At 43.0% G+C, this 144,179-nt stretch overlaps 2 protein-coding genes and 2 non-coding genes across 4 annotated transcripts; 1 reads left to right on the top strand and 3 right to left on the bottom strand.

Moving 5' to 3' along the window:
• Positions 1 to 18,409: 18,409 nt before the first annotated feature.
• LOC126426579 (ankyrin repeat domain-containing protein 23-like) lies at positions 18,410 to 44,364 on the bottom strand. The gene is made up of 3 exons (XM_050088476.1): positions 43,784 to 44,364; positions 26,144 to 26,293; positions 18,410 to 18,896 (listed from the first exon to the last, which is right to left on the bottom strand). The coding sequence occupies exons 1-3, from the start codon at positions 44,191 to 44,193 to the stop codon at positions 18,410 to 18,412; spliced, it is 1,047 nt and encodes a 348-aa protein (XP_049944433.1). The 5' UTR covers positions 44,194 to 44,364.
• Positions 44,365 to 85,538: 41,174 nt separating this feature from the next.
• Positions 85,539 to 143,972, bottom strand: LOC126427238 (ankyrin-2-like). Its single transcript, XM_050089478.1, has 6 exons — positions 143,842 to 143,972; positions 131,684 to 131,818; positions 131,514 to 131,561; positions 112,335 to 112,896; positions 107,834 to 107,983; positions 85,539 to 86,201 (listed from the first exon to the last, which is right to left on the bottom strand). The coding sequence occupies exons 2-6, from the start codon at positions 131,769 to 131,771 to the stop codon at positions 85,694 to 85,696; spliced, it is 1,356 nt and encodes a 451-aa protein (XP_049945435.1). The 5' UTR covers positions 131,772 to 131,818; positions 143,842 to 143,972; the 3' UTR covers positions 85,539 to 85,693.
• Positions 122,101 to 122,175, bottom strand: Trnas-uga (transfer RNA serine (anticodon UGA)). Its single transcript has one exon. It is a non-coding gene; the product is annotated as a tRNA-Ser (tRNA).
• Positions 122,510 to 122,584, top strand: Trnas-cga (transfer RNA serine (anticodon CGA)). Its single transcript has one exon. It is a non-coding gene; the product is annotated as a tRNA-Ser (tRNA).
• Positions 143,973 to 144,179: the final 207 nt, after the last annotated feature.

The following is a 144,179-nucleotide window of genomic DNA, read 5'->3' as shown; positions in this document are numbered from 1 at the left end:
TCATTTCGAGCTAGCCACCTGTAATATGGCTGTGTTAACTGAACTTCCATCTCTGTTCAGTAAACTTAAGGAGGAACAACGACAGGACCCCGAATTGCGAACTGTGGTATACAGACGTAGTGCCGGGGAAACTGTTCCGGGTTACTCCTTGGAACGGGGGTTTCTCTGCTTTCGCGCTAACCGCCATAAGGTTCCTAAATTATACGTACCCCGGAGTTTAGTGCCTGGAGTTTTCGAATATTTTCACCAGACCTTGTGCGGGGGACATTTTGTTGTTGTTGTGGTCTTCAGTCCTGAGACTGGTTTGATGCAGCTCTCCATGCTACTCTATCCCGTGCAAGCTTCTTCATCTCCCAGTACCTACTGCAACCTACATCCTTCTGAATCTGCTTAGTGTATTTATCTCTTGGTCTCCCCCTACGATTTTTACCCTCCACGCTGCCCTCCAATACTAAATTGGTGATCCCTTGATGCCTCAGAACATGTCCTACCAACCGATCCCTTCTTCTCGTCAAGTTGTGCCACAAACTTCTCTTCTCCCCAATCCTATTCAATACTTCCTCATTAGTTATGTGATCTACCCATCTAATCTTCGGAATTCTTCTGTAGCACCACATTTCGAAAGCTTCTATTCTCTTCTTGTCCAAACTATTTATCGTCCATGTTTCACTTCCATACACGGCTACACTCCATACAAATACTTTCAGAAAAGACTTCCTGACACTTAAATCTATACTCGATGTTAACAAATTTCTCTTCTTCAGAAACGTTTTCCTTGCCATTGCCAGTCTACATTTTATATCCTCTCTACTTCGACCATCATCAGTTATTTTGCCTCCCAAATAGCAAAACTCCTTTACTACTTTAAGTGTCTCATTTCCTAATCCTATACCCTCAACATCACCCGACTTAATTCGACTACATTCCATTATCCTCGTTTTGCTTTTGTTGATGTTCGTCTTATATCCTCCCTTCAAGACACCATCCATTCCGTTCAACTGCTCTTCCAAGTCCTTTGCTGTCTCTGACAGAATTACAATGTCATCGGCGAACCTCAAAGTTTTTATTTCTTATCCATGGATTTTAATACCTACTCCGAATTTTTCTTTTGTTTCGTTTACTGCTTGCTCTATATAAAGATTGAATAACGTCGGGGAGAGGCTACAACCCTGTGTTACTCCCTTCCCAACCGCTGCTTCCCTTTCATGTCCCTCGACTCTTATAACTGGCATCTGGTTTCTGTACAAATTGTAAATAGCCTTTCGCTCCCTGTATTTTACTCCTGCCACCTTTAGAATTTGAAAGAGAGTATTCCAGTCAACATTGTCAAAAGCTTTCTCTAAGTCTACAAATGCTAGAAACGTAGGTTTGCCTTTCCTTAATCTTTCTTCTAAGATAAGTCGTAAGGTCAGTATTGCCTCACGTGTTCCAGTATTTCTACGGAATCCAAACTGATCTTCCCCGACATTTAGCTTTCCATAAAACCCTGCTCAAGGTGAGCGAAAGGTTAACTTGGAAGGGATTGGTCCGCGATGTAATAAGGCTTGTTAAAGGTTGTGAGGCTTGTAAGATGGCGAAGCCGGATACTGGGCCCAAGAAAGGGTTCTTGCAATCTACTTGAGAATCTCGACCCTTAGATAAAATCTATATTAACTATTTGGGTCTCTTACCGCGTACCCAGAGAGGCAATCGCTTCGTGTTCGCCATGGTAGACACCTTCGCCAGGTTTGTGTGGTTAATTGCTAGCAGCGGTACTACTGCTAGTGTTAGTATTCAACATTTCGAGAGTGTTTTCGCTATCCTTGGCGCGCCAACGTTGCTAGTGAGCGATAACGCCCCCGCTTTTGTTTCTAAACAGTTTAAACAATTCTGTTTTGACCGGGGTATTTCTCATAATACCACTACACCTTATTATCCCCAACCGTCCTTCGCTGAAAGAGTCCATAGGAATTTAACGTCCGCGCTCATCGCGTACCATTCTGGGTCACAACGACAGTGGGATTTCTCTCTCCACTGGTTATCTTTTGCTTTTAATACCGCTCACCACGAAGCGCACAAATTTTCTCCTGCTAAATTAATGTTTGCCTTCCCGTTGAATTCTCCCTTGTCCAATTTGTGTTCGCTTAATGATCTGCTACCAGAGCAGGTCAACCCGGAGGAAAGTAAAGTCAACTGGAGGCAGCACGCAGAAACATCAGGCTGGTACATCGCCGGGAGCAGCTGCGTTACAGTAAGGGTAGGCAACCCGCGCAAGTCCAGATGGGGCAGGAAGTGTACCTTAAGAATTTTTGGGGTCAGAGTCAGGCCAGTCAAGGTGTCACTGGGAAGTTGCTGCCTAGCTTTGTGGGTCAATATAAGGTTATTAAGATACTCTCACCGGTGAACCTTCTACTGCAGGACCTTAAAACAAAAAGAAGGGTGAAGGCAGGGGTCAGCTCAAATTGAGTACGATTGATCGCCGTTGAGAATGTCAGGGGGCAAACGCAGGTTTTCCACCCCAATTTCCGCCTTTAAGGGGGGTGGGGCGGAGATTAAACCGTATCATCTTCATCTTTGCCTAGGTTTGGTGTGCCGTCTTTCAGAGCCTCGGCTTTGCTCTGCCGCGATTGGTCCGTTTGCTTACGGAGGGCGCTGCGTGCGAGGAGAGACCTGCTGACGACGAGGGTATCGAGTGCTGCTGCCAGAGTGAGACGGGGAGTTTTGTTTCCGGTTGTGTGGCAGCGCAATGTTGCGGGAAAGGTGGTATAACTTCCTGTGAACGCACGTGATTGCTACGAGCGTGTGTACTCGGGAAGGCGGCAGTCGTTCTGGACGGGCTGTGTGATAAGGAAGCTCGGCGTGGCAACTGTTGACGCGGCGCTCCACGTTGCTATGGCGGATCTGGGGCGGTTGACATAACCCAAGTTGGTGCTGGTTGCAACCTGTCGCCGAATGCTTGTCTGCCATCTGGACTAACGATGAGAATTTCTTGACTTGAGGTGTCTCACTCAATTTCTGCCCGTGTCGTCGGGTGTGTTTTGCTCTAAGGTCGTGTGCCATGGTGTTTCGCAATTTTAGTAGGCTCAGGCGTGCCTGAAATCCCGATTCAGTGATCTGCTGTTATATTGTCAAGTGTAGCTATCACTAGAAAAGAGTGTTAACTCTCTGTGCCTTAATAACTGAACCTAAAATATTATCTGTGGTTGAAATTTTATTCTGACCCAAGTGCAATAACGATCTTGTATTTTACAATTTGTTGTGTGGTATTATTATTTAGGTCTGGCTGTCACATTTACAAAGTCGAAGATTTACGAAGGCCAGTGGGCGTCATCAACAGCTCCTGCCTAGATAGGAGTTATATTTTGAACCATGTCTTTCAATGTTTAGTAATTTTTATTTTATGTGTTATAGAGAATTGCTGTGGTGCCCTATGTGAACGATTCGCCACGTAGGTGAAGTTTCTAGTTGTTCTGCTGGTCTGCGCCATATTGCTAAAGCAGGCAGTCCTAGCACAGCTGGCCAGCCGGAGTGGCTGAGCGGTTCTAGGTGCTTCAGTCTGGAACCGCGCGACCGCGACGGTCGCAGGTTCGAATCCTGCCTCGGTCATGGATGTGTGCGACGTCCTTAGGTTAGTTAGGTTAAAGTAGTTCTAAGTTCTAGGGGACTCATGACAAATGTTAAGTCCCATGGTGCTCAGAGCCATTTGAATCATTTGAACCTAGCACAGCTGATTGTAAGTTTTTCCTAGTTGTGAGGAGCACGGGCTGGTTTCAAGTGCTAACTCACTAACTTCAACCATTCTCAAATATTTATTACTACTGATATTCAGGCCCTTCAGGCCGAGTAGCGACGTCACTACCCTTTTTTGGTTATTGATTTTATCTTGTTAGCTTGTTTCATTAAAAAAAACACACACCTTTGGAATATGAATTTGTCATTTTGTCTTTACTGTTCCTTTGGAGGAAGTAAATTAACTGTTGGTTTTGCATTCTTGTAGCATTATCAAAACAGTATTTGTGGTTATATTTGATTGGTGTTTCTGGCCTAATGATTAAAGTCATTCCTTCGAGTAACTTATTGTATTGGTGAATAATTAATCAAAAGTTTTGGGTCCTTCAGACCGTGATTACCTCCTTATGTTGAATCTTAAGGTTGTCATTCTGACATTACAGCTGTGAATGTTCAGCCGCCCTTCAGGCCTGGAATTTAAAAAATATTATTGTGTTTTGTGATATATATATATATATATATATATATATATATATATATATATATATATATATATTTGTACCAGTGCACAAGTGTTTTTCAATGTTTAATAAAATTATATACATTACTGGTCATTAAAATTGCTACACCAAGAAGAAATGCAGATGATAAACGGGTATTCATTGGATAAATATATTATACCATAACTGGCATTTTCACGCAATTTGGGTGCATAGATTCTGAGAAACCAGTAACTATGACAACTACCTCTGGCCGTAATAATGGCCTTGATATGCCTGGGCATTGAGTCAAACAGAGCTTGGATGGCGCGTACAGGCACAGTTGCCCATGCAGCTTCAACACGATACCACAGTTCATCAAGAGTAGTGACTGGCATACTGTGACGAGCCAGTTGCTCGGCCACCATTGACCAGACGTTTTCAATTCGTGAGAGATCTGGAGAATCTGCTGGCTAGGGCAGCAGTAGAACATTTTCTGTATCCAGAAAGGCCCGTACAAGACCTGCAACAAGCGGTCGTGCATTATCCTGCTGAAATATAGGGTTTCGCAGGGATCAAATGAAGGGTAGAGGTACGGGTCGTAACACATCTGAAATGTAACGTCCATTGTTCAAAGTGCCGTCAATGGGAACAAGAGGAGACCGAGACGTGTAACCAATGGCACGCCATACCATCACGCCAGGTGATACGCCAGTACGGCGATGACGAATACACGCTTCCAATGGGCGTTCACCGCGATGTCCCCAAACACAGATGCGACCATCATGATGCTCTAAACAGTACCTGGATTCATCCGAAAAAATGACGTTTTGCCATTCGTGCACCCAGGTTCGTCGTTGAGTACACCATCGCAGGCGCTCTTGTCTGTGATGCAGCGTCAAGGGTAACCGCAGCCGTGGTCTCCGAACTGATAGTCCATGCTTCTGGAAACGTCGTCGAACTGCTCGTGTAGATGGTTGTTGTCTTGTAAACGTCCCCATCTGTTGACTCAGGGATCGAGACGCGGCTGCACGATCCGTTACAGCCATGCGCATAAGATCCCTGTCATGTTGACTGCTAGTGATACGAGGCCGTTGGGATCCAACACGGTGTTCCGTATTACCCTCCTGAACCCTCCGATTCCATATTCTGCTAACAGTCATTGGATCTCGACCAACGCGAGCAGCAATGTCGGGATACGATAAACCGCAATCGCGATAGGCTACAATCCGACCTTTATCAAAGTCGGAAACATGATGGTACGCATTTCTCCTCCTTAGGCGAGGCATCACAACATGGTTTCACTAGGCAACGCCAGTCAACTGCTGTCTATGTATGAGAAATCGGCTGGAAACTTTCCTGATGTCAGCACGTTGTAGGTGTCGCCACCGGCGCCAACCTTGTGTGAATGCCCTGAAAAGCTAATCATTTGCATATGACAGCATCTTCTTCCTGCCGGTTAAATTTGGCCTCTGTAGCACGTCATCTTCGTGGTGTAGCAATTTTAATGGCCAGTAGTGTAGAAGTTGCCGGCAGCAGTGCTGTATTCTGTCTGTTTACATATCTCTGTGTTTCTATAGGTGTGACTATACCAGTTGCTTTTTTCGCTTCAGTGTATATGTGGTGTCCGTTCTTTCAGACATGTCCTAAAGAACGGGCACCATATGTGTATTTAATAAATGCTTTTGTCAAACTGACATACATATTTCAAATGACGACGTGATACAAGCAAATTCAGTAAGATGAGTTGTGGTCACTAGCAGGTTTGAAGTGACTGATGAGGCTGCTTCTATTACATGCGTTTGTGCTTTCCTTGCGGACTTGTAGTTTTCGTCAAAGCCTGGGCAGACGTTCCGGTCTTGAGCTTCCATGCGATCAGCGCCTGCCTTTCCATATCTACATCTGCCCTCCGTAAGTCGCTTACGGTGTGTGGCGGAGGGTATTTCTGCTACCACTGTTAATTTCCTCCCCCCCCCCCCCCCCTTGCTTGTTCCATTCTCGAACGGTGTGTGAACCGAATGGCTTTCTATAAACATTCGCATTGGTCCTGCTTTCTCTGATTTTCTGGTTGTCCTGATTTCACATGTCATGCGTCTCTTATTTGATCGCACAATCTCGAAATCTCAGCAGCAACCCACTGCATGGTACAAGGCGCCTGTCTTGTATCGACTGCTACTACCACTTCCTAAGAATGTTTGTAAGATTCCTGCGTCGAGTGGACGATCCCGTGGCGAAACGCGCGACTCGTCATCGAATGTTCTCCGTCTCTGCCACTCATCCTTCCGTATGACTCTCGTACGCTCGGGTCGGTGCTCTGCTGTCGGGCAGAGGCTGCACAGCGACTCCTTATAGCCGGGGATTGCGCTCTATGCGTTTGAGTGAGCCAACACCAACTCTAGTTAGTTGGCCATAAGTTTTCTTCGAGATTTCCGCTGCCAGCTGCTTATCCAAGACCATTTTCCAATTCTTGATTAAAAATCGTTTATCTATACAATTTATTATTAAAGGGGAGATAAAAAGTACCACAGAGGAAATTCGGGCTTTTACTTTAGTAGTGGAAAGTAATTAAAGCTAAACAGCACATTTTCAGTGGACTTGCAGACCTGGAAAAAGCGTCTGAGATCGTATAGTCGATACCTAAGGAAATATAGGTAGAGGGTGACACTTGCTGGACGACATGAAACAAAATCGTCAAAACTTCTGAACGGTTTGCGTTAAGACGTTCGAACTGCACGGTTGGCTTCCGGGCAAGATGGGAATTAATATGCGCATGCCGGTTTGGTTTAGCGACGAAGCCCACCTCATTTACATGGGTTCGTCCATAAGAAAAACTGACGCATTTGGGGGGCTGAGAATCCACATTGTCCGACACATCGCTTATGTAAGTCGAGATAACTGGGGGTCCTTCTGTAGTGTCTTCCGACATACACACAGTGGGACATGGGTTTCTGTTGAGCTGTCGCTCTCTGTTATTTTATAGTGTACGAGGTCTGTTAAAAAATTTCTTGAACATTCGTAATTTCGGACCAATGGTGTGTTGGGACGAATTGGGTTGGCATCCCTGAAAACGCCTGTGTTTAACGTGTAACTGTCCGCCCCCATTAGCTGAGTGTTAAGCGCCACAGAATGTCAGTCCTAAGGGACCGGGTTACATGCCTGGCTGGGTCAGAGATTTTCTCCGCTCAGGGAGTGGGTGTTGTGTTGTCCTAATCATCATTATTTCATCCCCATCGACGCGCAAGTCGCCGAAATGGCGTCAAATCGAAAGACTAGCATCCGGCGAACGGTCTACCCAAGGGGAGGCCCTAGTCACACTACATTTACATTTTAACTTGTAACTACCGGAAGTTCCATTGCTGTATGTCCGTTAGTTACGGTTCAGTGCTGTAGTGAGTAGAAAGTTGTATCATACAGTGTGCAAATTTCACGATGGCAGAGTTAGAGGAGCACGGCGTCTGCATTAAATTTTACGTGAAAGTCAAGGAAACCTTTACAGAGGCCCACCAAGTGATGCGGGAAGCCTACGCTGAGTAGTTAAGCCGTTACGAATGTTCCACACGGTTTAAAAACTGCCGGACGGAAGTTGAAGATGACCCTCGTTCAGGACGCCCTTCGACGTCTGCCGAAGACGCTGTCAGGAACGTGAACGAAATTGTACCTGTCAATAGAAGACTGATTGTCCGAGAGATTGCAGTAGAATGTAGCATTTCAGTTGGATCATGTCACGAAATCCTGACACAGCATCTTGGAATGCTCCTAGTTGCTGTTCGATTTCACAAATGAGAACGAGATGTTCTTTAAGAGAATCATAATTGTGATGTGACGTGGCTCTATTGTTATGATGTTGATACCAAGGAATGATGTGGAAGGAAACATCAGAACCCTAGGAATCAGAGGACGGAGAAGGAAAGTAAATGGGAGGAAATTGTTGAGAAGGCTATGACCCATGCATCGTTGTAAAGGCACAAAACTAATTAAAATGGTTTTGCAGCCTCATCAAATGTATATCTCATTTTTGTGTAGTTAAGAGTTGAAGTAATGAGAACTGGTCTGATTTTTCAGCAGACTCTGTTAATAAGGTGTGTTGGTAGGTAAGTAATTATTGATTCTTCTCTCAGAAATATAACTCGTACTCATACAGGGTGTTTGGAAATATCTGTTACAAATCTAGGACTTACAGAGGTGAGTTCATAATATCTTGAATAGGAAACCACATCTGTAAACATACTGTTTTCGTTCTATTACAGTTTCAGTTCAGATACTGAACTCATCCACTTATACTTGATGAATTGAATGATCCGTGACACAGTATAGTTATCAGGTAACAATTCGAAATGAAACATAACGAAACATGGATTTATCACTTAGGCACATTTATATGTATTAGCACTTTAGCGTCATGGCCTGTGTGTTTGTACAAAGAGCTTATGTGGCTCACCATGTGATTTTATGCAAGACAGATGAGGAAACAGCATATTTACTAGACATTTTTGCAACACAGTATGTTTACATTCGTATCAAGTTTTCACCCAACACAAGAACATTTGCAGTATCCCACAGCATACTACAGTATGTAATGTATTGGTAAAGTATGTTATTTTCATCTGGAGTACGCAGAGAGCGCCAATGGCCTTGCCGCAGTGGTTACACAGTTTCCTGTCAGATCACTGCAATGCCTGACAGCTGGGCCTGCCACAGCCTGAAATTCGTTTCGATTGAAGTTCGCTGACAGTGCTGCCAACAGCCGAGTGCACGGCATTACCAATATTACTTTTGCTGTTGTTGAGGAGAGTGAGGAAATAGGCCTTGTATTCAAGTGGCAAGTTTGAGCTTATTGTCTCTGAGAGAATCAGTTTGTTGTGCAGAACAGACCATTGTGTAACATGCACGCTACCCACTGCAGATTAAGGGAACGACTTAGAACAGTGTATCAGGACAGCAGGAAAGATGAACAGCTGTTCTTGTTCCAGAAACATAAAAAAATTCTGAGTGATGTTACATTAGTTGCTGACATTTTAACATATCCCCTACAGTACATGGTAGTAGCAGCTTCGTGTTCCTAACTATCTGCACTGCAATTTCTAAGTGTCAGTACGTGAGATATAAGAGTCTGTTTTCATTGAAGAACCGCAGACTTTAGTAACGTGCAGCTTTGAGAAGTATTATAGAAAAAAAACCTGGGAGATTCATACCATGATCCAACATGTTCAAATTTGTTTTAAAATCAACGTCTTCTGGCTGTTTGCCGCTTTACCACAGAGAAAGCTAAAAATGCGGTTATGGATTATCTCCAAGCTAATAGCAACAATACCAACCATATAACTGTTAAACTATGACACATGGCTTACGGTTTCTTTCTTTTTCGTGTGCGGTGAGATTTACAAAGAAGGTTTGAGAACCCTCCACGTGTGTGATACCACTGTTAGAGATATTTACAAAATTTTTTTTGAATAAATTGTTTCATATTTGTCTACACTATGGCCTCAATAGTTTACAAGCAGATGAAGTTAAAATACAGCGACAAAGAGCATCAGCAGACGAGAGATCGGCGGAGCAGCGAGTCCCAGCAGCGGTTTTATAAATGTGTGCCTATTGTTCAGTAAGAATCCGGTGACAGTAGTTGTTACTGTATTTATAGGATAGACACAGCAATTTTTCAAGGTGTTTACTTAAATTATCTAGCAAACATAGGCTGTACATGTATAATCACCTTACACCAGTCTGCCATTTACTGTGCATTGCACTGTTGGGTTCCTCAACACCAATACTCACACTGTACAAACCCTACAGGTAGGTGGCAGTGGACCATTACAACTGTACCATATGGTACTCTTAACTTCTGTTTTCTTTCCATTCTCATGTGGAACACAGAAAGAATGCTAAATTTAAATACTACAGCGAAATACTGTTTGTGATGTCCTTTTTGTAAGCTTTTAAAATCCCCTGTTAGTTCTATTCTCTACAAGTCCAACATACTATATCAACGTTCAAGAATGGATACAAAGGAGTTTTGTTGGCTGTTTTCTTGTAGACTCACTGTATTTTCACAATATCAAGCGAAAGAATCGTAGTCTGTTATCTACTTTACCTATGACTGTGCTTTTGTGGTCGTTATGGCCATATCCCTACAAACAGTTATCCCTAGGTATCTCTATGGGTTGACTGATTCTAGATTTTATTCACTGATATTCAAATCATAGAACACAACATTTTTGCATTTTGTATAATGCACAGTTTTATATTTCTGATCAATTAAAGCTAGCTGCCACTTTTTGTACCGCTATTAAACGTTATCAAGTTGTTACGATTTGTGCACTTCCTCCACCTAACTGCCTTTATCCATGGTCTTAGGGGTATCTTGCGAGGAAACCGTGAGCTGGAATTTTTATGACCAGTGTCTTCAAAGTCGATGCAAATTGACATGGATTAGGTTAATTTTTTCTACATACTTATCAATGAATACTGCAGATAAACATCTCCAAAACATGTTTGCAATGAAATCTCCTTATTCACTGTTGAACATGGAATGGTTGACTGATTATTGTGGAGGGTATAACTTACTCAACATTTACATAGAGTAGTATGAGACATTCATAGCCTGCAGCTGATTTTGCTTGGAGCCATATTGGATACCTTAACTTTTACAAAAACTGAGAAGAAATATTTTGCTTTAGCATCCTGCAACAGTCAGAGCCACTCTATAATTGCGATCAATAAACGTATCGACCTTTCATTTGATTACTGAAGCACTAACTTAATTTGAATTATGTACTTGATTTATAGGCCAAAGTAGAGAATTTTATTGCCAGTACTCTAACTACAACCGTAATTGCACCCTTGTGGCTGATGTGTGTGTCCAGCATTGTGAACTATGTGTTGCTGTTTTGTGCCCATAGTTGACTGTCTGCCTTCTGTCTGAAGTGCAACTTCAGTTCTTTTGACGGTTGTATTTTGGTGGCACAAAATAGGCAGGACAATATTAAGATTATACTAATTTTATTTTTCGTATGCGCCGTCTTCCATTCACGGCTGTATTAGTGCATCTCGTCACCCCTTCAGCTTTCTTTACTCTAAACGAAATTGATCTGTTGTTCATATTTCATTGAATATAACTTGCTTTTGGATACTCAGTCTCAAAGAGTATTGTATTACATTGTCATTATACCAAAGATTGTTAGCTGTTAACTGGCAGTCCCTGGCAATCCTCTGTTTGAGAACTGACTCTGCTGACTGTAATCTTCTACTGTCTGTTTTGGCGAAACCGAAAGATCTCTCTAGCTTTGTAGCCATTTTTTTTTTAAATAGCTTGAGTGGTTTCAGGTTTTACCCCTTGAGAGTGGAGTGGCATTTGCACACTATCTGACATGTTAAATTTTCTGACACAATCGACCACACTAATTCCTCATTCACATGTACATTTCCTGCAAGCAGTAGTTGGTCAGACTGATGCCTGAGGCAATGGAGATGCTATCGGCAGGGGCGGCTGTCTGGCCAGGGCTGCTGTGCAGCTGGTAGCAGGGCGGCCCCTGCAGGTGCGTTGTAGACGTGATGCCTGACAGAGGAAAATGCACTGAGGACGGCCAAATGGAATATGTGGAAAAAGAGAATAATTTCTCTGGCTTCCTGTAATGTGATAGAGGAGATCAATGTTACATGATACCTGGTAATACATCTCCTAAGTGGAGTATTACATCTGTGAGTTTTATTTCTGATCATATGTGAATTCTTTTTAATTTAAGATAACCTATTGCGCTTTTCAAATGATCAGCACATAACTGATTATTGCTGCAGTTGCCACACTGTAATTATGCAGATTAATCACTGAACCATCTGTTTTCACATACATGAGTAAATTTGTTCTGGTGTAAAGTCAAACCCCATCACGCCAGTCAGGAACGTTAGAGCAAGAGGGCTGTGGAGAAGATATCAGCCAATAGCACGCCTCTCGAGGACGACAACGTGGAAGCAGCGGCCTCTAGGCGAAGAGAACATAAGCGCCACGCCCGTCTAGTCACTGTCACTTCTACAGCAGCATCGAGATTAGGAACATCAAGACCAGCGACCTAGGAATTGTATGTACTGAAGAGATTTCTTATTTGCATGTCGCCCTTTCCTTGCCACACTTCTGTGTTATTGTCAAAGTTAGGTATTGTCATTGACTCATTTAGTAATAAGTCTCTTTAATACTATTTGCTTCAATTGCTGTCTAGAAACCCCCGAAGCAGGTTTCCTAGGCTCCCCATTTGCGACATCGAGGGAGGATGCAACATGAGCGGTGAGTATTAAGAGGAACCCAGTGCATGATGGCCACTGATTCTCTTTCGTGTTTTGTTGCCACCTTAAATCTACATTGACTTTTCTTTGCAGAGGCGTGTTTACATGCTTCAATAGTGTATCTTATAGTGTTTTTGCTAATCAGTGTTTTCAGGAGGGCGTTGCGGAAATTTTCTTTGCTTTTGTACTTACTTTTTTGCTTGCTTAGTCTGTTTATTGCATTTCTCTCTTCCAAAATGAACAACCCACCTCTCCCAGCCCCTGCTCCAGGGCCACAGCGGCAAGTGATAGATGCAACGCAGCTGACACAGATCACAAATGTTTCAGCTGCAGACTCAGCAAATCGCAACTCTACAGTACAGCAGCTGCTCATAGCTCAAGTCACTAATGCAGCCCAAAATACCCGCCCTCTAGCTTCGAGTGTCATACTGCCTTTTCGCCAGTTCAATTAATAACAAGAGGAAGGGCTCGAATGGTTGCAACAGTTTGAAGCCCAAATACCTGGTCACAAATACCAGGTACTGTGAAACTCCATTATTTCTTATCAGCAGTAGGAAGTGCTGTGTTTCGCCTCACTCAGAGATTATTCCCTACTACAGCTCTGAGAGAACTTTCTTGAGATCAAGTTGTAGATTCGATAATTAACTATTATGACTAACAAGTCACTGTTGTAGAAGCTAGGTATCACTTCTTTCACTGCAAGAAACGGTCAGAACAAACTTATCATGAGTGGTTAACAGATTTGCAGGGTATGATCAAGAAATTCAAATTAAAATGTGCTTCTGGTGCTTTATATTTAGATGTTATGTTGCGTGATGCGATCATTTACAATGTAACTGATGTCACACTTAGAGAACAAATTTTGAAACTGGCCGATCCACCATTTCAGCAAGTAGTGCAAATACTAGATCAGTGCAGTTCAGGTGCCATGTCGGCTGATAAATCTGAGCGGCCACCGGTTTGTCGGGCGGAGTGTCTTGCTCACGAGCGGCCTGTCAGGCGGCGGCTGCCTGCGCACGCCACGCCTCGTAAACAGGTCTCTACTCAGTGTAAGCAGCTCTCTGTAAGGTAATGAGAGTTGAGTCATGCCCTTTGTGCTATTCACAGCACAAACGCCAAGATTGCCCTTCTAGACGAGTACAGTGGTATGCCCGCAGAAAGAAAGGTCACAAACAGTCAGTATGTTTGCAACGGAACAACCATAAGATTTCTGTTCACTCACAAAATTCTAGTCATAAGACCCATGTAATCAATGCAGTGTACTCAAAGCCTGCTGCAGGTATTAGCATAACTAGCAACCACAAACGTTTTGTTAATTTGCATATTAGTGAAAAACGTGTGAAATTTCAGTTGGACATGGGTGCCTCTGTAACGTACCCGAATCGTAACACATATGAACTTTTTGGCTCCCCATGCCTGTCTAAAACTAGCACGCACCTGATGGCCTATAATGGACAAGACGTTCATGTTCTCGGAAAATGTACTTTGCCTGCAAAGTATCACTCACGTACACGAACTGTAGCGTTCACTGTGCTACAATCATGCGATTGTGAGAACATACACTACGTGATCGACAGTATCCGAAAACGTGGATGAAAATGACTTACAAAATCCTGGCGCCTACCATCGATAATGCTGGAATACAGTATGGTGTTGGCCCACCCTTAGCCCTGATGACAGCTTCCACTCTCGCAGGCATAGGTTCGATCAGATGATGGAAGGTTCCTTGTGGAATGGCAGCCCATTCTTCACGGAGTGTTACACTGAGGAGAGGTATCGATGTCGATCAGTGAGACCTGGCACGAAGTCGGCGTTCCAAAACATCTCAAAGGTGTTCTATAGGATTAAGGTCAGGACTCTCTGCATTACAGGGACGTTACTGTCGTGTAACCACTCCGCCAAAGGCCGTGCTTTATGAAGAGGTGCTCGATCATGTTAAAGGATGCAATCGCCATCCCTGAATTGCTCTTCATCAGTGGGAAGCAAGAAGGTGCTTAAAACATCAATGTAGGCCTGTGCTGTGATAGGGCCACGCAAAACAGTAAGGAGGGCAAGCCACTCCATGAAAAACACGACCACACCATTACACCACCGCCTCAGAATTTTACTGTTGGCACCACACACACTTACACATGACGTTCACTGGGCATTCGCCCAATACACACCCTGCCATCGAATCACCACGTTGTGTACCATGATTTGTCACTCCACACAATATTTTCCTAAGAGGACAACACCTGAATTGTGCTACTTGATGTTGTCGAGTTCATTGGCACAGCAAAAGGAAACTTGCTATTAGCGTATACCACAACTAACCAATGAGTGTTTCAGAAAGATCCCACAAAGTCTATGTTTTGTCTCGAATGCTTGCCTGCTGTCTTAGGGTTGGACAACAGCCCTGATTTCATGTCAAATGAATTTAGAACATTCTGTGTACGCAATGGCATACAGCAACTAACTAGTGCACTGTTCCATCCACAGTCAAACTGGAAGGTGGGATGTTTTGTCAGAACTTTCAACCAGCAGATGGCTGAACATCGCAAGGCACACATTAGGCATCGAGCAATGCAACTGTTTCTCGTCTCCTATCGTTCACGTCCACGAGATGGAACATCGCTGGCGGACACTACTCCACCCTCCTCAACATCCGGCGCCCAAGTAAGGACACAGAGGATGGGTGCGAGACGAGATCGTTCGTCGACTTGGCGCTTGCATGTATCTGATTTCAGGCTGAGACGGATTGCAGGGCCCACTTCACAATCAAATTTAAAAAAAAATGTGTGTGAAATTTTATGGGACTTAACTGCTAAGGTCATCAGTCCCTAAGCTTACACACTACTTAACCTAAATTATCCTAAGGACAAACACACACACCCATGCCTGCGGGAGGACTCGAACCTCCACCGCGACCAGCTGCACAGCAATCAAATTCGCCACTGTTAGTGCACAGTGACTCTTCTGTGCCTCTTCCTCAAGATTCACGTATCCCGTGGACATTGCGGCCACAGCAGCCATCAGTGGGTGTCATCACAACATCTTGGGACACAACGATGGAGACGGTGCCGTCACCTCCTCTAGTCCTACCGATGGCGCTGGAACCACCCACACCGCAGCATCTGACGCCTCCTACATCTGGTTATTGGCTTCCAGAGGTGGATGCATACCCTTCTGGTCGTTTTCTGGGGGACGTTTCCGCCAGAGTGAAGGCCGGATGGCGGAGTACCACTGGAAGCATGACATCCCCTGCAGCCACAGCTTCCGGTCCTTCGCAGCGACCACGACCCTGCCTCCCATCCCCTCCAGACGGCAGTCCGTCGGTTTGGGAGGGGAGGAAAGTTCCGGCAGAAAGCCAAGTGCCGGCACGCCAGTCGGGAACGTTAGAGCAGAGAGGGCTGTGAAGAGGACGTCAGCCAATAGCACGCTGACCGACCGACAGCAGCGGCCTCTCGCCGAAGAGAACACAAGCGCCGCTGCTGACTGGTAGCGGCCACTTCTATAGCAGCATCGAGATTTGGTACATTAAGACCACCGACTTAGGAATTGTATATGCTGACGAGATTGTTATTTGAATGTCACCCTTTGCTTGCGACACTTCTGTGTTGTTGTCAAACTTAGGTACTGTCATTTACTCATTTTGTAATAAAAGTCTTTTATACGTTTTGCTTGAGTTGTTGTTTACCAATCCGAGAAGCGGATTTCCTAGACACACCATATTCGGCAAATAGGCAGGATACAACAAAATTCAGCATGTAATCGAAACTAATGTGCTGTAAGTACTGGTGATAATACCACTTTGAAACTACACACCAAAGATGCGGGATCGTCAGCACATTAGATACAGAAGTAAATTCGGTCGAAGATCTAAAATGAAGACGTGTTTTAAGTACAGAAGTTATGTGTCAGGAGTCTGGAGTTTTATACAAGTTCCAATAGCACCAAACATTTACCGAACAAGTATTTAATAATAAATATTGTGAGAAAACTGGTGTTTATTAGTAATCGAGAATTATTCAATTTCTTTTGAATTTTCAGCAAAAGGAGATTCCCTCTGATATGGCGCCTGCCGCTATCCTGTGATGTTTAGAGCGCACGCTATAATGGATTATAGTTCACTGTTCTGGTGCGAGTGGCGCTGCGGTGGTGATTTGCTGTTACATCACTGGCGTGTAATTGCAGTGGCCGGCGGAAAGCGAGAGGGTAGTCGGTTTCCGGGTACTGCACGGAACGTGAAGTTCGCTATGCCTGACCTGCTGGTGACTAGCGCTAAGGTTGTTGTGCTTCGCAATATGAGCAAGGTGGTCTGGGGCGGAGGCGACTCGCCGCTGTTCTGGCCATGCGGTGGTGATTAATCTGAGTTGGCGTACTTGTTCAGCCTGCCTGTCTGATGTGGAGGTCGGGTGGGGTCCTGTGATACTCTGGCCCGGAGACAACTAGCTGCTGAATTTTGGAGTCGTCTGCTAGGTTGGGATGTGAGCTCGGTTGGTTAGTCAAATTTTCCGCTGGAAGCTCCAGAACCGGTTTCTGAACTTCATTCTGATGTGGGACGGCGTTGCTGGAAGTTTGTGCTGTGTGTGTGTGTGTGGCACGTAACGATATTTGTTGGTACTAATTTGTTTGCTCAACTGGAGTACCTTTTGGTTATCCCGCTGAGTGGGTCGTTGCCCACCCAATCTGCTCAGCGTTACCTTTGGTGGTATCTGTTTGTTCCTTTTTTGAAGTAATTCACGTAGGTGGTTACTGTTACCTACCCGGAGTTGTGTTCATGAATATTTGGCATTTGATGTTTTAGGTAAAGTCTGCCTAAGACAGGCGTTTTTGGAAAGTATATGCATACTGATTTACTGGTGCTTGGTATATGTGGTCTTCTGCGACCTGAACAACATGATCTCGTCAATTTGGTTTGTGTAACAGAATTTAGTGATATGTTTTGTATTTTTTTCTCACTGTGTTATTATTAACTTGGTGGAATAGTCGTGTTTGGTATCATTAAGGCACTTCTAAGACTGTGGTTTTACTATTCATATGCGCTTGGCTTTTATTGTTTTGTTTTAAGAAGCGAGAATTGCTTATTAATATTTGTGTGTGTTGGCTTCCGGCACTTGTTAAGAGCGCCCGAGTTAACGGCGCCGTGGTTATCATGTGCTGTCGGGATGTTATATTGTTATTTGATTTTTTAATTTTATCTTGTGTTGATGTTATCTGTCGTGTGTTACAGAACATAACCAAGGTGCATAAGTAGTGGGCAGTTGTGGGAGGCATGTCAGGGAGCTCTCAGTGGTTTATTTCGGGGACTGTTTCTAGTGGGAAGGCTTTGAAGTGTTGAGAGCTCGCTCGTTTGTGATTGCATTGGGGATTGGCCTTGCCCTTTGGTTGTATCAAATTATTATTTTGTTGTTATATTTATTGGTTGTGTGTTGCGCTTCTTCGATTTTATAGTGCCAAGTGCCATTATCTTTCTCAAGGTTTTTTTTATATAAATGATTTTAAATTGTAATGCCAAGTTAACATATTAGTGGATGTTGTCTCTTGGGTAAACTCCAAAGGCACTATTGTAAAAGGTTGTTTGATTTTATGGTGGCAAGACGCCGTTATTGTTTTTAAAGCTGTTTGTTTTAACTATTTGTTAAGCTCTGTAAGTTACATGAATATGTTATTACTTAAAAGAGTTTAGCGTTGGCAATTTAATAAATTGTGTACAAAGTCTGCTGTTTTGATATTATTGGGCGGAAATCCGTGGATAGTTGTCCTATAAGGACACACATTCCACCCTCCTTCTACCTACAGTTCTCACTCTAGTTGTAACGGTAATGGATCCGTTGTATGTACTACGTAAATATGGGCGCAAAGCAAGACTGCAGGATTAACTTTTCTGAATTGTTTATTTTAAAAGTAGCAGAGGTTACACAGAAAGCTTTATTTATTTTACTCTGTAGTCGTCTGCATTACACTCAGCTTGATCTTAGGACGTCTATGAGCGACTGGTGGTTGTTCCGCTCGGCTAGGTCCAGCGGCGTGTCCCCACCATAATTCCTGTCTTCCCTGTTGGCCCCTGCCTCTAACAGTGCAGCCGCCGCCTCTGCACGGCCACGCCGTGCTGCATCGTGCAGTGGCGTGCTCCCACTTTGATCCATGGCGTTGTGGTCGGCAGAAGAAGCTGCCAGCAGCCGCACCACAGCTGCATGACCTTTCCATGCAGCCAGATGGACAGGCGTGTTCTGCCAGCGGTCCCTGGCGTTAACGGCTGCTCCTACCTCCAGCAGACGGGCCGCCACCTCCCCGTGCCCCATGACTGCTGCCCAGTGCAATGCTGTCAGCTTGTTCTCGTCCTTCGCCTCCACGTCCGCCCCCATTGCCAGTAACGTTCGCACTTTGCTCACTGACCCCTCCTTAGCTGCCGCAATCAGCATCTCGCCCTTCATGTCTCCAGATAGATTTCTGCAACAAAAGGACAATACTAACAAATTTCTTCAAAGACGCATGTCTGAGGACGAAACACTATCGCAGAAGCAGAACTGTGATGAGTTCCAAGAACTCATGTCCCCAAGAAGGTTACCACAATACACTGATCTCCAAAATTAAAGCAACAAACAGCGATGTCCCTGTCCTGTGTCTAATTCACGATGTGATCATGCATACTATCTACAGATGTCAGCACCATCGTGTTCTACACGGAAGACAGCATTCCAGTCTACAGACAACCAAGCTCACAATGAAGTCAGTGCACCTATGAAATGGGGTAGTGTTTTCTGGGTAGTCAGTCCCACATCCACAATCTCTGTAGGCACAGTCACAGACGGTGGAGTATGGTACAGAGAAGACGCATGCCAGGCTCTCTGCAGTGGAGGGCCATAGGATGAATGGAAGGAGCACAATCACAAACTGAAGTGGCCTGGTGGCTCAATGTGGATCTTACTGTTGTTTCTCAGATGTGGCGATAGTTTGTAGACACAGAAACTGTATCTCGAAGACGAGGACAGGATCCAACACACGTGTTGGTTCCTGCCCTCGTCTCCGAGATACAGTTTCTGGCTAAAGGGCATCACGGTACTGCCTTACTACTGCATGGCAACTGGCATCACACCTCGCAGCATGCACTGGATGTGTTGTATCGAAGCCAACGTTATACAGAAGGCCTCAGCAGAGTAGCCTATATAGTCAGAGACCTGTTGTATATGAACCCCTGACACATCTCCACAGAGAGTAATACGTAAAGTCATCAACACGCCAACTGGATGGCCGAACCATGGGCCAATGTTATTTTCACAGGTGAGTCCCAGTATGGACTGGAGAGTGATTATCGACAGATTTGCATATGGAGGGAACGTGGAACAGGATTTTGGAGCCCAAACATTAACAAGCCTGTTATCCAGAAGGATCTTTAATGGTGTGGGCAGCGATTACGTTGACAACTTGAACACCTCTTCATGACACTGTATGGGTGAATTGGCAAGGGTTAAGTCCTGTCAGGTATCGTAACGAGATCTGGGGAACTCATATGCCATTGTTGCGAGGTGCTGTGGCCTCATAGGGATATGCCTCATACAGATCGGGTGATTGACGTTTTCTTGGAAATAGAAGATATTGCACACATGGGAGATCCCAATTTGAATCCCATTGAGCATGTTGCATATACACTAGGGAGACGGGTTGCATCACATAAGCATCCACAAACAATTCCATAAATGTTGTGAGTTGCTCTGCAGGAAGAATGATGTTATTGCCTCCACATGAGAGTGATGACTTCATTCGCAGCTTGCCCTGTTGTTGTCAGGGTAGTATCAGCCACAGGCGGTCACAAACTATGCTGAGCACATTAAACCAGTAGTCGAATTGAGTGTGCAGTTCCGTTAAGTTGGAAAAAAAACGAAGAACATTTTCGTCTACCATAGTGGTCAGTGCTAATAGACAAGCAACACTGCGTGAAATAAATGCAGAAATCGATATAGAATGTACGACTAACGTATATGTGAGGACAGTGCGGCTAAATTTGGGATTAATGGGCTGTGGTAACAGATGTCCAATGCTAGTACCTTTACTAACAGTATGGTAACACCTGCAGCTCCTTTCCTGGTCTCGTGACCAAAATGGTAGGATCCGAGACGGCTGGAAAAGCTTGGTCTGGTCAGATAAGTCTCGAATTCCATTGGTGAAAACTGATGGTGGTGTTCGAGTGTGACGTAGACCCCACAAAGCTGTGGACCCTAGTTGACAACAAGGCACTGTGGTGTTGGCTCCATAATGGACTCCATTTTCTCAAACAACGATATAATGAGCCACAACTGTCCGCAACTGATTTGAGGAACATTGTGGACAACTGGTGTAAATGATTTGGCCATCTGGATCGCGCAACATGAATCCCATAGAAGATTTATGGGACATAATCGACAGGTCAGTTCCTGTACAAAATCCTCCACCAGCAACACATTCGCAGTAGTGGGTGGCTCCAGGGACAGCACAGCAAAATATTTTTACAAGGGACTTCAACGACTTCTCGGGTCCCCGCCACGTCGAGTTGTCGTACTAGGCTGGGCACAAGAAGGTCTGACACGATATTAGGAGGTATCCCACAACTCTTGCCACATCAGTGAATGTAGCTGTATTCCTGTCTTTCTCTGAACATTTCTATATTTTCTTCTTTCGTCGATCAGTTGCAGTATTTCTTCTGTTACTAAAGGTTTCTTCGAAGTTAGCTTCCCTTTATCTGTGTTGTCTGTCCACCGTCGGTGATTTTACATTCTAGAGATGTACACTCGTCTTCAACTGAACAGCCTACTGTGTTGTTCCTTACCGCCATATCCACATCATTGGTAAGCTTCAAATACATCTCATCATTTCTCAGTACTGCATGATGATACATCCTTCTACACTGATTCTTCTGGACGATTCTCTTGAACTTCACTCTACTCTTCATAATTATTAGATCTGTATTTACATCTGAGTACACCTTACAGTCCAATATCTGATTTCGAAATCTCTGACCATGATGTAATCCAGCAGGACTCTTTCAGTGTCTCTGGGTCTCTTCCAAGTATATTTTTTCGTCACACGATTCCTGAACAGAGTATTCGTAAATACCATCTCACATTGGTTGCACAACTCAATTAGACTTTCATCTCTGTCATCCCAATGCCAATCCCATATAGCTGATGACCCTTTCTGCTTCTCCTTCCCATGCAACCGCATTTTAATTTCATACTTTCTTTTCTCCTTTTTACTTGTGTCATTGGCATGTGTACCTGAACTGTCGCTGTCTGCATTCGTTTGATGTCGAATCTGGTGAGAGAAACTCTGTCGTTGAGAAGTTCACAGTAGTCCGCTCTCTCCCCTATTTTCCTATTCATAACGAACCCTGCTCCCAACATACCATTTCCTGCTGCTGATGATATACCTCAATGTGTCTTAAGATAAATGCTTAGCCTTTTCCTAGTTCACATCAGTGACCCCCAATGTATCTAGACTGGGCTTTTGCACTTCCGTTTTTAGACTCTAGCTTTCCAATTACAATCAAACTTCTGAATTCAAAGCTCCAAGTCATAGAATCTTATCCCACAATAACTTATTCCGTCTCTATTTCATAGTCACTTCCCCCTTGGCAGTCAATTTGCAGAGATCCAAAAGGGTAACTTGTCTGGAATCTTTCCACAATGCAGATGGCATCATAACCGTTTTCCTGTTACTGTTATATTTCCTGTGGATGCAAGTTACGTGGTTTTAATTTATTAGATTCCATTGCCTTCTGCATCCTCATGTCATTGATCACTTTTGATTCTCCAGCTTTCTAGGGGCAGTTTACTACCTGAAGGGCAGTAGAGTTCCTTGAAGCTCTATCCTTTCCTCCTCCCTCTTAGACCCTTCTATTATTGGTTGTCAGGAAGCTGATAACCTCGGCGATGAGCACCTGTAGCCCCAAACACACACACACACACACACACACACACACACACACACACACACACACACACACACACATTCTTTGGCCTTTGTCAGAAAGATGGCGACTTCTTATACTGGATGACTTCTGCTGCCACTGCTCTTAGTTTTTTTCAGAGGTTAAGCAGCGTCTGTGTTCGAATGTTTTCATTACTAATCAATGGCGCACTCCTAAACCATTGGTATATAACAGAAACACTGTCGCAGCATTTATTTGACTATCTTGCAAAAATGTGAAGTAAGTTTTTGAAGAGCTTTTTGAGATTCTTGGTGACAATGTTAAAAAACGTCTTTTCCCTTTGCTGTGGTATATACATTGACGGACAAATATTGCAGCACGAAGAAGTAGTGTGACAGAAACGAAAGTTGGTACGTGTGTTTCTACATCTGAATGATGATGACTCTGTGGCAGTCGCGTCGCTTAAGAGTGGCGCTAGTAGTACCATTATGAGGAAGCAAATCAAGCTTGTTGTAATTACACGCTGTAACGAGCGTGAGCGTTAGTTACCTTTGAGATTAGATGCAGGAAGCTGATGTTAGTCAAAATTTCCTTCGACACAACAAAGACGCCGTTATGAACATCTCACAGAGATTAAACGAAATCTGTAATAGGGGCTATGAGAAGCTGGATGTTCCAACCGTGATGCATAAATATTTGACAGGCATGTAGCCACTATGCAGGCCTGCTGGCTGCGGTGATTCCAAGAATATTCCGTTGCAAGAAGACTGGGTTCCAGACAGCCACGTGACACTACTGAGATGGAAGACCATCGTGTTCACCGTATGGCTCTGGCGCACTGTAATACATCTCCAGCAGCAGTTTGAGCAGCAGTTGGCACCAAGTAACATAATCAAGTATTACAAATCGGTTACTTCACGGACAGCTCCGAGCCAGATGCTCTGTAGCGTGTGTTCCACTGATCCCACACCGCACCGTTTGGCACTTCAGTGGTGGCAAACTGAAGGGAATGGTCGAACTCTGTTGTATTTTCTGATGAAAGCTGGTTCAGCCTCGCTGCCGGTAATGACCATGTTTTGATTTAGAAGGAGGCCAGTTGGGGGCCTACAACCAACCTGTCTGTGTGTTAACACATTGGACCTAAACCTGGAGTCATGGTCTGGGGTGCGATTTTATATGACAGCAGGAACACTCTCGTTGTTATCCCACACACCTTTAGTGTAAATATCTGTTTCAATCTGCTGATTCGATCCATTCTGGTGCCATTAATGAACAGCATTCCAGGGGGAGTTTTCCAACAGGATAACCCTAGCTCACTTACCGCTGTTGTAGCCCAACATGCTCTATAGAGTGTTGACATGTCTCTTGGCATGCTCAATCATCAGGTACGTTCCCAGGCGAGCAGATATGGGACATCATCATACAGTAACTCCAGCATCATTCACAAACAGCATTACAGTCCCTGTACTGACCAACCAAGTGCATCTGACATCGAACTCCATTCCACAAACTCTCGTCCGATACTTGTGCAACACAATTCATGCATGTCTGCATGTTTTAATTCGACCTTCTCACAGTGTATGACCATTTCACGTTTCCAGTGGCTCATCTCACACCTACATTGACCTGCGATCTTGCAATGATAATCAGTTAAATATGTTACCCTGGCAAATGTATCCTTGATGTTTCACTACTCTGTATTGACAAGTTTTTGGTTTTGTGATTCTTTTCTATCAGTGTATTTATGATTGTAAACTATTTTTGTTTAAAGTAGTTGTCGCTTTTAGTCTTCGAAAGACTGTATTTTTTTATGTAGGACCTTTTATTAGTCACCACAACTGTCTGATGCCCAAGAAAAAAGGAAGCCTTCACTGTCTTCGCCCTGTACATTGTTATTCACATCAGTACCATGTTACGCTCGATCTGTTCCCCAGCCTGGTTTTCTTAACTCTCTGTCAACAAACTTTTCACTCCATTATCAAGTATTTTGTTAATATGTTTCATTTCCTGCTCTTTATGTTTTATTTCCGCCTGCTGTTGTTTCCCTCTCGATTTTTAGCCAGCTTTCTCAACTTTTTATGTCAGTCTTTTTATGCTGAAACATTCTTCCCTTCCATGTCTTGTTTCTAAGTCAACCACAATAATTTATTTTCTACTTTGTTGTCTGCTGCTTTTCTACTGAGATTGTACTAATTTCGTGTCCAGTATGTGCAACGTAATTTAAAGGCTATCCCTGAAATTGCATTCAGCGTTATTAATTATGCTGCATAATGAGTTTCTGGATTATCCACAAAGTATTCTTCCCTGTGCTCTCTATCTTTAGTCTTTCCTGCTACACTTCCTTATCGTCGGTTGTCTTCTTATGTTGAATGGCTGATGCTATTTGTGTACGAGAAATTAGGTAAATACCTGTCAGGCTATCTTACTTACATAATTTCACCATACCTTCTCTGTATCGTTCAACATTATCAGACCCATGGATGAACTTTTGTTGACTGCTTGTGCTGCGAAAGGCGTTCAGATTGGGATAAGTATTCTTATAAGTATTTGCTCAATTTGGCACAGACATTAAATCTAATGACATTGTACATCTGTGGCTGACCATAAAAGGTAATTAAAGTCCGAAATCCTTGAAAAACTGGGAGAGATATGTTTTCTTAAGTCACCTGAAACATTACTTATCCCATTTTCAACGTTAAAATACTGGGTAACCTTCCTTATTTCCCCTTGAATAGGTACAGACTCCTTTATTGTCCAATAACTTGTTGGATTCTACTCTGATTAATTGTAAAAGCATGTTGAATACTCTGAATTGCCACTTTTGGGCCTGTAGAATTCAGCTAGCCACTGAAATGCATTTTGCAACAATATCAGTTCACTATCAGACTATCATTGTTTCACGAAGCGACAGTCAAATATCTGTGACTACCACTACAGATCAATAATTTCAAAGAAGAAAAGTGACGTGATGACGAATTTACGCTGAAGCTGGTCTGCAGTGAATAAAAAGAAAACTTTTGCAATGTCAGCTGTAAAACTCCCTGAGCCACAGAGGGTTTTACAGCTGGCGAGATATGGCTGCTGTGTCCATCTCCACTCAACGATCCCCACGCATTACAATTGACCTGATTTTTATTGATCCAACATGCCTGCGTTAATCAGCAAGATATCGACAGTTTAGTAGAGGCTGATGTTGTCACGAATGATTTCCAAAAACTGCCACTAGAGGTTCTCACGTACATCTTTCGTAGTAGGGTAAGACATGGATCTCAACTGATTCTCCTCCCCCAGTGGTGAGGTTCCCACAGACCCTTGAGAGAATATCTCATTATAGTGTTGGGAGAGTAATCGCGGAAATGCAAGTGACGGTGGGAGTTTCAGAGATTCCTGGTTATTTGGTGAGGCAGCCCAATACTGAATAATACTGAACGTGGTTGCAAGTCAGAAGAAACAAACAAGATCCAGTCTCTGCAGAATTAATTCATAATATAGCAAATCATCGCCGAAAACACAAATTGCCTCTAACTCACCAACACAGTCGCTATCTTTGGGGAAGTATCTTACACAAGTAACTGCATTAAGTGGCTCAGTTGTGTTAGGAACTGAAAATACGTCACGATGCAGACCTGTAGATCCTTGCCTCGTCAAACAGCATAATTTATAAAAGAAATAACTTAATACCAGAACTATAACATCTGCTTCGTCAAAACATAAAGTAGCAACATTCGATTTCTTCACTTTAACACTGGGCTAACTGCCCAACGCGTAACGCTGTTATTGTGACAGAACTCACCGCAGGTGATAGACGGCAGCGTCGTCAGGCTGTGGAGTGGCCTGGGGAGTGGTGGGGGGCACAGCTGTGGCTGGGCTCCGGCCGTCGTCGCTGTGGCCACTGTGCGGCTGCGAGGGGGGGCCGGTCCTGCTCTCTCCAGCGCCTGGCGTGCTGCGCAGAAGGAACACTGCTTCGAGAAGGGTTTTCACATCGAAGCCAGTGGTCAGATTACCACAGACAGTACTGCTGAGGTACTGTCCCCACACAGATAATGGAACACACACTACCAAAGACAGTAGTGGGACAACTAAGGCGTTCAGCTAACCACTTCACACATTGCATCTCCTAATTTTCTCATACTTGTAGGCTAGCATACTACACAGTATTTGGTGCAAAATAAAGCACAAATGAAAGGCTCATACTAAGCTCAACAAGTATGCTTATGACAACTATTAGTCAACATAGTTTCAATACATAACAATATACACTCCTGGAAATTGAAATAAGAACACCGTGAATTCATTGTCCCACGAAGGGGAAACTTTATTGACACATTCCTGGGGTCAGATACATCACATGATCACACTGACAGAACCACAGGCACATAGACACAGGCAACAGAGCATGCACAATGTCGGCACTAGTACAGTGTATATCCACCTTTCGCAGCAATGCAGGCTGCTATTCTCCCATGGAGACGGTCGTAGAGATGCTGGATGTAGTCCTGTGGAACGGCTTGCCATGCCATTTCCACCTGGCGCCTCAGTTGGACCAGCGTTCGTGCTGGACGTGCAGACCGCGTGAGACGACGCTTCATCCAGTCCCAAACATGCTCAATGGGGGACAGATCCGGAGATCTTGCTGGCCAGGGTAGTTGACTTACACCTTCTAGAGCACGTTGGGTGGCACGGGATACATGCGGACGTGCATTGTCCTGTTGGAACAGTAAGTTCCCTTGCCGGTCTAGGAATGGTAGAACGATGGGTTCGAGGACGGTTTGGATGTACCATGCACTATTCAGTGTACCCTCGACGATCACCAGTGGTGTACGGCCAGTGTCGGAGATCGCTCCCCACACCATGATGCCGGGTGTTGGCCCTGTGTGCCTCGGTCGTATGCAGTCCTGATTGTGGCGCTCACCTGCACGGCGCCAAACACGCATACGCCCATCATTGGCACCAAGGCAGAAGCGACTCTCATCGCTGAAGACGACACGTCTCCATTCGTCCCTCCATTCACGCCTGTCGCGACACCACTGGAGGCGGGCTGCACGATGTTGGGGCGTGAGCGGAAGACGGCCTAACGGTGTGCGGGACCGTAGCCCAGCTTCATGGAGACGGTTGCGAATGGTCCTCGCCGATACCCCAGGAGCAACAGTGTCCCTAATTTGCTGGGAAGTGGCGGTGCGGTCCCCTACGGCACTGCGTAGGATCCTACGGTCTTGGCGTGCATCCGTGCGTCGCTGCGGTCTGGTCCCAGGTCGACGGGCACGTGCACCTTCCGCCGACCACTGGCGACAACATCGATGTACTGTGGAGACCTCACGCCCCACATGTTGAGCAATTCGGCGGTACGTCCACCCAGCCTCCCGCATGCCCACTATACGCCCTCGCTCAAAGTCCGTCAACTGCACATACGGTTCACGTCCACGCTGTCGCGGCATGCTACCAGTGTTAAAGACTGCGATGGAGCTCCGTATGCCACGGCAAACTGGCTGACACTGACGGCGGCGGTGCACAAATGCTGCGCAGTTAGCGCCATTCGACGGCCAACACCGCGGTTCCTGGTGTGTCCGCTGTGCCGTGCGTGTGATCATTGCTTGTACAGCCCTCTCGCAGTGTCCGGAGCAAGTATGGTGGGTCTGACACACCGGTGTCAATGTGTTCTTTTTTCCATTTCCAGGAGTGTAAATCACAAAGATATTTGAATGTCAGTATCCCTCCAATGCACTTAATGTAGTGCTGTCGTTATGGGATGGTGTTCCTAGCTCGTGTGTTATGGGGGGTAGGATGTCAAGCCGGCCGACTTGGAACAGGAGAGACACCAGAGGACATTTTAGTTTCCACAGTCTATACTTTTACAAATAAAATCATAAAACTTCGTCAGAATGTCCAGGAAGGATTCAGTATTCACACTCATAGCAGTGGAACTGCAAAAACATAAAGAAAAAATTTTTTTTACATGTGAAATTTCATAATTTTTCCTCTTCCTATCGGCTGCAGCTGTCGCTATAGGTACACCTTTCTTCATAAGTAAGAGAGATCTTTCGATGAATCTTGCACGGCATACAAACCATGCTTACAGGTACATGAAACTCTAGAATTTATTTAATTTATGAAAAAATGAATGTGCTGTAGCATTTTTAACTTCATCTTTAGAGAAAACTCAAGTTTTATAGTTATATTACCTCAATTTTTAGCACAGTTTTTAATCGACTTGCAAAATTATAGAGATTTGCATTAAGGAGTTCGTGTTTAATGAGCATACCAAGTTTGAAAGTAATAGGATACTTATTATGAATGTTACATGCACCTAAGTTAAGAAATGTCTGTTTTGCGGAAAATGGCCATTAAAGTTTCTGCTTGTGTGTATCATTCCTTTAGAACTGTCCAGCACCATAAGCAAGTTCTTTTCCATTTTCTTAGTCGGTTTTCATTCTTTTCACATTCCTGATTTTATCACCTCCAAAAATAATTTATCTCCTTTCACTACACACTCTCTATTGCATACAAAGCTTTGATGCAGTTCACTCCGGTCTTTATTCCCATTTTCTCTAAAACATATTTCTTGCTTTGCACACAATCATTAAAACATGAAACCGCGTCATAAACACAAATAGCAACTGCATTTTGTCCAACAAAAATGGTTTTAGGCAATATTTCCCATACACATTGGTTAAAACTTTCATTTGGTTTTTGGGTGCCACCATGAACACATTTCTTCAATAAGTTTTCATTTGCAAGGTCCCTGATATAGGTTTGGTGGCTTCCATTAAAGTCCTGAGCCATTGGTGTCACATTTGTTGCAGCACCCTTTGATCTGTATTTGTTGCCCTGGTGACTTTGTGTAGGATTCAAGCTGTGCAAAGGGGTTTGGCTTGTAATCACTAAAATGTATATTTTTTATACATCGTACTATTCAGGAAGATATGCGGTACAAAATACGCATATCTTTAAAAAATCAATTTTCTAAAATTTTTGACATTCTCCCCTTAGCAGTCACGAATCCGACTGTTGGGGGAAGAATCTGGAGAGACGTGTGCTAAAAATCTTTTTCGGTTGTTTCGTCCCTGTTGTGTGTAAGAATGATACGAAAATAAACCTAGAACACGAAGAAATGGGATACAAATTACAAAGGGGAAATTATACCAGTGATATGATGTTGTGCAGTGTTGTTAGTTCGAGGGATGTTGGTTCCTAAGATTATCGGTGCATTCATATCGCAAATTAATTTGTACTTCTACTTGTACTCTAAACATCACCATACACTTATTTTTTCTCCAAAATGTAAGTAATATATACAGATTGAGTTATCCCACCATCTTTTACACATTACAAACATAGAAATTCTTCTACAGAATAGGAGTTGTCAAGGAGAGACTTTTTCAGTTTATTTTCACATTTCACCTTGCCATCTGTTAGACGTTTTGTATCACTGGGTAAGCTGCCAAAAATTTTTTTGCAGCTTTGTACACCTCCTTCTGTGCTAAAGACAACCTTAATGTTGATTAATAAATGTCATTTTTCTGCTAGTATTGTAATTATGTACCTCATCGTAGCTTTTGAACTGTAGTGGATTATTTACAAAAAAATTCATAAGGGAGTAAATATACTGTGAAGCAATGGTCAGAATACCCTACTCCTCAAACAGATGTCTACAAGGTGATCACGGGTAAGCACCACATATTGTTCTCGCAGCACGTTTCTGGGCAGTAACCTCAGATCATTATTCGATATGACATTACTGAATGTAAATAAGCAAAATATGTAAACTTACTGATTTCTATCTCTTCAAAATTTGCTATGACTAAGTTAAAACGTGGCTAAACTAAATTGTTTTAGGGGTTCCGAAATTTGTGTTTTTTCCAATTTAAATTCTCATCAATATGGGCACCACAGAATTTTTAATTTCCCACTATATGAATTATTTCATCACAACATGTTACACTTATCACTGGTGCAGTACCCCTGGAGGTATAGAACTGAATAATATGTGGCTTTGTGAAATTCAGGGTGGGACCATTCGCAGAAAACCAGTCAATGATACTTTTGAGAACTTTGTTCACCGTTTTCCCAATTTCTGCACGTATACTGGGAGTGATTACCATATTGGTGTTACCTGAAAAAAGAACTAGTTCTGCTTGTTGTACATTAGACTGTAGATCATTTATATATGTGAGAAACGCTAGTGGACGTAAGATTGAACCTAGGGGAAACCCATACGTGATTTCTCCCCTGCCAGAATTATGTCCCTGGATTCTGTTTGTTGAATTACTAATAAGTACAAATTTTCGCATTCTTTTGGTCAGATATGACTTGATCCATTGGTTGGCTATACCATCAATCCCAAAAAACTTCAATTTATCAAGGAGTATGCTATGATTTGCACAATCAAATGCTTTGGATAGGTCACAGAAAATACCTACCAGTACTATTTTGTTATGTAATGCTTGTAATATCTGGTGTGTGAACATGTAAACAGCATTCTCAGTAAAGCAACCGTTCTGAAACCCAAATTTTGATTTTCTGAGGACATTATTGTTGCCAAGATGTAATACTCTTTTAGAATACATCTCATTCTCAAACATTTTGGAAAATGATATAAGCAGTGATATAGGTCGGTAGTTACTGATGTCTCTCTTATCTGTGAAATAAAAAGTGTCGACATTCCAATTCGAAACTGAACGCTATTCATTCTGTGAATCCCAAGAAGAGCGAAGACACGGATTGAAACAAGTGTGCTGTTACGAGTCACTGTTCCATAACTAATAATTCGCTGCCTGACAGATAAATTGAAGCATACAGGGAACACAGTCAGAGGTCGCTGTGGCTTTTCCGTGACGCGCCGGGAATTCTGCATCAAGAGGATCGAAGATAACAAGAAGAATTCGCTTCAGCAGAGGAGGTTCGATCCGAACCAGTTTTGTCATACAAATATTCATGCACAATAGCGGTAACAAGAAAAGGATGTATGTAAATTTACGAATGCTGAATGCTGAATACATGTATTGAATATTGAAGGTCTGTTTCTATTAGAGCCAGTTAAAGTTCACACAGGATATGTGTACCTTCCATTTTTTTTCAATCATTCTTTCAAAATTTACTTTTTAATTATTTAAACAGCAAATATTTATTCAGATTTCCAATATATATCACATTTCTAGTCCCCCCGCCACTATTCAATGGCAACCGTGACACGACGGCGCCGAGAGGAATGTGAACAGACCTTTCAATTCTTGAAGAAAAAAATTTTTTTAGGCAAATGATCCATTTCAGCTGAAAAAACAAAATTCATGACAAATACAAAAAAATGCACCAAAATACATAGAAACACAAATAGGTAAAATAGAACGAGTAAATAAATTTAAATACCTTGGAGAAACTATACAACAGATTGGACTAGAATAATCTGGAATAGATGTAAGAATTAACAAAATGGAAAGAGCATATGGTTTGACCAAAAATATTTACAACAAGAAATGTATATCTAGAAAAATAAAACTAAAACACTACACCACAGTGGTACAACCAGAATGTTTATATGGATCTGAATGCCTAACGATGAACTACAAGATGGACAAACTAGAGGTACTGGAAAGAAGGATTATTAGAAAAATAATGGGTACAATGAAAACCGCAGATGGTTGGAAAATAAGAAGTAATGAGGAGATCTACAAAAATATAGAGAAAATATCTGCAGTAATGGCCTAACGAAGATTAACCTTTTTTGGACATCTCCACCGAAAGAATGGAAATAGACCAACAAAACAAATACTGCTATATTTCTGGAAGAAGAAATCGACAATAGCATGGATTACAGAAGTAAGAAAAAATCTTGAAAGAAACAACATAAAAGAATCAGAAATAGCAGAAAGAAACCATTTTAAAAACAAAATACTAAATTTGGAAGGCTTTCAAAGGAGAAGAAATAAAAAATCGTGAACAGCATGGACAGAAGAAAAGAAGAGACTTCATGGGGATGAAATGAGGGAATCCTGGAAAAATAGGATACAACAACAATGGAAGAAGAGGAACTGAAGTTGTTAACGTGATCCTAGTAAGTCAATATGATTGTAAAAAAAAACAAAAAAATCGATTTTATCGTTACAAAGAACTAATGAGGCCTTTGTTGGATTTTTACACGTCCGTGAGGTTGAAACTATTAACAACTTGAAGGAGCAAATTAAAATGAAATTCTGCCTACGAACGAGATGTGCTGGGAATGCGAATTTCAGCGGTTAAAGTAGGAAGTTGCTACGCTGTATGCTTATATGGCCCTGCTTGGCGCCGTCTCTCTCACAGTAGATCCTTGTTCCTTCCAATTAATATCCTTTACGGAAAGTGGATTTCTATAGAAAAGACGAAGATATGTGTAAAGTCAACATTTAATTGAAGGATACGATTCAAACAAAATTTCATGTTTAAAATTATTTTCCTTTCATAATTTTAATAGAAACTGTTCAGAGTGGAGTCAAAGGAAATGGCCATTGTTGAAAATTCATTACAAAATGCAATATGCCAAGATGGCGGAAATTCGAGCTTGTCAACATTTGAAGGTCACGCACCAACTCGTGAACTGGCCAATGACTACCAAAACGACGAGGTTGGCGTCCCATTATTAAAAAATTGTGATACTGGTAATATAACTAGTCATGAGGCCGCTCATATGACGCTCTATGAGCCAATTTCTGAGGTCTCACCGGGAAACATTTTCTAAAGTAGAGAATCTGACGTGCGCAATAGCGAAAATTTCTTTGATTATCTGCTACGACGTCGCGGACGCAAGCACAGGAAACAGTTCACAACAGCAATGCAAATACCAGTGAAACACACACTCTGACACAGCTAATGCAGCTAATAACTCAACAGTTTGCACAGCAAAACCAGGCGTTTAACGATTCCAAGAATAGTATTAGTCAACAGTTGAGAGAGGTGGGCAAAAATGTACGCACTGAATTATCTGACGAATTATCCGGTAAGTTCACAGAGCACGGTAAACAACTAAAACAAGAAATAATTACCGACATGTCCCGCAATATAAATATGTTAACGGAAAAGGTAAGATCCGCAAATTGTAATCGGGAACAACTTGCAGGTGAGTTGCAAAACCTCAGTAAAGCATTTAGTCAAGTTCAGGACACGCAATCCCATGTGGATGCGTCGGTAAAAAATGTCACGAACGTAGTCAACGAGCTGCAAGACGTATGCAAAAACCTAACTACAGAAATACAAAACTTGAGTCTAAGAGTAGATCATTTTAGAGTCAGAATTTGCTAAAAACAGAGAGGTATGCTATGTGTAGATGTAAAGGAAGTAACTGAAAAAGCTGAAGCCGGGATGCTGGAGAAGGGCAGCACCCTTGCTGGAAAGGTAGTGTCAGAATGCAAAATCTATGTAGGTACTGTAAAATTTGTACATTTGTGGTAAGATCTTATGGGACCCAACTGCTTAGGTCATCGCTCCGTAAGCTTATACACTTAACTAACTTACTTACGCTACGGACAGCACACTCGCCGATGCCCGAGGGAAGATTCGAACCACTGACGGGGGGAGCCGCGCGGACCGTGACAAGACGCTTTAGACCGCACGGCTACCCCGCGTGGCCCTTATGTAAATCCTGCAGGGCTCTTTAGAGCTCTAAAAGAGACGTAAAGCCAACTTCTTGCTAAAACAGACTAGGGTTATAGGAAGCAGAGGAAAGGTTGCGAGGCAGTGTTGCTAAAACTACGGACATTCCAAAACAGCATATGACAGAAAACAAAGCTATGCTCTTAGATGCCTTCACTGGTTACCAACAATTCAGGATTAGCCCTTAGAAGGGAAATAGCGAAGGTTGCACAATGCAACTTGCAACTTGCCGGCAGTTGCACCTGTCGAGCAGGCGCAGTTGCCATGGATACGCCACAAGCGACCATAAACACGACTGTCACTGACAGCGCGGCCTGTTTGTCAACATTACTTGCAGATGAATGATTACTTACGCATCGACATTCCCGATATTTGCTTCTGAATGGAAAAGAACAGACCCTGTGGTCTTTATCAGAGCATTTCGACATGTTTTACCTCGTACCTGGACCGAAGCCCAGAAAATTAGATTTCTTCTTGGATACACACAGGGTGACGTTCTACTGTAAGCTACGGACATATCGGAACGTTGCCAATATTATGAACGGAATGAGACGGCATTTCTGAGTAAGTATTGGTCTGAGGCCGTACAAGAGAGGCTCAACGTGAAGTATTTAACCCAGCTCCGTTCAATAGCAAGTATGGAAGCTTACGAGGATATTTTGAAAAATATTTGAATAAAACTAGGTCTGGACGATCCAGCTAAATTTTCAAAAAAATTTAAAGAGCCGTCTTCCTGCCCACGTTAGGGAAAAACTCATTAACATCCCGTAAATCGACACCGAATACTTTCTATCTCTACTGGACTCAATAGATTTGATAAACGAAGAGATACCAGTACAACCTAAGCCTGTTAATAACCCGATAGCGTCACAGAGATTTACGGATAATGGTAACGATAATCACAACGGCAATGGAGAAAGTCGTAAATGTAAAGGCGCATATAAGAGAAATGGGCAAAACTTTAGCAAAAACAACTACAACAGGCGCGTAGCGTAAGGCCAGCCTGTACAGTATGTACAGACACAAGGCACCGGCAACAGTCAGCCGATCGTTGGCAAACGCAAAACAATAGCAGACAACCAAATAACCCACAGACAGCGGAATGCCGCCAGAAATGTAACGCAAATATGCTGAATAACGCTCAGAGGCAAAGAGAATTTCAGTCGAAAGCCTCACAGGATACCAAGTGGTGTAATCAAACACCAACACTCCACACAGTGGAAGCTACACCTAACTCAGAGGCCGATGCCATCGCGACGCCAGAAAACTTGAACCGGTCACGGTAGGCCCCGACCGAGCGAGGTGGCGCAGTGGTTCGACACTGGACTCGCATTCGGGAGGACGACGGTTCAATCCCGCGTCCGGCCATCCTGATTTAGGTTTTCCGTGATTTCCCTAAATCACTCCAGGCAAATGCCGGGATGGTTCCTCTGAAAGGGCACGGCTGACTTCCTTCCCCATCCTTCCCTAATCCGGTGAGACCGATGACCACACTGTCTGGTCTCCTTCCCCAAACAACCAACCAACAACGGTAGGCCCCCGTTCCGTGACCTTGGAGGAGAGTGGGGCACATGTTTGATCGACACTTGCTTCATAAGGCTACTTTGAATAAAGAGGTTTAGGGTAGCATGTACAGCTCAAAGAACAGATCGTGCTTGCCCTAGCTGCCAGCAGCACATGTCACTGTGTCTGTCTCTGATCTGAGCAGCCCATCATTGTGTCCGTCACTAGAACGGAACCTGCTGCGGCCACAGCTAATGTTCATCTTTCTTCAACCACTTGATAGGCTAACGTAAATAACAGCTTGCTGTACACATGCAATTTAATACAAATGACGACTGCAAATAAGACCAAAATAATTCACAAAGCTATGAACGTCTTGGCTATTGCAGGATTTTTGGAGGCTAACTTACGTGCTGACATACTGAGTTTAGTACGGTGATTTGATGAAACTCTTACGAGAATTTTACGAAAGCAACGTGAGCCACCAGAAAATGCTATTGCTAGTTACAGTGTCTGTGTTTAAGAGCCTACTATGCAATGTCCTTCAGACATGCATGCATGTCTGAAAAAACAGATGCTGCTGTGATCTACAGCTGTGTAAAGTACAGGAAACTTATTCACAATGGCGAATACGTCACTCCAACTGCACAGTTTACTGTTGACGTATGAAACTTGATACCAGACCTGGACAGGAATCAGAATTTCCCACTGTACATGAGTGGTCGCCGTAACCACTTTGTCTATGCGAGCGTGCTTCAGTGCCCGACCCAAAACTCGACACATCACCGTGAGTTTCCATGTCTTGCTGTAGAACAGTCACTGTAACACTCACACGGGAAGAAACACACTTATTGTTGTCGCGGCCTTTGCCTGGGCATGTAAATACTACTCACAGTGCCTGTGTTTAAAAACCTTCTATAGCATGTCCTTCAGACAAGGATTCATGTCTGAAGCAACAGACGAAATGTGTTCAAGTTGAGAATACGATCACATTCCAGCTCTGTAATTTATTGGTGACGTATGAATATTTGTGCCAGACTGGGATCCCAACATGGATATCCCACTTCATGCGAGCAGTCGCCTTAACGACCTCTGCTATTCGAGCATACTTCCAGGTTCCGGGTTCGAGTCTCAGTCTGGAAGAAGTTTTACTATGACGCAAATATACAGGATGAATCGCCTAAAACTTCGACTGAAAAGAATGGCGGATATTGGAAGTGCTATTCATGTGCTGCTCTCATACAGTGGATTGGAACTGCGGGGCTCGTATTGTTAGCTATACAAAAGATTGTATTAGTAACTAGGAAGTGTATTATTAGTGAAAAATTACACTTTTCGAAATACACTCCTGGAAATGGAAAAAAGAACACATTGACACCGGTGTGTCAGACCCACCATACTTGCTCCGGACACTGCGAGAGGGCTGTACAAGCAATGATCACACGCACGGCACAGCGGACACACCAGGAACCGCGGTGTTGGCCGTCGAATGGCGCTAGCTGCGCAGCATTTGTGCACCGCCGCCGTCAGTGCCAGCCAGTTTGACGTGGCATACGGAGCTCCATCGCAGTCTTTAACACTGGTAGCATGCCGCGACAGCGTTGACGTGAACCGTATGTGCAGTTGACGGACTTTGAGCGAGGGCGCATAGTGGGCACGCGGGAGGCCGGGTGGACGTACCGCCGAATTGCTCAACACGTGGGGCGTGAGGTCTCCACAGTACATCGATGTTGTCGCCAGTGGTCGGCGGAAGGTGCACGTGCCCGTCGACCTGGGACCGGACCGCAGCGACGCACGGATGCACGCCAAGACCGTAGGATCCTACGCAGTGCCGTAGGGGACCGCACCGCCACTTCCCAGCAAATTAGAGACACTGCTGCTTCCTAGACCGGCAAGGGAACTTGCTGTTCCAACAGGACAATGCATGTCCGCATGTATCCCGTGCCACCCAACGTGCTCTAGAAGGTGTAAGTCAACTACCCTGGCCAGCAAGATCTCCGGATCTGTCCCCCATTGAGCATGTTTGGGACTGGATGAAGCGTCGTCTCACGCGGTCTGCACGTCCAGCACGAACGCTGGTCCAACTGAGGCGCCAGGTGGAAATGGCATGGCAAGCCGTTCCACAGGACTACATCCAGCATCTCTACGACCGTCTCCATGGGAGAATAGCAGCCTGCATTGCTGCGAAAGGTGGATATACACTGTACTAGTGCCGACATTGTGCATGCTCTGTTGCCTGTGTCTATGTGCCTGTGGTTCTGTCAGTGTGATCATGTGATGTATCTGACCCCAGGAATGTGTCAATAAAGTATCCCTTTCCTGGGACAATGAATTCACGGTGTTCTTATTTCAATTTCCAGGAGTGTAGATCAACGCCTATTGACATTAACAAATTAGAAGTAGAACAAATCAGATGTCACTGGTGTTTGTTGAGGATTATGGTGCGAGTCGTTTTCGAGATACAATATTCTGAAAAGTTTCGACACTGACATTTATTTGTGATATTCAACCTGCTTCGTTGCTAGGTACAATGTTGTTAAGTTTGCTTACTGAGTGCTTGTGTGTACCTTGAGTGCATTTCGACTTGCTGTTCAGGTAGTGTCTGAGAATCCAAGCAGTAGGTCGTGAGTGAATAACGGGATTTACCAATGCAGATAATGCCGGCATCTGTATGACGTATGGAGAGTGTAGGAAGAATGCATTTCTCTCTCGTACAGTGTATGTGGAGAGATATCCCAATAAACATCAGCCACCTCAGCAATTAGGGCCAATGGCCTTGCCGCAGTGGTAAAACCGGTTCTGGTCAGATCACCGAAGATAAATGCTATCGGGCTGGGCTAGCACTTGGATGGGTGACCATGCAGTCTGCCTAAAGCTGTTGGCAAGTGGGGTGCACTCAACCCTTGTGAGGCAAACTGAGGAGCTACTTGATTGATAAGTAGCGACTCCGGTCTCGGAAACTGACATACGGCCGGAGAGAGTGGTGTGCTGACCACATACCTCTCCATATCCGCATTCAGTAACGCCTGTGGGATGAGGATGACACGGCGGCCGGTCGGTACCGTTGGGCTTTCGTGGCCTGTTCGAAAGGAATTTGATTTGCATCTTAGCAATTATTTATCAACCTCCAAGTTCATTAACTGAAAGAGGTAATGTAACACATAGACAACGTAACAGAAAGGAAAAAGTGACGACAGAAGAGGGGCAATGTAATGTGCTTCCTGATGTTCCAGATTAGCTGCCGTGTAATCGCATGAGGACGTGGCATGGGTCAGGCAATTGTCGTACGTATTGTTCCTCGACATATGTTCCATTACCATCACATCTCTCTCTCCATCAAGAACTGCATGGAAATTATTATGACAAAAGTGTTACCTTCTATACATGGGCCTTAAGACAGAATACTCCAGGTGTATCATGTATCTTGTTCAGTGATGAAGCCACAGTTAATAAACATGGCCAAGTAAATCATCGACACATACCCTGTGGTCTGTTGACAATCGCTGTCGGCTTCGTCAGATGGAGCGTCAGCATCCATGGAACGTAAACATACAGTGGGATAGTGAACTGCCAGTTCACAGGTCCGTTTTTCATATACGCCAATCTGAATGCGAACAAGTATCACAGCTGCCATCATCCATGGATGCTCTGCTCTTCCTCTGCAGACTAGGAGGAACCTGTGGTACCAACATGATGACTGTTCAACCAATAGCGCACGAAGTACTGCAGTATATCTTCACGAATTCTTTCCAAATTGCCGGATTGGATGCTGAGGACCTGTACCTTGGCTGTCCCACTCCCAAGATTTTACGCCTGTAGACATTTTTCTGTGTGGAAAGCAGAAAGTCTCTGTCTACGGGGACATACAGACTACAGTCGATGATATGCAGCGACGTATTACTGCAGCCTTCTTGGACATCTCCGCTGAAATGCTAGCATGTATGGAAAGGTCGTTGAAACCAGACCGGAAGTGTGTTTTGCCGTTGCTGGTGCTGCTTTTGAACCCAACCTGTGATGGTCAACTGCCTCGTTGCTGGCCAGAATCCACATAACTATTGTATGCACTTCTGCTTTTCTTTATTGTGTGCTATCACAGACACTCTGATCTGTAGATTGAGAAGGAAGAATGAGTAAATGAAATTAAAAAAGAGATTTTATCCTACGTTCAGAGCCAAATAAGTCACTGGGAGAACTTGAAAGCAACACAGCATGCGGTGTAGATGACGTTCCGGCGGAAATCTTAAAGAGTTTAAAAGAAACAGGCAAAAATGAGTTGACCTCTCTCTGCAACTACATCTACGACAAATGTGAATGGGCAGAAGACTTTGTCGTAAGTATAATAGTCCCAATCCCAAAGACTAATTATCCTAAAAAGTGTAAAGACCACGGGACAATCAGCCTCATACCGAAGGTAGCAAAAGTAGTTCTTCGGATTCTAAAAAGGAGGCTATATGGAACACTGCAAGAAACACTTGGTGAAGAACACTATGGTTTCGTAAGGGGAAAGGTGAACACGAGATGCCATTGGGGTTCTAAGAACCATCAGCAAAAGATACATAGAAAAGAGCATAGAAGTGTATGCTGTCTTCATAAACCTTGAAAAGACATTTGATAGAGAGCAGTTCGATAAGCTGTTAGGTCTTTAGAAAAAGAAGGGAATAAAGTGGAATGTGAGAAGACTGATGGCAAATCTGTACCTGGATAAGAAAGCTTGGGTACGAATAGGTAATGAGATGTCTGGAGACAACAGGATTGGGAGAGTTGTTAGACAGGGCTGTTGTCTCTTGCCGATCTTATTTAACATCTGTCAGAAGGAAGCACTGGAAAGCCGACAAGAGGCGTCAGGATAGGTCGACAAAATATTGAATGTATAAGATTTGCAGATGACATGGCGATCCTCACAAAAAATCAAGAAAAGCTGACTCAAGTGCTAAATGACTTGAATGAAGTCTTTGTAGTATATGATATGACAATTAATAAAAAGAAAACCAAAAGCATTGCCATAAGCCTAAAGAAAAGAAAAGTAAAAATTAACTTGGAGTCAGAAATCATAGAACAGGTAAGAGCATTCAAGTATTTGAGAACTTGGATTAAAGAAGATACGGACTGACAACAAGATATCAAAGTGAGAATGGCTCGGGCGGAACACGCATTTCGAAAGCAGAGAAGACTCTTAACTAGTTGTTTAAACAAGGAATTAAGGAAGCGACTAGTTAAGTGCTTAATATGGAGCATGGCCTTGTATGGAGCAGAAACGTGGACTTTGATAAAGCAGAATGAGAAGAGAATTAAAGCTTGTGAAATGTGGATATGGCGTGGAACGAAGATCAGCTGGACTGATAAAGTTAGGAATTACTCAGATATACTGAGGAGAGTTGGAGAAGAACGGAGGATGCTTCTAGCGATGTAGGACAGGAAACTAAACTGGATAGGCCACAATCTAAAAAGAGATTGCCTTCTAGTAGAGACAACTGAACGTTTCCTTCTGGGAAAGACAAGGAAGGGCAGAAGAAGGTTTCAGATGCCGAATGATGTCTGCGGGCCACAAGGTGGGTACCAAAGAATGAAGAGAAACGCAGCAGACAGAGAAGCATGGAGGGCTAGGCAGTTAAAACCCGCTGCAAGGCAGACAACCCAAAGATGATGATGATGATGATGATGATGACCACAGCTATAAGTTTTGGCGTGGGGACTTTTCAAAATACGATATGTCGTAATTGAGTCACATAGAATCCTACACCAAACAGCATCGACATTCTAATTTACCTTACTTTTTGTTGATTAGTATCACTGGCATTGTTCCTTTTAAGGAATTGAATGTTTTCACCAAGAAAACCCATTCTATGTATTATTACAATCTATTGATATATTTTGTTGATTAGTATCACTGGCATTGTTCCATTTAAGGAATTGAATGTTTTCACCAAGAAAACCCATTCTGTGTATTATTACAATCTATTGATAAGTGAATAACACGAGTCCCTCACTATTAATCAATTTTGTGAAACTGCACATCAATTGTGCTTTCTATTTTTACATCATTTGCAAGTTTCCAGTGATTCACCCTATATTGTGTACTTGGCGTGTCATTGTATTAGCAGTTGCAAATGCATTTCTTGTATTTCATACAGCTGTCGGTCATAGCAGTGTGTGTTCCCACAGATATGCATGCATGTATGGAGGATATTCCATAACAAATAAAGACACTGGAAAATTTTTACATGTCTAGGAAAGACCATGACAATAATAAGTAAGTTTCTTTCTGAGTGAGAATCAAAGCATTTGTGCAAATGCAGGATGTGGACACATGGTGAAGTTTGGAGGTCTGGAAGCGTGCTTGGATAGCTGAAGTGGTTGAGGCAAGCTGTCCCATAAAGTGGCAAGCCTAAGCTCGAGCTCCACTGCAACACAAATTCTAATATGTCGTCAGAGAACTGTACAGCTGGAGTCTCATCCTACTTGCAGCTGTAAATACATTACTTACATGATGTGATCAAAAGTATCCAGACACCCTCCAAAACCATGAGTTTTTCATATCAGGTGCACTATGCTGCCAAGTACTCTATATAAGCGACCTCAGTTGTCATTAGACATCGTGAGATAGTAGAATGGGGTGCTATGCGGAACTCACGGACTTCGAATATGGTCATACGTCTGTACCAGAGATTTCCACAAGCCTAAACATAACTAGGTCCACTATTTCCGATGCGATAGTGAAGTGGAAACGTGAAGGGACATATAAAGCACAAAACGTTCAGGCCAACCTCGTCTCTTGACAGACAGAGACTGCCGACAGTTGAAGAGGATGGTAATGTGTAATAGGCAGACATCTATCCAGACCATCACACAGGAATTCCAAACTGCATCAGGATCCATTGCAAGTACTATGACAGTTATGTGGGAGGTTTGAAAACTTGTATTTCATGGTCGAGCAACTACTCATAAGCCACACATCACGCTGGTTAATGCCGAACCACGCCTCGCTTAGTGTAAGGAGCATAAACGTTGGACTATTGAACGGTGGAAAAAACGTTGTGTGGTGTGACGAATCACGGCACACAATGTGGCGACCCGATGGCAGGGTATGGCTGGTGAACGTCATCTGCCAGTGTGTGTTGCGCCAACAGTAGAATTCGGAGGCGGTGGTGTTATGGTGTCGTCGTGTTTTTCGTGGAGGGTTCTTGCACCCCTTGTTCTTTTGTGTGGCAATATCACACCACACTCCCATATTCATGTTTTAAGAACCTTTGCCACTGTTGAAGGGCAATTCAGGGATGGCGATTGTATCTTTCAACACGATCGAGCACCTGCTCACAATACACGAGCTGTGTCAGACTGGTTAGACGAGAATAACGTCTTTGTAATCGACTGGCTTGCACAGGGTCCTGACCTGAATGCTATAGAACACCTTTGGGATGTTTTGGAACGCCGTGAACTCCGTGAAAAATGGGCCCAAAGAAACCTTCCAGCAGCTGTTATGAAGGCTGAGGATGGGCCAACACCATATTGAATTCCTGCATTACCGATAGAGGGCGCCACGAACTTGTTTGTCATTTTCAGCCAGGTGTATAGATACTTTTCATCACATAGCGTATACAAGAAACTGGATATTGTAAGTAGGCTGTTTAGGTTTTTATATTGGTAACGCCACGTAGCGCTCTGTATGAAAATCACTGGCTGTGCTGTGTGCAGTCTGTGGCTAGTTTGCATTGTTGTCTGCCATTGTACTGTTGGGCAGTTGGCTGTTAACAGCGCGTAGCGTTGCGCAGTTGGAGGTGAGCCGCCAGCAGTGGTGGATGTGGGGAGAGAGATGGCGGAGTTTTGAAATTTGTAATACTGGATATAATGAACTGCTATATACATTATGACTTTTGAACACTATTGAGGTAAATACATTGTTTGTTCTCTATCAAGATCTTTCATTTGCTAACTATGCGTATCAGTAGTTAGTGCCTTCAGTAGTTTGAATCTTTTATTTAGCTGGCAGTAGTGGCGCTCGCTGTATTGCAGTAGTTCGAGTAACGAATATTTTTGTGAGGTAAGTGATTTGTGAAAGGTATAGGTTAATGTTAGTCAGGGCCATTCTTTTGTAGGGATTTTTGAAAGTCAGATTGCGTTGCGCTAAAAAAATATTGTGTGTCAGTTTAAGCACAGTCATGTATAATTTTTCTAAGGGGACGTTTCAATATCAATAGTAGTGTATTTTACGATGCAGGCACATCTAATTACACTTAGTGGTGGACATTTTAGGCTTGTCAGTACGCACACGTAGAGCTGTGTAACATAGATGAGCAGCTTGTCTCATGCTTACCTGGTGTCTGTCGGTGTCTCTGCAATCAGGTGAACCAACTCCATAAAAGTTTGTGGGTCGTTGACTACAGCCTCATCCCAGCCCTGCGTCGCCATCACACTGAGCAAGTGGGCCTTTATGAAGGCGACGGCAGCCTGCTTCAGCATGTTAGCGGAGTGCCTAATCGCGAGAACACCTGTGGCTGATGCAGTCTCGACAGACAGCTGCGCGGCCACCTGTTGCTCGCACTGCACCTTCAGTACTGACAAGCCGTATTGATCAGCGGCGACCAGCAGCTGCGGCGCCATGCTGGGCAGCTGTGGGGGCTGGAGGGTGTAGAGGTGTGCCAGCACCTGGCGCAGCACAGGGCCCTCTATGTCGGAGAGTGCGAGCTGGCTGCTGCTGGCCTCTAAGGTGAGACGACGGAGCATGCCCGCAAACACAGCGCTCCTGGCGGCCAAGATAGCCCTGTGTACCACTAGCTGTGTATTGTCCCCGGCCAGCAGAGTCACCACAGCGCCGTCTCTGGCGTCCAGCAGGGCACCCAGATCCACGGCCGTGGCCTCCTCAGCCTCATGAACTCGTCCCACTGTTAGGGCTTCTGGAACACGGTGTCACTGAGCAGTCCTTTGCCCTCATTCAGTACCCTCTACACTTGTATGAGCCACAATCAAATCTGTATAAACCTCCAGTTGGGATCTGTTTCCAATCACACGCCATTTGCAACAATATGATATACTTTCTGTGTCAGACTGATGCCACAAGCGAATAGATGCAAATCATTAAAAAAACTGTTTCGGTAGGTATGTAACAGAAAATGTTTATTTAAAAAATCATTACACCCACATTTATTAATGTAGAAATCTAAAATTTTCCGTGCATAAAGCAAATGAGCAGCGTTTTAACAGAAAAATATATTGAAATAAGCAGGATTAATAATTTGCAATTAATTTGAATTTTTAATTTTTATTGTTTTCTTATAAAAAGCCATAACTTATATTCTAACCATGCAATTAATCTGAAACTTTTATTGTAGTGTTCTAAGAAGGTTATAAGACCATTGAACCGCAGTTATTAATCTATGGCACAAACTGTGTCATTAAGAAAGTTTTTAATCTTGCACATCCAAAATTAACTTTTTCTACATATAATCATCTAAAATTACGAATGTATTTGGAGGATCTCGAATTTTTTAGTTCCGAGGAGACAGCAGTACGTGGCGAACACTTCACGAAAATTTCAAAGCATTAGAGCATATACTTTTTGATAAAAGGTTTCTAATAAAGTAAAAATTGTGAAACAGAGGAAATGATGTTCAACGTTTATCTTCTCATATTTAAACATGCAATAATCTTACCTCAATTTTAAAATCCTCCATACTGATATTCCTCATCCTTCAGGTTTCTCTTCTCTCCTCTTCGAATCTCCCTGGCCTGCATTTGCAGCTAAGACACTGATCTGTTAGCTTTCTCGATGGTGTAAAATGCTTTTCTTGTAAACACATCAAGATATATACCAACACTCTTCAGAACTTCAATTCTGCCATTATTTCCGTTATTGTGACATATAACTGCATAATAGACACCTATTTTGAGTACTTCAAGTGCACAGAATGTCCCTTTTGAGCATCTAATCCAAATTAAATAACTGAGGCTTTCATTTTCATTTTGTGTCTCTCCATGAAGACACTTCCTAAATAAAGAAGGTTTTACAACAAACCTGAATGTGGGTTTAAATGCATTCATAACATGTTCTGGTTATGAGTGTTTATGTAAATACGTCTCATTTCTGTTATTTAACTTACACAGATTTGTGCATTGGTGCTTGGTCAGTGGATAAGCTGAGAGCTTATATTCTTCATTTCTAGCTACTTATTCTTTTTTGTTGGTGAACCGATTTCCATGAAACTTCCATCAGCTAAACACCATTTTTCCACCACCCATTATGCATAAATCTAGACTTCCACATATAGGTTTGCGAATTCCACTTTCCACCTACAAATATGTGTTAGTATTGTCAAAACGTAAATAAACCACATAAAACCAAGTTTTCAGGCAAAGATATAGATGTCAGCCAAAGATATTGAAAGAAAATAGCTTCAACACTGACAAAAATTGCGCTGAAGCCACCAATTCCCCAATTGTCGGGAGAGGTGGGAGTGGCCTGCAGTGCAGATTTAATCAGTTTAACAGTATAAAGGCATTTCTAAAACTGCTATCACGATAAAATTCGCACACAACATAGATTAAAGTGTGTAGATCAACAGAATGATATTTTTGAAAAATCGATTTTTCGGACCAAAATCTCCCCTTAAAACTTTCCTATTTGCTAGTACAAAAAGCCCCAGAAGGAATAGAGACCTCTTATCGTTAGTCTCTTTCTACAATTATTTGCTCAGAATATCAAAATGGAGATCTATCAGATTACTAAGAGCGTCAGAACGTACTGAATTCGTAATTTATTCAACACAAAGTTCCGATTTCTAAAGTTATTTAAGAAAAATATGATATTTTACGCCTGAAATCTGTATCACACTGTCCTTAACCGCCAATCTAACATGTTTCTCTGCAGGAACTGATACCCACAGCGGATCAACTAACTGCTATCATAGTCTGGAATGACTTTCTAGGAACATTACATCAAGGTGGCGGGCATAGCTGGATGGCAACTTCTGACATAGTCCAATATCACAACACACAACGTCGTGTACAGTAGTGGCATTGTTACACCCCATACCCCCACCCACAATGCATAAAATTAAATTTCGTGAGGGATAAAGACAAATGTGTCTATCTGTGTTTCGATCACAATACTAAATTATTTAAAAAAAACTTCGCTCTTATTCTTACTGCTTCATAAAAGTATAATAGTTATTACATAGGTTACCATTAATTAACTTTTACTTTCAAAAATAGCATTAACGAATGACACAATGTGGTGAGGATAGAGCTAGTCAAATGAATGTATGAACCTCATCTTCCACACATAATCCTCCTGCTGTACAGAATAGTTCGTACTTTTTACCATGCACCTATGATAGATAAATCGAGACATATAAATCATGTATGCTTAAATATCTCATAAAGGTTCTTGCGATAGACCAGAAATTTCTTCATTTCTCACTTCATCCAAAAAGCATTGCCAAGTTGAAATCGTTCGATTTCTAACAGTTAAGAAGTAAGGTTTCCCGCAGTCATGTGCTTTAGAAGCAGTAAGTACAGTGCGCGGATTTTAGCTTCATCCATTTTAAGTAAGGCTGCAGCGAGAGGGTGAAGCAACTGCCATGAGAGAGAGAAGTGGTGTAGAGGAAACATGTTTTCTAACAAGTGTACACCGTCAGTGCAGACCGTTAGTTGACTTTTGTTTTTGAGGAGCAGTAAATGCAATGAGAAAGGCTACATCAGTCTATGAAAAATGGTTATTACAAATAAGAAGTACAAATTGTGTCATTGACTCATTAGTCTGAGGTTTAATAAAGCGTCTACAAAATCTGAGTATAATTTATGTTTCATCATTTGGGAAACAAAAATTACCAAAGAAAATATTCTTCTTTGTAAAGTTCAGTTAATCGGTAAAGATGATGATTTGGTGTGTGTGTATGTGTTTGCAAGTCCTAGCTCTGGTACTATGGTTGGAAGCTATTACTGCAGGGCGATATGTCAGGGCCAGTTATGGAGAATATGCCACCTTTTCAACTAACATATTTGCCATCATTTCATAACTGATGTCATGCTACCACATTGTTCCAGGTGGTATTGATAACTAACCTTTCTTGATATAAGTTCTTTATTACACGGTATAATTAGTGCTGAAGATAGTCATAGTTCCAGTTACTACATTAGACGATCAGGTTGATCCTTTAAATGACATGTTAAATGATTATTATTTATTGCAGTTTTGTATCAACTAGCTCTGAGAATCCTGAGAAACAAGAAAGCACAAGGGAAACACAACATTCCTGCTGAATTTCTCGAACCCGGAGGAATCGAAATCAGAAGTGTGTTATATACTCCTAAGTGCAAGATAAATGAAGAGGGAAAACTATCCTTAGATTCTAGAGAAACATAAAATTAATCCTAAAAGGAGGAATGTCTTAAAATACTAAAATTGCCGAAGTCTTAGCTTAGTTGTAAGTGCCTCATAAAATAAAAGCGTCCATTGTCTTCGAATCTTCGAACAGTTGACATAAGATTATCAGAGTCAGTTTGGATTTAGAAAAACCCGAAGTATCGAAGAAGGAATAATATCTTTAAACTTAATTTTGAAATGTAAATACACAGCTTATTTAGGTATACAGAAAACGTTTCATAATGTAAAATGGCTAAATAAACTTTGAGTTATAGAAGAATGTAGGAATATGCGCAGACACTGATATGTTCTGTGGAAGCTGTATACGAAAAGAAAGGACTTTTATTGGTGTGCGCACTACACAGGTTCTACACATGTTCAGAAATGAGCCCAGCAAGGAAGTGTGCTATAAACAATTATTCTTAATCTATTCAACGAATAGGTAGAAAGTGAGAGTGGTTTTACATGTACAAGTAAGCATGGCACAGCTGTTTTTTCTGAAAGTGAATCCAATCGAGGCCCATGCCAGTTGAATCTGAGTGCCCCAGAGCCAGAATGCAGTCTCCAAAGTGCTTCTCGAGGACATCAAACGCTCTACTGCTTCGATATGGGTCGAGCCCATTCTTGCACAAATCACATCTCGTCGTAATCACTGGCACTTTCGATAATGGGGATGAAATCATTTTTCAACACCTTCACGTACCATTCCGTAGTCACCAAAGGAATATCCACCGATTATTCGGTGAATGGAAATTGCAAACCACACAGTCTCCTGTTGAGAGTGAAGAGACTTTTCGACCGCCAAATGTAGACTCTCAGTCCCCCAGATGCGCCAATTACGCTTATTGACGAATCCACCCAACTGGAAGTGGGCTTAGCCGCTAAACCAAACTGTATTCACATCAATTCTGTAGACAATAGTGTTGGCGAAAAATAACGGCTGTTCAATGGCCCTGGGAGTTAAAAATGGCTGATAGGTCTGAATTTTATATGGGAAGAAATGCGGGTCTTCAACAACAATTTCTTTCAGTGTGTCCCAGTAGATTCAAAGCTGTTATGCAGCTCGTTTCACCGATTTCCTGGGGCTAGTTTGAAACAATGCAAGCGTCTTCTTGGTGTCTTCAGGCGTTTTCATCCTTTTTCGACGACCGACATTGCGAACTCAGTCAGCACGAACGCTACCCGTCTCTCAAACTTGCGAATCATATTCTCGATCGTTAGCACACTTGGACCGGTTGTCTTTAGCCTGAACTCGGTCGCAACACTTCCTCTGAGCCGCAGTTGGGCTGTTATTGCTAGCACAGCAGGCCTTCACAAGCGCTCTATGTTCAGGTACGCTGTACCGTGACGTTTTCTCGCGCAAATATACGACAACAAAAAGGAGAGCGCGCATACACGTACCAATTACAATCATGCCCCGCGGCTAACCGTACAGTTTGAACGTCATAACGCAAACCATTCAGAAGCTATGACGATTTCTTTTCATGGTTCAAATGGCTCTGAGCACTATGGGACTTAACATCTGTGGTCATCAGTCCCCTAGAGCTTAGAACTACTTAAACCTAACTAACCTAAGGAAATCACACACATCCATGTCCGATGCAGGATTCGAACATGCGACCGTAGCAGTTGCGCGGTTCCGGAGTGAGCGCCTAGAACCGCGAGACCACCGCGGCCGGCTTCTTTTGATGTAGATCAAAAATTGTCATCCGGTATGAATAACGTAAATTCCTGATTTCCATCATAAACATGTTGCTGCTGTTGTTGTGGTCTCCAGTCCGGAGACTGCTTTGATGCAGCTCTCCATAATACTCTATCCTGAGCAAGTTTCTTCATCTCCAACTACCTACCGCAAACTACTATATTAGTGATGCCTTGATGACTGAGAACATGTCCTACCAACCGATCCCTTATTCTAGTCAAGTTGTGTCACAAATTTCTCTTCTCAACAATTTTATTCAGTACCTCCTCATTAGTCACGTGATCTATCTATCTTATCTTCAGCATTCTTCTGTAGCAGCACATTTCGACACCTTCTATTCTCTTCTTGTCTAAAATATTTATTACCATGTTTCACCTCCATACATGGCTACACTCCATACAAATACTTTCAGAAACGACTCCCTGACACTCAAATCTGTACTCGATGTTAACAAATTTCTCTTCTTCAGAAACGCTTTCCTCTCCACCGCCAGTGTACATTTTATATCCTCTCGACCATCATCAGTTATTTTGCTCCCCAGGTTGCAAACTAATTTACTACTTTAAGTGTCTCATTCCCTAATCTAATTCCCTCAGCATCACTCGATTTATTCGACTACATTCCATCATCCTCGGTTTGATTTTCTTGAGGTTCATCTTATATCCTCCTTCAAGACACTGTCAATTCCATTCAACTGCTCTTTCAGGTCCTTTGCTGTCTCTGAGAGAATTAGAATGTGATCGGTAAACCTCAAAGTTTTTATTTCTTCTCCATGGATTTTCATTCCTACTCCGAATTTTTCTTTTGTTTTCTTTACTGCTTGCTTAATATATAGATTGAATGACATCGGGGATAGGCTACAAGCCTGTCTCGCTCCCTTCGTCACCACTGTTTCCCTTTTATGCCGTGGAGTCCTATAACTGGCATCGGGTTTCTGTACAAATTGTAAATAGCCTTTCGCTCCCTGTATTTGACCGCTGCCAGGTTCAGAATTTGAAGGAGAGTATGCCAGCCAACATAGTCAAGAGCTTTCTCTAAGTCTACAAATGCTAGTAACGTAGGTTTTGCCTTTCGTTAATAAACCATATAACCATAAACATACGCCAGTGTCTTGCTCTTACATCATTCACCTTAGGGAAATACACTTTCTTCAACTTTGGAAGGCAAGACACAACTATAAATGAAAAACGAACGTAGGGTTGTGAGTGCAGGACAGGAGAGCATAAGTCTGCTGGAAAAACAGGTTATCACAACTACCCAGTGGTCGCAGGAGCAGCCTTGACGCAACCATTGTCTGTCTTACTTCCATGGATAGTGTTCCTTTGTTAACTACAGAGCTATCGCATACAGATACCTTTGAAACAGGCTCACAGAATTGACAGCCAGGGTGTAGTTCGTAAGAAACGCAAGGGGTGAGGGAGGCAGATCGTGTCACTACCTGTGGGTCCTTTTGGAGGGAGCCACCTGGCTTGCAATGGCGATGCCTGGAACCTAGAACAAATGGGCGATGGAAGGATGCATGGGGCTGGTCGTTAATTCTTGCTGCTGCAAGGTCCATGTCTACATCAAAATTTGCGTGATTACTATGCTACTCACAACAAACTGCCTGGCAGAGGATTCAATGAACCACCTTCAAGCTGTCTCTCTCCCGTTCCACTCTCGGAAGTCGCGGGGGAAAAACGAGCACTTAAATTTCTATGTGCAAGCCATGATTTATCTTATTTTATCTTGATGTTAATTTCTCCCTATGTAGGTGGGCGCCAACAGAATGTTTTAGCAATCGGGGGAGAAAACTGGTGACTGAAATTTCATGAGAAGATCCCGTCGCTACAAACAACGCCTTTGATTTAATGATTGCCACTCCAATTCACGTATCACGTCTGTGACACTATCTCCCCTATTTCTCGATAATACAAACCAAGCTGACCTTCTATGAACTTTTTCGATGTTATCCGTCAGTTCCACCTGATGTCCAACCCACACAACACAGCAATACTCCAGAACAGGGGGGAAAATCGTGGTGTAAGCAGTCTCTTTAGTAGACCTGTTGCAACTTCTAAGTGTTCTGCCAATGAATGGCAGTCTTTGGTTTGCTCTACTCACAACATTATCTATGTCATCGTTCCAATTCAGGTTATTTGTAATTTTAATCACCAAGTATTTAGTTGAATTTACTTACTTGAGTTTTGTGTCACTTATCGCGTAATCGAAATTTAGCGGATTTCTTTTAGCACTCATGTAAATAACTTCACTCTTCTTTATTCAGGGTCAATTGTCACTTTTCATACCATACAGCTATCTTATCTAAATCATTTTGCAATTCGCTTTAGTCATCTAATAACTTTACAAGACGGTAAATGACAGTATCATCTGCAAATAATCTAAAGACGGCTACTCGGACTGTCTCCTAAATCGTTAATATAGATCAGAAACAATAGAGGGCCTATAACACTTCCTTGGGGAACGCCAGGTATAACTTCTGTTTTACTCGATGACTTTCAGTCTATTACTACGAACTGTTACCTTTCTGACAGGAAATCAAGAAACCAGTAGCACAACTCAGGAGATATTCCATAAGCATGTAGTTTGGTTAGAAGACACTTACGAGGAATGCTACCGAAAGTCTTCTGGAAATCTAAAAGTATAGAATCAATTTGACATCCCCTGTCACTTGCCCCCATTACTCATTACTTCATGAGTATAAAGAGCTATTTGTGTTTCATAAGAACAATATTGTCAGAATCCAAGGTGATTATGTGTCAATAAATCGTTTTCTTTGAGGTAATTCATAATGTTCGAACACATAGATGTTCCAAAACCCTACTGGAAATCCACGTTAGTGATATGGGCCTGTAATTCAGCGGATTACTCCTACTTCCGTTTTGGGGTATTGGTGTGACCTGAGCAATTTTCCAGCTTTTCGGTACGGAACTCCCTGTGAAAGAGAGGCTGTATATAATTCCTAAATATGGAGGAATAGCATGAGCATAATCTGATGGGAACCTGACAGCTATACAATCTGGACCGGAAGCCTTGCATTTATTAATTAATTTAAGCTGCTTTGCTACAACCTGGATGTCTACTTCTATGTTTATCATCTTGGCAGTTGTTATTTATTGGAATTCAGGAATATTTACTTCGTCTTCTTTGGTGAAGTTTCAGAAAACCGTGTTTAATAACTCTGCTTTAGTGGCACTATCATCAATGACTTCCCCGTTGTTATCGTGCAGTGAAGGTATTGATTGCGTCTCGCCACTGGCGTGCTTTATGTATGACCTGTCGCTGTCCTTGATCACTGTCAACTGTCTTCAGTGCGTGATTGGCCGTAGACACGCACTGCTGCTGGAGGAACACCGGTTTCTGGAGCTGAGCCGTTGAATAAAGGTTGGAGAGTTGTTTTGCTCTCTATGCAAGTCTGTCTGGAGACTACAGATCGTGTTCCTCGATGCTCCAAATGCACTCTCTATTCTTCTCTTACGTTCCTCCTTTGGGGTTTCTGCACCTGGGGGCGGGGGGGGGGGGGGGGGGAGGGAGGGGGTCAGCACAGATCAGGCGATTGCATCAGTCTACGCCTTTCATTCGTCAGTGAACACTATACTGTTATATGCATTTTGTTAATTCTCTAGGATTTATCTATAATATCTGGTCTCATTCCTGAATAACGACGGATGTCTCTGCTGTACACATATTAACTCTGTTTGTTACCAGATTTTTCTGACACAATGTTAAAGATTTCTGACACAGAATTTAAAGATTAATAGGATTAACTTTACTTGTATAGGCATTTAAGTATTTAGGAACCATGTCTAGATTTTTATATATTTTACGTACTGCACCATCGTAATTATACCTCAAAGTGGACTACCACTGTCGCTACAAACTTTCTTTTCGCCTCTATGCATCCACACTTCAGCACCTGACCTACTGACCACAGGAAGGTACATTTTTAATGACTTGCTTGTGCCATCCGTACTTGCAAATGCTAACAGGTATAAAAACATACGCTCTGTAACAGCTATAATTATAAGTCTGCAAATCGTGTAAGTACTGATATAGTATTGTTTAGTAGACTGTTCTCACTCACCGATAGAACTATCTGTACTTATACACCTTGCACCATGTGTGTCTGTCTATATGTAGGCAGTTAAATGGCTCTGAGCACTATGCGATTTAACTTCTGACGTCATAGGTCGCCTAGAACTTAGAACTAATTAAACCTAACTAACCTAAGGACATCACACACATCCACGCCCGAGGCAGGATTCGAACCTGCGACCATAGCGATCGCTCGGTTCCAGACTATAGAGCCTAGAACTGCATGGCCACTCCGGCCAGCTGTAGGAAGTTATATGATTTGGACGTATAACTAACTACACACACTAATCATTTGCATGTTATATATACTGAAGAACCAAAGGAATTTCGTATAGCGCCCCCCCCCCCCCTCCCGATCATGCAGGAGTGCCGCAAGACAAGACGACGTGGCACGGCCTCAACTAATGTGTGAAGTAGTGCTGGAGGGTACTGACACCATGAATCCTGCAGGGCTGTCCATAAGCCCGTAAGACTACGAAGGGGTTCGAGATCTCTTTTGAAAAGCACATTACAAGGCATCCCAGATATGCTCAGTAATGTTCATGTCTGTTGAGTCTGGTGACCAGTGGAAGTGTTTAAATTCTGAAGACTGCTCCTGGAGCCACTCTGTAGCAATTCTGGACGTGTGGCGTGGTGCATTGTCCTGCTGGAATTGCCCAAGTCCGTCGGAATGCACAGTGGACACGAATGGATGCAGGTGATCAGGCAGGATGCTTATGTTTACGTCATCTGTCGGAACCGTATCTGGACGTATCAGGGGACCCATATCACTCCAACAGCATACGCCCCACACCATTACAGAGCCTTCACCAGGTTGACCAATCTCCTGCCGACATGCAGCATCCACAGATTGATGAGGTTGTTTCCATACTCGTACTCCTCCATCCACTCGATACAATTTGAAACGACTCACCCGACCTGGCAATATGTTTCCAGTCATCAACAGTCCAACGTCAGTGTTGACAGGTCCAGGCGAGGCATGAAGATTTGGGTCATGCAGCCATCAAGGGTACACGAGTGGGCCTTCGGCTCCGAAAGCCGATATCGATGATGTTTCCTTGAATGGTTTGCATCCTGATTCTTGTTGATGGCCCAGCATTAAAATATATAGCAATTTGCGGAAGCGTTGCACTTCTGTCACTTTCAACGAAATGGTTGTACGGGAAAGTCCCCACTTCATCGCTACTTCGGAGATGTTGTGTCCTGTCGCTCCTGAGCCGACAATAACACCACGTTCAGACTGATTTACCTCTTGATAACCTGCCATTGTAGCAGTAGTAACCGATTTATCAAGTGTGCCAGACACTTGTTGCCTTTGTAGGCGTTGCCGACCACATCGTCGTGTTCTGCCAGTTTATATGTCTCTGTATTAGATTACGCAGGACTATATCAATTTCTTTGGTACTCCAGTACGTTCTTTGCGTATTGCCCGTTGGCTTTTCCTTTCACACACTTGTAACAACGCGAAAAACGTTCCGGTGGTTATGTAGCTTGGTATTTATATCCAGACATAACTTACCAGGCTTGGTCATTAAATGTTCTTCTCATATGTCTTCCTGTGAACACACACGTACTCCTTTAAAAGTACTGATCACAGACAATCGTCTTCTTTTCATATTTATCGTTTGATATACACAGACCAACGCAGTACTTTTCTTTCAGCCACGTTAATTACTTAAGACTGGATTTTCGAGTTATACCGAGTACTGGGCATGTGATTCATGCCGCTCAAAACAGAGGAAATATTTCTGTTTAAATTCTGAGCAGTCAAATATTTTGGTCACTGAATTTTTTCTCCTTTTCTGTCTGGTGCACACACGAATAAATCAGAACACATTCCAACGTCTCATAAGGCCACCTGCAGCATTTGAGAAGCATGGATTCGCCAAAATTTAGTACTCAGACTTGTAGCGAACATCGCTGTGCTTTGTTGGTGGTCTCTGAAAATGTGAGACGCATCGGGAACAACAAACCTTTCAGCTTGAACGGCATATCTGCTGGGACCATTGGGATGCGTCGTAGCAGTATATCTTTTCCTGCCATGCTCCCATTTAACATAGTGGCTTCAATGATATTATCATCGTTTTTTGCAGAAAACGTGGTGCCGCAGCAAAATCGTAGTTTCTTTATGTTTCGAAGAGGAATGACAGCCAAGCAAATTTTCATATTTAAACCGTGCAGCGAAAGGCCTGGCAAATCAATAAATTCAGGAACTTGATTGAATTTTTAAGAACTTAATTCTGATTCATTGCAGTATCAATACATAGAAATACAGTCGCTTCGCCTGATACTTTGTTTTAAACGCAGAAGTTGACGGCACTGACATCGATGAATAGGTATGTTTAGGGATCCGTAGTTCATGAAAGAACTAGTTAAAATGAACTATTCTGAGAAAGGATCTGTTAGAAGTGTCCTTTCTCTTACTAACATGTAGTTCGTTTACTTCTGCCTTCCCCTACATATTGGAAATTAGAATCCGTGAGAACGAATTTCCCCTCCCTCGATACTGAGCGCAGCCGACTCCCAGGACCTAGGTGTCCTTAGTCCTGACATCCTAATGGTGGACTGTGCGGACGGCATCTGACTGGAAGACTGAAACCATTCCGTCAGTTTGCAATCTCACCCCTCCTTTCCCTTTCCATTTATTATCCACATTAAGCAAAGTTTTTTATCAGGAGTTGAGACGTGCGTAGTTTACAATAATCTTTCTAGTATGCTTAGCGTGCCATGTTGAGTTGGCTCCAGTTCTTCTTGTCTTGGGGTCTGATTCTTTAAGATGTAAATGTCAGATCAGATCCTCTCGGTTGGTTTAAACCAAATAAATTTGAATATTGTTGTTGGAAAAATTTTTGTATGTAGATGTATTTTCTCACATTTAAGTATATCATACAGTATTTTGAGTTTTCACCTTAACAAAGCCGAAATTAAATTGTTCGCACAAAAATACCTCCCATCACGTCATAGGCATGCTTACGACTCTCTTACCCTGAGGAAATAACAATATTTCAAATGTTTTACTACTTTTCTTAACAAATGAATCCCTTGTAGTTTTATTTACATTATTAATTTGTATTATTATTTCATAAATGAATCGAGAAACAAATACAGTAAAAAGTACAGGGCTATGTAATTAAGTATAGAAATTTTAAGTGTGCCAATAATTATCAATTTGAAGTGTTTGCAAAAAAATTATTTTAACTATATATCCAGAAGTAGTACGTATCGGTTATAACATCGAAACTAAAATATCGTATGAAAATAGTTACTTTTCGTAAATTTTAGCTCGAAATATAACATACTGTATATAAAATTATCTGAAAGTTTTCAGAAAACCAACTGAGATAATACTGATCTGTCCTAAATTCGGAAAATAATACTGGTATCGACAAATACTGTTGAGGAAAACGAAATGCTAGAGGAGGACACGGTCAGAAGTTCTGTTACTTAAGTTCAGGCTCCATTTCCGAACTGTGCCAACTGTGTAGGATAGAAGAGAGAAACTGTTCCCTTAGTTCACTTAGTTCACCTCAGTCTACAGTACCTGTATGTAAACATTTCTTTCCTGTGTTAAGACTTATATATTTAATAAGAGCTAGTTTTTTCTATTTCTAGGGCTTGTTAGATAAGAAAATTAGAAAGCAGATACTCACTCTTGGTGGCAAGGAGAATACTTCCATCTTTAATGCCTCCCACATCCCGGGTTCCCAAGTAAAGGCCTAGGTTAAAACTAAAAACGCTCAGCCATGTGTGTGAAAAAGATTGCATGTAAAAAAGTCGTAGAAATGTGCACTCTGGTTTGTTTCTGAAGGTCATTCAGTTTGGTACCCCGCCTCTATCGCTGAGTTCGGCTCGCGCAGCCGTGTGATGCGGACGTCTGCTCGCGCCCCGCCTGTTCTGGAGTGCACACGCGCCATTTCCTTGTTTACCTCTTGCCGCGGTTTCGAGTACTGCGTCCCTCTTATGGGCGAGCCATGGCGCACACATAACACTGGGTAGCGATCAAAATAACCTTTCAAGTTGAATATGCATAATTACGACCTTTTGAATCGAGAACTTTGCTCGGGATGATGTTTGCCTGGACCCACGGGACGTGACTGGCATTCACTTTCCCATTATCGGAAACGTTGTAGGTATCATAATTGTGTACCGATATTGAGAATCAACACGTGCAACACCTCAACCTGACGGACATGTAGAGGCCTCCATTCGATCAGTGTCTTTGACCTTCCATTTGAGGTCCCACCAGACATCATCATGTTGGTTTCCAAGTCATATGCCAATGTACTCAATCACCAGGTCGACAAATGGAAAACCTTTGATACCTATACTTCTCTCTGTAGTGTCCATTAACTGAAAACTGAATTAGTGAAACATGTGCCATTATACCTGGTTATAGGACGACGGAGGGTCATCATCACATATGATAGGCTGTAACTAGGAAGGACATTCCGCCATAACTGTCTCTGACGCCAGCTTAGAGAGACACCACTCAACGACTCTGCCCCCATTGCGACGTCCACTGTCCATCCCGTGACCTATGCCGTGGTCACCACACGATCTTCAGCACAACTTACGTGATCCACTACAAACAAAGACTGCCATCACAGTGACTGATCCGGCACTTGTAACATCACTGTTACCTGAGTTTTCAATGAGGGGAGAACTCTCCTGCCTAGTACTGATGGCAACAATACAGAAAGAGCACCTAGTGTTGTAGCGACTTCTGCCTTCCTTCCATTGGGCAATGAGTCAACAAACAATTGCTACCATTTTAAATCTGAGCTGCATGTTCGAAACAAAGGTTGCCATGGAAGCGCCAGAAGTGGAAACGTGACACTTAGATGATTACCTTCAACAAATGGCTGTATGATGGCAATAAAATGTTCGATGACACAAATTCCTGTCACCTTGGCCCACAAATGCTTCATGTAATAGTAACACAGTGGCTCATCCCACATGACTTCCCTCTTGTGACACCAACTCCACTTGTGTGTGCAGTAGACGACCCACCAAACGACAGAATATCTGTACTAATGAGCTTCTGGGCATATAAGGTATAGGATGACACCATACTACCACCTTGTACCACAAAAGATAATGTCCTGAAGGAGGTACTGGGCAGAGCAACGACAGAGTTACTGACCACACTGTGGATGCCACAGCTGGTACACCCAAGACAGCTACTGACAGAGTGCATTATCACATTCCAGGTAGACATGGGAACTCAGCAGTACCGACAGGCCATGCTCAACGTCAATAACATCCATGTGGAGCATAAACTGACGAGGTTACATAATACACTGAACACAGCAGATATAGACATAGCCATCCCTCAGGAGGTATATGTCAGGGATTTTATAGAGCGTTTCGAATACGACACACACATCACCCACACATCTGGCACTGGCAGTGGCATGGGGTTCTTCTATTGATGGCTTAAGTGCCAAAGACATCACTATTCTCCTTGGCAGGAGCATCATTGCGTACACTCTTCATAGCACCAAATCCATAAACATCTACACACCCTCCGGATTAGGCCATCATGGAGAATGGTCTCCTTATTTCAGGATGCCTTCATGCCACTCTTGATGGGTGTCAGGATTTCATTTTCGGTGGTGATTTTAACTACATCCAGGTAGCTAAGGGCCAACTGCCACACTACACTCTATGTGTAGCCCTCTCCACCATCGGAATCACCCCACAATTCACTGATGTGTGTGAAAATGTACATGTCGATAGGGAGGGTTTCACACACCATATCAGCCACTCCTCCAGCCACATAGATCGTAACTATCTCACATGCTCCAATGTTTGGGGCAAAGAAGTCACTTAAACATGGCTCATTGGCTTTTCCTATCATGCAGCCTGTATAGGTACTTTCACCTTTCAGTGCCAGATGGTATGGCATTGGCGAGGCCACTGGAACTTGAATGTGTCTCAACTACATTTTCTTGTATGTCAACAGCTAATGGGAGCCTAGTGGACATCCTGCATCCTCCTGGCTTCCTTTTAGGGTTGCTTGATTCTGTTGATAAACCAAACAGAGGATCTAGCGTCAGTGACTATTGGCTCTGTCTTCCATGAACTCTTCACTGGCTTTTGGCAGCCAATTTGAAAAGTGTTACCTGCTTAGTGGTACACCACAACTAGGCATCATCATGAGGTAATTACAACTTCTGGACTTCTTTAAGTCGATACTGTGACAGGACTGCATTTATGCAGACATGGTGCATGATGGTACTCTCGGCCTCATTTTACTCCAGCGAGGACTTTGATGGGGTTAATCACTCTTATCTGGCAGTGAAGATCCAGAACATGGAATTCCCAGACAGCTCTGGGATACGACATCTTGGATTATGTACTATGGTCGTCGGTCGTATTATACCATCTATCCTGGTCCAAGGACTGGTATGGAATGGATGCCCTGTTTCCCCAGTCCTGTACGTTGGCACCATAGATCTGTTACTTTGCTGCGTCTGCCGACACTTCATTGACTCTTGGCACCGACACTTCTCGTTCCATGGCCTAGGGGGGTGGCCTGGTCGTCCACCTACGCAACAGCAACGTTGTTGAAGCAGCAATGGGGTGGGTGGGGAGGTATCATACTCCTTCAGTAGCGTCATTACATTCACCAAATCTCGTGCACTACCTATAGTACATGGGCTGCCTACTGATTGTGTCACACCCGTGCAGGTCTGTGGCATGACAACATATCTAGGTATTGATCTATGGACCTTAACAGTAGGCATGTATTATGTTAGATCCGGCCAGAGCTCTTTGACCATCAACTCTGAACTGTGGGCTTGCTGCAAAGGACGTGCTATGCAAACATTTATGTCACATTACAAATCCTGCACATGGCCCAGACTTTCCAATTCTGCCATCAATGGTGAGTCGAGGCATGTTGTTTAAGGTCAGCTATGAGTTCCTCATACTTGTGAAGGGCAAAGGAGGCCTCAATATCTGTCAGCTCCTAGATCAAAGAACAATCTTGCATGTCAAGATGCGGCTACGTATTCTGACTTGCCTCACCAGCCTATTGAGAGGACCCTTACCCCAATCTCTCTCATTGCTACAGAGCCACTGACAGATGTCGCAGCACCTTTTTCCTACTTATGCTATTTCTTTCTTGAATACAGCTACATCCAGATCCTGCTTCCCCCTCCACAACCTAGTGTAGTGTATGCGTTGCTGCAATCGCACCTTTCACCAAATATACCTGAGAAAACATATGACCTCTTCTGGTGGAATTCAGTGTGGAGGAAAGTGCAGACCCCTATGCTCATGTCAGATGTTCAGTCCACCTGATACATGACTGTCAGTGGAAAGCAAGTATGAAAGACGCGTCTCTACCAGATACATCTGGTAGCATCGCCATTATGTACCACATGTGGAGTACAACGACGGCCATCTAAGCGAGGCGAGTGATGTTTAGCCTTTGGTCCACCAGATGTTGATATCATCTCATGCATGAATCCTGACATCATTACAGCACAAATGATTCTCATCCCTGGCACGGACTATTATTTGTGGACTAAGATCTACTCAGTAATTTGGATTCGTGGACACACTGTCCACTACCTGTCAGGTGGTGGTGAAAAATGATCTCTCAGTATCTGGAAATACCTTAACGACCAACAGTGTGAAGTTTTGAACAACCGTAAGTACCAACGATATTAATCGAAATTTCTTCAGAGCACTTCCTGCAACAACCCTTGTAGCTGGATCACCCATACTACAAGCATCTGACATACCTTTCTTTCCTCCATTGTACAGAGATTCCCACAGCAGTTATTTATACACACTTGTGAAGAGATAAGCATCAGTGACCTATAAATACATCTCCCAGTGATGTTCAAGGTGATGTCTTTGTGAGGATGTGTTGGTGCGACAGAGATGACTAAAAAAAAGAGATGGTAGATGTTAATGGTGTCTTACTGATTGGGGCCTACACATGAAGTGGTGGATATTATTTGGTTTTGGGGGGAGGGGATGCTTCTTATTAAGTTTAAGGTAACAGTGGCGATACCATTGGCTTCTTTTCCTTTGTAGGCCTAGGTGTAGTAAGGAATGTGAGGAATGTGGTAAAAAATGTGGTCAGTACAGCGTAGCTGATATTTTCTCCACTCAGAGATTGGTTGTTGTGTTGACTTCACCATCATTTCATCCACATTGACACGCAGTCGCCAAAGTGGCTTCAGCTGAAATACCTTGCAACAAGTCGCTGTACTCTGCCAAGTGGGTCTCCTGGCCTGGCCACATGCATCATCATTTTATTCAGTTTTGTAGGCAATGAAATTATTAAATTTTGCTTTCAAATTATTAGTTTGTAGGCATTTATTAGTGCTCTTGTTTCTTGGCCCCTTTACATAAAAATTAATTATGTAACTAATTTGAAATGGTTGATCGAACTAATTCAATAGGAAGAAATATCTCTAAAGGAGTATTTGCGTACAAAATGTCTAACGATCTTTTTAAAATTCTGTAGGATATTTCGAGAAATTGGAGGATCATTTTGTATGTGATTGCTCTGACTTTGTGGACGTTTGTTGGCAATGTGATACAGTGTGATGATTTATCGGTTGTTATTCTCCCATTCCAAATATAAAACAACTGTGCAGCACAACGTTCAACAAATGCATCATGTTGCAGTCGCTCATTCATATTCATCTCCAAAGTCAGATTTGTACCTCTTGCCGTAATACCGATGGTTGAGAAGTGCTTTCACTTCATCAGTGGCTGCTGAATACGGTAACATTTAGAAATGTTTCACCAAACGTCTTGTCTCGCCCACCTCTTACAGAACTGTCATTTTGCCAATTGACTGTTGCACAATTAACATCTACTTCAGCAATGAGAGTATGACTTGGAAACTTATGTACTAGTGAACTTAGGTTTTCTCTATAACTTTTTGGTTGCATCTGGAGTAAGTCTAGAAAATGATACAAGGACCAGATTCGAAATTAATACCCGCCCTTGATACTTTCTCAGACAGAGAAGTTAAAAAATGGTCACTACTCAGTTACTGACGAACACTGTTTCAACTCCCTCACTTGAAAGTCGAATCGAAGACATTACTCGTACCGACCGCCGTGTGACTGTGGAAACTATAGTCGATAAGGTTCCAGTTACTACTGGTACAGTTCATAACATTATCGGTAACAAGCTGAAGTACCGTAAAACATGTGCAAGATGGGCCCCAGAGGAGTTGACGCGGCTACGCAAGAAAACAAGGTTGAGAGTGTGGACAGAGCTAAAGGAACGTTATGAAAGAGAAGGTGAGCACTTCCTCAACAAAGTTTTAACTTGTGATGAAACTTGGGTTCACTGTTGTGAGCCAGAATCAAAAAGACAAAGCACGGATTGGAAGAACATCAACTCACCTGTCAAGAAAAAATTAAAAACCAAAGCATCAGCAGGAAAAGTCGTGTTGACGGAGTTTTGGGATGCTGAAGGTCCAGTTTTTTGTGATTATCTCAACGATTAGCGTACAATCAACAGCTAATACTACTCGGATTTGCTTTTAAATGAGGTGAAGCCAGCCATGAGAGAGAGAGGTCGTGGATCTCAAAGGAGAGGTGTGATGCTCCAGTAAGACAACGCACGTCCTCATATTGCTCAACTAACACATGAAACCATCGACAAAATAGGCTGGGAAGTACAGCCTCACCCCCCTTACAGTTCTGATTTAGGACCTAGTGATTAGTGATTTCCATTTGTTGGGTGCACTGAATCAGGCATTACATGGGAAGATGTTCGAGGACAACGAGGACATGAAAAAGTTTTTGGGAGATTGGTTGAAACATGTAGGTAAATAGTTCTTGGGAGCCGGCATGAAAAAGCTTGTAGCCCAATGGCACATGTGCTTAGATTTTCAAGGGAATTATGTTTGAAAAGTAGAAAAAGTATTGTTGCGAAAAAATAAACGTTATTTTCTCCAGACCAATTTGTCTCTATAATTATTGAATGACCCTCGTTTAATGCGTCGTCAAAAGAAACTGTTGTTTTGTCACATATGGCTGGACTGACTATATTTATTGCTAGATTGGGATTGCGATCTATAGCAGTCTAGTTACATGTGGTGATTTATGGTGAGGTTTGTGGTGGTACTGCGCACCCGATAATAATATCCGATCTATTTGCGTATTTAATTACATTCTCAAAGTGTTTTACTACACTTGCACCTTCCAAAACTGAATAAAATGCAGAGTATGATGAGCTATTCCTGCCAAATAAAGAGACTCAAGCACAGAAAATTGTTATGAAAATTGAATTTTGTAAATAAAAACTATAGCCTCTGCACTGTAACTGACACTATTGGATGATACGGAAAGTCATCCTGCTGCATGACCATTATTACTGAACGGTATTCTCCTTCTTATTCTCGTCCATTATCTAGCCTTTCCAATCGCCATGTAGGGCACTATGAAGATAGTCTTCAGTTGAATGGTGGGTTAGAGCGTAAGGACTGATTGCTTTAAACTAACGTTGACATTTGTAGCAAGTACTGTGCATTGCGTGTTACAAGCTTGGTGACAGTTTTTGTGACTTTATGCCAACACATGAAACATATGTTTTCCAAAGTGCTTACTTCAGTTACTTAGTGAATCTAAATCCGACATGTGAAACAAACCTACAGCAGATCAACACTCAATATTATACAGTTTTATGACACGAATGCTTCAGTTGATTTTTCTACATCTTTTCTTGACCGAATTAATGTTCGTCGCCCTAGACGAGAGACTGTATTTGTGGAACGCACAGGCCTAAATAAGCACAGTTACAGGAAGCTTAATACAGCCACCATGCCACAGGTTACCATCCACATGTCTAAAGTGGTCCTATTGCTTCAGTTGTTTCTTTCATATAATCAGGAAAATTTTTTATGGGGGGGGGGGGGGGTGCCATCAGTCTTCTGACTGCTTTGATGGGGCCGCCACGAATTCCTCTCCTCTGCAACCGTTTTATCTCAGAGTAGCACTTGCAACCTACGTCTGGGCGTATTCCAGTCTCTGGCTTCCTCTACAGTTTTTGCTCTTCACAGTACCATGGAAGTCATTCCTTCATGTCTTAACGGATGTCCTATAATCCCGTCCTCTCTTTTTGTCAGTGTTTTCTACCTATTCCTTTCCTCTCCGATTTTGCGCAGAACCTCCTCTTTTCTTACCCTATCAGTCTACCTAATTTTCAACATTCGTCTGTAGCACCACATCTGAAATGCTTCGATTCTCTTCTGTTCCGGTTTTCCCAAAGTCAATCTTTCAGTACCATACAGTGCTGTGCTTCAGACATACATTCTCAAAAATTTCTTCCTCAAATGAAGGCATATGCTTGATACCAGTAGACGTCTCTTAGCCAGGAATGCCCCTTTTGCCAGTGCTGGTCTGCTTTTGATGTCCTCCTTGCTAGAGCCATCATTGGTTATTTTGCTGCCTAGCTAACAGATTTCCTTAACTTCATCAGCTTCATCACTCCTGATGTTAAGTTTCACGCTGTTCCCTTTTCTGCTGTTTGCCATTACTTTCGTCTTTCTTCGATTTACTCTCAGTCTATATTCTGTACTCATCAGATTGTTCATTGCATTCAGCATACCTTGTAATTCTTCTTCAATTTCACTGAGGGTAGCAGTGTCGTCAGCGATTCGTGTCGTCGATACCCTTTCACACTGTATTTTAATACCACTCCTCAACCCTTCTTTTATTTTCAGCATTGCTTCTTCGATGTACAGATTGAACAGTCGTGGGGCAAGTCTACATCCCTGTCTTACATTCGTTTCGGTTAGAACGCTTCGTTCTTGTTCGTCCACTCTAATTTTTCCCTCTTGGCTCTTTTATATATTGTATATTACCCGTCTCTCCCTATACCTTACCCCAATTTTTCTCAGAATTTCCCACATCTTGCACCATTTTACATTGTCGAACGCTTTTTATAGGTCGACAAATCCTACGAATGTGTCTTGATATTCCTTTAATCTTCCTTCCAGAACCAATCGCAATGTCAGAATTACCTGTCATTTACCTTTACCTTTTACAAGGCCAAATAGATCGTCATTTAGCACATGCTCAATTTTCTTTTCCATTCTTCTATGTACTATCCTTGTTAGCAACTTGGATGCATGAGCTGTTAGGCTGATCGTACGATAATTCCCACACTTGTCAGCTCTTGCTGTCTTCGAAATTATGTGTATGATGTTTTTCCGAAAGCCAGATGGCATGTCCCCACACTCATACATTCTGCACACCAACGTCAAGAGTCGTTTTGTTGATGGTGATTTTAGAAATTCTGATGGAATGTTATCTACCCTTTCTACCTTAGCTCTCTTAAATTCTTTTTCTGGTACTGGATCCCCTATCTCTTCTAAATCGACTCCTGATTCTTCTTCTATCACATCAGACGAATCTTTCCCCTCTGCATTTAACAGTGGAATTCTCATTACACTGTTAAATGCAGAGGGGAAAGATTCGTCTGATGTGATAGAAGAAGAATCAGGAGTCGATTTAGAAGAGATAGGGGATTCTCATTGCCCCGTGTGGAGTTTGCTGGTCTCCCATCGGGCGCCTCCCCAGGTGGCGGATAGGGGAATGCTCACCAGATATGGTGGGTACCGGGGAAATAAAATACCCGGGGTGGACCAAAACTAGCAACTGCTGCCTTGTAGTATGATATTGGCTTATCAAAGGCTAAAGGAAGAAAACCATGAGTAAAAATTACCTGGTCCTCTGGGTTGGGGGTTGTGCAGTGGGCCAGCTCCTCACTCACATAAAAACATAAAAATGCTAAAAAACCTAATAATATGCCTCGGAAAAATTGGAACTTTGGACGACGAACTGGCGATGAGAAACGGAAAATTATGTTTGGATGCTGGAATGTGCAAATGTTTCCACTAAAATAAATTTACTACTTGCAGAACTTGACATGTTCAACATGGATGTTGTCGTACTCTCTGAAACAAAGAAGAAAGGCCAAGGAGAAGAAGAACTGGATAATTATTTACATATCTGGAGTGGGGTATCAAAAGCAGTAAGAGCCAAAGCAGGAGTCTCCATTATGATAAAGAAATCATGGAAAGAAAGAATCACAAATTGGACATTCATCAATCAATGTATTATAACTGTTGAAATGACATTATTTGCTAGGGAAGTTGTGATTATTGGCATATATGCACCCACGAACGACACAAAAGATAAGGAGAAAGATACATTTTGGGACACCCTCAGGGAGACTATTGAAAAAATCCCAAGAAGAAAGGAACTGATTATCATGGAAGATCTGAGTGGAAGGGTAGGAATTAGAGAATCTTGTAGAATAGTAGGAAAACATGGAGAGGACGAATATAATGACAATGGGGAATGATTGATTGCAATTTGTGAACAATTTGATCTAAAAATTACCAACACATTTTTCAAACATAAGGACATTCATAAATATACTTGGCAACAGAACACCAAAGACCTTCGTTCTATAATAGATTATATTATCATTAGGCAAACAAGTAGTTTCAAAGCAGTAGACGTCAGATCTTATAGGGGAGCCCAGTGTGGATCAGACCACTATCTAGTTAAAATGAAGTCTTTCTGGCCATGGAAGAATGCAAGGAGTGACACAAGTAACATAAATAAAACAAACCACATTGAGAAAGATGAAAATTTACCTTTTAATATTGACAGCCTACAAGACGAAAGTATCAGAACACTCTTTGCGGCCAGGATGGAAAGGAAACTGGTTGAATCATTTGAAGGAAGTACAGAGGAAATATATGACTATATAAAAGCTAATGTGAAAATCATAGCAACGGAGGTGTTGGGTAAAAAAGATAGCAACCACAACCGTGCAGCAGAGTGGTGGTCAGAGGAACTAGAGGTCCTAGTTAGAGAAAAACGAAATGCGTTCCTTCAGTGGTTGAATGATAAATCAGAAGAAACAAGATCAATATACAAGGAAAAGAAGAATGAAGTGATGAAAAAAATAAGGATGGCAAAAAATGAAGCATGGGAAAGAACATGTGCCAAGGTGAATAGCAAATTAGGATTTGGGAGAGCAAAAGAAGCGTGGTCAGTATTGAAAGGGCTTCGACAGGATACAAAAAGCAAAACTAATCTCCAACTGATAACACAAAAGGAATGGGAAAAGTATTTCCAAAAATTATTAAATGTGGACAGAGAAGAATATCTAGGAGAAGGAACAGGGGAAGATAAAGGACATGAAGATGATGAGATCCAGATTTTAGAAAGTGAAGTACTTCAGGCGTTGAGAACAGGAAAGAATGGTAAATCACCGGGACCAGGCAATATCAATCTGGAGTGTCTGAAATATGGTGGTGACAAAATTGTGAAACTGATAACACAGCTCTTCAACAAAATGATACATGGAGATTCAATACCCAACGAGATAAAGCTAGGTTACATTAATACAATATTTAAGAAAGGGGATCGCAAAATTTGTTCAAACTATCGAGGAATTTGTGTTACAAACACATTAATGAGAATTTTTGCGAAAGTAATTAAAAACAAACTGGAAAAAAATTTTAGAACCCATGAAGAACAATGTGGATTCACGGCTGGGAGATCATGTGTAGACCATATTTTCACATTACGACAGATTTTGGAGAAACATAGGGAAAAATCAAAAAATATAGGATTAATTTTCATAGATCTAGAAAAAGCATATGATACTGTTCCAAGAAAATTACTTTGGAGAGCAGTACATATGGCAAACATAAACCCTCCCTTGATTAAAATAATACAACAGATGTATAAAGATAACATTTGCCAAGTGAAAGTTGGTAATAAACTTTCACAGAAATTTAGAACAAGCAAAGGCCTTTTACAAGGCTGTCCCATGTCACCATCATTATTTAAAATCTATATAGATATTAGCCTTAGAACATGGTCTCGTAAATGTAATAGTATGGGATTAGAAATAAGAGATGGAGTTTACCTACATCATTTATTATTTGCTGATGATCAAGTAGTCGTAGCACAAGATGGGGAGGATGCTAACTATATGTGCAATCAACTAGCAGTAGCATACAAAACTTGGGGTTTGAAGATTAATTACGAAAAAACAGAATACTTGACTAATGATTCAGATGAGCTATACATTGAAGGAAAGAAAATCAAAAAGATAAACACTTCCTGTTATTTAGGATCCATTTTAGAAATCGAGGGAAAATCAGAGTCAGAAATCAATAAAAGAATTAGTAGCGGACGGAGGGTCATTGGGATGCTTAACTCAGTCTTATGGAGCAGGAATGTAATGAGCAGAACTAAAAAACTAATATACAAATCCATATTAGAGAGTGTGGTTCTGTATGGAACGGAGACCTGGACAATTAACATGAAGCACATTAAAAAATTACAAGCTCTAGAGATGGACTTTTGGAGAAGATCGGCAAGAATCTCCAGGAAAGAAAAGATAAAGAACACCGAAGTAATAAGGAGAATGGAAATAAAAGAAAGAATATATGATGTAATGGATAGGAAGAAATTACAGTGGTACGGGCATATACGACGAATGGAGAAAACCAGAATACCAAAATTGATACTGGAGTGGGAACCGGAGGGGAGAAGAAGAAGAGGACGACCTATGACAACCTGGCTCCAAAATGTACAGCACACAATGAGGAGAATGGGCGCAGAGGAAGAGGACACACAAGATCGAAACACCTGGAGAAATATTTTGAGATTATAGTTTAAGAACGTTTATTGTTTGTATTGTAATTTCCAAGTAAATTATTATGTTGGAGATAAGCCTCTGTAATGAGGAAAAGCTCAAAATAATAATAATTCTCATTGCACTCTTTATGCTATCACCCTTGCTTTTAAGGTCACCGAAAGTTGTTTTGATGTTCCTACATTCTGAGTTAGTCCTTCCAACAACCATTTCTTTTTCGATTTCTTCGCATTTTTCATGCATCCATTTCGTCTTAACTTTCCTGGACTTTCTGTTTATTTCATTCCTCAGCAACTTGTATTTCTGTATTCTTGAATTTTTCTGAACATTTTTGTACTTCCTTCTTTCATGAAGTATTTTTTCTGTTACCCATGGTTTCTTCGCACTTACCTTCTTTGAATCTACATTTTTCATTCCAACTTCTGTGCTTATCCGTTTTAGAGACGTGCATCCGTGTTCAACTGTACTGCCTACTGACCTATTCCTTATTGCTGTGTCTGTAGTCTTAAAGAACTTCAAGAGTGTTTCGTCATCCCTTAGTACTTCCGTATCCCACTTCTTGGTGTATTGGTTCTTCCTTACTAATCTCTTGAACTTCAGCTTCCTCTTAATCACTAGTATACTGTGATCTAGTCTATATCTGCGCCTGGGTACGCCTTACAATCCAGTATCTGACTTCGGAATCTCTGTCTATGATGCAATCTAGCTGAAATATTCCTGTATCACACATTCTTTTCCAAGTACACTGCCTCCTCCTGTGGTTATTGGACATAGTATTCGCTATTACTAGCTGAAATTTAATACAGAAGTCAGTTTGTCTTCCCACCCCCTCATTATTTGTCCCAAGTCCCTATTCTCCTTTAACCTTTTCTTCTACTCCTTCCCCTACAACTGAATTCCAGTCCCCAATGACTATTATATTTTCATCTCCGTGTATATACTGCATTACACTTTCAGAATCTTCATATCTTACTCTATCTTCATCTTCAACTTGCGATGTCGGCATGTATACCTCAACTATCGTTGTCAATATTCGTTTGCTATCGATTCTGATAAGAACAGCCCTATCACTGATGTGTTGATTGTAACACACTCTTTCCCATACCTTCCTACTCATAACAGATCCTACTCCCGTTATACCATTTGCTGCTGGTGATATTGCTCTATACCCATCTGACCAGAAATCCTTGTCTTCTTTCCATTTAACTTCACTGATACCATCTATATCTAGATTGAGACTTTATATTTCTCTTTTCTGATTTTCTAGCATCCTACCACAATAAAGCTCCTGACATTCCTTTCCCAGCCTCGTGGAACGTTATCGTTTACTTGCTTATTCAGTATTTCCCTCATAGTCACCTCCCCCTTGGCAGTCCGCCTCCCCTCCCTTACTTACTACTTACTTACTACTCGTGTTGGCGTATTAGTCCCGCCACGTTAGACGAGTAACCGCCGAGGACATTTTAGTTCGGGTCCTCTACCGCACATCTCATACTGCCTGAGTCGCCCGTTGCCCTGGATAAACGCGATACCCAGGGATGAGGTAGAAAACAAGCAGTTTTACGGGTAACTGCCGTGCGGTCTGCCAAGGGGCTCATCGTATCTCCCGTAGGAGAACTCGGATACTAGTTCACGCGTGAACCGACACCTCAGACGACTACCCCAGGAGCTACCCCATAGCTCCCCTTTAAAGGGTACTCGTTTCAACAAGATTTCTCTTGTCACATTGACGAGTTACTGTCCGAGGTCGCTTCGCGATCGCGAAACTCTACCACACCTCTCCTACATACCAGAGAGCGCCCGTTGCCCGTGGGTTCTACCTTTTGCGGCGCGGGATTGGGTAGCTTCCGGCAGTTTTGTGAGTAAACACCGTGTGGTCTGCCAAGGGACATCGCCGTTACCACACAGGGTTCGGATACTAGTTCACGCCACCACGTGAACCGACACCTCAGACGGCTATCCCAGCGTTTACCGCTTGTTCGCATGGTATTTTACCACCACGCTACTCGTGTTAGCAAGACTCCTCTTGCAGCGCGTGACGAGTTACCGCCGAGGTCGCCGACGCGATCCTCTACTGCACTGACGATCTGCCAGTCTCGCCCGTTACGACCTAACTCATGTGAGCTAGGGATTTGGTAGAAACATGACAGTTCTAAGGGTAGTTGCCATGCAGTTGACAGGGTAACATCGTGGCCAAAAGGCTCTCGGTTACTAGTGATTCCCACGTTAAAGAACGTGGCCCGACCCCTCTGACGATGGCCCTGGCCAACAACCCTCTTTACCATGGACTATTCTGGCACCACCTATTCAGCATATTCGGCAGCAACCCTCCACTACAGAGGGCCCCATAACAGTCACTTATTCAGTATATTCCCCACACCCCCGTCCTAGAGATCCAAATGGGGGACTATTATGAATTATTTTGCCAATGGAGAGATCATCACGACACTTTATCAATTACAGTTCACAAGTTCTATACCTTCTGCATCCTCATGCCGTTGATCATTGCTGATTGTTCCGCCTTTAGGGGCAGTTTCCCACATCAAGGACAAGAGAGTACCATGAACCTCTGTCCACTCCTGCGCCCTCTTTGACAAGGCCGTTGGCAGAATGAGGTTGACTTCTTATGCCAGAAGTCTTTGGCCGCCAATGCTGATCATTAATCAAAACTAGAGTGATGGCGTGTTTCTAACCAGGGACCGACGACAGTTTGATTACTAATCATAGATGCTATCCCAAGAGTATGGGTGCATCAGTATACATACTGAATCTCTTTCCATAACTTGTCTGATATCCTCATCACATGGTCTGTTCTCTTTTTCTGTCTACAACAACACCTCATCAAACATATCATTTGTACTGAGTGGACCCTTTCTTTTATTCACATTGTCAGTGTCCATTCTTCTGCCTTGTGTGTCACAATGTTTTGTACAAATAACTGGTACAGCCACTTCCTTGGAATTTTGGATGTATTTTCACTTCCCACCTTTCAAATTTTTAGTCATCAAAACTGTGACACTACTTTGGGCTGCAAATTAATGTCACACTATCTGTTATCAACTTCGTCATTGTATACACACCATGCGGCGTGGGTCGATTACGTTTGTTTGGAAGGTTCCTTCAAAGTGTTGTGCATATCAATAATAATTCGCATACAACAGACTATTGCAACCTAGCCCGCCGATGTGGCCAAGCGGTTCTAGGCACTGCTGCTGTGGTCGCAGGTTCGAATCCTGCCTCAGGCATGGATATGTGTGACGTCCTTAGGTTAGTTAGATTCAAGTAGTTCTAAGTCTAGGGGACTGATGACCTCAGATGTTAAGTCCCATAGTGCTTAGAGCCATTTGAACTATTTGAACTGCAACTTACTCGTATTCTAGGGCAGTGAACCACTGGTTGGAGTCATTATCAGGCAGACGTGTCGGTAGGCAGGAAACGAGTTTTAGGGAAGTTCGATGGCACTATTTGTAAAAAAATCCGCAGTTCTTGGTGTTAACGTTGCTGTCCTTGGATCACGGAGTCTTGGGTTCGATTCCCAGCCAGGTCGGGGATTTTCTTTGGCCCGGTACTGGTTGTTTGTGTTGTCCTCATCATTTCATCATCATCCGGGAAATAGCGCGACCAAACAGCGAAAAGATTGGGCGCTCATAGCTATGCCGTTGAGAACCTCACAACACAAATTTTCCGTAAACCCAATTTGGATAAATATAAAAACCGGTATTGAAGGTAAATTGTGCTACACTTCATGTGGCTGCTTTCTTTATCAGTGCAGAGATCTCTGGAATACGATAGTGGGACTATTTTCTTTTTGCTGTCCACTCATGATACCGGTAGTAAAGGCTACTGCAGTTACAGCATGATAAACTGATAGTAACCATACAATAACGCTGATACGTCTGCTAAATATGCTGTCAGATAATTGTTACTCAGAAGTGGAAGACAATTGGAAAATTGCGTCAGATAATAATTCACATCTAGTACAACCGACCGGTATTACTCCAAGAGCACTAATGGAATATAATTAAAACCAAGAGACAGTGATAGAAATACGATAATTTATGGTTGTCAAACCTCTCTGACGTATGCAAAAATAATTATAATAATGTATTCTAGTTAATATTTACCTGTAATTCTAGGAGCTGTTGTTGTTGTTGTGGTCTTCAGTCCTGAGACTGGTTTGATGCAGCTCTCCATGCTACTCTATCCTGTGCAAGCTTTTTCATCTCCCAGTACCTACTGCAACCTACATCCTTCTGAATCTGCTTAGTGTATTCATCTCTTGGTCTCCCTCTACGATTTTTACCCTCCACGCTGCCCTCCAATACTAAATTGGTGATCCCTTGATGCCTCAGAACATGTCCTACCAACCGATCCCTTCTTCTGGTCAAGTTGTGCCACAAACTTCTCTTCTCCCCAATCCTATTCAATACTTCCTCATTAGTTATGTGATCTACCCATCTAATCTTCAGCATTCTTCTGTAGCACCACATTTCGAAAGCTTCTATTCTCTTCTTGTCCAAACTATTTATCGTCCATGTTTCACTTCCATACATGGCTACACTCCATACGAATACTTTCAGAAATGACTTCCTGACACTTAAATCAATACTGGATGTTAACAAATTTCTCTTCTTCAGAAACGCTTTCCTTGCCATTTCCAGCCTACATTTTATATCCTCTCTACTTCGACCATCAGCAATTATTTTGCTCCACAAATAGCAAAACTCCTTTACTACTTTAAGTGCCTCATTTCCTAATCTAATTCCCTCAGCATCACCTGACTTAATTCGACTACATTCCATTATCCTTGTTTTGCTTTTGTTGATGTTCATCTTATATCCTCCTTTCAAGACACTGTCCATTCCATTCAACTGCTCTTCCAAGTCCTTTGCTGTCTCTGACAGAATTACAATGTCATCGGCGAACCTCAAAGTTTTTATTTCTTCTCCATGAATTTTAATACCTACTCCTAATTTTTCTTTTGTTTCCTTTACTGCTTGCTCAATATACAGATTGAACAACATCGGGGAGAGGCTACAACCCTGTCTCACTCCTTTCCCAACCACTGCTTCCCTTTCATGTCCCTCGACTCTTATAACTGCCATCTGGTTTCTGTACAAATTGTAAATAGCCTTTCGCTCCCTGTATTTTACCCCTGCCACCTTTAGAATTTGAAAGAGAGTATTCCAGTCAACACTGTCAAACGCCATCCAAGAAATACACGACCACACCATATCAGCACCACCTCCAAATTTTACTGTTGGCACTACAGATGATGCAGATGTTCACTGGGGCATCCGCCATACCCACACCCTGCCATCGGACTATCACATCGGAAAAAGTGGACCTAGGGATAATTGGGAGTGTGGAACTCCCGCTTACAGACGTATGACACAAGTGACAGCCAATTCTAGGAGCATTGTACCAAAACTATGTACCAAGTACTTGCAGATAATCTGACGATAGCTATTTATCATAGCAGGCATATTGTGACGAATAAAACGATCTCCTGTAGCATCGCTTTTAGAAATATAATTACATATTGTCCTTGAATGACATACTCAATGCAGCAGGTACAAAAGGCTATAAATTGAATCAGTACTTGTATGATGTTTTACTATACATTGTGCTTTTGGGATTATCAACATTTCTCCAGCAATATCCGCACTCTAAAAAATGTTGAACTACATGGCAGTATATGCTTCCCATTGTACGACATCGTGCGGCCGTTAATCCATTGCTGTCGGGGTATTCTGGGAGAAATGCGTGATGGAAATCCGTTCTGGTTGCCATGTATGAGGTCTTACTTCGTTGATAATCATTCAATGAGAATACACTGAGGCGACAAGTGTCATGGGATAGCGATATGCATATATTAGGTGGCGGTAGTATCGCGTACACAAAGTACACTATGTGATCAAAAGTATCCGGACACCTAGCTGAAAATGACTTAAAAGTTAGTGGATCCCTCCATCGGTAATGCTGGAATTCAATATGGTATTGCACCAACCTTAGCCTTGATGACACCTTCCACTGTTCAATCAGGTGCTGGAAGGTTACTTCGGGAATGGTAGCCTATTCTTCATGGAGTGCTGCACTGGGCAGAGGTCGGTGGGTGAGGCCTGGCACGAAGTCGGCTTTCCAAACCATCCCAATGGTGTTCTATAGGGTTCAGGTCAGGACTCTGTGCAGGCCACTCAATTACGGGGATGTTTCGTGGTGTAATCACTCCGACACAGGCCGTGCGTTAGGAACAGGTGCTCAATCGTGTTGAAAGGTGCAATCGCCATCCCCGAATTTCTCTTTAACAGTGGGAAACAAGAAGGTACTTAAAACACCAATCTGGAAAAGTGCTATGGTAGTGCCACGCAAAATAAGAAGGTGTGCAAACGCCATCCATGAAATACACGACCACACCATATCAGCACCACCTCCAAATTTTACTGTTGGCACTACAGATGATGCAGATGTTCACTGGGGCATCCGCCATACCCACACCCTGCCATCGGACTATCACATCGGAAAAAGTGGACCTAGGGATAATTGGGAGTGTGGAACTCCCGCTTACAGACGTATGACACAAGTGACGGCCAATCACCTGACCACACTCGAAGTCTGTGAGTTTCGCGGGGCGCCCCATTCTGCTCTCTCACGATGTCTGGTTGCTACTGAGGTCGCTGATATGGAGTACCTGGCAGTAGGTGGCAGCACAATGCGCCTAATATGAAAAACGATTGGTTTTGGGGGTGTCCGGACACATATGATCACACAGTGTATGACAGGACAGCGCATTGTCAGAGCTGTCTTTTATACTCAGGTGGTTCATGTGGAAAGGTTCTTGTCGTGATTGGCCACACGGCGTTAATTGACAGACTTTGAATGCGGAATAGTAGTTGCAGCTAGAGTCATGGGACATTATATTTCGGAAATCGTTAGGTGATTCAATATGGCGAAATCCAAATCGTCAAGACTGGGCCGAGAATACCAAATTTTAGGCATTATCTCTCACCACGGACAACGGAGTGGTCGCGGCCTTCACTTAACGACCGAGAACAACAGCGTTTGTCAGCAGCAGCCTAGAGTTGTCAGTATTATCAGCCAAGCTAACCTGCGTTAAACGACTGCAGAAGTCATTGTGAGACGTACGATGAACGTATCTGTTAGGACAGGGGAGCAGAATTTAGCGTTAATGGGCTGTACCAGTAGACGACCGACGCAGGTACCTCTGTAAACAACTCGATATCGCCTGCACCACCTCTGTTGGAATATTGACATTAGACTTCTGGAAATCCGCGAATTGATCACATGAGTCCAGATTTCAGTTGCTAAGAGCGAACCCTACGTAATTATGGGCCCAGGTTGACAGCAAGCCGCTGTCCAAGTCGGGGACGGCTCCACAATGTTGTGGGCTGTGTTTGCATAGAGCGTATTGGCTCCTCTCGTCCAACTGAGCCGATCGTTGCCTGGAAACTCCTATGTTGTGCTGTTTGGAGACCATTTGCAGCCATTCACGAACTTCATGTTGCCTAACAACAACGGAATTTTTATGGATGACGGTGTCCCATGTCACCGGGCCACAAAAGTTCACGACTGGTTTTAAGAATTCTCTGCACAGTTCGCGCGATTAACTGCCCTCCCAGATCGGCCGACATGAATGGAAAAAAATATGGAACATAATCGAGACGTCACTTTGTCATAAAATCTTCCAATGGCAACATTTCTGAAGTTTGTAACGTATATTCAACTAATATATGTAACGTGGCTATAGCCAAAATTGCCTATGTTCATCTGTGAAACTGGACTCGGTAAGCAACGTGGGCTATCAGTAAGCGGAATCTAACCTTCATTACGCTTTGTGCGTGTTGTATGAGTGTCATATTCACTGTCATATCAGCCCTCAGCAGATCGTTACATAAAACCTTAAAACTAACATTTGGATAAGCTATCTGTATGCGTATTTTAATATGAAAAACTACAGGAACAAATGAACCTGAAACAGTACCCAAATTATCTGACTGCGTTTTTGAACCAGAATTTACAGGTGATACAGAATCTGACTTGTGCAACGGAACTCACTGGATTAGAGTACATGACATGTTGTGGTGAGTCAGTGTCTCTGTTTTGGCCCTAAGTTCTGCACTCACCTCTTTAGATGACTGTCTTTTTCCATGTCGTTTACAGCAATTCTCAGCAGTATGCAGCAGCAGCGGCTAAAGCTTATTGTTACTAAGAGTAAATTTAATAAAAAGTAGTTTGCTCGGGCCCTGTTGACTACTAAATAACTTGTGAGAACAGATTTTATCAATTAACTCTATTGTAAACTTCAGAATCATCATGAACAAGTATTAATAGTGACAATGACAAATGACGTATGTGTCAATAATGGCTGAGTGCCAGATTAACTAATTATTTCAGTTTCATAATTGCGTTAACATTTAGTAACCACAGCATATTATTTATATGTGGAGAATATTTATTATTATTTGGAAGATAAGGAGCCTTCTTTCACTGACAAGCGAAGCATGGGATTATTGCAAACTCGGACTAACAATCACGAGTATAACCTTGTAATTGCTTTTGCGCTAGGCTTGCGAATTTTACCTGGAATTCCATCTCCAAGCATAGTTAAGCCACCTAAATCTCTCCTGGCTGTATAAATCACATCAGGCCTCGAGTGTGGTGAGATCCGCCGTCACAGCCGTGAGGGCACCGTGACACGCCTTCTGTCTCCGAGCTCTCGACCGACACCACTGCTTCCACTCCTGCAGACACACCTCGTCCCACAACAATGCGCTCCCATCTTTCGTCCTCATATTGTTACTACCGATATCTGTGCTTACACAATGGGAAGAATAGCGTTGAGTTGGATATATTGTTTCTTGTAGTGGAGAGTTCTGACCCACTCCTTACAAGTTAGTGACGGCTGTAGAGGGAGCATGGTTCAGTATTTCGGCAGGGGCCTTCCAGCGACTTGTTGAGTCAATGCGACGTCGAGTTGCTACGCGCCGGCGAGCAAATGGTGGTTTGACACGGTATTAGCAGGTATCTCAAGACTTTTGTTACCTCATAGTGTTAAATCGTGTAAAAGTGTACATTCTGTCCTAGTGACCTGTACACTGTAGATACAAAATATTGGATGTAGAACGTAAACCATTAAGAGGTTAAGCCTTAGGTCTGTTCAGTCTGGGCAACTTATGCCTACAAATCAGACTGATGAGCTGTCTATGACCGTGGTCCTTGTCATCGCCATACAGCCAATAATTCCACCTGCTACTGCCACAGATGTATCCTGATGGTATCACCACTTCTTCATTCGAGCAGCTACTCCACTGGCCCCACAGGGCTGGGTGGAACCTTCTCCAGACTTCCTGGCCGCATAGAAAAGATGAGGTGGTTCCAGAATTCGAACTCTCGTCCTCCCACACTGAAGGCAATGACGATAACTATTCGGCTATGCTGGCGGCCAAAAAAAAAAAAAAAAAAAAAAAAAAATTCTAACTCGTCTACGCTAAAACAACTCATGTGTAGGTTTTAAATGAAATCGCACTGAGGATTGAATATGCAGCAGGATTTTGGAACATGTATTGTATTCGAACATTATGAATTACCTCGAAGCAAAGAGTCTATTGACACACAGTCAACAATGATTTACAAAACATCGTTCTTGTGAAACACAACTAGCTCTTTATTGGCATGAAGAGGTGAGTGCTATTCACAAGGGATTTGAGATTGATTCCCTATTTCTGGATTTCCGGAAGGCTTTTGACACTGTACCACACAAGCGGCTCGTAGTGAAATTGCGTGCTTAGGGAATATCGTCTCAGTTATGTGACTGGATTTGTGATTTTCTGTCAAAGAGATCACCGTTCGTAGTAACTGACGGAAAGTCATCAAGTAAAACAGAAGTGATATCTGGCGTTCCCCAAGGTAGTGTTATACACCCTTTGCTGTTCCTTATCTATATAGACATTTGGGAAATAATCTGAGCAGGCATACTAGATTGTTTGCAGACGACGCTGTCGTTTATCGACTAATAAAGTCATCAGAAGATCAACACAAATCGCAAAACACTTTAGAAGAAATATCTGAATGCTTCGAAAATTGGCAGTTGACCCTAAATAAAGAAAAGTGGGAAGTTATCCACATGAGTGCTAAAAGAAATCCGTTAAACTTCGGTTACACGATAAATCAGTGAAATCTAAAGGCCGTAAATTCAGCTAAATATCTAGGAATTACAATTACTAAAAACTGAAATTGGAAGGAACATACAGAAAATATTGTGGGGAAGGCTAACTGAAGACTGCGTTTTATTGGCAGGACACTTAGAAAATGTAACAGACCTACTAAGGAGACGGCCTACACTACGCTTGTCCGTCCCCTTTTAGAACACTGCTGCACGGTGTTGGATCCTTACCAGATAGGATTGATGGAGTACATCGAAACAATTGAAAGAAGGACAGCACGTTTTATATTATCTCGAGATATGGGAGAGAGTGTCACTGAAATGATGCAGGATTTGGGCTGGACATCATTGAAACAAGGGCATTTTTCTATGCGACGGAATATTCTAACGAAATTTCAATCACCAACTTTTCCTCCGAATGCGAAATTATTTTGTTGATACAGACCTACATAGGGAGAAACGATGATCACGACAAAATAAGGGTACTTAGAGCTCGTACAGAGAGATACAGTTGCTCGTTCGTTACACGTTATACGAGATTGGAATAATAGAGAATTGTGAAGGTGGCTCGATGAACCCTCTGCCAGGCACTTAAATGTCATTTGCAGAGAATCCATGTAGATGTATATGTTGTTGATACTCCCCAAGTGAAGGTCAATAGCTGTGCAGCTGAAGTATGAATTCCTCATTATCTATAGGTACTGATAGCTTAACTTTTACAAACGTTTGATAGACATATTATGCTTTATCATTCACGGAGAGTCAAAGAAGCTGTTTAGCTTCCATCAATATGGATATCAGCAACTCAGCTGACGATCACTAACTTAATCACAATTATTTACTTGAATTATAGAAAAAGTAGTAAATTATTCCCTGTACTTGTGTTATTTGAATTACCACCTCAGTTGCACCATTCTGCCTAGGGTGGGTTCCATTTCATGTCTATCTTTGTGAAATTTGTTTGACTGTCTTGTGTTCATAGGTCGCAGTTTCACTTTTGTCTGCATGGGAACGTCTACCCTTTTGACAACTTTATTTGGATGATGAAATGAGTGCATGATGCAATGAAGATGCTATCAATTTCATTTTCGATGTGTAATATATTCCATTTCCCATCCATGGACCATAGACCTTGCCGTTGGCGCGGAGGTTTGCTTGCCTCAGCGATACAGATAGCAGTACCGTAATTGCCACCACGATGGAGGGGTATCTGTTGAGAGGCCAGACAATCGTGTGGTTCCTGAAGACGGGCAGCAGCTTTTTCAGTAGTTGCACGGGCAACAGTCTGGATGATTGACTGACCTGGCCTTGTAACATTAACCACAACGGCCTTGTTGCTCTGGCACTGCGAACGGCTGGAAGCAAGGGGAAACTACAGCCGTAATTTTTCCGAGGGCACCGCTTTACTGTATGGTTAAATGATTATGGCGCCCTCTTGGGTAAAATATTCTGTAGGTAAAAAAGTCCCCCGTTCGGATCTCTAGACAGGAACTACTTAGGAGGACATATTTATCAGGAGACAGAAAACTGGCGTTCTGCAGATCGGTGCGTGGAATGTCAGATCCATTAATCGGGCTGGTAGATTAGAAAATTTAGAAAGGGAAATGGACAGGTTAAAGCTGGATATAGTGGGAATTAGCGACGTTCTTTGGCAGGAGAAACAAAACTTCTGGTAAGGTGAATACAGGGTTATAGAGGTAATGCAGGAATAGGATTAATGATGATTTAAAAAAAAGGAGTGCGGGTAAGCAACTACGAAAAGCATATTGAATTCATTATTGTAGCCAAGATACACACAAAGCCCTCGCAGTGGTTGAGAAGGGAGTGAGACAGGGTTGTAGCCTATCCCAAATGTTATTCAATCTGCATATTGAACAAGCCGTACATTTTCTGCAATTCATCACACTGCTGACTAGGGCACCCGCCCTGCCAGAGTTTCGGCACCTGCAGGCGCTCTGCCGCTGAGACGCCTGGTGCAGGGAGATGCACAGACGACGGATGGAAGGCAAAAATTGAAAAAGGGAAAATATGCTGCAGCACCCTGCAATGTCACCGTGAAGGTCTATTTTACCCCACACATCGTAATGTGTTGTGGAACTACAGTTTTACAGCTCTGTTGGGACATGTGTTACTAACGGTTTTCTACAATTCATTGTAAATAAACGTAATCCTATTATATTGTGTCATATCATGCGCAAACGATATGGTGCAAATATTGGTACTAACGCCATGCTACGAACACACTAGCTTTCAAACCATCTCTACTGCTGACACATGAGTAAATTTAGTCTGGGATCAGAACTAAGTGTTGTGAATATTGCTATTAATGTCATATTATAACAGAGGTCGCCAATTAATGCATCGTCTACACACACAGAAGCAGTCTTAGATTTGAAGTGAAAATGCATTCTAACCCTAGAGTTCATATGCCAGTAATATGGATCTGCCACACACGTGTTCTGTTTCCTTGGTACCAGTGTGTATCAGTAGCTCACGCGCACTCTTTGGTTCCAGCGAAGCTAAGAGTTCCTAGCTCCGCTGGTCAGCTGTAGGTGCCCGAGCACAGGGTATTTTGGGCACATGAAGGACAATTTTACATGGCCGATGGAGAATTTCGTGGTCAGAGTCATAGGCGCTGATGGGGACCTATTATTGCTGTGTTTGTGGTTGTTGGACTTTGCAGAGTCTTAGATTGTAGATGACCAATGGAGCTGCGTGATTAATAAATCAGGCCTTAGGCGGAAGGAAAATGGTTTGGACTGCCCGATACTGCGATTCTTGTAATTAACTGTGACACTTGATATGTCTCACCAAGTACTGGTTTCACATCACAGTAATCCATCGCATTCTGGTTCCACCTCTATCTTTGTTCAGTTAATGTTCTCCTCTATGATTTTGCTGGCACCTTTACCTGGTCAATTTGTACAGAGTTGGGCAGTTATATATTGCGTGCAGTGGTGGAACTTCAGATACATTTCTGTGTGGTCAATTCATGGGCTGTGAGAGTAACTGATCTTCGGTGTTAACTGCAGATTTCGTTAGTTGTGATTGATTTGTGTTAGTATTCCGCGCTTCTCTTACAGACCTATGCTCTGTTTTAGTGTGACTCAACTGATGGACTCTTCTGAGAAAACTACTGATTTGGCTGCTTGTTATTTATTTTTGTTGTTGTGTACTAATTCCTACTATTCTTGCCAGTGACTTAAGATCTAGTATAAATGTCCATTATTAAATAAAAATACGAATAGTACAGGCCAAAGCCAGGTTTTGTGACCAAGGTCATTACTTGTCTTAAAGGGGAGTCTGGCTAAGTTCAAAATTGTACTAATCCACGTAACACTGTTTATCCATCGTCACTCATTCTTCGTTCGTATCGTTTATTGAGGTATTTGGATATGTTACGTTTCCTTTAATAGTAACCGTAGGCCAGTGTGTATTAATTGCAAGGTAAGCTTATTTACTCTTCCTCGTGAGCCTCCTACAGGTATCCAGCGTAGTGTTAACTTTACTCTGTTTGTAACCTGTGGAACGCTGTTGGCTGTTGGGCACTACTCTGCCCAACAAGACTTCTGCTAAGTCGTTCCAGTTAGAGCAATTGGTTACTTAAGTTCATTTTCGTCTTCTTTTTATCTACTAGTTTCACACAATAGGTAGAAGTTTATGCCAAATTATATGTATGGTCACATTTGACCGACATATATGAAGTTCCTTTTCATACATTCATTTATTTACAGAGAGAAGTTAAGCAAGAGCGCCTTATCTGATGCCTCTTGACCAGCTAAAACGACACATCAAGAAAAGTTTTGCATCAACTCGGTTCGGAGAGTTTCGCAATATGTACAGAATCTGGAATAGAGCTCAACATAAACATCATTTCCTCCCTTTTTATTGCCCATAAAAACTACACACTGCATGTTGAACCACCATAGAACGAGACGTTCAGAGATGGTGATCCAGATTGCTGTACACACCGGTACCTCTCATCCCCAGTAGCACGTCCTCTTGCATTGATGCGTGCCTGTATTCGTCGTGGCACACTACCCACAAGTTCATCAAGGCACTGTTGCTCCAGATTGTCCCACTCCTCAATGGCGATTCGGCGTAGATATCTCAGAGTGGTTCAAGGGTCACGTCGTCCATAAACCGCACTACCTATCCCAGGCATGAGCGATTGGTTCATATCTGGAGAACATGCTGGCCACTCTAGTCAAGCGATGTCGTTATGCTGAAGGAAATCGTTACAAGATGTGCACGATGGGAGCGCAAAATATGGTCCATGAAGACGAATGCCTCGCTAATACGCTGCCAATATAGTTGCACTATTGTTCGGAGGATGGAATTCACGTATCGTGCTGCCATAATGGCCCCTTCCATGACCACCAGTGGCGTATGTCGGCCCCACATAATGCCACCCCAAAAGAGCAGGGAACTTCCATCTTGCTGCACTCGCTGGGCAGTGTATCTAATGCGTTCATCCTGACTGGGTCACCTCCAAACACATCTCTGACAGTTGTCTGACTGAAGGCATATACGACTGTTATCGGTGAAGAGAACTTGATGCCAGTCCTGAGGGATGCATTCACATATTGTTGGGCCCACCTGTACCACACTGCATGGTGTTGTGGTTGCAAAGATGGACCTCACCATCGACTTCTGGAGTGAGGTTGTGCATCATGCAGCCTATTCCACACAGTTTATGTTGTAACACGCTGTCCTGTGGCTGCACAAAAAGTATTATGCAACATGGTGGCGTTGCAGTCAGGGTTACTCCGAGCCATAATCCGTGGGAAGCGATCATCCACTGCATTACTGGCCCTTGGGCAGCCTGAGCGAGGGATGTCATCGACAGTTCCTCTCACTCTTTATCTCCTCCATGTCTGAACAACATCACTTTGATTCACTCTGAGACGCCAGGACACTTCCCTTCTTGAGAGCCCTTCCTGACACAAACAATGCGAACGCAATCAGACCGTAGTACTGACCATCTAGGCAGGGTTGAGCTACAGACAACACTAGCCATGCACCTCCTTCTTGGTGGAATGACTGGAACTGATCAGCTGTCGGACTCCCTCCGTCTAATAGGCGCTGCTCATACATGGTTATTTACATCTTTGGGTGGGTATAGACAACTCTGAACAGTAAAATGGACTGTTTCCGTGATACAGTAGCCAAAGTCAACATCTATTTTCAGGAGTTCTGGGAACTGGGGTGATGCAAAATTGTTTTTCATGTATGTAATTGACTTAGAATAACATGTAAACATAATCTTAAATTACTCTAGATGAGATACAGCTATGAGCATTGTTTGATAGATTGTTACATTGACTCTTAAGGCCAGATTAATAATATTTTACCTTTTATTTCTTTAAGTTGTCGTTATCTTACGGTTTCCACTTTGTGCAGCATACTACACGGAAGAACCAGTCAGTAATTGTTTTACCAAAGATGATTTATTTTCATGTATGTGGACTCCTTCAATGAAAATTTCTGTGGGTGTATGCCTTATCATAAATTTTGGAAATTGTTGCATTGTGAACACATTTGCATCTCCGCAAGACATGGACATAATTAGTGAGTGTGTTTCTCTTGTAAATGCTTGTCCTTGGCAAGTAAGAAAATTCTTGATGTTTTTAAGAAGTGCTGTAATATCTTTATGGTATTGTAAGAGGAATGGTTTGTTTTAGTAATCATTGTTATTTTTTTCACAGCTAATGTGATACTGTATCACAGTATTCTGAGACACAAACTAAGCCTCTATGGTTTCCTTGGGGATGACTGATGTTCCTGCTCAATACAACGTGCTCTTTTTCTGTTCAGATGACTGTCTTTGGACTTTCATCATAACTGTTTACTTAAAGTCATACTTGACGGACACTCACTGGCAGTGTTTGCAAACTGTGCAGTTGGCTGAATAAATAAATTGTTGTTGATTAAATTGAAGATTTATTGTTACTGTAGTCCAGCAACTTACCGCAACAGTACAGCGCCTTACTACCACACTGGCTGTGGTGTTATGTGTAATAGCATATTTTTACCAATTACTTTACAATAATGAATTTAGTTAAAAACATGTTTATTATTAATGATATACGTTTCAATTATTGTTGAGTTTTCATGGAAGGAAACTCGCTTCTTGCTACACACATTAGTGTATATGAATCTCACATTGTCGCTACTGTGGTGATTTTACTAGAGCAGTGTTCTATTTACTTCAGAGGCGTGTATTGTAGTGCCAGTCTCGTGTTATCCTGTCTATCCAGTGTTGGTGGTTGAACTGCCTGGCGCGGTCCACTGGGGTTTTCCCCTTGTGATTCCTGGCCCCGCTGTCAGCCCCTGCATCGAGTAGTGCAGTCGCCTCCTCCGTGCGGCCATGCTCAGCCGCGAAGTGCAGTGGCGTGTCCCCGTCCACGTTCCTGGCATTGGGGTCTGCAGAGAACGCCGCCAGCAGCCGCACCACGGCCGGCCGGCCGCCCCATGCAGCCCAGTGCAGCGGCGTGTTCTGGACCCAGTTCCCGGCCCCCACCTCCGCGCCAGCCCCCACCAGACAGCTCGCCGCTTCCACGTGACCCTCCCAGGCTGCCCAGTGCAGCGCAGTGTTCTTGTTCCCATCCGTCGCACCCACATCAGCCCCAGCTGCCAGCAGCATTTGCAGCTCTTGCACTGTCCCATCGTTAGCTGCCTTGATCAGCCTCCTGCCTTTCTCCGCTGCAGAGAGGGCCCTACACAAAGCACAGAAACTCTCATACTTTCCTTCAGACACACACTTCCGATGAAGAAGCGTATCGGAGTGGTACAACTGTAACCAATTCTAAAACTCATCTCTCTGACAACTGATAAATCTCCCATCTGTGATACAGAACACTGAGAAAGTTGTTTTATATTAACGTACAGATGCACAGTTACGTCATTCTCTCAAATTCTTCATGCACTCTCCACAAAAAATTCCTACACTCCAACTCTCAAGATACAAAGTTATCACATTTGGTCACTTTAATTCGTGATCGTTAGTTTTTTGACCTTAGAATTCTGTCGTTATAGAAGTTGTTTCCTTCCACTTCGTTCAGCCATTACTACATCTCTGTGTGCAGCAGTCCTCTCTGACACTTGCAAATGTGACAAATAATGCTAATGACGTCTCCTGCTATTTAAAGATAAGTTTCTGTTATTACAGGAGCAAAAGTAAACCCAATTATCAACAAGTTTCTTGACACAAACTCGTCAAACAGAGAAAGCTACTGTTAACCAGGAAACCATTTAGTAGTGACGTTTAGGGTACAGCAATGATACCAAACTGGACTCCTCTACCCCTACACACAATCACACTCATTGACAGATGAACATACACACAAGAACTAACACAAACAAACAAACACACAACACACACACACACACACACACACACACACACACACACACACACACACACACGCGCGCGCACAGAAACATACACATAGGGAAAGAGAGAGAGAGAGAGAGAGAGAGAGAGAGAGAGGGAGGGAGGGAGACAAAGAGAGAGAGAGAGAGAGAGAGAGAGAGAGAGAGAGATAGAGAGAAAGAGAAACTTTCGTCTTATATTCCTCTGGCCGTGATGCGCCTTAAGGCGACAGCGAGATCATGAGAGTAAATTAAAGTTTAATGTACTTGTCTCGATATGACAACGTTGGAAAGTAAATCTTGTTTCGTGGAAAGTGCTGCAGTATGTAATTTACATGCGACAATCTCGCTAGGATGGTTCTAAACGAAAATACCTACATGCTGATACAACACACTGTGCGACATGTGTTCAGGAGAAGAATTTAGTAACATTTTCTGAAACTAAAGTCAATTAAGAAGTAATGGTAAATGACGTATTAAATTAATGAATCCAATATCCGCTGATCGATAAAATATATAATTCCTTTTTCTAGAAATATTTTGGGCAGACAGATTTGCAAATGTTGCTGATTCTATTGAAAATCATACAGCTGACATACTCAAAACTCATTTTATAGTTATGATAACTGCATGAGATAATAATGGTTCTTTTCTATATAGAGAGAAACAAACGTGAATCCTGAATGACTGTACAGGAACCAACAGCTCTGAAGCCCTTTTGACTCCCACAGTGTTTCACTTGGTGTGGTCCCGGTGAAGGCAGTGTATTTATGTTTGCCTGGCACATATGTTTGAGTGTATGTGTGTTTTGTGCGTGTGTGTTTTGTGCGTGTGTGTGTGTGTAGTCTGGTGAAGGTGTACCCACGGTGTGACACTGAATGTTTGAAGTAGTGCTACTTAGTTTTTAAATGCACAGATCACTGACAGAGTCAAAGTCACATCTCCAGATTCAAAAAACTCCTACAGATGAGAGCCGGTCTCTGAGCTGTTTGGGCAATTTAATACGGAGCTATGGAAGCTGCTTCACAAACAGGCGTTAAACTATCATTACTGGTACTTTAATGGTAATCATTTATAACCTGACCAGAATCAGTGACAATTTAAGACACTTGATCTACTACGGTTTCTCATTACGACTGTATATTTTGTGGAATCCCCACTTTAATTACAGCTCGTTGGCTCATGAGTACACCCAGTGCATGATCCCCTCTCCTCCAACCCAACAGATTTTCTGGGTGGACAAGATGCTGCAAGTCTATATTCTGTTAGATCAGTCGTATGTGGGCTTCTGCGCCACAAAGTTTATCGCTGTTAAAAAATGATCCGCTACTCTGTACTCTAAATCTGTTGCTGAAGCAGCCACACACAATTTCTACAGAGCGATGAGTCTTTGCCTTTCATATGTGTGGTTATTGGGGCTGGTATTGGTACCACCCAGCATGGGCGTGCCTCAACTGTGAACCGATGATAGCCACCTTCTGTACACGAGTGATCTCTGATGGGGTGTGGTGTAGCAGGCAATTTATTGAGTGGTGTTTCTAGCACTGATGTACAATGGATTTGGTGGAGACCTGCAAACCATGCCCAAAATTGAATGCATGAAAATGAAAACTACACGCCATAAGCTTTCCTAGCATTTTCTCCCATATTTTTGACAAATATTACATACATATAAACTTTGTTAGTAATAATGAGTCACTCCCAATTCTTTCAGTATTTAGCAGCAGTCCTTCCACTGCCCAAAAAATTTCCTAACAGAACACAGCCAGTGGTGTGTCACTTTCTATGTAATGACAGCATCTTCAAGACTGCCTTTAGTGTCACAATGCTACAGTACATGCAGATGTAGGATCTCAAACCATGGGACTGACTGTGCTCCCATAAATTTCCTAACAGAACACAGCCAGTGGTGTGTCACTTTCTATGTAATGACAGCATCTTCAAGACTGCCTTTAGTGTCACAATGCTACAGTACATGCAGATGTAGGATCTCAAACCATGGGACTGATTGTGCTCCCATAAATTAAAAGTTCACTCTCTGCATATGGATTACTGTACGTAAAATACTAACAGGAAATGGGGTAACTTATGATTCACTCTGAAATGTAAGAATGACTTTATAAAATATTTGTTATACTTAACGGACTTTTAGCTGAATGATTCTCAAAACAGTGTTTTTCATTTATAATTTTGGCGCACAATTTTTCCTCTCTAGTGATGAAAAATAATGTTTCACCTCATGAAAGTAGCAGGAACACAAACCTACTATAAAAATATAATTCACTTATAATAAGATGTTTTGAGAGGCCCCCGGCCAGGGTGGCCGAGCGGTTCTAGGCGCTACAGACTGGAACCGCGCGACCGCTACGTTCGCAGGTTCGAATCCTGCCATGGGCATGGATATGTGTGATGTCCTTAGGTTAGATCGGTCTAAGTAGTTCTAAGTTCTAGGGAACTGATGACCTTAGAAGTTAAGTCCCATAGTGCTCAGAGCCATTTGAACCATTTGAGAGACAGTATGTGCCATAAACAATAATTGAAGTGAAATTAATCTAATGCACTAAGAAAGAAGAAGCCAATCACACTGAAAACAAGGAACATGCACTGAAGTGAAATGATACCCTGGAAAACCACTCAGAAAAGTTGAATTTGCAAAGTAATGTAATGAACATTAGTGACAGTTTAAATTTTGTTTCACATCACAACCGCAAGTTAGATTTCCTGCTTAGCATGAACAAGGACTTTAACAGATTTTTTAATCTTTCACTTTGAGAGACAGTTAATAGGATTTCTTTTCTTTAAAATAGTGATTTAGTGCATTGGTGATCAGTATATTTCGGTTTAGGAATGCACTTGAATTCCGTGTGTTTGTAAGTTGCTCTGTTGGTGAACATGTTTTTTCCACCATGCAGCTCCATTCATCGTTTGTCTACTATTCAGAATTGCAGGCAAAGTAAACTTGGAGGGATAGGAAACTGTATAATTTATCTGTGATGGGAACATTATCACAAATTACCTCCTACCTGCTGGTTCTGAGTTTTGTGGTCAGCAAGGGATTATTTAGATTATTCCCTGAAAAAAAACTGTGTCCAACTAATACTCGGAAACAGAATCTAGCTTGTGATTTATTAGATCTACATTGATCGAAGTGTATCTGCTAGATGCTTCATATGGAATGAGAATGCATTTGGACATAGCAGTAATTTCTTGTCTTTCGTGACGTTCAGTTCCGTGGCTTGAGATCCAACATCTGCAAGTCCTGTAGCATTGTGACACTAAAGATGGTCTTGAAGGTGCTGTCATTACACATGAAGGAATACACCACTGCCTGTGTTCTGTTTGGAAATGTTGTGAACAGTGGAAATACTACTGCTAAATGCTTTTACCAATGGTATAAGTCTTCATGAAAGTTACCACTTGTATCTTATAAGTAATTTTTGTGTCACAGCCGTCTAGCCTTTGAAGCACTGACATACGGTTATGTTCCTAACTAACTCAAACCATATTGTAAATTGTGGGAAAATACATAAGATCCGCAAGCATTTATGGAGATGATATTTAGGCTAGTTTTATGAGCTGGAACTGTTTCGTAGTCAATTACTGGTCTCGCTGTTCAAACGTGTGCAGTTTTCTGCAAATTTTAGTTCCTGTTGAACTGCAAACTGATTTATGAGCATTTTCCTTACATATCTTCTTCATCTTGGAAACCTGAAGTCCTTGTCATATTACGAGATGTGATTTAAAATCAGAAGCATGTGATGTTGCTGGCAGCAGCCATCCCATACTAATCTGGGTATAGTGTTGTCATAAGATGCTGACTAACGATGACTGTGGATGCCTCGTTAATTATAACACTGTATATCATGTTAGTCACTCATCCGTTAAATCGCATTTTGCTCACAGTCATATTAAAAATTGTTTTTCACTCAGTCATATGCATTGTCAAACCCAACTATCATTCTCGCTGGATGTGATTTACAAGCTGAGGTCTGATATAAAATATATCTGTACATTCTGGCAATAGATCTGACATGTTCCTAGCTATAGTACTACGAAAACTGCATTGAGCTCGATTCTTTATGAGAAGCAGTTTTAATTGGTTGGTTGGTGTGGTGAGTAAAGGGATCAAACTACGCTGTCATCTGTCCATTACCCAACATTCAAACAGCTCTCAGGTTAAAAACATTACCAAAACGATTTCGGGAAAGTACAAGGCGAAAGACTGACTGGAAACCACACTGAAGAAGAAAACAAAAAAGGCTAACAAAAGTGGAAAACGTAAACTAAAAGAAAAAACAGTGGATGGTATCAGAACAATGCAGCAGATGGCCAGGACTGGGTGATCACAACAGGAATAAAGGATGAGCGAGCCACTCGGCAACACACTAAAACCTCCAGCCTTAAAGACATGGCTAGACGAACTTGGACAGGGAAAATACGAACACCAAGGCTAAAAAACAGCAAAGAAAGAGTGAGGAAGAGTTAAAATAAAGATAGAAAAAGCCAGATGCTCACCATTAGATTGTGTGATAAAAATTCCCCTCACAAATAAAACGTAAAACGATGTCAACTGTTAAGACATTGACTCCCAACACCGTTAACAGTGTGATGGGTAGGTTAAAAGTCCACTGCAGAGCAACTAAACTAGAGCAGTCCAGTAAGATGAGGACGACAGTCAAGTGGGACCTACAGCAACACTGAGGTACGTCCTAGCGACGGAGGAGGTGTGTATGTGTCAGCCAGGTGCGGCTGATGTGGGGTTAGCAAAGGACAACAGACTCCCTGCGAGTGGCTTGCATGGATAATTATCACAGATTTGTATTCTCCTTGACAACACATAGTTTATTTGGTGTACTGACCGTGTGTCATTAAGCATCCCAGATCCTGAAAACTTTACAGCATAAGACCAACTGGAGATCAGTCTCCAGTGCGAAGATTTCCAGAGTTGGTTTACTGGTAGCATGTTTGGTCAGCCTGCCAGCAAGTTCATTGCCCAGGATCCCAGCATGTCCTGGGGTCCTAATGTAGGTCACCGAATGTCCGCTGTCGCCGAGGGCACAAATAGACTGCTGGATAGTTAACAGCAAAGGGTGGTGAGGGAACCACTGATAGAGAGCTTGTACGCTACTTAAAGAGTCACTAGAGATGACGAAGGACTCACCTGTGCAGGAATGGATATGCTGAAGAGTGCGCGAGATAGCTACCAACTGTGCAGTGAAAACACTGACGCAATCCAGCTAGGAGCTCTGTTCAGCATCTCCAACGTGAGCGTAAGTGAAGCCAACAAGAGCCATTGAGCCATCTGTGTAGACTGTTTCTGAGTCCTGAAACTCACCAACAATAGAGAAAAACTGCCAGTGGAGGCCACAGGTAGAACTGAGCCTTTTGGGCTTTGCGATAGGTCCAGACGAACCAGTGGCTGTGGTATGGACCACAAAGTGAACACATAGAAAAGTGATTTTTCTGACGTTCCGCCAGCACGAGTGGCTGGCATTGTCAAAGCTTCACCCTCCATTGCCGGTGGTGAACTGGAGCCGAGCTCGCGGCCGCAGACTATATGTACATGGCGCGCCAACGTCCCAGGGCTTCTCCGCCGTCATTTCCGGTGCGGTTCTCCTCTTGCTACCTGCGACGGTCGTTCGCTGCAGTACGGGCAGCCAGGATCCGTTTACCTTAAGGCTTTCCTCTTTCTTGTTGAAACTATCAGCGTGTTTTTGTATTTCTACAGCTTCTCTAAACAAGCGCGTGTGATAGTGCTTCTCTACAGCCAGAACTTGCGTGCCGGCGAATTTTATTACGTGGTCGGTCTCATTCAGTGCATGCTCTGCCATGGTCGATTTCTCCACCTGCCCCAACCTGCAATGTCGCTTATGCTCTTTGATCCTGGTGTTAATTGATCGTCCAGTCATTCCGACATAAACTTTTCCGCATGTGCATGGTATACGGTATATTCCCGACATTGCAAGTGGGTCTCTTTTCTCCTTCGCCGATCTAAGACACTCTTTGATCTTCCTTGTCGGTTTGAAAATCGTCTTTACGCCGTGTTTGCGCAATATACGGCCGATTCTGTCCGTCACTCTGGGAATGTATGGCAGAAAGGCCGTGCCCGACATTTCTTTTTCTGGTTCCTTACTTCGCCGAGTGTTTGGCTCTGTTACACTGCTAATGTAATTTGTGGAGTACCCATTGCTCCGCAGAGCAGTTTCCAGGTGTTGCATTTCTCGTTTGAGGTGTTGAGGTTCACATATTCGTCCTGTTCTCGTTACGAGCGTACTAATCATGCCTCTTCTCTGGCTGGGGTGGTGGTTTGACAGATTGAGCAGGTATCGGTCCGTGTGTGTCGGTTTCCGATACACGCTGTGTCCCAGGTTTTCGCCGTCCCTTGTGACCAGCACATCTAGAAATGGCAGTTTCTTGTCCTTTTCTACTTCCATGGTAAATGTTATGTTGGCACGGAGGCTGTTCAAGTGTCTTAGGAATTCACCAAGTGGTTTCCACACCACGAAAGTATCATCGACGTACCTGTACCACACCTTAGGTTTACAAGTCGCCGAGTCCAGTGCCTGTGCTTCGAATTGTTCCATGAAGAAGTTGGCCACCACTGGACTGAGAGGACTACCCATGGCGACACCTTCCAGCTGTTCGTAGAAATCGCCATTCCACGTGAAATCGCTCGTGGTGAGACATGCATGGAAGAGCTTTTTGATGTCTTGCGGGAACATGGAACCGATGTGCTCCAGAGCGTCACTGAGTAGTACTTTCGTAAATAACGAAACAACATCGAAGCTGACCATTATGTCGTTTGGTGCAAGTTTCAGTTCCTTCAGCTTCTCAATGAAATGTCCTGAGTCCTTAATGTATGTGTCGGTCTTCCCCACGTGTGGCTGGAGCAGAGAGGCCAAGTGTTTCGCCAGTTTATACGTTGGTGAGCCAGGAGCGCTAACGATCGGTCTCAGTGGAACGTTGTTCTTATGGATCTTGGGTAATCCATACAGCCGAGGCGGTAGGGCTTCTGTGTTGCGCAGGTTTCTCTGTATGTCCGCCGGCAGAGAAGACGCCTTGATTAATCGATTCGTATTCCGAGTGATACGCTGCGTTGGATCTGCGCTTAGTTTTCGGTACGTCGTCGGATCTAATAGGTCTCGGATCTTTTGCTCATAATTTTCGGTCTTCATTACGACGGTCGCATTCCCCTTATCGGCAAGCAGTACCAATACACTCTTGTCGGCGTTGAGATTCTTAATGGCTTGTACCTCTTCTTTCTTCATGTTGCAAGCTGGTGGTTTTGCTCGGCGCAGTATCCTGGCTGTTACAGTGCGTATTTCCTCTGCCCTTTCACAAGGAAGGGTCCGAATGGCTGCTTCGGTGTAGGCAATGATGTCCTCCATAGGTATAGTTCTCGGGATGATAGCGAAATTCCCTCCTTTTTGAAGAACAGACACTTCCTCTTCGGTCAATTGTCGTTCAGTGAGGTTGACCACTGTGTGTGACATGTCAGGAATCGCCTTGTCGGTCTTCTTCCGGCATCTTTCAAACTTTTTCTTTTGCCGCTCAGTGCAGCGCTCGAGTTCGTTCTGCATGCTCCTGTGAGTGATGCTGTCGATCTTGTCCCAGTCGTCTCGATGCATTCTGCTACTTAGTTGATAGAAAATGCTCAGAAGTTCCCGATCCGTTCTTGCCAAGTCTCTCCGTGTTGTATGTATTCGCTCACGAAGAAAAGCTCGTTCCATTCTGTCGTAGATACGATGTGCTTGGGCGGTGGTGAATATGCGCTTGCATCTCAAGAACTTCGGTGTAGCACATTCATCTCGGCACCGTGACAGAAAGGCGAGAGAGGACATCAGTCGCGCTTTCTTCTTCCGTCGTACTCAAGGCGTCGGTACAATCTGCAAATCTCCTCCCCGTAGATGCATAATACAAAATTGTTAAGGCTTTGGTGGTCACTTGTTGACAAACTGCCTATTGGCTTCTGTCTCGGGTTCTTCGGCCGACGTTCATCTAATGATTTTTCTGACGTTTCGCCAGCACGAGTGGCTGGCATTGTCAAAGCTTCACCCTCCATTGCCGGTGGTGAACTGGGGCCGAGCTCTGGCCGCAGACTATATGTACCTGGCGCGCCAACGTCCGAGGGCTTCTCCGCGGTCATTTCCGGTGCGGTTCTCCTCTTGCTACCTGCGACGGTCGTTCGCTGCAGTATGGGCAGCCAGGATCCGTTTACCTTAAGGCTTTCCTCTTTCTTGTTGAAACTATTAGCGTGTTTTTGTATTTCTACAGCTACTCTGAACAAGTGCGTGTGATAGTGCTTCTCTACAGCCAGAACTTGCGTGTCGGAGAATTTTATTGCGTGGTCGGTCTCATTCAGTGCATGCTCTGCCACAGCCGATTTCTCCACCTGCCCCAACCTGCAATGTCGCTTATGCTCTTTGATCCTGGTGTTAATTGATCGTCCAGTCATTCCGACATAAACTTTTCCGCATGTGCATGGAATACGGTATATTCCCGACATTGCAAGTGGGTCTCTTTTCTCCTTCGCCGATCTAAGACACTCTTTGATCTTCCTTGTCGATTTGAAAATCGTCTTTACGCCGTGTTTACATATAGTCTGCGGCCGCGAGCTCGCCTCCAGTTCACCACCGGCAATGGAGGGTGAAGCTTTGACAATGCCAGCCACTCGTGCTGGCGAAACTCCAGAAAAATCATTAGATGAACGTCGGCCGAAGAACCCGAGACAGAAGCCAATAGGCAGTTTGTCAACAAGTGGCCACGAAAGCCTTAACAATTTTGTACATAGAAAAGTGATAGAAGGAAAGTGTCGAGATCAGTAAGAAGCAAACACAAATTGCAATTGGCATCCACAATGTGCGCTGCTGTTGTCAGGGATGGTTCAAATGGCTCTGAGCACTATGGGACTCAACATCTTAGGTCATAAGTCCCTTAGAACGTAGAACTACTTAAACCTAACTAACCTAAGGACATCACACACACCCATGCCCGAGGCAGGATTCGAACCTGCGACCGTAGCAGTCCCGCGGTTCCGGACTACAGCGCCAGAACCGCTAGACCACCGCGGCCGGCTTGTCAGGGATGGTTAGCCATATTAGGGAAAGGAGATCATAATTTGAATGGTAAGGCGAATAATGAATATGGGAAGTATAATTTGCAAGCAACTGCTGTCACCTAATTCGCAATGGAGAAACACCAGCCTTTACAAGGACGCTGGTTTGGGAAGCTCCTGTCGCACAGTGGTGTATAGAGTCCAGCAGCTGGAATGCTGATGGCAAAGCAGAACCACACACCAGGCATCTATAGGAAAGAAGGGGCTGCAAAGTGCTTTGCACAGCTGCAGCAGTGTAGGGCGATTAGAACCCCATTCGTTGTGGTGCAGGCACTGAATAACATTAACATGCTGCCAGCACATTTCCTTAAGCTGACGAAGATGGGGAAGCCAAGTTAAGCAAGTATCAAAGACCAGTCCCAAAAAGCAGAATGTCTCCACTACATTAAGTAGTTGGTCATCAAGGTAAAGTTACAGATGGAGATGGCAGTACAACAAAAACAGAAGGGCATGACAAGTCTTGGCAGCTGAACACTGAAACCTGTGAGTGAGGACCCACTGCTGCACCTTTTGTATAACTTCCAGCAGTCGACGTTCAGCCACACCAACAGAAGAGGAGCAAAGGGAAATACAAAAATCATCAGAATATAGGTAAGGAGATATTGAGGACCATTAATGATGATTAAAAAGATTGGAACGCTCAGGACAGAGCCGTGAGGGACCCCATTCCCTTGGATGTGAGGCGAACAGTGTGAGGCACCAGCTCGAGCTCTGAAATGCGTAGCGACAAAAAGTTCCGTATAAAAATCGGGAGCGGGCCCCAAAGACACCACTCATGCAGAGTAAAGAAGATGTGGTGTCGCCAAGTGATATTGTAGGCTTTCGTCAGACCAAAAAAGGTGGAAATGAGGTGCTGACGCCGGGAAAAGACCATTCAGATCGCAGTCTCCGGGTAGAGTAAGTTGTCAGTGGTAGAGCGAACTCGCCAAAAACCGCCCTGAGACTTGAGGAGCCAACACAACGGCCAGCTCACCATACATTCAAGCAGCTTGCCCAGAACGTTGGTGAGGCTGATAGGACGATAATAGTCCAAATCTAGCAAGTTCTTACCAGGCTTTAGCACTGGGATGATCATACTCTCCTGGTACTGCGATGGGGAGTCGCCATCGCTCAAGATTCAGTTGATGATGACAAGGATGTGGCACTGATAATCCACTGACAGACGTTTAAGCTTTTGGGAATTGATGTGGTCTGCCCCAGGGGTTGAGTCAGGAGAATTGGCAAGGGCACTGAGCAATTCCCACTCACTGAAGGGAGCACCATATGTCTCGGATTGGTGTGGAGCGAGAGATAGGAATTGTCGTTTCATCACTGTTTAATTCTCAGATGCTGAGGTGCGAAGATAATGATCCACGAGACATTCTCCAATTATGTGTGGATCAGCATATACAGCTCCATCTCGAAATTCCATGTATACCTGCATGAGTCTCATATCCGTAAAGGCATCTGAACTTGGTCCAGGCCTGGGAAGGAGAGGTTCTTGTGCCAATGGTGGAGTTGTATCGTCCCCAATACTACCATCATGCAATGAGCTGACATACCTGGACACGATGCTGTTTGAAGGCAATGACGTGCTCTAGAAATCCATGGTGCTTATGATGTTGAAGGGCCCACCTACAGTCTCTAATGGCCACAGCGATTTTGAGTGACCACCAAGGCACTGATTTCCACTGGGGCAACCTGAGGAACTAGAGATTCAAGATTCAGCTTGGGCAACAATGGTAGTAATGGTGGTCCTATAAAAAGGAGATTCTACAGTTGTAGTGCACTTGAAAGCATCCCATTCAGCCTTGGTAAGAGCCCATATGGGCAAGTGTCCAGGCGATGCTGGGGTAGGGACAGAAAGAGTGGAAAGTGGTCACTACCACACAATTCGTCGTGAGATCTCCAGTGGATATAAAGGAGCAGACCAGGACTGCAAACCAAGGGATCAACGGCTCAGTATGTGTCATATGCCACACTAAAGTGAATGGGGGCACCTGTAATGAGGAGGCAAAAACTGAGGTGAGTTAGTAGATCATTGAAAACCTTACCACAGCAGCAATCTTGGTTCCACCCCAAACAAAGTTAGGGGCATTAAAATCACCCAGAAGTAGGAAAAGTGGGGGTGGGGGTGGGACTTGAGAAATTAGGGCAGCTAATACATGGTGCAAAACTTCATCGTCTGGAGGGACGTATATACTGCTGATGGTAATTTCCTGCATTGTCCTCACAGCTCCCAAAAGTGTTTCAAAGAGCATAGGTTCGCTACAGACATAGGTAGATGCAGACTCCACCTTGCAGTCTGTCACAGTCAGTACATTTTTTGTAGTACCCATGTCAGGCAGAAAGGGCTGGGGTCGACATCACAGGAAACCACGTTTCCTGAAAAGCAATGCAAAACGCAAATGTAATGCTCAAAAGTTGTCATAATTCAGCGAGGTGGGAGAAAAAACCGCCGCAGTTCCACTGGAGCAATAGGTAGTCAGTCATTTGGGAATGCACGAAGGGATCAAGGAGAAAGTTTATGCCTCAGTGTCACCACGAGTGCTGGTATCCAGGACTGTTGCGTCTGAAGCGTCAGCAAGATCTAGGACCTTGAGGGATTCTACGATCTCCACCTCGTCCTCAGACCTGGAACTGCTAGGGACTGGTGGTGTTGGGACCACTGGTGAGCCATAGTAAAGTTAGCTTTGAAAAGCGCGCCACAGCACGTAGCGTGAAGCAGTCGGCCTCCTTTCTCTGACGGTGGTGCTGTTGTCGCAATTGAAGGCTTCGGTGTCTCCCTCTAGAGGGAAAGGGGAAAAGTGGGATGTTCGCGTGGGTTTATGATTTGGCTGTGTGGGCTCTTGTGGAGAGTTTGCAGTTGCGGCATGAAGAAGCGACTTCTCTGCTGGTGCCAGAGGGACAGCGCGCAGACCGCGGCATCAGCGTAAGCGACGCGAACAGCGGCTCCATGGTATGCGGCATTAACTGCTCGTCGCGAAAGGAGTCTTCCTGAGCGTGGGTCTGCGAGGGGCCTAATTTGCAGTTCGGCCGTATGCTGTCAACCGGCGAGGAGGTTCTGAAAATCGGCGCGCCTTCCTGCGTCCGTTGAAATGCCTGGCAGCGGGCGGCTCGGCAGAGGTGTTGCGTTGGTTCAGCCTGGGAGTCGTAACGCACCAGAAGTTGAGTATTGATTGTTACAGATTTTCTGAAGTTTAATTGAATTCAATGTACTTATTCATGTTAATTATATCAACCGTATATTTTGGGGGTTTCCCGCCATTCATTCTCGTCTGCCCACCTGCGGGAAGGTGGTAATATTAGAAAGGGTGGTCCGTTTGTCCCCTTTTGAGGACCAAAGGGGGGCGAGTCAGAGTAAATCTGTGGTTCGGATTGCTTCTTTCCTCTCCCAGCTTACCTACGGGTTTGGTTCAAATGGCTCTGAGCACTATGAGACTTAACATCAGGTCATCAGGCCCCTAGAACATATAACTACTTAAACCTAACTAACCTAAGGACATCACACATCCATGCCCGAGGCAGGATTCAAACCTGCGACTGTAGCAGTCGCGCGGTTCTGGACTGAAGCGGCTAGAACCGCTCGGCCACCGCGGCCGGCCACCTACGGGTTTATTCGACTGTTAGCCTCTGCTATGTCTGTGAAAGTCTAAGGCACCAATGGTTGTACTGTTTAAAATGCAAGGCACTAAGAGTGATCCATTCTCTCGCCTACCATAACTGGTATTACTAGACTCACATGTAAAAGGTACTCCAAGAAAGAAGAAGAAATTCCTTTTTCCTCGTAGTAAGAACGAGTCAATTGCATAAGGAATTCCTGCTCATCTGGAAGCTCTAACTTATGTAAATTTGTGTTTATGTATATATGGCTATAATCAAGCAAGGTTGTTAATGTATGCCGTAGTGGATTATTTTATATTGTTTATAGCCAGCAAGAACTGTTGTGTGTTTTTTCTATTCAGTACCTTTTAAGGCTTTTACTCAACGTGCTTACGTGTTTTATACAGTTAGTTGGTTATGAGTGTGTTTTCTTACCATGCAAAAGTTTGCCATTTCATTACGGGTAGAAATTGTTGCCTTGAAAGGAGAATGTTGTAACGGTTTGCAAGTCTCAACATGTGGTGCTGGAATTGCTGTGGGAAAACATATTCCCAATTTACCAGCAGTTCAAGCACCATATAGGGGGTAGGACGTATGGTTTTACATCACATCGATATACCATCACCTTGATTTTTTGGGAAATGAACCAACTTCAAAGGGCAAGATGTAGGCACCAGTAGCAACCATATTGTTTTTCAGTCCCGTATAGATATGCCGAATGACATGAACACCCCACTGTTCTAAATTGGTGTGGTGCTTGTCGTCAGATTGCAAGAGAAGGTCCTGGTGGAAAATAATCCCCTCGACCATGTTGTGGGGGACCATGTTGATGGGGGATGACAGGAAGAGGAATATGACTGAGCAGGTCACAGGCGAGCAACGCCCAGGGCTGGGCTCAGGATACTGTCTAATTTAGGACTGCCGCATTTCTCATTTTCGATAATACAGCCACTTCGTCAAACTCGTCCTCCAGGTTCTTGATAAAGAAAATAGAGGCTTTATAGCCAGAAAGCAGTGCCCATCTATTCTGCTGCAGACTAAATAACTTGGCGAACGATGTTCTCTCTTTTCCATACTCCTTTCTTCCTCTCATGGTGTAACTACGGAGGAGAACAATTCAGGATCATATCTGTCAACATTGTAGTTTACCCTGCCCTTCTTAGAGATTGCTGGCGCCAGTCACCAACAAGAGATGACTTGGTGCACTTTATTGTAGGTCGTGCGCCCTGATGCCACGCACTCTGATCAGAGGGTCTCTCCACAGGCGCCGCCCAGCCACAGCAAAGGCCACCTGGCATGATGGCTGTGACCAGGAGTCCTGATTCCCCAAGAAGATGGGCATGTAGTGCTTGGCAAATGTGGGGAGTTTGCAGCTCAGACATCAGCAGTGCGATCCCTGTGTTGTTAGGGGGCTAGGACCAAGAGGGTACCTGACAGCTGCCCAAGATGGATGGCTACCATGCTGGATAGTAGATGCAGAGAAATCCTCTATGGTGAGGGGGATGAAAGAGGACAGTGGGGACATGTTGTGTAATTCCTTACTATGCCTGCTGTTGCGTTCCGTCCTCGGCCACTAACTGTTCTGTTGGCACCTACTTTGCTTTGCTTGTAGTGTGCAATGTGTAATGCCAAAGAATCAGATTCAGTGTAACTGTCACCCTTATTTAGCCTTTCTGTGCATAATTCTGATTAAATTTATGTGTGTGTTATCTCTACATTTACACAACACTGTGCTCTCGAAAATTATGGACTACTGCTTTGTATTCGTGGAGGTGACGTCTGAGAGCTAGCTAAATGTGTTCCATCAGGTTCACACGCTGCAAATTATGTGGACAAGACAAGAGGAGTTCAGTATCATTCTCCTCCAGTCACTGTACCACAATCCTGTCTTCGTGACAGGGTCATAGTCGTTGAGGAAGACATAAAGTATGAAAATGTACAGGTTATCCGCATTAGTGTACAGGTAATCCTCAGCTGTCATGGTGGCATCGGTGACAGATGTCATGTAAGCCCAGGTGATAGCACCCACCACATACTCCGGCTCTCACTGTGCAGCATATATGGACCTGTGCATCTTTTGGGTAACTGTCCACCTGGACGGTGGCATGTCTGGACATGGCCATCAGCATAATGTAACCAAAAGAACATGATTCATCCTACTAGAACATACGTTTCCAGTGATCCACTGTCCAGTCTCGATGAGCCTGCTGCCACTACAGTGGTAGTGACGGTTCTGGCATAACCACGAGCGCCAGAACGAAGAAAAAGAACTCAAGACCAGAGAAGGCAGTGAAACGACATGGGCCAATGGTGCACTGATTAGGGCCGCACCATACCTGCAAGAAGTGTATATAAGCGCCGCTCCTGACAGCCTCGCCTGGACATTTGTGGACAGAATTAGCATGGCATAGCAGAGAGTGCTACGAGAACTGATAGTTGTGATCCACAAACTTTGTGACAGACTTGCCTGAACACTGCATGTTACACAAGACTCTGATTTATATTGCGTGTCCCTCATCGTTTGCGACACCTTTGTACATTAAAATTATGCATTGTCAATCTGCTTTAACGAAGTGAAACTATTAAAGTTATTAACTTGAATTGTTATATAGAATTCCGAGAAGGCAGCAACCTATACGAGGCGAGTGGGCAAGACCAAACAGTGGGCGACAAGGATGGGATGGTCCATCGACTTGGCGCTTGCATGTATCTTTTTTAAGTTCCAGATGCTTTGCAGTGCCGCCATCAAAATCAACTTCGCCACTGTCCTGTACACAACGATTTTTGAGTGTCTCTTCCCCCTGATTCACGGGTCCAGAGAGCAAAGTGGCCACAGCACATCAAGACACTGCAGGACGACCCCATTGAGGTGGAGCCTTCGCCTCCTCCGTCCCCTCTCGTCCTACCTATAGAGCTGGATCCGCCCACAACACAACAGTCGCCGCCTTCTACATGTTCTACACCAGGAGGTGGACGCATACCCTTCTGGTGGTATCCAGGGGGCCATTTTTGCCAGAGCACAGGCCGGATGGCGGGGTACGGCTGGAAGCTTGATGTCCTCTGCAGCCACAGCTTTCGGCCCATCGTTGCGCCTACACTCATTCATCCGCCACCATGGTCGCACTCAATACAAGACCCCTTTAACCAAGACGAAGAACGCAAGACCAGAGAAGGCAGTGAAACGACATGGGCCAATGGTGCACTGATTAGGACCGCACCATGACTGGATTGACACCTGCGGGAAATGAATATAGGCGCCGCTCCTGCCAGCTGCGGCCAGACATTAGTGGACAGCATTAGCATGGACTAGCAGAGAGTGCTACGAGAACTGGTAGTTGTGATCCACAAACTGAGAGACAGACTTGCTTGAACATTGCATATTGCACTAGACTACTTTATATTGCATGTCGCCCATCGCTTGTGACACCTTTTTACATTAAAGTTAAGTATTGTCAATCTGCTTTATAGAAATAAAGCTACTAACGTTTTAAGCTTAAGTTATTGTGTAGAATTCTGAGAATGCAGCATCCATTAGGCACCCTATACAAGACGAGTGGGCAAGATCCAACAATGATGATTTAATCTGTCCACATGCAAACTTGTATCAGATCATGCAGTATGCATATTCACATTCAACAACGTGTGCCAGGTTTTTGCTGTGAACCACTTGTGCTGGCACCAGAATTCTACTGTGCCGCCAGACCACCACCTGCCCTGCTGTACAAAACTCTGACCTCAGTGTTCTGAGATGGGATGTGGGCGCTCAACACATCACTGTCTGCTCGTGGTTTTACTGGTCTCCAGCCACTTTCTCTAGATGCCGACGACACTGGCACGTTCGAAGCCTCTCCGTTTCTGAGGCTATCATTCGTAGGCACTTAGTCTTTCATAACTTGTGATCTTTTATGTAAGTTGTTTTACGCCTTCGCACAGCCGTCAGCGAGGAAGGTCTTAACTTTCTTCTACCTGTACATCGATGTGCTTATTGGAACCATGCATAACAAAAGTCTTTCTCGACACACGTTCTGCTCTCTTCTTGTTATCCTTACTAACACAATTCTCGACCAGTCTTTTAAATACTGTCGTAGTTTGTTTGTGTTCTGTTCTAACATTTATTTCCTTCTCCAGTAGTTCCCTCATCGCTTTTTCATATTTTATTAGGATTGCGTCCCTCAGGTTTTCGTAACTCTATAAATTGGTATAATTCCTTTTCTGTCACGTACTTTACTGAGATTCACTAATTTTGAATATACTACATACAATATATTTTAAACTTTTTCCTCAACAGTATGTACACTGTGCATAACGATGTTGTATGTTTTGCAGTGTGCATGTTTGCTTGTCACCTCAAGCAGAGAGGTACCTGGCATTTCTACAGATTCCCGCTGTGGTCTGTCTCTTTAATAATTTTTTTGTATACTTTCTTCTCGTTGGCTGTTAGCATGCACCTCTTCTTGTGTTACATCACCTGCATTACTTTTATGCACGAGATTTGGCAAATGCTTGTCAGTTACCAGTTCGTGATATAACTTCAGAATAAGTGTTCTGTCTTCCACGATTATGTATCATTGTGTGTGAATTGTATTGTCCACCTATGGCGTACGAGGCTTCTAAATGTAAATTGAATCTACAGTTTATGCATGCCCATGGCTTACTGTCCTGGTTCACCAAAGCACGAAGTACTGGAATCTCTGTGGAACAGGCGTTGTATTCCCTTAAATTCACGTATGGACTTTGTACCAAAATATAAACTTTACAATTCTTCTTTCGCTCCCATATATCCCCTTGAATAATAAAGAAATTCGTATGTCACACAATAGCTTATTTTATTACGCCTTAATTATATTAAGAAAGCATGTTGAATACTGTCATTGTTGCTAATTGAGGGCATGTATACGCATTGTTCACATGCAAAATACATAGTATTTGACTTTAACAGTAAGTGCATTAGCAATGAAATCACTATATGGTCCTGTGCATTCACTACAAACATGTAATACAGCTCTCTTGGGAGCCTTACTATGCTTCGCAGCAGGTGCATAAACACACTGCCTGTGTCCAGTGGCCTATGGAAGCACAGTGAGGCTAGGACACAGGAGCATGCTACTCAGAATGCTGCGTGCTTTTGGCACCACGTCAGTAGAAGCCTTGTGTGTGGTTCTGGGGTCTTGCCGCACTGACGTCATTATCCACCACAGAGCGGCGGTGTGCTGGGTCATGAGGGGTACACACTACAAGATTCCAGTAATAACAGGGGAAAACTTTGCAGACACGAGTCAATTAAATAACAGCCACCTTGAGACCTGAAAAATGGACTGGGAGATGACCGACAAAGGCCATCGTGTTTTCTCCTTCTTCCACAATTTACAGGTACAGCTTCATCAGAAGCATACAGATCCAAGCCGTGCCGTTGTTCACATTGCGACTGGGCTTGAACGGAGTGGGCCTTAGCTAAAGTACTACACGCACATGTGGGGAATATGGGTCTCCTGAACATGTGACATTACATTCAACACCCTCACACATGTAAGATCTGTAACAGAGCATAACGACATCAGAGAAATGCTACGAGACCCAGACAAATAGTGTGCTCTAAGCAACGCAACTGTTAATGTTTCAAGAACACTGCACGAAATCTACAGACGAGGAAACTCATAAGGCAGATCTCAGACAAGCACATAACAACCACAACAACACGATCCTTGGGAGGACACAAACTCAGACACACCACAGACATTGACGTAAATGCGGGAACAGAAAATGACACAAGCACAGCAACAACATCAGACAAAGACTCATAAGATGTTCAATACCTGAAACAGACAAAGAAAGATAACTATAAGAAAGGAGGCATCGCATGTGATTTTTTCATTTACCTGATATGCATTTTCAATGCAACAGTTAAAAATGGGAAGGAAAACGACTAATTGAAGAACTGAGACACTCATTACATCTAAGGAATATGCTATATGGTGAGGCGAATCTTTAGGTACTGTGGTTCCACTCCAGCCTATGACATTGCTTAAAGATAAAAACATCATGCTCAGAGACATACAAGATAACAGCACACATACGACATGTATATGGGTAACTACATCTAGCCATGGCAACACAAATAGTGCAATAGTATGCCCTAGACAAGATCTAATTAGTGTCGCTACTCCATAGACAGTATAAACAAATACACTCGCAGTCACTCGTGATGTATTTCATTTAGTAAGGTTTCTGCCAAGGCCCTCCCACATGGAATGGCAACCACACAAATCATAATTTATATGTTATATTTTGTTTTAACAGTAAAATAATATTTGGAGATCATTCCTTTCCCATGTTTCTATTTTCTGTTCTAATTAATATCATTTATTAATACTCTATTTCCTACAACTAATTTAATTTATTTTGTAATTCATTGTTATTACCCTCCTTTTATAGCTCAAAACTAATTTTACTAGTGATGTAGAACAATGCAGTATTATATGTAAAATTGCATAATGCACGACATGCTTTTTAAAATGTCAGGTAGCAGGTCTTTAAATATGTAACAAATGTAATGCAATGTGCACTCACAGTTTTTCGTAAAGTCATCTACCATTATCTGCTACCATCGACAATCGATTTGCATTAATATAAGTCGATATCAGGATCCATTTACGCAGAAATTTCCCCATGCTGAGTCAAGATCTGTACCCACAACACCTGTGACACACTGTCAATTGCAGGGATTTGTTTACAGAAGACGTCGTACGCCACTACACACGACTCGACCTGACCACACGCGCAGCTGGATTGCCGGATTAACATGAGCAGCCATCTTGACCATTATGTAGTGACCACCGAAAATTTGTCCCATACTGGATGTCGAATACGTATTTCTCGCTCATCACAAGCAGTCGCCTTTACTACTAGGCTGCCTCGCCACACGACTGCACGTGTGACTCCCAGTTTCGTTGAGGCTGATGTTCCAACAAATGATTTCCAACAACTACTGCTAGACGACCTCATATTCAGCTCTCGTGGCAGACTGAACCTCCGTCTCTTACAGACGCCATTCATTCAATGGTGCTATTCCGGCTCATCCCGTGAAACGTAATTAGAGTGTCTGCAAAATGAACATGGAAATAAGTGAGGTCGTTTGATAGGATGGCCTACTAGTTAAGGCTGCTTGTTGCAAATGTTAAACAAGTATTGTACACCCAGTATGGCGCAAGTTTTCAGCTGTTACTAAATACTGAAACGTCAAAAACTAATTTGAAGAAAAAGTGCAGGAAATCACATAAAAATTAAACTTCACTCTACAACATTCCATAACCTTATTCTCCTGATGGATATTATTTTTACATCTTTTCCTTCATAATGACCCATCATCATTTCCTTTTGACGACCATAACGAACTTGTACATAATTATTTATTCACATTAAAGTAATATTTTAGTTACAATGCAAAGATGTAGCTGTAACACCAATTTGATACAAATTTACTTTAGGAGATGGGAAACCACCACTGAAATGATAGCTTTCACCCGACACACCTATTCATTCACTACATTTGGAGAGTAACGGTGTGCGGGACCGTAGCCCAGCTTCATGGAGACGGTTGCGAATGGTCCTCGCCGATACCCCAGGAGCAACAGCGTCCCTAATTTGCTGGGAAGTGGCGGTGCGGTCCCCTACGGCACTGCGTAGGATCCTACGGTCTTGGCGTGCATCCGTGCGTCGCTGCGGTCCGGTCCCAGGTCGACGGGCACGTGCACCTTCCGCCGACCACTGGCGACAACATCGATGTACTGTGGAGACCTCACGCCCCACGTGTTGAGCAATTCGGCGGTACGTCCACCCGGCCTCCCGCATGCCCACTATACGCCCTCGCTCAAAGTCCGTCAACTGCACATACGGTTCACGTCCACGCTGTTGCGGCATGCTACCAGTGTTAAAGACTGCGATGGAGCTCCGTATGCCACGGCAAACTGGCTGACACTGACGGCGGCGGTGCACAAATGCTGCGCAGCTAGCGCCATTCGACGGCCAACACCGCGGTTCCTGGTGTGTCCGCTGTGCCGTGCGTGTGATCATTGCTTGTACAGCCCTCTCGCAGTGTCCGGAGCAAGTATGGTGGGTCTGACACACCGGTGTCAATGTGTTCTTTTTTCCATTTCCAGGAGTGTATTTTATCGAAAAATACAATAAAGTGAAATTCTGTGTTTGGATAAGATCACTTGGCTAACGCCCTCATAAGTGGTATAGTGAATGTGGAAATCGTGCATGTATAGCGACAGTACTCACCTCAGGAAAGAGACGGAAGCATCATCAAATGTGGGAGTGGGGCAGGTAGCTGTGTGCTTTGCATCTGGAACAGGAGCCCTGCTGCAGTTTTTGTGGCCCATGTGCAGCTGACTGGTGGGGGTGACCTCGCTGTCTCCAGCGGCTGGAGTGCTGTGCAGAGACACAGGGTGTGGTCACGCAGTGCACGCAGAGGACAGAGCGCAGCCTACTGCAGACAATGCTGCTGAGAATTTGTCCAGACACAACTAATAGAACACACACTTTCAACATCAGTAGTGGGTCCTCTGAGACACTTACCCCTGTGCTAATCGGTTTAGCCCCCACACTAGTAGCATCGCTTAGCAAACAACAGGCTGAATAAATTAAAGTACAAATAAAAGATACAAGCTAAGGTCAACATTTAGGTAGAACTGATATGACAACTAGTCATCAGCGTAGTTTAAATACATAAAAACAACATTCCCACAGAAATAAAAATGGAAATAATCTTTACATGTTCAACTTGTACCATTATCATCAGATAGTATCGGTAGCTGTTAGCGACTTGGCTGTAGGATGCACAGTTGGTAAACTACAGAAGAGTAGGTTCTGAACTGTGCACCAAAAGAAATTTAGAGAAGCAAGGGTTACAGAATGTGTGATACTGAGCAGCTACTCCCTTAATACGTTTAACTGTCACCAAAATAGGCAAGTAAATATATTTGTTTCACATTGGCCAACGAGCATTCTCAATAAACTAGCGAACATTGAGCATTAAGATAAAAAAAGGCAAAGTACTCTATACATACACTTATGCAAGATATGTAATCGTAAGTTGTTATTCGAATGAAAATAGAAATTCTGTTTAATTCTTATATTCTACATATACAGTTCTATGAGACTGTGATAAGGAGATTTGCTGTAGAACGAAGGAAAGAGTTGGATTTAAATTAAGGAGACATGGGTTACATAACACAGGAGACAATGTAAAGTTGTGTAAAGACGCATTAAATCATTATTAGTCATTACATGTGACTAAAGTAAACTGTGGTTGCTACAAGTGAGGAGAAGATACAGATTGATAAGTGGAAACTCTATCAGTGATGGAAGCATACATAGGGTGTTTGGAAATTCTCTTTACAAACTACTAGGACTTTTAAAGGGGAGAGAGCACGTAATATTTTGTACAGGAACCCCGTCTGGAAACGTACTGTATGCATTCTACGACAGTTTGAGTTCACATGTTTAAATCATGCAATTCTGCTTCAGGAAGTGAATTAGGCATGATGTAGTACAGTTATTAGGTAACAGTCCGAAAGTAAACATAACGAAGCATCCATTTATCAGTTCCGCACATTTGTTTTCATTAAAACTTAAACATTACCTTCTGCATGTACAGTATGCTAGGTAGATTTTTTGTTTTGGGGTAATGTGAACACACAATATTTAAGTGACAATACAAACAAGAGGCTTAGCTGATAAAGGGATCTTTCGCTGTGTTTCTTTCGAATTGTTATCTAATAACTGTACTGCATCACGCCCAACTCAGCTGCTCAAGCAGAACTGGATGAGTTAAACATCTGAACTGAGACCGTCATAGGAGGGAAACGGTATGTTTCTGGACATGGATTCCAGTTCTCACTCCCCTCTACAAATCATATAAGTCTCTAACGGAAATTTCTGAACACACACACTCACACACACACACACACACACACACATATATATATATATATATATATATATATATATATATATATATAATTGAAAACTATTGGGCGTTAGGATTTAATGGAGCATTTGTTAAGTGATATAGCATATAAAAATGATAATGAGACAAAAGGTCTTATGAATACTCATATTGTGGGAGATGTATCTGTAACTGCAATGTATGGGCTAGGGAAGGTCCTAACACTGTGAAGTTCTTTGGGCAGCCTTTAGAAACAGCATGGAGAAGTACAAGCAAGGCCGGCAGGTTGCTAGACAACTGACAGATGTTCCACCAAGAAGCACATACAGCGTTTTGACTAATAAAACCACCTCTCCTAATGTGCTAGAGAATGGGAATGTCCAAATTACAGCATATATCCTTTGGAACAACTGAACAAAATGCGAAAGGAAATGGGAAGCGTTGTGTGGATCTGCGCATTTTGTGGATCTTTCTGAGTTGTAGAGACTGGTCTGTTGTCTCCTGAAGTGGCCGCAGGCTGTTTGAGGAGTAAGTACCTACAGCTTCCTGCAGACGTACTTGTGTCACCTCCTGCAACGGAAGTCTTCCTCATGATTCTATTCAGCCCCGCACCCTTCTTCTTGGAACCTAGCACACATCTTAAGACGTGTATCTCATAACACTGTACTACTTGGGGAGAATAAACAAAGTTTGTTCTGTAACCGTAGGTATATTTCAGAAATGAACATAGAAAGTGAAGGAGAAACATAGAAATCAAACTGCAGTAGTAATGTGGAAATAGCGATCAGTCTGACCGTTTTCTGTACAGCACCTATTTTTTCCAAGGTTTAATATTTATGTCATGACAACATCAGAGATGGAAAGTTTTAAATTCTTTTCTGATCTCTTTGAACTGCGCTGCAGAGTTCCTGGTGTTAATGTCGGACTACACGCTTGTTGATCGACGTCATCTTTCCTTTATGCAGCATATGTCACTTGTAAGTATCTCATTGTGAACACCAGCAGAGACAGCAGAGAACAATATATGTAATAGTGAGTAAAGAGATTTATAGTGAATTGCACAGCACACAGAATAAAGCCTGTAGGCTCGCTGCCCTGGCTGCTCGTACTACACATCTTGTTGTCCACGGTACATCTGCTGTGAGCAGCACATCACTGTGTCCACCACTGAAATGGCAAATTTACCACTTATTCAGATACTTTACACCAGAACCTATAAGGCTGTTCCACATATGCAGTTCAGTACAAGTAATGACCGCAAATAATGTTAAAACCACTTATAAATCAACGAATAATTTAGTTCTAAGATGACTTTTTTAACCTAACCTATCCGTTAATAAACCCAGTTGGATCTAGTACTTCTCTAAATCAAGCAGGTGTGAATATTACAGTTTAACAAGTCAAGGCTGCATAATATTAAACACGAATTCTTTACAGACGAATGGAAATGGTAGAAAGCGAGCACGGGAAGACCAGTTTGGATTCAATAGAAATGTTGCAAGACGTGAGGCAATACTGACCCTACGACATATAAGATAGATTAACGGTAGGTAAACCTACGTTTGTAAGATTTGGGGACATAGAGAAAGCTTTTGAGAATGTTGAGAGGAATACTCTTTTTCAAATTTTGAAGGTGGCAGGGGTCAAATACAGGGAGCGAAAGGCTATTTACAATTAGCACAGAAACTAGATGGCAGCTATAACAATTGACAGGCATGACAGGGAAGCAGTGTTTGGGAAGGGACTGAGACAGAGCTGTAGCCTATCCCTGATGTTATTCAATCTATATATTGAGCAAGCAGTAAAGGGAAAAAAAGAAAAATTAGGAGTAGGAATTAAAATCCATGGAGATGAAATAAAGACTCTGAGGTTTGGCGACAACACTGCAATTCTGTCACAGACAGCAAATGACCTGGAAGAGCAGTTGAAAGAAATGGACAGTGTCTTGAAAGGAGGATATAAGATGGACATCAACAAAAGCAAAAGGCGGATAATGGAATTTAGTTGAATTAAATCAGGTGATGCTGAGGGAATTAGATTAGGAAATGACAAACTTAAAGTAGTTGATGAGTTTTGCTATTTGGGGAGCAAAGTAACTGAAGATAGTCGAAGTAGAGGGGATATAAAATGTAGACCAGCAGTGGCAAGGATAGCGTTTCTGAAGAAGAGATATTTGTTAACATCGAGTATAGGTTCAAGCGTCAGGAACCCTTTTCTGAAAGTATTTGTATGGAGTGTAGCCATGTATGGAAGTGAAAGATGGATGATAAATAGTTTAGACAAGAAAAGAATAGAAGCTTTCGAAATGTGGTGCTACAGAAAAATGCTGGAGATTAGATTGGTAGATCACATAACTAATGAGGATGTATTGAATAGAATTGGGGGGAAGAGGAATTTGTAGCACTTGACTAAAGGAAGGGATCCGTTGGTTGGACATATTCTGAGGCATCAAGGGATCACTGATTCAGTATTGCAGGGCAGCGTGGGGGGGGGGGGTTAAAACTGTAGAGGGAGACCCAGACATGAATATATTAAGCTGGTTCAGTAAGATGTTGGTTGCAGTAGGTACTGGGAGATGAAATAACTTGCACACGATAGAGTAGCATAGAGAGCTCCTTCGAACCAGTCTGTGGACTGAAGACCACAACAACAACATTAATCTAACATGAGAAATCAATGAAAGCATCGCGAGATATCAGAAAATGTCTGTCAGTGATGGTGTATTTTGCAGCACACATACACGTAAAGATACTCAGGGGCTGGAAATACACGCACACACACAGAACTACACAGGACTGGACAACGTAGGCATGTAGCTTGTCTTGTGCTTACCCGGTTTCTGCTGCTGGCTCAGACAGCAGCTTGAGCACTTCAATCAGATCTTCAGGCTGACAATGTAGCGCATCTGTCCAGCCCTTCGTGGCCATCACGTGTAAAATATGAGTCTTTATGAAGGCGGCGGCGGCCTTCTTAAGGCTGCTACAGGAGTTCCGAATAGCGAGCACAGCTGTGGTCACCGCAGTCTCAACAGACAGCTGTGCGGCCAACTGCTGCTCGCACTGTGCCTTCAGGCCTGACAAGCCGTACTTATCAGCCGCGACCAGCAGCTGGGGGGCCATTCTGGCCAGCTGCGGGGCCTGCAGGGTATACATGTAGGCCAAGAGATGGCGCAGCAACTGGCCCCCCACGTCTGGGACTGTGGCCTCCAGCGTGCCGTGGCTGAAAACAGCGGCGAACACGGGACTCCTGGCGGCCAGGACGGCCCTGTGCGCTGCCAGACGGGTGTCGCCCGCCACCAGAGTCACCACGGCGCTGTCTCCAGCGTCCAGCAGGGCGCCCAGGTCCACAGTGGGAGCCTCTTTCCCCTCCTGGACCTGTCCTGCTGTGGGCGATTCTGAAACACAGCGTCACTGAGTAGACCCTTCCCCTTGCACAGCACCCTCCATGTGAGAACATGCTTGAGCCACAAGTGGATCTGCGTCAACCACCACTTCCTAACACTAAATGAACTAGACTTCGCCATACCCCTGGTAATACCATGTGGGTCATTTTTACCCGCAGTAGAAAACCACCATTTTGTTCGTATCTGGGTGGTATTATGAGTGTCTTCATGTTGACAATACGTCTCTAAAATGAATAGTACACGGTCAAATATGAATTTTCTCTAAGTAAACATTTTTATTTTATTTTAAATGTTACAGAAGAAATTCCACAATATTTCGTAAATTTGGTAAAGCAATGTTGTAATGTTTTTCTTTATAAAAAGATTGAAACTGAATCAAAACATATTGTTTATGTGAGTATTAATAGTATTTTTCCTTTTATAGAAGAATAAGATAAGCACCAAATATTAGTGAAACATTCTAAAAAGCAGTAGGTGACTAAAATGCTCTGCATTTTTTGTAGTTATTGCAATGAAGGAAAAAAAAAACATAAGAACAAATTACTTCAGACTATAATTATAAATATTTAAGTATATTTAAGAAAAAGGACGTGACAGAATTGCCTACTCTGGGATTCAGAAAGCCGACAACAGTTTTTGTTCGGCATCTTTTGCACACATACTTGTTGCACTTGACGTTTTATTTCCCTTTGTAGTTTTGTTATCAGCAGGAAACCTGAATTTGAGAAGAACTTCGAACTCCTTATTGGCCAATGCCAGTATGGAGTGCCTGTACGGGGAGACTGAGTTTTGTCTGAAGTGTGTAAGAGGCAGCGAGGTCATCTGCTACTCTGAGGATAAGGTCCCGCCGTGAAATCTTATTAGAGGTTTTTTTTTTTGGTCATTAGTCTACTGACTGGTTTGATGCGGCCCGCCACGAATACCTTTCCTGTGCTAAACTCTTCATCTCAGAGAAGCACTTGCAACCTACGTCCTCAATTATTTGCTTGACGTATTCCAATCTCTGTCTTCCTCTACAGTTTTTGCCCTCTACAGCTCCCTCTAGTACCATGGAAGTCATTCCCTCATGTCTTAGCAGATGTCCTATCATCCTGTCCCTTCTCCTTATCAGTGTTTTCCACATATTCCTTTCCTCTCCGATTCTGCGTAGAACCTCCTCATTCCTTACCTTATCAGTCCACCTAATTTTCAACATTCGTCTATAGCACCACATCTCAAATGCTTCGATTCTATTCTGTTCCGGTTTTCCCACAGTCCATGTTTCACTACCATACAATGCTTTACTGCAGACGTACATCCTCAGACATTTCTTCCTCAAATTAAAGACGGTATTGGATATTAGTAGAATTCTCTTGGCCAGAAATGCCTTTTTTGCCATAGCAAGTCTGCTTTTGATGTTCTCCTTGCTCTGTCCGTCATTGGTTATTTTACTGCCTAGGTAGCAGAATTCCTGAACTTCGTTGACTTCGTGACCATCAGTTCTGATGTTAAGTTTCTCGCTTTTCTCATTTCTACTACTTCTCATTACCTTCGTCTTTCTCCGATTTACTCTCAAACCATACAGTGTACTCATTAGACTGTTCATTCCGTTCAGCAGATCATTTAATACTTCTTCACTTTCACTCAGGACAGCAATGTCATCAGCGAATAGTATCATTGATATCGTTTCACCTTGTATTTTAATTCCACTCCTGAACCTTTCTTTTATCTCCATCATTGCTTCCTCGATGACCAGATTGAAGAGTAGGGGCGAAAGGCTACAGCCTTTTCTTACACCCTTCTTAATACGAGCACTTCGTTCTTGATCGTCCACTCTTATTATTCCCTCTTGGTTGTTGTACATATTGTACATGACCCGTCTCTCCCTATAGCTTACCCCTACTTTTTTCAGAATCTCGAACAGCTTGCACCATTTTATATTGTCGAACGCTTTTTCCAGGTAGACAAATCCTATGACAGTGTCTTGATTTTTCTTTAGCCTTGTTTCCATTATTAGCCGTAACGTCAGAATTGCCTCTCTCGTCCCTTTACTTTTCCTAAAGCCAAACTGATCGTCACCTAGCGCGTTCTCCATTTTCTTTTCCATTCTTCTGTATATTATTCTTGTAATCAGCTTCGATGCATGAGCTGTTAAGCTGATTGTGCGATAATTCTCGCACTTGTCAGCTCTTGCCGTCTTCGGAATTGTGTGGATGATGCTTTTCCGAAAGTCAGATGGTATATCGCCAGACTCATATATTCTAAACACCAACGTGAATAGTCGTTTTGTTGCCACTTCCCCCAATGATTTTAGAAATTCTGATGGAATGTTATCTATCCCTTCTGTCTTATTTGACTGTAAGTCCTCCGAAGCTCTTTTAAATTCCGATTCTAATACTGGATCCCCTATCTCTTCTAAATCGACTCCTGTTTCTTCTTCTATCACATCAGACAAATCTTCACCCTCATAGAGGCTCTCTATGTATTCTTTCCACCTATCTGCTCTCTCCTCTGCATTTAACAGTGGAATTCCCGTTGCACTCTTAATGTTACCACCGTTGCTTTTAATGTCACCAAAGGTTGTTTTGACTTTCCTGTATGCTGAGTCTGTCCTTCCGACAATCATATCTTTTTCGATGTCTTCACATTTTTCCTGCAGCCATTTCGTCTTAGCTTCCCTGCACTTCCTATTTATTTCATTCCGCAGCTACTTGTATTTCTGTATTCCTGATTTTCCTTTCATCAATCAACTGAAGTATATCTTCTGTTACCCATGGTTTCCTCGCAGGTACCTTCTTTGTACCTATGTTTTCCTTCCCAACTTCTATGATGGCCCTTTTTAGAGATGTCCATTCCTCTTTAACTGTACTGCCTACTGCGCTATTCCTTATTGCTGTATCTATATCGTTAGAGAACTTCAAACGTATCTCGTCATTCCTTAGTACTTCCGTATCCCACGTCTTTGCGTATTGATTCTTCCTGACTAAAGTCTTGAATTTCAGCCTATATCTGCTCCTGGGTACGCCTTACAATCCAGTATCTGATTTCGGAATCTCTGTCTGACCATGATGTAATCTAATCTTAGAGGTACGTAACTTAAAAATTGTGCGAGCGTTAATCATGGCGAGGTCAAAGAAAAGACACTTACTTACAGGGCATCGTTGGGTAACAACTCTGAGACTGTAGTATCTAGCGATGTGGTCATAAACATCTACTCCATCCTTAGTGTCATTATAAAACTTCACTGTTTCTGGAAGTTACTTCTCAGTATTCTCAGTCTTCTGACATCCAGCATGCATGTTACTCAGGATACGGATATCTTTTACGTTTTCCCATCGTAATCTGTGAGGAGATGGTCGCCTGACTTGTGAGTGTGTTGCATACAGTGTGTCGTCTCCACTTCAGCGCTCATCTGCCTGTTTAATTTAGGTGAATAAGCTGTCAGTTGTGACGTTCCATAAGGGCGACGCGACTGACATCTGCTGTAGTGTAAGAGAACTGTTAGCAGTGCTCCAGACAGTAGTGTAGGGAGGGGGGGGGGGCGGTGGGATTCTGCACTGTATAATATGTTGTCTCGAATGAAAAACAGCCCACAGTTGCTCTAAATTTTGTTTATTTTAAATCTAGACCAAGGTTTCTGGTATAATAATATAGCCGTCTTCAAAACTCATACACACAAATAAATGAATAATGTCTTAGACCAGCAGCTGTGTCAAGACAAATAAAATAGTTTCAAGACACATAAGCCTGTTTCGAACATAAATAAAATTACATATGGCAACGTATGTCCTCCGCCACTACCTCTGTTATACTGTCGCTGCCACGATGAAAGTAATGAAGTATAATATGTCATATGTTATTCTGTAGTTTTGCAATGTTACTCCGCGTAGTTCTGCATGTCGCCAGTCCATAGAAAACGGAAAGCCTCGCTGACATAATGTATCATTCGAGAACCGAATACTTCGTATTTAATGTTCTTTTTGGCCCGAAGTATAATATACTCTAACAGCTCGTGAATAACGTCGAGGCGTGCCCAGATCATATTTAGTGACAGCAAACCGGTGTTACCTCATATCAAACTGTGCGTTAAATAGGTATGGGTCAAAAATGACCCACATCGTACTACTGGTATAACAGATAAATTTTTCATACTTCCAGGTGCGTGAGCTAGGGGGGAAGAAATTTTGGTAAGTTGTACAACCCCATAAATGATGAAAAGTCACGGGAGCGTTTCGTCGTGCGATGATTAGAGAGGCGGGTAACGGCCTCGAAAATCCATTGTGGGTCAAAAATGACCCACATAGTACTCCTAGTAGAAATATTGTTCTTCACAAGTCTGTACAACAATACGACATTCTTCCTGTGTCAAAATAATAAGTCACGTGAATACCCACATATCCTTAACGACACCATTTGATCCAGCACATCTTAGATTCCACCTTCAATGAAGTGGACAAAGTCATGACGAAACTGTATTACTAATGGTTTGTGACAAAACGGCGACAAATCAGCGTCCATGTACCTGTCGTGGATGGCCACGTACTCCGACACTTTGTTGCTGATTTAGGAAATTAAATCGCTGGAGGAGTAAAAAGCGAGGAAAAAGTGATAATCCGAACAAAACATAGAAAAAAGATGTTAGCCTCTAAAACTGACTGCTAACACGCCAGTAAAATGCTTCCAAAAGCGCGTTTGTTGTGTTGCATCTTGTAAATGTGTGATCTGGACTCTGTGATGTAAGGAACTGAAAAACGGAATACTTTTGAAATGTGTTGTTAAAGGCACACCGTGAAAAGTCAGAGGGACTAATAAGATAACAAATAACGAAATCAATAAAATAATGCTGGCTAGAAGGGGTTTGTTGATTATCTGTTTAGGTGAAATGGACATATATATATATATATATATCTATATATATATATATATATATATATATATATATATATATATATATATATATATATATATATATCATCATAAAAATACCAGAGGAAGTCCACGGTTGAAGTTCGAGAATCAAACTACGAGAGATGCCAGCTGCTACAGCCACACAGAGGTGGCAAAATCATGGGATAGCGGTATGCACTTTCACATATGGCGGTAGTCCAGCCTACAAAAGGTATGAAGCGGCAGTTTATTGGCCGAGCTGTCGATTGTATTCAGGTGATTCACATGAAAAGGTTTCCAGCTTGATTATAGCCGCACTACGGGTATTAATAAACTTTGAACGCTGATTAGGAGGAGGAGGTAGACAAATGGGACATTCCATTTCGGAAATCGTTAGACAATTCAACATTTGGAGATCCACGGCGTCAAGAGTACCTCTGTCCACAAACAAGGCAGTGGTCGACGGCGTTCATTTAGAGGCCGAGAGCAGCGGCGTTTGTCAGTGCTGAGAGGCGAGGAACACTACGTGAAACAACCGCAAAAATCAATGTGATACGTACGATAAACGTATCCGTTAGGACAGTGCAGCGAAATTACGTAAATGGGCTATGACAGCAGGTGGACAACGTGAGTGCATTTGCATAACGGCGGGACTTCCCCTGTAGCCGTTCTCCTGTGCTCGTGATCCCACTGGTTGGACCCTAGACGACTGGAAGACGGTGGTCTGATTGGATGAGTCCCGATTAAAGTTGGTAAGATCTGATTGTAGAGTTCGAGGATGGTGCAGACCCCGACGAAGTCATGGTGCAAGTTGTCAACAAGACACAGCGTAAGCTGGTGCTAGCTTCATGTGTGGACTGTGATTACATGGAATGGACTGGGTCCTCTGGTCCAACTGAGACGATCATTGGCTGGAAATGGTTATGTTTGGCTGCGTGGAGACAATACACGATCGGGCTGTAACTATGAGATAAGTATTTGTTCGCTAAGTATAAAAAAAAATTGATTACCACATGAAGCTACAACAATTCCAAAACTTTTCTGTGCCTAATGCAATTTATATATTTCCCCTCACTTTGCAAATTTGCCAGTATCGTACATTCAACTTTATTTAGTATACTCTGCCAAAGAGGACGGTGTCTTCTGTAAGTACTGTTTGTTTTTCGCTATGGCGAGTCTGGTAAAGGTAGTAATCAAAATGTTACAGCCCTGGAAAACTCCAGGTTTCTGGTGTGGAAGCATGATCTTCAATATTTCAACATCCAGGCGTGCAGTACTTACTATATAGCTACTCTAATCCATTGTCAAAATTTTGTTCACATGATGATGAACAAGGCAAAAGATATGAAACATCGCCAGGACTAAGGCTTGGTGGAGCAGGTGGGAAGGAAACAGAAAAGGGCTAGACCCTTTCATCGATGTGGTGATTATCTGTGGATGTCAGGAGATTGCATTAAGGCCCCCTTAATGACTTAGATCCTACTGAAGTTGATAAACAAGATGACAAGTACATGGGTAACTTCCGTGCAATTATAAAGCACGTTTCTGAGGACAGGCCTGTGACTGTGCTGCATCTATGTGGGGGAATTCCTGTGGGCCTTATGCATTCATACAACAGAACTACCATTTAGCTGTTTATTCTCACTGTGGAGCTCATAATTTCTGCAAAATCCATCTGTTTTTCGTTATTGAGTATCCCAGTTGAAGCAAAAAAATTTCTTAGTTCCATTATTGTCTGTTCGAAAGGAAAATTAACTGTCACAATTTATAATTACAATCAGACTATACCTCCTCTGCGTTTCCGAACAAAATACAATTCAGTGGATTTGGCTCCACCTAGATCCCTGGAGCCGGAACTCAACATTGAAATGACCAACAATCAGTGAGAGCTCTTTTCCAAATCAGAAGCCTACTTCTCGCCGGTAAGTTGTCGTCATCAATAGCGTAGAGACAGTAGCATGAATCGGCCAACTCTCGTCGATGGGAACCGTCCACAGTGATCCCTGGGTTTCCTTAAATAGTTATTCTTCAGGAAGAACCGTGCTGTCCCACTCTAACTCGTGACCGTATACGGGCACGGTTTGCGATAAGGCCAGCGACCTCTTACTTTTGCCTTTCGAGATATCTATTGGTCTGTAGTTCTTGGTGCGCCTTCTGAAAATCTTGCGTGGCTGTTATGGACTGCATGAGTGTTACATTCTGTGGCATACATGGTACAACCATAATTCATATTGCCACTGCCCGCCATTCTCCATTCTCCCCCAAAAGTGCATCTAGGCCACAGCAGTCCCTGGAGGCCTCGACCGTGTTGGAGCATTCACCATTCTGGGGGGGGGGACTGGATCCACTTCTATTCATATGGGATGAGAACGTGACGAATTGTGGCTGGCCACAGGAGGTCTTGGGTTGGGGGAAATGGTAGATGGCGCAAAGAGAGTCGCATTACAGGCATCTGGAGTGCACCCATTAGTGGTTTGTATCCATGATGGGCCCATACATCATACATATGCCAGCAACAACAGCCTCTTTGCAGCAACTGGAATTCAAACATTGCCTGCCAAATCAAATGGAGAATAAATGGAGGGTGTCCACAGCTGCACTGGATCCTGCAAAGAAAACCTACACAATCCATTGATACAAGAAGGTATGTGGCTGTTCTGATTCTAGGGAAAATGGCGATTTGTGAGGATGACCATGTGGACTGATGAAATTAAATTGAATAGCAAGAATCAGAATTCTGTTGATGATAATTGGGGCCATTGTCAGTGACAAAGGCTTGTGTGACGCCTTTAAGGGCGAACAACCATGCAGCAATCTGGATCGTCTTCGCTGAGGTTGTGAATGGCATGAAAAACACAAAGCAGAACCCACTGCTCACAATCAAAATCAGACGCCACACAGATCCAAGCAATGGGCCAGCAAAGTCCAAATGAAGACAGGACCAATGAGTCACCATAGGAGGCCATGGAAAATACTGACAGGAGGGCACAGCTTGCTTGTTTTGACATGTGAGGCACCCTTTCACCATTCTCGCATTAAATGTCTCCATACCCTTCCAGTGGATGTATTGCTAGGAGAGTCAAAATGACTTCCCAATGCCATAGGGTTCTGGGAATGAGGACCTGAGCATGGCCCATCGCGACCTTTATCAGCGCAATGTGATGCAAGGATAAAGACTTTTGCTGCGTGCCGGCCGCGGTGGCCGTGCAGTTCTAGGCGCTGCAGTCCGGAACTGTGGGACTGCTACGGTCGCAGGTTCGACTCCTGCCTCGGGCATGGATGTGTGTGATGTCTTTAGGTTTGTTAGGTTTAAGTAGCTCTAAGTTCTAGGGGACTGATGACCTAAGATGTTAAGTCCCATAGTGCTCAGAGCCATTTGAACCATTTTTTTGCTGCATGCTACAGAAGGCTTGGAGGTCTGGGTACATGAGACATTACTTTGTCTGCAGGCTGTCTTTCTGTTGTATAATGCAAATCCTCCTGGAGGACATGGCCTGTCACTGTGTGATATCCCACAAAGCGTGCATCACTTGGAAGATGGGTCTTTGATGATGGCAGTCTCACTGTCCTCATGAAAACAGACTTCTGGATCCTCATGAAATTCTGGGTTGTGACTAACATGAAATCGCGATAGGATATCGGCATTGGCATGGGCGGCATTAGGGTGATATTGGATACAATAGGCATATCCTGAGAGAAACGGGGCCCACAGTAGCAAGTTGCTGAATACTTGAAGAGATGCATTAGAGGCTTATGATATGTCATGAGTGTGAAACGGTGGCTATAGATGCAGGCAGGGAAGCGTTTGCTGCCAAAGATGATGACCAAAGCCTCCTTTTCTATGTAGTTCCGCTATCCTGCTGTAAGTATCTTGGATACAAATGCAGTGGGTCGCTCCACGCCATTCTCAATATGGGACAAAAGTCTGCCAGTCAGCATCGGCCACTAATACCAATGGTTTCGTTGGATTGCATGCCATGAGACAGGTAGGTCGAAGAGGGCCTTCTTCAGGTTTTGGAACACCTTATTACATTAGGATGGCCACTTCCAGGGAACTCTGTTACAGAGCGAGTGGTGCCAGCATCGCTGAAGCATGGGGCATGAATGGTCTATAACAGTTTGGCTGACTTCGGCTGGAATGCATCTATCGAGGCTAGTAATTTTTGGATGGTAGGCACATAATGTAGTGTGAGCCATACGCCTGATGTCCTGAAGATGTGTCCTAAATATTCGATCTGGTGGATGAAAAAATAACATATGCCAAAATGAGATTTTCACTCTGCAGCGGAGTGTGCGCTGATATGAAACTTCCTGGCAGATCAAAACTGTGTGCCCGACCGAGACTCGAACTCGGGACCTTTGCCTTTCACGGGCAAGTGCTCTACCAACTGAGCTACCGAAGCACGACTCACGCCCGGTACTCACAGCTGTGAGTCGTGCTTCGGTAGCTCAGTTGGTAGAGCACTTGCCCACGAAAGGCAAAGATCCCGAGTTCGAGTCTCGGTCGGGCACACAGTTTTGATCTGCCAGGAAGTTTCATATCAGCGCACACTCCGCTGCAGAGTGAAAATCTCATTCTGGAAATATCCCCCAGGCTGTGGCTAAGCCATGTCTCCGCAATATCCTTTCTTTCAGGAGTGCTAGTTCTGCAAGGTTCGCAGGAGAGCTTCTGTAAAGTTTGGAAGGTAGGAGACGAGGTACTGGCAGAAGTAAAGCTGTGAGTACCGGGCGTGAGTCGTGCTTCGGTAGCTCAGTTGGTAGAGCATTTGCCCGCGAAAGGCAAAGGTCCCGAGTTCGAGTCTCGGTCGGGCACACAGTTTTGATCTGCCAGGAAGTTTCAACATATGCCAAGTTTACAACAAAGGTAAGCTTCTGTGAATGGGGAGAAGAACAACATCAGCTGTATAGTTTCCTACAACCAGAAAATTGTCAAGGTAGCTCATGGTCCCTGAGACGTCTTTAAGTGTAGCTCATCGCCCCCCCCCCCCTCCCCCCCCGTGAACCATGGACCTTGCTGTTGGTGGGGAGGCTTGCGTGACTCAGCAATACAGATGGCCATATTGTAGGTGCAAACACAATGGATGGGTATCTGTTGAGAGGCCAGACAAATGTGTGGTTCCTGAAGAGGGGCAGCTGCCTTTTCAGTACTTGCAGAGGCCACAATCTGGATGACTGACTGATCTGGCCTTGTAACACTAACCAAAACGGCCTTGCTGTGCTGTTACCGTGAACAGCTGAAAGCAAGGGAATCTACAGCCGTAATTTTGCCCGAGGGCATGCAGCTTTACTGTATGGTTAGCGATGATGGCGTCCTCTTGGGTAAAATATTCCAGTGGTAAAATAGTCCCCCATTCGGATCTCCGATCAGGGATTACTCAACAGGATGTCGGTATCAGAAGAAAGAAAATTGGCGTTCTACAGATCGGAGTGCGGAATGTCAGATCCCTTAAATGGGCAGGTAGATTAGAGAATTTAAACAGGGAAATGGATAGGTTAAAGTTAGATATAGTGGGAATTAGTGAAGTTCGGTGGCAGGAGGATCAAGACTTTCGGTCAAGTAAATACAGGGTTATAAATACAAAATCAAAGAGGGGTAATGCATGAGTAGGTTTAATAATGAATAAAGAAATAGGAGTGCACGTAAGCTACAACAAACAGCGTAGTGAAAGCCTTATTGTGGCCAAGATAGACATGCAGCCCATGACTACCACAGTAATACAAGTTTATATGCCCACTAGCTCTGCAGATGATGGAGAAATTGATGAACTGTATGATGGGATAAAAGAAATTATTCAGGTAGTGGAGGGAGACGAATATTTAATAGTCATGGGTGACTGGAATTCGAGAATAGGAAAAGGGAGAGAAGGAAACATAGTAGGTGAATATGGATTGGGGATTAGAAAAGAAAGAGGAAGCTGTCTGGTAGAATTTTGCACAGATCATAACTTAATCATAGCTAACACTTGGTTCAAGAATCATAAAAGAAGGTTATATACATGGAATCATCCAGGAGATACTAGGAGGTATAAGATAGGTTATAAAATGGCAAGACAGAGATTTAGGAACCAGGTTTTAAATTGTAAGACATTTCCAGGAGCGGATAAGGACTCTGACCGCAATCCATAGGTTATAAACTGTAGATTGAAACTGAAGAAACTGCAAAAAGGTGGGAATTTAAGGAGATGGGACCTGGATAAACCGACTAAACCAGAGGTTTTCCAGAGCTTCAGGGACGGCATAAGGGAAGGACTGACGGGAATGGGGGAAAGAAATACAGTAGAAGAAGAATGGGTAGCTCTGAGGGACGAAGTAGTGAAGCCAGCAGAGAATCAAGTAGGTAAAAAGACGACGGCTAGTAGAAATCCTTGGGTAACAGAAGACATATTGAATTTAATTGATGAAAGGAGAAAATATAAAAATGCAGTAAATGAAGCAGGCAAAAAGGAATACAAAGGTCTCAAAAATGAGATCGACAGGAAGTGCAAAATTGCTAAGCAGGTATGGCTATAGGACAAATGTAAGGATGTAGCGGCTTATCTCACTAGGGGTAAGATAGATACTGCCTACGGGAAAATTAAAGAGACCTTTGGAGAAAAGAGAGCCACTTGTATGAATATCAAGAGCTCAGATGGAAATCCAGTTCTAGGCAAAGAAGGGAAAGCAGAAAGGTGGCAGGACTATATAGAGGGTCTATACAAGGGCGATGTACTTGAGGACAATATTATGGAAATGGAAGAGGATGTAGATGAAGATGAAATGAGAGGTACGATACTGTGTGAAGAGTTTGACAGAGCACTGAAAGATCTGAGTCGAAACAAGGCCCCAGGAGTAGCCAACATTCCATTAGAACTACCGACGGCCTTGGGAGAGCCAGTCCTTACAAAACTCTGCCATCTGGTGAGCAAGATGTATGAGACAGGCGAAATGCCCTCATACTTAAAGAAGAACATAGTAATTCCAATCCCAAAGAATGCACGTGTTGACAGATGTGAAAATTACCGAACTATCAGTTTAATAAGTCACAGCTGCAAAATACTAACACGAATTCTTTACAGGCGAATGGAAATACTGGTAGAAGCCGACCTCGGGGAAGATGAGTTTGGATTCCATAGAAATGTTGGAACACATGAGGGAATACTGACCTCATGACTTATCTTAGAAGAAAAGCAAATCTACTTTTCTAGAATTTGTGGACTTAGAGAAACCTTTTGACAATGTTAACTGGAATACTCTCTATCAAATACTAAAGGTGGCAGGGGTAAAATACAGGGAGTGAAAGGCTATTTACAATTTGTACAGAAACCGGAAGGCAGTTATAAGAGTTGAGGGGCACGAAAGGGAATCAGTTGGTGAGAAGGGAGTGAGACAGGGTTGTAGCCTCTCCCCGATGTTATTCAATCTGTATATTGAGCAAGCAGTAAAGGAAACAAAAGAAAAATTCGAAGTAGGTATTAAAATACATGGAGAAGAAATAGAAACTTTGAGGTTCACCGATGACATTCTAATTTTGTCAGAGACAGCAAAGGATTTGGAAGAGCAGTTGAACAGAATGGATAGTGTCTTGAAAGGAGGATATAAGATGAAAAACAACAATAGCAAAACGAGTATAGTGGAATGTAGTCGAATTAAGTCGGGTGATGCTGAGGAAATTAGATTAGGCAATGATACACTTAAAGTAGTAAAGGATTTTGCTATTTGGTGAGCAAAATAACTGATGATGGTCTCAGTAGAGAGGATATAAAATGTAGACTGGCAATGGCTAGGAAAGCGTTTGTGAAGAAGAGAAATTTGTTAACATCGAGTATTGATATAAGCGTCAGGAAGTCGTTTCTGAAAGTATTTGTATGGAGTGTAGCCATGTATGGAATTGAAACATGAACGGTAAATAGTTTGGACAAGAAGAGAACAGAAGTTTTCGAAATGTAATGCTACAGAAGAATGCTGAAGATTGGTAGATCACATAACTAATGAGGAAGTATAGAATAGAATTGGGGAGAAGAGAAGTTTGTGGCACAACTTGACAAGAAGAAGGACCGGTTGATAGGACTAGTTCTGTGACATCAGGGGATCATAAATTTAGCATTGGAGGGCAGTGTGTAGGGTAAAAATCGTAGAGGGAGACCAACAGATGAATACACTAAGCAGATTCAGAAGGATGGAGGTTGCAGTAAGTACTGGGAGATGAAGAAGCTTGCACAGGGTAGAGTAGCATGTAGAGCTGCATCAAACCAGTCTCAGGACTGAAGACCACACCAACAACATAGTACCTCCAAGAAATTGATGTAACTTTGTCGATGCCAAACGGAAGCTATGTATATTGGAGCAATCCAAAAGGAGTGGCTATGATGTTTATGATTTCAGTCTCCTGGGAGCCGTTACGCAGTGTGAGGTGTAGATACGCATCATGAAGATCATTTTGGGCAAATAAGCATAATGAAGATCATTTTTGGCAAATACCATAGACCCAGCGAGATGTAAACAGTGTCCTGAAGCATGGGAGTGGTATATCTGACGACTACAGATTGGGCATTCACAGTGTCCTGGAAGTCACCACCAATGCTGCCAGCGCCTGATGGTTTCTCCACAGTCAAATAGGAAGGGCCCTTTGGCTGTGTGTTACTGGGATGAAGACGCCCTCATCCTGAAGATGTTGCAAGTCCTGTTGAGGCTTATCCTGGTATGCAAACTCGACGCTACGGACCTTAAATAATTTTGGAGTTTGGAGCTGCAGTAGGTGTAAGGGATATATGCGACTGAATCCCCAGGATGCTCACTGGCAGAACACTGGTCCTAATTTAACCAAGATGTAGGTGGTGTAGGGAGAGGCCCAGTGCTTGGACTGCATGAGAATTGGCGCAGAACTCAAGCCCCAAGGCATGGAATAAGTCTATGCTGGACAGGTTAGAGACCTGAGGGGCCACAACCATCAGAATCCAAGCTGGAGTTACTGTAACGCCACAGTAGCGTTTGCTATGGAAAAGTCCTCTAACAGGTATGTCCTGTAACAGAAATGGTGTTTTTACTAAAACTACATAACTCTGTTGTGCAGGGGTGCCTGGAGGAGACTTAATGGCTTGTGTAGCCCAGTCGATTACTGTAGCTGATGACCCAGTGTTAGTCTGGAAGGTGACTGGCTTGCTTTACAACTTGACTTGTATAGACAGCAACTGAGTGGACTGCAAGAGTATAGATAGGTACCAGCGCCGCTTCTGTAAAATATGGTTGGGAAGAATATTCCTTGGTGTCGCCCAGTCACCAGTCCACAGACATAGAAGTGGAGGTGTGGCCAATTTCAGCTTTGTGGGCACACTAACACCTAGTAACACAATTCACCTTGTGGAAATGGCATTGAGGACTGTCCCTGACTTGTGCTACAACCAATGTTCTTCCAATTTGGGTTATGTGGCAAATACCAAAATTGGGTCTTCGATAAAAGCTGCTGCTGTGGCAGCCTGCTCAGAAGCTCGAATGATAGGAAGTCATGAGATGAGCAATGGATCTTTGAGGTTCAGAAGATTCTATTGGAGGTTTTCATCAGGAAAGTGAGCTAAAATCTAGTCACAGATGAGAGCTGATGCACAAGGGATGCATTGTTGCACATGGGGACCAGCTTTCCTGGGAGAGACCCCGGACCCTAGCTATTGATTTAGGAATGTAGATTCTGACAGCTAAAGAACTTGCATTGAGCCGCAGCAATGTGTATCTGAGCATTGAAGTTTTATACGGCTTTCATGCATTCATGGCTGGACTATGGGTGCATGGTTTATGCATTGACGAGGCCTTTTGATTTGAATTGACACTGTCCACCTTGAGGGTCTGCAGTTGGCCACAGGTCGCTATAGGACAAGTCCCATACCCAGCCTATGTGCAGAGGCTGGGGGGGGGGGGGTCACCAGCAGCTCCACCTACTGCATCAGGCATGCAAGTTCCTCACAGCTCCAACTTCACCCACACTCTATAACGTTGCTCATCCCACTTATTTCCTACCGTTGAAGAGCCACAATGCCATTTGCGATCCACGTGCACCATGTGCTGGAGTCCCTCAGTGAGGAGCCAGTACTGCCCCAAATCCAGGGTTTTAACTGCCTGCTGCCATGGTTACTAGAGAGACCCAGAGTGATTTTAGATTTGGGGCGCTACAAGAGAGATTACACTTCTGCTTCCGCTTTTAATGACATATTTTCTGACATTTTACCTGGGCACCACAACAATATAGCTGTTTTTATGCACTTATCGCTACAGGGGGATCCTGTTGGTTGCTATGTTTTTTTGACAGATCTTGTCCTCAAGATCAGACTGCCTTAAGCGTTTACTGTCTTTTATGCAGAATTTTATGCGATCTTGCGGTCATTGGAGTGGGTGAGACGTTCTTCCAGTGATAAATTTCTTGTCTCATCCGATTTTCTACGTTCCCTTCACCCTGTGAGACGTTTGTACTCAGCAGGGAAGCTAGTCTCTGCTCCATCTACAACGACTGGGGATTTAGGTGTCTTTTTGCTGGGTACAAAAACACATCGGAATTGTGAGGAATGAAAGGACAGATCTGGCCGCCAAGAGGATTGTCTCGATTCTCAAGTATTACAGTGTGCCATCCTCCTGTATGCTATCACCTCGATGTTGAGCTTAAGAGTCTTGCATCCGTGGGAGGGTGAGTGGCTGGAGGAGACTTTGGTCCACAAAGAAAGCTCTGTTCTGGAGAACAGATGTAGCGTAAGTGCATAGGAAACACGACAGAACCCAAAGCACATGTGCTGCATTGCACTTCGTAATGTATTCCAGAGTTAATAAGAATCTAGATACTTGTATAGAATTCTTCTACCTAGGAAAAGCGTTCTACAGCGTGAAATGACTAGAAATACCGGGAAATTTGGGTATACAATGATATGTATAGGAACACAAAAGAAGCTATAAGAACGGAAGACTATGAGAAAAGAGATGTGCTTAATGAGGGTGTAACTTAATGGAACGGTGTTTCTCCGCCACTGTCTAATCTGTACATTTAGGAAACCGTAATTAAATAAAAGACAAACGTAGGAGATGGATTAACAGTCATGGTTATAAGTGCCATGGGGAAAATTCGCTGAAAACATTACTGTCAGTGAAGATCAGGAAGAATTATTAGGTCTGTTGTGTGGAATGGGGAGTCAAATGAATGCAAATATATACTTAGTGTGAACAAATGAACGATTAACGTAATGAGGAATACCAGAAACGAGATTAGCGTTAAATTTAACGTCAAAGTCTGGGATCACAAAATAGATGAAGGAATTTTGCTTCCTTGAAAGCAAAATTACAGATGAAGGACAAAGTAAGGCGGATTTCAGAGGCAGACATGCAGAGGGAAAGATGGCTTTCCTCCGTCGAAGGTGTCTACTACAACCAAACATAAGGAAAATATTTCTAAGATTTTACGTCCTGGTACGAATTTTCAACATGGAACGTGAGATAACCAGTTCTACTCTGGAGGTAAGAGGTTGGCACAGGGTGGAAGTTGCGACAGTGCATCAGACTAGGCAGAAGGTAAATGACACAAACTGAACAGGTACATGAGATGCTCAGATGTCACTGACATTAGACTTGCAGTGTATATCCTACAACAACTAACTCCCAATATTTTACATGAAAGTTATGAGTCACCTGTCTGTAACCACTGGGTAACTCAACCAAACCATCCTGCCTTCCAGAAATATACATCACATGATGTGGCAGTACATCATGTAAACAGCTGAAAACCTACTCTGGGGAACTAGATGGAATACATAGATATCATTCATGTTTTAATGCAACACTTCACCACAGTATTTGTCTTATCAAAACGAAATACACCATCATATGAACTCTTTAGAAAAAGGTGCCCTACACAAAATTCCAGGGAACTCTAATTGGATATTACAAATGTGGAGAACCTCAAATTATTAAAATAATTAATTCATACAATCAAATGTATTGAATTCCTTGCAATTAGGAATAAAAATAATTTGGCTTTCAGAGGAATATTCCTATCTTTGTATTTCTGTATACCTTAGAGCGTTGACACAGAAATTGTTCTTCTGTAAATAGCTTGCGTGATTTGACTAAAGCCTTTGTGCTGTTCAGCCTGCTATTAGCAATTATAAAATCAGTAACTCATCAGTTAACCGGCTAAAAACTTGTCTCATCACAGGAAGTTTCTGTGACATCAGAACAAGGAGTTACATTTTTGTATAGCCTAGCGTCCCCTTACGCTTCAAGTTTCTGGTAACAATCTGCACACAGCAGGCGTTAATTATGTGTGAAATTAAATTAATGCTTACAGACGACACCAACGTGGTTACTTAAAATTTATGATCTACAGACATCAATTACGTCCCATTCTAGAATGACATTTTGTTTACCATGTGGTTCCTTGAAACAGTGTACGTATCAACTACATACTGCCGGCCGCGGTGGTCTCGCGGTTCTAGGCGCTCAGTCCGGAACCGCACCACTGCTACGGTCGCAGGTTCGAATCCTGCCTCGGGCATGGATGGGTGTGATGTCCTTAGGCTAGTCAGGTTTAAGTAGTTCTAAGTTCTAGGGGACTGATGACCACAGATGTTAAGTCCCTTAGTGCTCAGAGCCATTTGAACCATTTTTGAACTACATACTGCTTCGAAAATGTAGACCAACTTGTAGTTACTTTCTGTAACGTATTGTTACAGAAAGCAAATAGCAATAATTTGATGGACATTCACTCAGATAGCAATCATAATAGGGAACATGACATATCTCACACTGTGAAGAGGAACATGGTTTATTATTGATTTACTAATGTTACTAACAAGAGAATCATAATGCTACTGGTATAGTTGCAGTATGTGCCATGTAACTGGCTCTTAAGGTCATACCTGTCTTCCTAAAATAACCATTATTTCCAAGAAAAGAGAAACTAGTATGTTGTTCAAAATAAACTGAAGGATTAAGTGCTACAAGTTATCTATATAGATGGGAATACTTAACACTCCTTCAAAATTTACTGTTTGTGTCCATGTGAAGGTTCTATGGAACTATGTTTTACATGAAAGCAAATCTTCAGCTGAACCACAATGATGACATCCACTATTAATTTAAAAACTCTGCCACTTATGAAAGGACACGTTGTAGGCAAACGTACCATAATTTTGAACCCATATCTCAATGAATTTAAACAGATAAGAAACAGGGATATAACGTAGTCAGCACAAGCATTACAATTTCTGATGGATACCTCCTGAGATGATTACCATTGTCAGATTCCTGTTTCTAATTGGTTATATAAATATTGTGAACGTGAGAAGGTTTTTCTGTAGTCAATATAAATTTATGGAAGGCGGTGTACAATGTACTACTGTAATCCTGGAAGACATGTCAAATACCTGTATATCACGACTACTTATGTGAAATAGATTCTGTTTAGCTTCGTCTATTCATGTGTTATATTGATCTAGACGGGAGCACTAAACCTTTATGAAAATAATTTAGAAAAAGGCCATGATTACCACTCTCAAGGTCTACCAACACGTATGTAACACATATGTAAACTGTATTCCAACTCATACCGACTATAAAAACAAAAGTAATAATATAGAAACTCAGTGAACTTAGAGATTTTATGCATAATAATCAAATGACCCAAATCAGTTATTAAATCATCAAATACGCCTACCAATGAGATAAGTTTGCACTGCATGATTTTCTTGAACCATGAAAAGTTTCTGGAAATAATGGAAAATTATGACACTTACTCATATTGTCAGTTCCAAAGTGGTAGACTGTGACTTCGGGATCTAATCCTGAAAAACAAATATATAAAATACTTAATGAAAATATTGAATATGTTTTTCATTACCTACTAAAACTGGTTATTCATTATCATATACAGACTTACGTCAATTTATACAAGTAAAATCTTTACCTGTACTGGGATGAGAGTCGCTATAGTCGGCAGCAGCGAGAACTGTGACAAAAATGCAGATGAACCAACTAACGCTTCTGCAGAACATGATGTAAGGACAATGCTGTCAGGCCAAATAAACAACTGCTGGAGAATCTGTAAATTTATGAGTAAATATATCTTCACAATTCATTTACTTTCAACAAACTGGATAGAAAATCTAAATTAATATAATAACCTAATTTGGATTACGATGGTTAATGCGGAAACCACACTAGGAGGTTCGAGAAATCGTTAAGCCAACTATCCAAGAGTACTCTGTCAAAATTTCAAAGCGAAATTCGCATTCGTACAGAAGGAAATTCTTCCCATATAAGATTTATCAGGGGATGAATTACTGGAGAAATGTGTAGGTGGCCACACACAAAATGCTAATGAAACTTTTAATTCCACTATTTGGTGATTAGCTCCCAAACACTTGCACTCCGGACTAAAAGTGGTTGATTTGGCGCCGTATTTAGCAGCTGGCTTATTCAATGAAGGAAATTCATCCCTTCTGATGGCCATGAACGAGGCAGGAATTTTAGGAGACACGTAAAGCTTCAGTTATGCCGAACAAATGGATAACCAGTGCGTATGCTGGCAGAATCGACGTAGCTCATTGAAACGAAGGAAGGTCGGATAGCTCGGGAAGCACTGCTGCAAGCGCAAAACGAAGCCTCTGAGAAAGAAGAAGGATTACTATATGGCTCTGGAATCGCAGATCAATTGGTAAGCATTTTACATTATTGTTGACTTCCTTGAATTTCCAGTTTCCAAGAATTGATTTCTCAAACGCGTTCATCTCCAAATGACTATTTTGACATTTGCGTCCAGTCTAACTCAAAAAGTATTGAATCGATCATTATTAAATGTGATAATATGATTGGTATAAAATTACTAATTATATGAACCAACTTATGAGGAGATGTCACGATTGCACGGGTATTTTTCTTCGCCTAAATGGAGAAAAAAACGTGAAAATCGCAGTAAATTGTTCCAACGCCTGCACAGTTTTTAATTTTCATTATTTTCACCTGCATTGAGGCTCATATTCTTAGAAAATAAGTTAGTAATGTAAATTCAAATCCTTTCTGATTTCAGATGAAAATCGGAATGGCTACACTGCACGTAATTGGAGAACTATACTCACAATCTTCAGCGGATATCACAGAGCAACTCTGTTATTTTTGGCTGAAATTGATCAAAAAATTCACAAAAACTCACGGACTTTGAACATCGTCTGGCGATTAGACGTCACTTTTATAATACGTGTGTATGCGAGATTTCCACACTCCTACACATCCCTAGGTCCACTATTTGACATGTAATGGTGAGATGGAAACGTGAAGCACCAAATACAGCACAAAAGCGTACAGGCCGACCTCGTCTGTTGACTGACAGAGACTGCCGACAGTTGGAGAAGGTCGTAATGTGTAACAAGCAGACATCTATCCAGACGAACACACAGGAATTCCGAACTGCATCAGGATCCACTGTAACTACTATGACAGTTAGGCGGGAGGTGAGAAAACTTGGATTTCACAGTCGATCGGCTGCTCGTAAGCCACACATCACGCAGGTAAATGCCAAACAAAGCCGCGCTTGCTGTAAGGAGCGTAAACATTGGACGACTGAACAGTGGAAAAACGTAGCGTGGAGTGACGAATCACGGTACACAATGTGGCCAGCCGGTGGCAGGTGTGGTTATCGAGAATGTCCAGTGAACGTCATCTGCCAGCGCGTGTACTGCAAACAGTAAAATTCGGAGGCGGTGGTGTTATTGTGTGGTCGTGTTTTTCATGGAGGGAGCTTGCACCCCTTGTTTTTTTGCGTGGTACTATCACAGCACAGGCCTACACTGATATTTTAAGCATCTTATTGCTTCTCACTGTTGTAGAGCAATTCGGGATGGCTATTGCATCTTTTAAAACGATCGAGCACCTGTTCATAATGCAGAGTCTAAGGCGTCTGTAGAAGACAATAATACCCCTGTAACGGACTGTACTGCACAGAGTCTTGATATGAGTCCTATGAAACACCATTGGGATGCTTTGGAACACCGACATCATGCCAGGTATCACCGAAGAACATCGATATATCTCTTCAGTGCAGCACTCCATGAAGAATGTGCTGCCATTCCCCAGGAAACCTTCCACCACCTGATTGAACGTATGCCTGCGAGTATGGAAGCTGTCATCAAGGCAAAGGGTGAGCCAACACCATATTATATTCCAGCATTAGTGATGGAGAGGCCACGAACTTGTAAGTTATTTTCAGCCAGGTGTCTGAATACTATTGATCGCATTGTGTATTTTCAAGGTCAAAATCTTACATGAGTCATCTCGCATATATTAAGAGAAAATCAGGCACTCCCTCATACATTACTCACTCACTGTCTTTATGTACAACAAAGCATTTACACATCATTACACAGAATGTTACCAGTTTCCTGTATAGTGGTAAAGTCAAAACCAGTTCACAATAATTGTACAAATCGCACCACTTGTGGAAGTGCACTGTGTCAAGAATGCGAGAGAAGAGCACTGGCAGAGAAACCAACATTCTGGTACATTTTGAAAATTACGGGGTACACGAGGTCTTGTACAGGCTGGACTTGAGGGTCGTTCATCAGTCTGTTAATGAAGTACTGGTGCAGGAAAGAGAGAAGAAGGTAGCGCACGTTTAGAGAAAGCTGGTTTCTGGTACCAGAGAGCAGAGAAGGGAACAGTCCGCAAAGTGCGGTCAGCTACGACAGAAGGCTGAAAATACAGGAGCGTCTGCTCTGCATGGCGACTGCGTCACAAGAGGGCGACATTTCAGTGTCCTCTGCTCCACAGTACGCGCCCAGTGGCAACATGTGACCCCTTTCTCAAGCTTCCCAAATGGCTGTGGGGTACATTCAGCAGAGGAATGAAATCGTACCCTGTCAACGGATTTTTCTAGATAGAGCCCCATATGCTATGCAGGGTTCTACATCTACATCTACATCTACGTGATTACTCAGCTACTCACAATAAAGTGCCTGGCAGAGGGTTCAATGAATCACCTTCAAGATGTCTCTCTACCGTTCCACTCTCGAATGGTGCGCAGGAAAATCCAGTACTTAAATTTTTCTGTGTGAGCCCCAATTTCTCTTGTTTTATAGTGATGATCATTTCTCCCTATGTAGGTGGGAGCCAACTGAATGTTTTCGTAATCGGAGGAAAAAGCTGATGATTGAAATTTCATAAGAAGATCCCATTGCGACGAAAAACACTTTTGTTTTAATGATTCCCACTCCAATTCACATATCATTTCTGTGGCACTATCTCCCCTATTTCGCGATAATATAAAACGAGCAGCCCTTGTTTGAAATTATCAGGTGTCATCTGTCAGTACCACCTGATGGGGATCCCACACCGCGCAGCAGTACTCCAGAATAGGGCGGACAAGCGTGGTGTAAGCAGTCTCTTTAGTACACCTGTTGCGCCTTCTAAGTGTTCTGCCAACGAATCTCAGTCTCTGGTTTGCTCTACCCACAACCTTATCTATGTACTCGTTCCAATTTAGGTTATTTGTAACTGTAATCCCTAAGTATTTACTTGAATTTGCAGCCTTCAGATTTATGTGAGTCATCGCGTAATCGAAATTTAGCGGATTTCTTTTAGTACTCATGAGAATAACTTCACAGTTTTTTTATTCAGTGTCGATTCCCATTTTCAACACCACACAGATATCTTATCAAAATCATTTTACAATTCGGTTTGGTCATCTGATGACATTACAAGACGATAAATGACAGCATCATCTGCAAAGATCCTAAGACGGCTACTCAGTTTTTTCCCTATGTCGTTAATATAGATCAGGAACATTAGAGAGCCTATAAAACTTCCTTGTTGGACGCCGGATATTACTTCTGTTACTCTATGTCTTTCCGTCTGTTACTACGAACTGTGACCCTTCTGACAGGAAATCACGAATCCAGTTGCACAACTCAGGCGATATTCCATAGGCACGCAGTTTGGTTGGAAGAAGCTTGTGAGGAACGGTGTCGAAAGCCTTCTGGATATCTAAAAATAGGAATCCCCTGTCGATAGCACTTATTACTTCGTGAGTAAAAAGAGTTAGTTGTGTTTTAAAATAATGATATTTTCAGAGTCCGTGCTGATTATGTGTCAATAAAGCGTTTTCTTCTCGGTGCTTCATAATGTTCGGATGTACCGATTGGTCACATAGGCGCTGCAAAAACTCATGCTAGTTTCCAGGACAGCAGCTTGGCTGCAGATATGTGTGTAAAAGAAAATTTAAAGTATACAAACAGGGCGACTAAAATAAAATTAGCACCGAAAATATTGCGGAGATGGAAAGTGCTGTTGATGCGCAGTTATCACAGAACGTGCAGATAGTCAGGGGCTGTTTATTGTTGGCCAATAAACAGTTTGTAATAATATTTATAAAGTGTATTTTTTGTGCAAAAGTACACTTTTTGAATGGAACAATTCTTATTGACATTAAGAAACTAAAAATAGCGTAAATTATGTTAGTTGATTTGTTGCAGGATTCTAGTGCAAGCTGCTTACAATATAAATACTTTGGAAAGTTGCCACACTGTCACTTGTACAATACCTGTAGTAGTACACACCAAAGAACAACACAAATGCATGCACTAGTTATGTGCATTCTGGGCCGTAACGAGGTAACTGTCCATCACAGGTTGTGTTCAAAATGACCACCAGCAGTGGCAGAACACGTTTCCTATCTGGTATGGAGCGACTGCTGCACACATGCTAGCGTTTCGTCGAACATCTCCGAGCAGGCTGCAGTTATGCGTCGTTATGTATCATTGGGTGTAGTTGGTATGTCCTTGCAGACAGCGTCTTTCAGCTTTCCCCACAGAAAAAGTCAACAGGCATCAAATCTGGAAAATGGGGCACCTAACGTACTGGTCCTCTGCATCCAATCTAACGTTTTGGAAACAATTTGTGAAGACATGCTGTAATACTCCACGCACTATGTACTGGACAGCGGTCATATTGGTAACACAGGTTCCTCTCTGTGTGCAGAGGAAAGCCTTCTAGTATCTGTGGGAGATGGTTTGTTAGGAGGCTGTGATAGTTGTACGCATTCAGTGTTCTATCTATGAAACTCATGCCTATGATCTGACGGTTTACTATCCCACAGCACTGTTTACACTCCATGGGCGCTGATGTTCCACCTGAGGAAGCCAATGGGGATTGTCAACACACCAATAGCGCACGTTTTGGTGGTTTACCTCGCTTCACCACTAAACAAGGTACGTAATACATATGGAGTACTAGTCGCAATTCCCATGTACAGAAGTTAACACGATTCTTATAATTGATTCCATGGAGCTCTTCATTGAGGTAGATGTAATGGGGATGGAATTTAGGCTGATGGGGAATGTGTAGGACACTTGCCTGACCCATGTCACTTACACATGCGATTGCACAGGAGGTAAAGTGTTGATCAACTGCAACAACAGGAAGAACGTTAATTTCCCGCTCTTCTGTCATCATTTGCTTCATTCTGTTACGTTCCCTAGTTCTTACACTATCACTTTCACACAACTGATTGAGAAGATGGTCGAGATTGGGATCCTGCCGCAAGCACTGTAGAAGAACAAACTGCATTCTTCCTACACTCTCCATGCACCATGAGCGTGTCAGCTTTTTCTGCACTGATAAATCCCGTTGTATACACATGAGCTACTGCTTAGACTGTCACATAGAAAACTGATAGCACTGCTCTCTGGGAACACACAAGCTCACTGTAAACGAACATAACAACATCGATCTAACAACTACGCAGGTCGAATGGCACATAGAAGTGTCAGTGTGGAAACTTCTCACAATGTGGTATTTCATAACTGGCTTGCACTAGACTTCTGCAGCAAACAGCACCGAAATTCTAGTTTACCCTATTTTTAGTTTGTTACTGGCAATAAGATTTTTTTCATTAGGAAACTCGCAGGTACAGAAAATACACTAAGTATTATTACAATCTGTTTATTGGATAGCAGTACGAGACCCTGGCTTCGAATTCATTCTGTGAAAACTGCACGTCAATAGCACTTTCCATTTCCATAATATTTGCAGTCCAAGCTTTAGATGGTTCACCCTGCAGACGCCATACAGAGCACAACCACATATATGTCAAGAGAATTAATTGGTTTCAAGCCACCCAGTATTATAGGTGTGTTGTGGGAGTATTATCGGCTTGTTTTGTCGTCACGTTTAATAGGGGCTACATGTCTGGGTGAGCATGGCTGGGGGAGGTTGAAATACATGGAAAAGGGGATGCTAGAGACAAGGGCAGATGGTGATGGATTGGGATAAAGAGGAATGGAAAGAGAGATGGAGCATCAAGAGATGAATAATGAGAGCTTTATAGCGTGAAATCACGAATTCAGTCGCAGATAGGATTGTAATTTTATTAGAAGCTGGTTGTAAGCAACTGTTTCAATAGTTATCGGTAGGCCTAGAATTATGAAATCAACTGCAGGTCCTCTGTCGATAGCAGTAATTACTTTGTGTGAACAAAAATCCACTAGCGTTCCATAAGAAAGATATTTTCCGAGTCAGTGCTGTCCATGTGCCAATAATTCAAGGTACTTTATAAAGTTGGAACAGCCCGTATGCTCCTAAATCGTACTGACTATAATGTCTGTGATATATGTGTACAGTTTAGATGACCAGTTGTATGTCACTGTCCCCACAGTTTCACTTGCGAACCTGTATGGCTCATATATTGTATACATCTCTGCCTACTCGCTGTCTTCACCCATCTCCACTTCACCCCTCTGTCTGTCCATCTAATCCTATGCTCTCATCATTTTCCATCTTACCACTACTCATCTACACTATTCATTTGGCTCCTGCATCCCCCCATCTCATTCTCCCTCTATCTCTGATTATCTCCTCCATTTTCTCTCTCTACATCTCCTCCTCCCCTCTCTCACACTGTCCATATTCTCCACCCCTTCTCTCCATTTTCTCCTTCCCCTTTTCTCACTGTACATATCCTCCACCCCACTTTGTCAACAGCCTCTCCTCACCCTCCCTCTCCATCTCTTCCTGCCCCCAGTCTGTTATTCCATTTAAATCTGCCCCCACTCTATATCCATTTCCTCTTGCACCCTCTCCCTTCGCATCTTCCATCCTTCCCTGTCCATATCCTCCTGGCCTCTTTCTCTTATCCATCTCCTTCTGCCACCATTTCTCTTTCCATCATCACCTACACCTCTCTACCTTTCTGTCCTCATCTCCCTCTTCTCCAAACCCATCTCTTCTTCGCTGACCATTGTGGCCGAGCAGTTCTAGGCACTCCATTCTGGAACTACAGGGCTGCTTCGGTCGCAGGTTCGTATTCTGCCTTGGTCATGGATGTGTATGATGTCCTTAGGTTAGTTTGGTTTAAGTAGTTCTATGTCTAAGGGACTGATGACCTCAGATGTTAAGTCCCATACTGCTTAGAGCCATTTATAACCATCTCTTCTTCCCCATCTTTGTTCCTCTCCTCCTACCCATCTCTCCCACATATCTACTGTAGTCCCCTCTCCTCATTCATCTTCTACTCCCAGCCTATCAGTGTTCATTTCCTCCCACACCCATCTCCCTTTATGTTTTCTATTGCCCCTCCTCTCTCGGTCCATCACCTCCTATCATCTCCCCCTGCCTCCACTTACCCTGTCCATCATTTCCTGGTCCCTACCTCAGTCTATCACCTCCTCTATCTATTTCAACATTCCTCAGCCATGCCCACTCACAAATGTAGCCCCCACTAAACATGTCGACAAAGCAGGCTGATAATATTCCCACCACATACGTATTGTGAAGTGCAGCTTACACATCAGGGGCTTGAAACCAATCACTGCTCCTGTCAAATAAGTTGTCATGCAAAGAAGATCGATAAAGCAGGTCGGTTCTACTTGAACCCAACACACTATCGTTCAGTACAGCCTACCCACTGTCAAACCATTTCGTACTCTCGGTTAGTAGGCTTCACAGTAAAGCAGGTTCCTAAGGCCATCCACTACTACTTAAACACAACTTGCCTATTATACGGCTCAGCCAATATGGCATGGGCTGACAAAATACGATATTGTCTCTATTCCCACTCCTGTCGAGCTGGAAGGCTACAAGACAAGCAGTGATGATGCTCGTACAGTCATGTAGTTTGTTTGTTTGCCATGTTTCGGTGAAATGGGTCCAGTGATTTAATGGGAGATCATAGACATACACTACGTGAACAAAGGTATCGGGACACCCCCATAAACATATGTTTTTCATATTATGTAAATTGTTCTGCTACCTACTGCCAGGAACTCCATATGACCGACCTCTGTAGTCATTAGTCACCGTGAGATAGCAGAATGGGCGCTCTGCGAAACTCATAGACTTCGAATGTGGCCCGGTCATTGGGTGTCACATGTGTCATACGCCTGCACGCAAGATGTCCACAATCCTAAATATCGCTAGGTCCACTGTTTCCAATGTGATACAGCACAAAAGCGTACAGGCCGATTTCTTCTGTTGACTGACAGAGAGCGCGTAGAGTTGAAGAGGGTCGTAATGTATAATAAACAGAAATCTTCCCAGATCTTGATACAGGAATTTCAAACTGCAGTACGATCCACTGCAAGTACTATGACTTAGGTGGGCGGTGAGAAAACTTGGGTTTCGTGGTCGAGCGGCTGCTCATAAGCCACACATCACACCGGTAAATGTCTAACGACGCCTCGCTTGGAGTAAGGTGTGTAAACGTTGGAAGATTGAACAGTGGAAAAACGTTGTGTGGAGTGACGACTCAAAGTAGATAATGTGGAGATCAGATGTCAGGGTCTGGGTGTGGCAAATTCCTAGTGAACGTCATCTGCCGGCGTGTGTAGTGCCGACAGTAAAATTCTGAGGCGGTGGTGTTATGGTGTGGTCTTGTTTTTCATAGAGGGGGCTGCACCCCTTGTTGTTTTGCGTGGCACTACCACAGCACAGGCCCATATTTATATTTTAAGCATCTCATTGCTTCTTGCTGTTGAAGAGCAATTCGGTAATGGCGACTGCATCTTTCAGCAAGATCGAGCCCCTGTTCATAATGCACTGCCAGTGGCGGAGAGATTAAACGACAATAACATCCCTGTAACGAACTGGCCTACACAGATTCCTGACCTGAATCCTATAGAACACCTTAGCTATGTTTTGGAACGCCGTGGCAGGCCTCACCTACCGACATCGATACCTCTCCTCAGTGCATCACTCCATGAAGAATTGTCTGCCATTCCCAAGAAACCTTCCAGCACCTGATTCAACGTATGTCTGCGGGAGGGTTAGCTGTCATCAAGGCTAAGGGTGGGCCAGCACCATATTGAATTCCAGCATTACAGATGGAGAGGCCACGAACTTGTATGTTATTTTCAGCCAGGTGTCCAGACACTTTTAATCACATTTTACGTTTTGTACAGCAGAATGTCTTCAATATTGCGAGTGTCACATTCACTGAAGTGCATAACGTCTTTGCAGAGAAGTCTGGTGCGCTCTCCCGAGTCCATTAGGCATCTACGGGGGGCAAAACCTTCGTCAGATGCAGCAGGTATCCTGGCGAGAAGAGGTCCAACGTCAGAAACTGGTGGCACATACCCGGGGACTTTGATATGAAGCCTCCTCCCGCACCGTTGTCAAGCTTTAATGACGTCCGACGTTCGAAAACAAAACTCAAGAATTTGCATGTTGGGTCAGTTATCAATACTGAGTGTCTCAAGCTGGGCCACATCACAAATACATCTTCCATACAGGGTGATTCACGAAGATATGTAAATATTTTAATATGTCGTTCTATATGTAACAATATAGAAAAAAAGGTCTTATAAACATAGGTCCGCAATTGTTCAGTTACGGAGTTACGGGTAATAAAAGGTTTTACCAGAAATTTAGCAACTTCGATATTATGAAGATATCGCACAACTTTAAGAGGTTAAAGTAAAACACGATTTCGACTTATTTTGTTATTACTGGTGTGCTGAATATAATAAAACATGTCCCAGACGTGTACCTGCAGTGTATCGCCCAGTGAAGGAAAGGTTGTAACACAAGTAAATTTGTTTATTTTTCATTAAGAATGTAGAAACGTGTGTGTCATTGTTGGCTACCTTTAGTGAGTTGTTGCAGACGTTCCCTAACCTTGAAACGACTTAGTTTTCTGTACTGTTCAGTGAAAGAACACAATGAGAACAGTGTATTTAAGTAAAACCACATAGTAACTGTTGTAGTTTGTAGATTATTTATGAAATAGGAATGCCTTTCAAATTTACGACGTAGGAATACGCCACTATGGTGTTTATTTATGGAAAATGTTATGGCAATGATACAGCTGAAATTAACGAATATGGCGCACGTTATTCAACTCGATGGCTTCCAAATGGACGAATCATTAGTGGATTTCGATGTTACGGGAGACATGTTCTCTACCTAGCTTTCATAATCAGTACGAGAGCTCGATACGTGAAGACGATTATGAGGATATTATGGATGCTGTTCAACTTAGCCTGTGTACAGTACACGGCGTATCTCTCAACTATTAGGCATTTCACAATGTAAGATATGGTGTACAATGAAGTAAAATAATGTGTGTCTCTGCCATAAACAAAAAGTGCATCAGTTATCCGGGAGATCCAGCCCTCCGCTTGGAGTTGTGCAACTGGTTAAAAACTAATTGACAGTTACACAAATACGTTTTATTTTCTGATGAGGCACAGTTTACTCGAGATGGTATAAACACTTTATTGGACCATTCATTTTCCCAGGACGTCTAACTGGCGGGTCGTACTTACAATTCCTTCAAGAAGAAATGCCCCACTTACTCGAAGATACTCTGCTTGCTACGCAAATTCAAATGTATTTTCAACATGACGGCATGCCTCCACATTTCGCCAACGGAGTTACTGCACAATTAAATGAACATTTTTCCCAGAGATGGATTGGTGGTGGTGCTACACGTCTGTGGCCACCCAGATTTCCCGATATAACACCAACGGATTTTGTGTATGGGGATGGGTGAAAGATAATGATTATAATGACAAAATCAATACACGTGAGGCACGACTCGGTCACATTATGAATGCAATAGAAGAAATTAAGAACAACCCTGTGAAACTGAAACGAGCAACAAAATCTGTACACGTGCAGCTAAATGCACTGAACTAGGTGGAGACGTTTTTGAACATTTACTGTGATTGTGATTGTATTGCGAAATTGTATGTACTTTGTACAAGTTTCTTAACAGTGAGCTTTGTTTTTTTTCGGTTTAAAACGAATTCACGTGTGCTGTGGTATACATAACACCAGATTATGTGACACATTCATACGGTTTCAGATAACGCTTTTACCATAAATTTTCCAAAATTAAATTCTCTACACTTCCGTTGAAAACTTTGTGCAGTTGTCTGGAATTTAAAGAACAAATTAGACCAGGTAGTTAATAAATTCAAAATTTTACGAAATTATGCCTTTGCTTCTCTGGATGTTCTGGAAAACTACTGTGCATATGGGACATGTTTAGCTAGATTCGCCAGACCAATAACAACAAAATAAATTTAAATCATGCTTTACTTTAACCATCTATAGATTTGCGATGGCTTCATATTAGCGAAGTTGCTAAATTTCAGGCAAAATCTTTTACTACCCGTAGCTCCGTAACTAAACATTAGCGGACCTATGAACTTTTTTCTTTAGTTTTAAACGTAGCGTAACATATTAAAGTATTTTCATATCTTCGTGAATCACCCTGTAAATTAGGCCTGTACAGCCGTATTCCAGCAGATCTCTACTACTTCCATTGTGCGATCTGACAAGTTTGTATCGAAAGTACAATGCTTTCATGAATCTGTTTCGACGGCATACAACATATACCAATAATTAGTGCGGCTAGTGACGCCATTACGTAGACTACGCCGTAAGAATCAGTAGCTGCTGAAATGCGTAGATGACGTGAACCTATGACGGAATGCATATCAAGAGCTATTGCGCTATAGGTCGTAGGTACCGTTTTTGAGGGGGGTAGCATTGAGAGCAGGAGACCGTCAAGTTGAGGAAACTGATACGCTGAGCACTCCGCCGCAGTGCTGGAAGAAACACGTAGAGACTTACCAGATGTGTGAGTTCTGCTCTGTGCCACTGCAGCCAGTGTAGTGGGCTGTCGCGAAGACAGCCTTTTATCCTTATCTTGGCCACTGCTGGACTCGGCTGACACCTCCCAGCTACTGTATGCGCAGTCTGCCCTCTGCTCCACAACCCCTCCCCCTCTCACCCCCACCCCCACCCCCTCAAGCGTCGTCAAACTTTCCTGGCATCCGACATTGGAAGCGTTGTTGCGCAACGCCTCGCAGCACTGACCTCAAGGGCACGTGATAACTATGGCAACCGCTCTGCTGCTCATTCTGACCTCGCGGCATCTTCCAAAACGACTCCGTGTTAGCCAGGTACCT

This window comes from Schistocerca serialis, chromosome 11 (assembly GCF_023864345.2).
Source record: "Schistocerca serialis cubense isolate TAMUIC-IGC-003099 chromosome 11, iqSchSeri2.2, whole genome shotgun sequence".
NCBI classification, from domain to species: domain Eukaryota; kingdom Metazoa; phylum Arthropoda; class Insecta; order Orthoptera; family Acrididae; genus Schistocerca; species Schistocerca serialis.
The sequence above is the reverse complement of the archived record's forward strand: the minus strand, read 5'-3'. Positions and strand labels throughout refer to the sequence as shown.

Excerpts from the sequence above, each read along its gene's own strand:
- LOC126426579 (XM_050088476.1), bottom strand. The coding sequence starts at position 44,193 with ATGCTCCGTCGTCTCACCTTAGAGGCCAGCAGCAGCCAGCTCGCACTC. Across the intron at positions 26,294-43,783 it reads GAGACACCGACAGACACCAG|CACGCCAGGCGCTGGAGAGA; the intron begins GTAAGCATGAGA and ends CCTTCTGCGCAG. Across the intron at positions 18,897-26,143 it reads GCTGCCGTCTATCACCTGCG|AAATCTATCTGGAGACATGA; the intron begins GTGAGTTCTGTC and ends CTTTTGTTGCAG.
- LOC126427238 (XM_050089478.1), bottom strand. The coding sequence starts at position 131,771 with ATGTTCTGCAGAAGCGTTAGTTGGTTCATCTGCATTTTTGTCACAGTT. Across the intron at positions 131,562-131,683 it reads CGACTCTCATCCCAGTACAG|GATTAGATCCCGAAGTCACA; the intron begins GTAAAGATTTTA and ends TTTGTTTTTCAG. Across the intron at positions 86,202-107,833 it reads GCTTCCGTCTCTTTCCTGAG|GGCCCTCTCTGCAGCGGAGA; the intron begins GTGAGTACTGTC and ends TGCTTTGTGTAG.